Source organism: Bufo bufo, chromosome 10 (genome assembly GCF_905171765.1).
Source record: "Bufo bufo chromosome 10, aBufBuf1.1, whole genome shotgun sequence".
NCBI lineage: Eukaryota > Metazoa > Chordata > Amphibia > Anura > Bufonidae > Bufo > Bufo bufo.
Genome location: NC_053398.1, coordinates 40610316 through 40738591, shown reverse-complemented (window position 1 = coordinate 40738591; position 128276 = coordinate 40610316). Strand labels below are relative to the sequence as shown.

The 128276-nt window shown below is 43.8% G+C and overlaps 1 protein-coding gene across 1 annotated transcript; it reads right to left on the bottom strand.

Moving 5' to 3' along the window:
• Nucleotides 1-29272: 29272 nt before the first annotated feature.
• LOC120980014 (mucin-2-like) lies at nucleotides 29273-103399 on the bottom strand (the record flags this gene model as incomplete). The annotated part of the gene is made up of 10 exons (XM_040408879.1): nucleotides 103235-103399; nucleotides 98566-98656; nucleotides 89821-89927; nucleotides 78594-78813; nucleotides 57548-57670; nucleotides 56375-56492; nucleotides 42412-42550; nucleotides 37251-37361; nucleotides 31501-31570; nucleotides 29273-29307 (listed from the first exon to the last, which is right to left on the bottom strand). Coding segments are annotated over exons 1-10 (1179 nt in total), but the record flags the coding sequence as incomplete, so codon positions are not given.
• Between the last annotated feature and the right edge of the window lie 24877 nt (nucleotides 103400-128276).

Here is a 128276-nt window from a genome sequence, read left to right as displayed (position 1 = left end):
CAGCAGGATCACATGCCATACATCTATATGACCCCAGCATACAAATACAGGCCTCAGCAGTCTTATGCCGTACATGCTAATCGCTCCTTACAGGTGGAACTGTGTCCCTTTAAACAGGAATGGATTGGTCCGCAGTGTGTTGTCTGGGTAATAAGGGTGGGAAGAAGTCACTGACGCTAACTATGGCAGTTTCTGTCAAGGTGCGGCCACACAGTCAATTTTCTGCATGCTATTTTGGAAGCCAAAATCAGGAGTAGATAGTAAAAGAAGAGAAAGTAGAAAGGACAGATATGACTTCTCTTCTTTGAATGAACTCCTGATTTTGGATTCCAAAACTGCATGCAGAAACTTCTCAGAGATGCTAGAGTCAGGATGTACTGTAGTACAAAAGACTAAGGCACAGAATTGGTGTCTGTACTGAAGAAGGTTTCAAGGGGAAGAATAGAGTAGATCTGTGATGGCTATCCTCCGGCACTCCAACTGTGGTAAAACTACGACTCCCAAAATGTACACTTGTTTGGCTGTTCTCAGAATGTCATCGAAATGAATGGAGCATGCTGGGAGTCGTAGTTTCACCACAGCTGGAGTGCCGGAGGTTAGCCATCACTGGAGTAGATCATGATAAAAGCTGATGGGACAGCAAGGGTTCAGTCAGTAACGGTTTTCTTCCCATTTTATTGTTTCTCCCAGAATGGATGGCATTAAATAATTTGAGGACTGTATCATTCTCCTACACCAGATTTCTGGTGTAAAAAAGTTGCAAACCTCGTATTTTCAACTTTTTAAAGGCCATTGTAGGCACAAGTGGCAGTTCTACACTGCCCTACTTATTGCCTCAAAAAGGCCCCCTTACAAGGGTCGGGCCAACAGACCTGGGTCACTTATCTTCTTTAAGGCTAGTTTTTACAAAATAAAATAAAAAAATTTAAAAAAAATTGTTTTTGAAATCTACAACAGCTAGGAGCTGATGTAGATTTCAGTCTATGGTCATGGACTGTCAAAACACCTCGTCATAAATTAGTTGCATGCTCCAGCAGCACTGGGAATATCATAGACCAGCGTAAAACATTGTATGTATCATGTACTGTGTGTCTGAAGATAAAATAACAAAATTGCCCTCACCTAAATTTAACTAACAAAAATGGTTAAATCCCACTACTCACCGCACATTTTTATCCTCCAGTTCGCAATTATGACACCGCGCTCAGTGCAAGCTCGGACATAACTTGAAAGGGCTGCACACATACAATTCTCAGAATTTTGGCACAAACAAGTGTCATACAAGCATTTCTATAATGAAAAGAAATTGCATCTCACTGTTAAAGTATAACTTAAAAGGTATTTATCATAAAACTAATGTAGTCATTTATGAAATTGGTGTAAAGTAGAACTGGCTTAGTTGCCCATAGCAACGAATCAGATTCCACCATTCATTTTGGACAGCTCCTTTGGAAAATGAAATATGGAATCTGATTGGTTGCTATGGGCAACTAAGCCAGTTCTACTTTACACCAGTTTGATAAATGACCAAATACATTTTTAGTCAGTTTTGAAGGAGTCTACGTTGCCATAATTTGCACCAAATGTATCAAATGTCGTGATCCCCTGCCACACATTGCTCTGCTTGGAGCATGAAGGTGTGACTTCAGTCTAGGTTTTATATAATGCACGAGGTCTGTGATGGCTAACCACCGGCACTCCAGCTGTGGTAAAACTACGACTCTGAAGATGCCCCCTTGCTTGGCTGTTCTCAGAACTCCATAAAAATGAATGGAGCATGCAGGGAGTTGTAGTTTCACCACAGCTGGAGTCCCGGAGGTTAGCCATGACTGGGTAACTATGGGTAGGGGTATATCAGTATGACTATCCACTGAAGAAAAAATTCAGGGTGATTTCAAAACGCGTTTGGAGGCTTATATTTAGTAGTCACCTCGAAGCAGCGACCATAAATTTAACTCTATGAGACTACCTGCACTGGATTTGAAACTCTATAAATGCGGCATCATTCTGGTAATACAGCGCACGGCGTCCAGGCCCTGACATTGCGCAGATGCCGGCCCCAGGAAGTGCAACTGGTGGCAAGTGTAACACCCCAGAGTTGTGTTACTAAACTCTTTTACCCCGCTACAATCTGTTAAGAACATTTACCTTGTCATCTTGTGTAATTTTACATAATATCCTCACAATTGTGCATTCTAAGCCTTGATAAAATATATATTGTTGTCATTCTTCATGTTCACCAGCAGGTGGCAGCAATGTGTTAGCAGGGACTTTGTGTCAGTTTAGTGTTTCTGAACTGGAATAGTTCATTCCAGTTAACTCCCCCCTCTTTGAGAAGAGTGGATTACTCCCACATCCTACCTCATGGGGAGGGAAGGAAGTTAGAGTCAGTGTGCCAGCCCCCCTGCTAGGGGAAAGCTGTGCGTGTAGGAGCTCCCAGATATAGGGATCTAAAGTGAGGATCATGTCTTGGCTGAGACAATTGATCATCATCCCCAGCCTGAGCCTTGCAGCCTCAGCTGGAAGAAAGCAAGCATCCACCTCCAGTTACAGGAAGAAGCAGACCCTGAGACAATAACTGTGAGTCAAAGTCTGGAGATTAGGAGAAGCCATATTTCTCCTCAGCTAGTCAGTCCCCAAGACAGCAGAAGACAAAAGCGCAGAAGCAAAATTCCTGCTATATTACAGAGCAACAAGCAGACGTCCTTTTCCTGAAAAAGCTCCAGGCACATGATAGAGCAGAAGATAAATTTCTGCCACACATTGCCAATACCTGCTGGGACCAAAGACTATTGCTGTATCTTGCTTGGATGAAAGCTGCAACTTGTAAAGACAAGTTTGAACTTTACCAAAGGTCTGGATCTCAATTACTGCGGCAAATCCCTCAATTACTTCTACTAGCACAACACTCATTTTATTGCAAGTGAGCCAGGATCCAGGAGTCCAGCCGTACCCAGGTAGGAGACACCGTTGAGACTATTACCACTACTATACAGAGACATTACCCCACTCTGGCATTCCTAACCTGGTACGTGAGTTACAACACCTTAAAGGGCCCTGTGTTAGTACCCTGCGCACGCTGCAATTGGCGTCACGAACAAACAATAGACTATTATACACATATCCTGACCCACTGCATAATTTGGCGTCCGTGTAACCGTACCACGGTCCTGCTCATTGCATAAAGTGGTGTCACAAACAGGATCGGATTAAATTGTGTGCCTACCCCTGCCACAACAGGATCGGATTGAATTGTGTGCCTATCCCTGCATAACCTGATCCAACTGTGTGCTAATAGAACCGGATCCAATTGTGTGCCAAAAGGATCAAATTGCATGTTTTACAGTACTGCAAGATCTGAGGATTGTGCCAAAACCCCAAAAATTTACTTTATTGCTTTGTTGCTGTGCCAGAAAGCGCTATTCAGTGCACACCAGCACTCAAAGGGTTAATTCGCCATATTCGTAAAATGGCGCTGCTTCTTCATGCCCACCAGAAGCAGGAAAACTCGGGAACGCCCTCTCAAGAGTGCGAAGATGCCGAATACTCCCCCCTAGAAGCGGGAACTCTAAAGCCTGCCCACCAAGAACTTTGCAATGCGAGCCAAGGGAGTGCAGACTCCTCCCTCTGGGCTTCACCCTCACTTCCCCCTCACGCTCGCTTCACCAAAATGGGACCAGATGGTGATACAGTGAGAACTCGTCTACGAGCCCACTGTACCTGAGATCCGTGTTTCCCAGCTCGTGAGGAGAGCTGGCCCCTGTGCATTTGGTGTGTCCCCAGAGCCTGCGCATGCCGCAACCAGTGGAGAGAGAGCCGCCGCCGACCAAACTGAGATGGCTGCCGTTTCCGAACCCGCTCCCGCGGAAGAGGATGTCGCAATTCCAGTCCAGGCCTCGGAGGCTGTGGATCACTCCGCGACTACCGACTCAGCAGACCAGATCTCTGCCAGCACCGAAGACAAGACGTCCCCCAAGATGGCCACCAGCGTCAAGCCTGCTCCTGCGGATACCACAGCCAGCCAAGCTCTCCAGGCCCTGAAAATACCTGCGTCGCCGACGAAATCTGCAACCTCAGAGACGACCCTGATGACGGCACCTGAAACCTGAGATCATCACCAGGAGGCATCAGAACCGGCCGTCTGGCCGCGACACCAGGTAGGAGCAGTCGCGCTCCCTGAGGCCCAGGCCCGGTACGAAACTTCCCCTGCACCACTCCCTGTGGGTCCCGATACCCCAAATAGGCCCAAGCCTGCTCCGCTAAGGACACCTACTTGTGCGGCGGAGGCGGCCGGAACTTCCACTCCGCCGCCCAGCGCCAATACCACCAGAGCGGGATGTTTAAATCCAGAGGTCTCCACTGAGATCACTACCCATGCACAGATGGCCTGGAAATATAAATCAGCCGTGGAAGAATGGGTGAAACAAGTTGTAGATGATCCCCAGCCAGGAGACCCTAAGCTAACCAGACGCACTGGGACGGTACTCTGGTTCTCAGTTGAAAGAGGAGTGGGCTTTCTTCAAGACAGTCATTCCGGTGCTGAGATATTTGTGGGCTGCCGCTCTGTTAAGCGCCATTACTTGTCCCAGGCCTGTCACAACCTATACACAGGGGATCAAGTGGAATACACCCCCATGCGCTCAATCCAAGGCCCATTCGCTGCCGGTGTGACCCTCCTGGCCAAACCTTTATCCCCTGCTTTAACCCCAGAGTCCTAGCAGGAAGATCCAGGCTTTGCAGGGAGAGTGAGATGTCTACAAGAGACTCAGGATGGCAGACTACGTTTCAGGGAACAGCCACAGCCTGAACCTGAACCACTCATCCCTGACCTGGCTACACCACCAACACTATGGGTGGGCCAGATAAATAACTCAGTTCTAAATTTCAATCCCAGAGTGCAACCCTACGTACTGCCCTGGAAGCTGTCCCAGGCACCCTTAGTTTGCCTTCCAGAACCCCTTCAGCCGGAGGTTTTAACAGCCTCTGCACCGGCTAGGGATCCCGGCTTGCAGCAGGTCACTACTGCTTTCAACAAGCTGTCTGCACAGCCACCACCAAAGGATACCACTAGAGGGCAGTGGCATACTACTACAGCTGCAACTTTGAGCTACCAGAGAAAAGAGCATTCCCTAATGCGTTTCAGCAGCTCTAGCAGCGAGGAGGACATGGACATCATCCTCTGAAAATGCTCTTATAAAAAATAAAGAACTATTTGGGAGCCATGTCATGGACTGTTCCTGACTGTTCCGTTAGGATTGTTTTAATGTTTTCCTTTACAGGTTGCCCACTGCATAATTTGGCATCTGTGTTACCATACCACGGTCCTTCTCATTGCACAAGCGACGGCTGGATGTACAAGTACACTGCGCTATGAAACAGAGGAGGTTCCCTGGACATTCGTGAGTTCACAGCACAAATGATATGCTTAATAACAATTATTCTCAATTATTCTGAGGAGAGACATTGTAGTATGTTATATATACAGCAGACACATTACTATGGAGTCTGGCAATCGATAGCCCTTCTGTCCTAACCAGTAGAATTACCACCTCCAGATATTGGATTTTTGGATAAAACATCATTGGTGAATAAGGCCTATGAGTAATGGTTCACTGTATGCAAGACAACTGTAGCAACATTGTACTAGTTGTATGATTATTTATCTGATGAATAGTTCTGGTTTTAAAGTTTCTATGTTTAACATATTTTTAAAGAATTTTTAGTGGTTATTAATTTTCCATGTCAATATCTATAGTTAAATTTTGTGCATTTTTATGAGTGTACAGTATTATCTAATGATATTATAGCCGAAATGAATGCTCATTGCCTTTAAGAATGAAATCAGCTTGAACCAAAATTCTGTCATGTGGCTGAAGAGGCCAAAATGTGTTCATGGCAAGTTCAGTTTGTATAAGAGTTATCGTGAGTATAAAAGACATTGTATTTTAAACGTTATTGCTAAAAGATATGGGTTTATCTATTGGGAGTATACTGGCTTCTCCAGACAAGTCTGTCTGAAGGGAACAATGTTTGTTTCATGGCTAAACCATGACAAGATAAAATTTATATCCTTAAGACACATCTGGTGTGTGGTGTCTATTCATATATTATAAGTATTATATATACAGTGGGATGCGAAAGTTTGGGCAACCTTGTTAATCGTCATGATTTTCCTGTATAAATCGTTGGTTGTTATGATAAAAAATGTCAGTTAAATATATCATATAGGAGACACACACAGTGATATTTGAGAAGTGAAATTAAGTTTATTGGATTTACAGAAAATGTGCTATAATTGTTTAAACAAAATTAGGCAGGTGCATAAATTTGGGCACTGTTGTCATTTCATTGATTCCAAAACCTTTAGAACTAATTATTGGAACTCAAATTAGCTTGGTAAGCTCAGGGACCCCTGACCTACATACACAGGTGAATCCAATTATGAGAAAGAGTATTTAAGGGGGTCAATTGTAAGTTTTCCTCCTCTTTTAATTTTCTCTGAAGAGTAGCAACATGGGGGTCTCAAAACAACTCTCAAATGACCTGAAGACAAAGATTGTTCACCATGGTTTAGGGGAAGGATACAGAAAGCTGTCTCAGAGATTTCAGCTGTCTGTTTCCACAGTTAGGAACATATTGAGGAAATGGAAGACCACAGGCTCAGTTCAAGTTAAGGCTCGAAGTGGCAGACCAAGAAAAATCTTGGATAGACAGAAGCGACGAATGGTGAGAACAGTCAGAGTCAACCCACAGACCAGCACCAAAGACCTACAACATCATCTTGCTGCAGATGGAGTCACTGTGCATCGTTCAACCATTCGGCACACTTTACACAAGGAGATGCTGTATGCGAGAGTGATGCAGATGAAGCTTTTTCTCCGCCCACAGCACAAAATGTGCCGCTTGAGGTGGGCTAAAGCACATTTGGACAAGCCAGCTTCATTTTGGAATAAGGTACTGTGGACTGATGAAACTAAAATTGAGTTATTTGGCCATAACAAGGGGCGTTATGCATGGAGGAAAAAGAACACAGCATTCCAAGAAAAACACCTGCTACCTACAGTATAATATGGTGGTGGTTCCATCATGCTGTGGGGCTGTGTGGCCAGTGCAGGGACTCTGGAATCTTGTCAAAGTTGAGGGACGCATAGATTCCACTCAGTATCAGCAGATTCTGGAGACCAATGTCCAGGAATCAGTGACAAAGCTGAAGCTGCGCCGGGCTGGATCTTTCAACAAGACAACGACCCTAAACACTGCTCAAAATCCACTAAGGCATCTATGCAGAGGAACAAGTACAACGTTCTGGAATGGCCATCTCAGTCCCCAGACCTGAACATAATTGAAAATCTGTGGTGTGACTTAAAGAGAGCTGTCCATGCTTGGAAGCCATCAAACCTGAATGAACTAAAGATGTTTTGTAAAGAGGAATGGTCCAAAATGCCTTCAACCAGAATCCAGACTCTCATTGGAACCTACAGGAAGCTTTTAGAGGCTGTAATTTCTGAAAAAGGAGGATCTACTAAATATTGATTTGATTTCTTTTTTGTGGTGCCCAAATTTATGCACCTGCCTAATTTTGTTTAAACAATTATAGCACACTTTCTGTAAATCCAATAAACTTCATTTCACTTCTCAAATATCACTGTGTGTGTCTCCTATATGATATATTTAACTGCCATTTTTTATCGTAACAACCAACGATTTATACAGGAAAATCATGACGATTAACAAGGTTGCCCAAACTTTCGCATCCCACTGTATACAGTACAGACCAAAAGTTTGGACACACCTTCTCATTCAAAGAGTTTTCTTTATTTTTATGACTATGAAGGCATCAAAACTATGAATTAACATATGTGGAATTATATACATAACAAACAAGTGTGAAACAACTGAAAATATGTCATATTCTAGGTTCTTCAAAGTAGCCACCTTTTGCTTTGATTACTGCTTTGCACACTCTTGGCATTCTCTTGATGAGCTTCAAGAGGTAGTCCCCTGAAATGGTCTTCCAACAGTCTTGAAGGAGTTCCCAGAGATGCTTAGCACTTGTTGGCCCTTTTGCCTTCACTCTGCAGTCCAGCTCACCCCAAACCATCTCGATTGGGTTCAGGTCCGGTGACTGTGGAGGCCAGGTCATCTGGCGCAGCACCCCATCACTCTCCTTCATGGTCAAATAGCCCTTACTTTCAAAGTTTTCCCAATTTTTCGGCTGACTGACTGACCTTCATTTCTTAAAGTAATGATGGCCATTCGTTTTTCTTTGCTTTTTTCTTGCCATAATACAAATTCTAACAGTCTATTCAGTAGGACTATCAGCTGTGTATCCACCTGACTTCTCCTCAACGCCACTGATGGTCCTAACCCCATTTATAAGGCAAGAGAAGTACAGAGAGAACACGGATGCACTGGATATTTAGTATTCTGTTAGCTGAAGGTGGAGACTATGAATGGCACTTGCACCAGATTATGGGAGCCCATGTGGACTGTCTCAGGACAAGACACAGTTCTGATAACTGTACTGTAAATCTAATGAGCACCTGTGTGACCATAACATGTCCAAGGCTGATTCATTAGAAGTAAACACTAAAGTTTGCTGAAATAATATTGTCCTGTTTGGCCAATACAAGCCATCATAAAATACAGCAGATTTACAAATACAGTCTTTTATTAGTATTCTGTGACATGTAAAATAAAATGCAAGGAAATAAAAAATTTTACAAGAATGTTTTGTTTCTTTTTAACCACACATTCATTAAGACAGATACAGAAGAGTAGATAGATGGATAGATATAAACTGATCTATCAAACATGACTGGATACTTTACCTGATAGAAGGGAGCTGGATTAATAACATGGTGACACACAGCAAAAACATCATCTTTGGAATTTAACGTGGAGCACCACAGTGAGGCATATGACTCTATAATAAAAATGACATTATATTATTAAAGACTGAACTAATTGAAAGACTATACTCAGCTCATCTTTGGATTGGATAATTTCCAATGGTCTGACTCTGAAGATACCCTTTTTATTACCCTCAATATAACAGCTTTATACAGTAATATTAAACATAATTTTGGATTATATAGCCTTAAATATTATTTGGACACCTATTCTACCATGAGAAAATAGGAAGCTGGTTTTATCCTTACTGGAATGACATTAGAGGAACTACACCAGGCTGTGGGAATTGAAGTAGATATTGAGATATTGTGTACCCCTGTGGTTGATTTGGAAAGTAGTCTGGATATGATAGAGAGAAACTCAGAGTCAGCTATCCCACTGCCAGTTATCCCATGTTTAGCTTAGGAATTATTGTATATGTATCCTGGAACAACTGAACTGAATACTATCATTGCCTTGCTTTTGCAGTACCCCGGTACAGGGGGTATCTGTAAATGTTATTTAATGTTATGCACTCTAATGTAAGGTAATTTTATTCTATGTAACATGGTGTATACTAAGTATGTCTGAGCATGGGGTAGGCACAGCCAGGGTTAATTATGTTGGCTCAGCCCCTTTAAGAGGGCTAAGTGGTGTCTGGCTCCACCAGAGCCCTAGAAAGTTCTAGGCAGGGAGAGCTTGAAGGTGGTCAGGCCTCCAGCTTTAAAATCCAGAGACTAACACCAGGCAGGAGTCCTAGCCCTCAGGGTGTGCCCTGAGGAAAGCTAGGGTGCGCCCTCCATGTGATGCACTACCCAGGGAGAACTAGAGTGAAGAATGCTGCCGTTAACTGTGAAGTACTACTACCACCATCATGGCCACTACCACTCCTCCCATCCTCCCCTCTGGGTCACTGCAACATCAAAGAGAAGTACAGAATGTGAGCACCAAAAAATTCAGTAATTATAGTACAAGGAATAATAAGGAGATACTGTATACTACGCTAAATGTGTCAGAATTCAATCTGAGCCAAAGAAAAGATGTGTGTACATGCATTGAGCCTTATTTCTTAGGTGTTTTAAAAACTTTCTGTGCTCCATTTGACAGTTCTAAAAAGTGTCTAAAAAAAGATGACTTTGAGGAGTCTTGCAAAATATTGGTCTAAGGTAAGCCAATCAAGAGATGGTGTAAGGAAAAGTGTCTAACATATTAAACAAGATGCGCCAAATCTATAACACAGCGTGAGCCACTGTGATAAATGTGTGCATCTTCCTGCCTGGTACTAAGCTAAATTTAAGATAATAATATTAATAAAACTGCCCTAATAGAATTTCACTAGATTTTATATACCATGATAATCCAGAAGTCTTACCTGATATTTTCTGGAAAATGTCAGATCATACCTACAGATGTAAGCAGTAGTGTTGATCGCGAATATTCTAATCGCAAATTTTTATCGCGAATATTGGCACTTCGAGAATTTGCAAATATCTAGAATATAGTGCTGTATCTTCGTAAACGCGGATATTCAAAATTTTTTTCATCAGTACCCATGATCCCTCACTGCTTCTTGCTTGTGGGCCAATGAGAAGGCTGCAATATCTTCGACTTTAGGAGTAGTGTTGATCGCGCATTATCATCACGAATTGTTCGATTGCCGTTTTCGCAATCAAGAAAATAATGACTGGAGATCATGGAGAATGGAGAATATTGCCCCTGCCGCTCATCACTGGTAACCAGCATTAAAGTCATTCATGGTGCATTATCACACTAGCTTATCTTGCTGGCTTAGTTTAACTACTGTATGTGCAAAGCTTCTAAAGCCTAAAGTTGGTAACAAGTTACACTGTTGGGATGGCGCGCTAACACACTGATTTTGGTGCTTGCTACATCTGTATGTGACATAGCAAGTTGTGCTTATATCTGTACCTGTATATGACATTTACTCACCTTTTTGAATGTTAATGGAACATGGATCAATAACTTCAGTTGAGACTTTTATGCAAGTTTGCTCACTTCGCCATGAATATGTGAAAGTATCCAGATCTTGCACTGACATTCCATTTGGTATAGCAAAGTCATCAAATTGCTTATCATTGTAGTTTCCACAAAGACCTGAAGGATATAAATAGGTCACTAGTCAATGAACCTCTGTGCAGTCTTCTCACTTACCCTTTAATCTTTGTCTAGATATTTCTCTCATTATTTATATATACAATATATACACTCACCTAAAGAATTATTAGGAACACCATACTAATACAGTGTTGGACCCCCTTTTGCCTTCAGAATTGCCTTAATTCTACGTGGCATTGATTCAACAAGGTGCTGATAGCATTCTTTAGAAATGTTGGCCCATATTGATAGGATAGCATCTTGCAGTTGATGGAGATTTGAGGGATCCACATCCAGGGCACGAAGCTCCCGTTCCACCACATCCCAAAGATGCTCTATTGGGTTGAGATCTGGTGACTGTGGGAGCCATTTTAGTACAGTGAACTCATTGTCATGTTCAAGAAACCAATTTGAAATGATTCGAGCTTTGTGACATGGTGCATTATCCTGCTGGAAGTAGCCATCAGAGGATGGATACATGTTCTCATTTTGTTTACGCCAAATTCGGACTCTACCATTTGAATGTCTCAACAGAAATCAAGACTCATCAGACCAGGCAACATTTTTCCAGTCTTCAATAGTCCAATTTTGGTGAGCTCGTGCAAATTGTAGCCTCTTTTTCCTATTTGTAGTGGAGATGAGTGGTACCCGGTGGGGTCTTCTGCTGTTGTAGCCCATCCGCCTCAAGGTTGTGCATGTTGTGGCTTCACAAATTCTTTGCTGCATACCTTGGTTGTAACGAGTGGTTATTTCAGTCAATGTTGCTCTTCTATCAGCTTTAATCAGTCGGCCCATTCTCCTCTAACCTCTAGCATCCACAAGGCATTTTTGCCCACAGGACTGCCGCATACTGGATGTTTTTCCCTTTTCACACCATTCTTTGTTAACCCTAGAAATGGTTGTGCGTGAAAATCCCAGTAACTGAGCAGATTGTGAAATACTCAGACCGGCCCGTCTGGCACCAACAACCATGCCACGCTCAAAATTGCTTAAATCACCTTTCTTTCCCATTCTGACATTCAGTTTGGAGTTCAGGAGATTGTCTTGACCAGGACCACACCCCTAAATGCATTGAAGAAACTGCCATGTGATTGGTTGACTAGATAATTGCATTAATGAGAAATAGAACAGGTGTTCCTAATAATTCTTTAGGTGAGTGTATATATATATATACAGGGAGTGCAGAATTATTAGGCAAGTTGTATTTTTGAGGATTAATTTTATTATTGAACAACAACCATGTTCTCAATGAACCAAAAAAACTCATTAATATCAAAGCTGAATATTTTTGGAAGTAGTTTTTAGTTTGTTTTTAGTTTTAGCTATTTTAGGGGGATATCTGTGTGTGCAGGTGACTATTACTGTGCATAATTATTAGGCAACTTAACAAAAAACAAATATATACCCATTTCAATTATTTATTTTTACCAGTGAAACCAATATAACATCTCAACATTCACAAATATACATTTCTGACATTCAAAAACAAAACAAAAACAAATCAGTGACCAATATAGCCACCTTTCTTTGCAAGGACACTCAAAAGCCTGCCATCCATGGATTCTGTCAGTGTTTTGATCTGTTCACCATCAACATTGCGTGCAGCAGCAACCACAGCCTCCCAGACACTGTTCAGAGAGGTGTACTGTTTTCCCTCCTTGTAAATCTCACATTTGATGATGGACCACAGGTTCTCAATGGGGTTCAGATCAGGTGAACAAGGAGGCCATGTCATTAGATTTTCTTCTTTTATACCCTTTCTTGCCAGCCACGCTGTGGAGTACTTGGACGCGTGTGATGGAGCATTGTCCTGCATGAAAATCATGTTTTTCTTGAAGGATGCAGACTTCTTCCTGTACCACTGCTTGAAGAAGGTGTCTTCCAGAAACTGGCAGTAGGACTGGGAGTTGAGCTTGACTCCATCCTCAACCCGAAAAGGCCCCACAAGCTCATCTTTGATGATACCAGCCCAAACCAGTACTCCACCTCCACCTTGCTGGCGTCTGAGTCGGACTGGAGCTCTCTGCCCTTTACCAATCCAGCCACGGGCCCATCCATCTGGCCCATCAAGACTCACTCTCATTTCATCAGTCCATAAAACCTTAGAAAAATCAGTCTTGAGATATTTCTTGGCCCAGTCTTGACGTTTCAGCTTGTGTGTCTTGTTCAGTGGTGGTCGTCTTTCAGCCTTTCTTACCTTGGCCATGTCTCTGAGTATTGCACACCTTGTGCTTTTGGGCACTCCAGTGATGTTGCAGCTCTGAAATATGGCCAAACTGGTGGCAAGTGGCATCTTGGCAGCTGCACGCTTGACTTTTCTCAGTTCATGGGCAGTTATTTTGCGCCTTGGTTTTTCCACACGCTTCTTGTGACCCTGTTGACTATTTTGAATGAAATGCTTGATTGTTCGATGATCACGCTTCAGAAGCTTTGCAATTTTAAGAGTGCTGCATCCCTCTGCAAGATATCTCACTATTTTTGACTTTTCTGAGCCTGTCAAGTCCTTCTTTTGACCCATTTTGCCAAAGGAAAGGAAGTTGCCTAATAATTATGCACACCTAATATAGGGTGTTGATGTCATTAGACCACACCCCTTCTCATTACAGAGATGCATATCACCTAATATGCTTAATTGGTAGTAGGCTTTCGAGCCTATACAGCTTGGAGTAAGACAACATGCATAAAGAGGATGATGTGGTCAAAATACTCATTTGCCTAATAATTCTGCACACGGTGTATATATATATATATATATATATACACTACCAGTGTCAGACTGGGGTACTTTGGGCCTACCAGTGTAACTGATTCTGGGGGCCAACCTTAAGACTCCTGCACACAAACTTATTTTTTTTCTGTGTCCGTTCCATTTTTTTTTTTCGTGGCCTGTATGGGAAACCATTCACTTAAATAAGGCCGCAAAAAAACTGAAATGACTCCATGTGCATTCCATGTCTGTATGTCCACATGTCAGTTCCGCAAAATTATAGAACATGTCCTATTATTGTCTGCATTACAGACAAGCAGGGGCATACATAGAATTCATGGTCCTTTCCAAGCCCCGCTGACTACCCATCCCTGGTCCCTCCAATCTTCTACCCCAGCCCCTCCCCTCCCTCACCCATGAACTGTAGGTACATTGGTGCTACATTACACATTACTACTGTTTTTGTATTTGTTTTAATACATTTAAAAAATCCTATACAAAGCTTCTATACATTTAAAACATGCTATCCCTTTCCCTTTTTAATATACTATCAAACAACAGTGATTTCTCCTGTTCCTTGTAAATCAGTACACTGACCTATATATATATATATATATATATATATATATATTTATTACCTACTATGTATTAACTTTGGTCTTATCCGAATGGTCTGATCGGCATGTGTACGGCATGCCATTATTCATTCCTATAATTATTTATCTAGCACTACGTATTCTTTTTACGTAACTTCTCCTACGTGATTTTATTGTCAGTATTTATTATATTATATTATGATTAACCTTTTATCGCTCTATTTATGAATTATCCATTGACCTATTTATTTTCCCCTCCCCATGTACCAACATTGGGGTCGATGTATTGTGATATATTTATGTTTATATTCATTTATTTATTTACTTAAAGGTCTGTATACTCTGAATTGATTGTCGGTATTTATATTATGTCAGTTTCTAATTGCTATTTTTGCATAAACCATTTATTTATTTATTGTTAATCTATTTATTAATATATTTCGGTGTTTGTAGTGTTAAAATCTTCACTTACTGTAAGTCTCCTTCCCCATTTACCCTTAGTATGTCTCTCCTATGAACCCACTTATGGATCCTTGCGTGGAAGATAACTCCTCCTGTAGAGTATACTCAGTGGAACGCATGGTGCCTTGTCACATGTGTTCCACAGAAGCGAGCTCCTCCCCGGGCAACGTCACTTCCTGGTGACGCTAGCCCTGATGCAGACTCTGCCCGAAACAAGCCACTTCCGGTCGCGCTGTATGCGACCCTATGTAATATTATACTCATAACAACATTTGGCTGATAGGCCCAGGTGGATAGTGTGCCACTGGTTGTATATATATATATATATATATATATATATATACAGTGGGATGCGAAAGTTTGGGCAACCTTGTTAATTGTCATGATTTTCCTGTATAAATAGTTGGTTGTTACGATAAAAAATGTCAGTTAAATATATCATATAGGAGACACACACAGTGATATTTGAGAAGTGAAATGACGTTTATTGGATTTACAGAAAGTGTGCTATAATTGTTTAAACAAAATTAGGCAGGTGCATAAATTTGGGCACCACAAAAAAGAAATCAAATCAATATTTAGTAGATCCTCCTTTTGCAGAAATTACAGCCTCTCAACGCTTCCTGTAGGTTCCAATGAGAGTCTGGATTCTGGTTGAAGGCATTTTGGACCATTCCTCTTTACAAAACATCTTTAGTTCATTCAGGTTTGATGGCTTCTGAGCATGGACAGCTCTCTTTAAGTCACACCACAGATTTTCAATTATATTCAGGTCTGGGGACTCAGATGGCCATTCCAGAACGTTGTACTTGTTCCTCTGCATAGATGCCTTAGTGGTTTTTGAGCAGTGTTTAGGGTCGTTGTCTTGTTGAAAGATCAAGCCCCAGCGCAGCTTCAGCTTTGTCACTGATTCCTGGACATTGGTCTCCAGAATCTGCTGATACTGAGTGGAATCCATGCGTCCCTCAACTTTGACAAGATTCCCAGTCCCTGCACTGGCCACACAGCCCCACAGCATGATGGAACCACCACCATATTTTACTGTAGGTAGCAGGTGTTTTTCTTGGAATGCTGTGTTCTTTTTCCTCCATGCATAACGCCCCTTGTTAAGGCCAAATAACTCAATTTTAGTTTCATCAGTCCACAGCACCTTATTCCGAAATGAAGCTGGCTTGTCCAAATGTGCTTTAGCCCACCTCAAGCGGCACTTTTTGTGCTGTGGGCGGAGAAAAGGCTTCCTCTGCATCACTCTCGCATACAGCATCTCCTTGTGTAAAGTGTGCCGAATGTTTGAACGATGCACAGTGACTCCATCTGCAGCAAGATGATGTTGTAGGTCTTTGGTGCTGGTCTGTGGGTTGACTCTGACTGTTCTCACCATTCGTCGCTTCTGTCTATCCGAGATTTTTCTTGGTCTGCCACTTCGAGCCTTAACTTGAACTGAGCCTGTGGTCTTCCATTTCCTCAATATGTTCCTAACTGTGGAAACAGACAGCTGAAATCTCGGAGACAGCTTTCTGTATCCTTCCCCTAAACCATGATGGTGAACAATCTTTGTCTTCAGGTCATTTGAGAGTTGTTTTGAGACCCCCATGTTGCTACTCTTTAGAGAAAATTAAAAGAGGAGGGAAACTTACAATTCACCCCCTTAAATACTCTTTCTCATAATTGGATTCACCTGTGTATGTAGGTCAGGGGTCACTGAGCTTACCAAGCCAATTTGAGTTCCAATAATTAGTTCTAAAGGTTTTGGAATCAATAAAATGACAACAGTGCCCAAATTTATGCACCTGCCTAATTTTGTTTAAACAATTATAGCACACTTTCTGTAAATCCAATAAACTTCATTTCACTTCTCAAATATCACTGTGTGTGTCTCCTATATGACATATTTAACTGACAGTTTTTATCGTAACAAGCAGCGATTTATACAGGAAAATCATGACGATTAACAAGGTTGCCCAAACTTTCGCATTCCACTGTATATATATATATATATATATATATATATATCTCTTATCTATTAATCACAATGTGTCGGCACCCTATGACTGGTTTAGCTCTAATCAATAGATGATGTCATTTCCGGTAACCCCGCCCACCTATTTTGACGCCAAATTAGCACCTCCACATGTATTTAATCTCATATACTATGTCCATTCTGTATTCTGCTCTTGATGAAGGGGGTACTGTGACCCCTGAAACGCGTTGAGCCGTATATTTTAAATATTAAAGAGGATTGATGACGTATCCTTGGATTCGTGTGCTGATTTACATCTGGGCTGCATATCCAGTGCGTTGACATCGACCTCCACCATTCTACACGCGATCCCGGCCTGGGGGGTGACTTGCCGCCAGGGTCTTGAGTTTATCCTGGTGGCGACCCCCCAGTGAAGTGAGTGGATTATTAAGATTAATATTATCACCAATATTATTTTATTTATATATTAATTTTATTTTATGTTCCATTCATTGTTTTATCCATTGTTTTATTATATCTTATTCAACTTCACTCTATAACATACAATTCACCCCACATGCATGTGTTAGTGGATGTTGCAAACTGTACCTGCATTTCTAATCTGATATTCTTGAGACTGGCGCTCAGTCGCTCACTTTTTTAGTGCCAAGGATGTTCTCTAACACAGGGATCATCAACCTTCGGCACTCCAGCTGTTGTGAAACTACAACTCCCAGCATGCTCCACTCACTTCTATGGGAGTTCTGAGAACAGCCAAGCAAGTGTGCATGCTGGGAGTTGCAGTTTCACCACACCTGGAGTGCCAAAGGTTGCTGACCCCTGCTCTACAAGATGCCAATCACCAGAGATGTGAACAAAGACTAATACGGCATCAGTGCAGAGATCAGATGGCTTTATTTTGTCTGGGTTCAGAGATAAACCCCGGACATATCCCCTTCTTCCCCCACTCAGCCCCTGTGACATGAGCATTGGAGCAGTTCTCTTGCCTTGTTCTGAATCTGGAGAATTTTTCTGGAGATTCGGTGACGTCACGGGATCTGCAGAAAAAGCCCTTGCCCTGTGCAATTCAGCACAGGGCAAGGGAGAGCATTGGAGCATGGAGCCACCTGGATTTAATTAAGCAAATAGGTATGAGCCTCCTATTGGATAATTACTGCATGGGCGATTATCTTTCAGCTGACTACCTGAACATACTGAATGACCAGGTTATTCCATCAATGGATTTGTTCTTCCCTGATGGCACAGGCATATTCCAAAATGACAATGCCAGGATTCATTGGGCTGAAATTGTGAAAGAGTGGTTCAGGGAGCATGAGACATCATTTTCACACATGGATTGGCCACCATAGAGTCCAGACCTTAACCCCATTGAGAATCATATATATATTTTTTTTGGTGGCGACTTTTTTATTTGGACAGGCAGTGTATATGGATAGACCAAAACCAAACAAGTGGAAATAATATATCAAAATGTCATTTATTATAAAATATAAAAGTATGGAAAAACAACAGGATGGTATATAGTATACGGAGAAGCACAGGGCCAATAACACCAAGAAAACTACCAGTAAGTCTGTGCAGTGTAAAGCACAGGTAGGTACGACCAAAAAATCAAGGCGTGAAGCTCAGGGATAACCAGAATAGTATGACATATGAGGGTCACCCCCAATAGGGTTATGTACACAAAGTACAACAGACCAGATCTGGTGAACCGTGAGCCATAACGCACATACACCAAAATACATAGGCGCCAAGACAAACCAATAGTAGTAAATCCAATTGATAGGAATCAAATGGCAGGAAATCAAAAATAGCATGCACCTGAATACAAAGGACCCACTATGGATACATACAGAGGTGTCCTATAGGATGTATTGAGCTGTACTAGTGACAGGACGTACCTGAAGACATGGTAGCAAAATGGATGTCAGACCCTGAGCGCGAGACCTCGACGCGCGTTTCACCTCAGCGGCTTCGTCAGGAGGTACAAAGTGGTAAGTAAGCAAGGTATATATAGGGTAGAATGGGGGTGGGATGATGGAAGAAAATTACCTGGATGCGGCACACCTGCAGACCACACGATCGGGCGCGGAGAACACCATGGTACGCGGCGCCATCTCTTAGCGCGTCCACGTCTGCGCACCATGCATGTGCGGCGCTTGCAGTTGTCACGGAGCGCGTCGAGATGGCGTCGCGCAGCGCATGCGCACCCCGCGACCCAGTGGAACGCAAGTGAGCCGCAACTCACGGCTCCAGGCAAAGATCTGAAAATGGACTTAATCGCATAGGTAATGCAGCCAATACTACAGGACGCACACTTCTTGTATCCATATTGGGTCCCATATAGTCCAGGGCACATCACATCAGCAGATAGAATCTACCAGTGAGATAGAAAGTAAAATTATAAATGTGAGCTATGACATAACCCGGTAACCCGCCCACATAGTGAAATGTCAAATTAAAAGAAAGTGATATACTGGAAGCCCATGGTAAATGGAACCGAAGTACTATATATGAATCATAAAAACAATCTAGATGTATGGTGCAAGGAAAAATTTATTTAAAAACCATCATATATGTAAATATAAGTGCCATCAGTGATATCAATATAGTCAATAATATCCAGGATGATCAAGAATGATCAGTATGGACAATATAGTGTATAAAGTGCCATCAATAATATGCATATAATCAATAAAATCCATAATCCAAAAAACGTATAATCGAGAGTACTCATAGTAACCAGTATAACATACAATATAACCCATGATTGGAGTACACTCTATATCGATCAAAAGTAAACATGATAATATGATCTCTCTAATTGTAAAACAAATTCATGTATACAGAATGGAAGGACAATAGATCATATAGGCATAAAGAATAAATATAATAAGACAACAATTCATAAAAATGGGAAGAATCTTCCTAATACATGTGAAAACAGGGTCGCTGTACTTTATAAAAAACGCATAGTGAAGGCCCTAAGGGATGATTGAATGTCAACATCCATAATAACAAGGATATGGTTTTGGTCTATTCTGGATGTTGTACAAGTGGTCATTATAGCTGTCTAAGTTGACAGAGCTGCCTTTGTGTAGGTTAATAGTAGTTTATATATATATATATTCTCAGGCAATTCCTCATATATGGATTTTCGAGCACGTGACAAAAATTGGGTGTCACAGTTGGGAACAGTATTTGGTGATACTACGGCACAGGATACGGAGAAATGTGATAGCAAGGAGCTTAAGCTTAAGATCAGAGAGGCCCTTAAAAAACGGACTAAGTTGTGGTGGAATAAGGCCGCACTTGAGAATTACCTCAATAGAAATATTGTACCACGGGGACTTAGGGTCCAAATCTTTCCCACCTTGGAGGGTGAGGATCCCACATTTACCATCAAATGGGAGGAAACCCTTACTAAATGTTCACAAACCCTTATTGAACTGCTCATTGGGGCAGATCGTAGATCATTGGAGGCTGTGGAGAAGGACATTGACGGCCATAAGGATAGTATCCAGCTACTCCTGACCAAGGAAGAACTGGATTCATTTGACAAGAGCTTGGAAGAAGATCTTGCTAAATGGGAGCGTGAGATCCAGTCCATTAAAACCCAAAAATTCCAGAGAGATCTGGGGGACTATCAGCAAAATAAAGTGTTCAGGTGGCAGCGCACCAACCTTAGACCCGAATCCCGTTCACGATCTCAATCCCTGGTATCTTCAACATCTGAAGAAGAATGTGGCGTGCCTTTTTTAGAAGGACGCCCGGCCACGGCGCGTGGTCTAGATCCCGAAAGGGCAGGGTACAATCTACACACCCCAGCACACAAGCGGAAACATTGGAACGGGAATGGCCGAGGGAAGAGAGTAAAGAACTGAAGGTAATTAACCTCTCTGCCATTAGTCTTACTCTAGCACAACAGCAGGTCCTGCAGAAGGGCTTATCCTTCTCCCCGGTGGGCAAATTCGACTACTTTGAAGTAGTCAAAGATCTAGAATTATTTGCCCGGAAGTTGCTATTTAAAAAACACTTCAGTCGTGGTCACGACGCGACTGCCTCGATGTCACCAGCTGAGAGGCAGGCGATTTGTGACCTGGAATCTCTTTTAGAGGATCAGATGGCCACCATACCTAGCAGATCCCCCATACATCTGCACAGGCGCTCACGTACATTCCCCCCTAAAACATTGTGCCCCGCGGTGGATGTCTTTGTGAAGCTAGTTAAACGAGATTTAAACATTGACCACCCATATATTAGGGGAGACAATTTGACTCGCTCACAGAGACAGGCACTGCGGGAGTTACAGGAACTTAGAGATGTGGTGATTAAACCAGCCGACAAGGGGGGGAATGTCGTGATATGGCCTGTGCAGATGTATGAAAAAGAGGTTTTTAGGCAACTTAATAACAAACAATGTTACAGAAGAATTGAGAGGGATCCGACTCTACTCTATAAGAGTGAGCTGGATGACATTCTTACAGATGCCTGTGATCAGGGTATCATTACCACCAAAATGATGGAGGGTTTGCGGGTTGACTTTCCCGTCAAGCCCACTCTATATCTACTCCCCAAGGTGCACAAGAGCCGTACCCATCCCCCCGGACGTCCGATCGTTTCGGGGATCGGTAGTTTGTGCACCAATGTGGGAAGGTTTATTGACTTTTTTCTCCAAAAGAGTGTTGAAACTCTCCCTTCTTTTGTTAAGGATACAACGGACATGCTGAGACGGTTAAATGGGATCCACGTTGATCAGGATGTGGTTCTCGTCACATGCGATATCGAATCGCTATACACGTCTATATACCATGACCAGGGAGTGCGGGCATCTAGATCCTTTTTGACTATGTCAGATTATGACAACAGCATGATCGAATTTATTTTGGCGTTGTTGGAATTTATGCTTACGCATAATTATTTTTTGTTTAAGGACCGCCTCTTCCTACAGCTCCAGGGGACAGCTATGGGGGCATCTTGTGCCCCCTCATATGCCAACTTGTTCCTGGGGCTGTGGGAGAGAGAGATCGTTCAGGACACGCCTGGATACGATGCCGCACTCCTATGGTCTAGGTATATAGACGATGTGTTCTTTCTGTGGCAGGATACCATTCCGGCCCTAGAAAACTTTTTGGCCTGTCTTAACAAGAATACACGTAACATTAGACTTACCTGGAAATACAGTCTTACGAATGTCAAATTTTTAGACATAATGATTACCAAGGGACCTGATGGATATTTGTCCACTGATCTCTTTAGGAAGTCCACTGCCGTCAATGCCCTTCTCCACGCCTCCTCTGCTCACCACCCGAAAACGATACAGGCAATACCCACAGGGCAATTTCTAAGAACTCGCAGGATCTGCTCCAGTGATAAGCAGTTTGAACAACAAGCAGGTGCCCTGACGCAGCGATTCCTTGAAAGGGGTTATCAATACAATACTATACAGCGGGGCTATGAGAGAGCCAAAAAAACATCAAGAGACTCCTTGCTGGTGAGTAGAATCAAAAAAAGGGATAACCGAGATACATGTGTGAGATTTATCACCCCATTTAACTATAAATGGAGGTTTATCCAGAACATTTTGAGTAGACATTGGTCGGTCTTGCATACGGATGGTGATCTGGCGGTATGCCTTCCCGCATATCCCCAGATCACTTGGAGGCGGTCACGCAATTTGCGTGACATCCTCACGAAAAGTCACTACGTCCCTAAACCTGTGGGAGGCATCTTTGGGAGTAAGGGCCCAAAATGGGGGTCTTTCTCTTGTGGATCCTGTGCCGCTTGTAAATATATGAGCCGTTCCACCGCCTTCAGTGACTCTTCCCGTCTGAAGAATTTCAAGATTGTACACAATATAAACTGTAACACGGAGGCCGTGATATATTTGATCACATGCCCATGCAATCTTTTTTATGTCGGTATGACCAAGAGAGCTCTGAAGATACGGGTTTTGGAACATGTTTGTAAGATCCGATCAGCTGCAGAGATACCAGAGAAGGATTGGGAGTCACTGCAGGCGGTTCCACGACATTTTTGCAGGTTCCATGGGTCCGATCCAGGGGGATTGACGGTGAAAGGTATTGACAGAATCCATCTGGGGTCTAGAGGTGGGAATATCAAAATGGCTCTACTTCGTAGAGAGACTAGATGGATAGTCAACCTAGATACCGTCACTCCGAATGCCCTCAATGAATCTAACAGCTTTTCCTCCTTCCTATGAATACTGTGCGAATTTTAATAGCAGGGTATAATTCTCTTTGTTTTGATTTTTCCATTACTATAATATTGTTGTTCCTTTCTTCTTTTTGAGATCAAGCTATCCAGCAATTTTGGGGATTTGGTGATGACGGACAGAGCAAACAACTAAGGGAGGACATGATCGACATAGGGGATGAGACTCGTCAAGATCTTCTAGCAACATACTCATATGGTTCTGAGAAAAGGCATCTGAGGGTGGACCTAAGTTGGGCACCTACATCATAGATGCTGAAGACCCCTCTGGCATATCTTAGTCAAGGAGATTTTTTTGTCCTAATATTACGACTGTTATGATTTAAGGGGATCCATTTCTGGATCTTGTGCCATATAGTTCGGGTTGCTTTGATTGTATTCCTTCCTGTTGGGTTGGGAGTGCCCTGGTCGACCCTCTTGCCGTCTGTGGTGCCGCCCCCGTCACTCCCACCCCATATCTGTGTTATCATGGACACTGTCATTTTATTGTTTCCCCTTTGGGGGTTGGGGGTGCCTCGGTCGACCCCGCCGGCGGCCTTTGCCGTCGGTGGTGTCGCCCCGGTCACCCCCTCCCCACATTCTTGGGATTAACCATGTGGCTAATTAGTTGCTATATTTCTGTGGGTTGGTAGTGCCTTGGGCGACCCCGCGGGCTGCCTTTTGCCGCCCGCGGTGCCGCCTTCTGTCACTCCCACCCCATATCCTTGTTATTATGGATGTTGACATTCAATCATCCCTTAGGGCCTTCACTATGCGTTTTTTATAAAGTACAGCGATCCTGTTTTCACTTATGTATTAGGAAGATTCTTCCCATTTTTATGAATTGTTGTCTTATTATATTTATTCTTTATGCCTATATGATCTATTGTCCTTCCATTCTGTATACATGAATTTGTTTTACAATTAGAGAGATCATATTATCATGTTTACTTTTGATCGATATAGAGTGTACTCCAATCATGGGTTATATTGTATATTATACTGGTTACTATGAGTACTCTCGATTATACGTTTTTTGGATTATGGATTTTATTGATTATATGCATATTATTGATGGCACTTTATACACTATATTGTCCATACTGATCATTCTTGATCATCCTGGATATTATTGACTATATTGATATCACTGATGGCACTTATATTTACATATATGATGGTTTTTAAATAATTTTTTCCTTGCACCATACATCTAGATTGTTTTTATGATTCATATATAGTACTTCGGTTCCATTTACCATGGGCTCCCAGTATATCACTTTCTTTTAATTTGACATTTCACTATGTGGGCGGGTTACGGGGTTATGTCATAGCTCACATTTATAGGACACTTGTTTATAATTTTACTTTCTATCTCACTGGTAGATTCTTTCTGCTGATGTGATGTGCCCTGGACTATATGGGACACAATATGGATACAAGGAGTGTGCGTCCTGTAGTATTGGCTGCATTACCTATGCGATTAAGTCCATTTTCAGATCTTTGCCTGGAGCCGTGAGTTGCGGGTCACTTGCGTCCACTGGGTCGCGGGGTGCGCATGCGCGACGCCATCTCGACGCGCTCCGTGACAACTGCAAGCGCCGCACATGCGCGGTGCGCAGACGTGGACGCGCTGAGAGATGGCGCCGCGTACCATGGTGTTCTCCGCGACCGATCGTGTGGTCCGCAGGTGTGCCGCATCCAGGTAATTTTCTTCCATCATCCCACCCCCATTCTACCCTATATATACCCTGCTTACTTACCACTTTGTACCTCCTGACGAAGCCGCTGAGGTGAAACGCGCGTCGAGGTCTCGCGCTCAGGGTCTGACATCCATTTTGCTACCATGTCTTCAGGTACGTCCTGTCACTAGTACAGCTCCATACATCCTATAGGACACCTCTGTATGTATCCATAGTGGGTCCTTTGTATTCAGGTGCATGCTATTTTTGATTTCCTGCCATTTGATTCCTATCAATTTGGATTTACTACTATTGGTTTGTCTTGGCGCCTATGTATTTTGGTGTATGTGCGTTATGGCTCACGGTTCACCAGATCTGGTCTGTTGTACTTTGTGTACATAACCCTATTGGGGGTGACCCTCATATGTCATACTATTCTGGTTATCCCTGAGCTTCACGCCTTTTTTTGGTCGTACCTACCTGTGCTTTACACTGCACAGACTTACTGGTAGTTTTCTTGGGGTTATTGGCCCTGTGCTTCTCCGTATACTGTATACCATCCTGTTGTTTTTCCATACTTTTATATTTTATAATAAATGACATTTTGATATATTATTTCCACTTGTTTGGTTTTGGTCTATTCTGGATGTTGTACAAGTGGTCATTATAGCTGTCTAAGTTGACAGAGCTGCCTTTGTGTAGGTTAATAGTGTATATGGATATCCTGCACTTAAATCAGTCAGAAACAAGACACATACAGCGCACACCAATCACACATTGGACACATGTGGCACACAAGACACTTATACATGGGTCACCAGCCACTGATGCATATGGCACATGCTGCACATACACCACTGATACATAGATCATATATAGCACACACCAATCACCCATAGAAAACATGCAATGCACACACCAATACATGTATGCCTAAACCTATTAAGTGTAGCACACTTAAAGGGGTTCTCTCACTTCAGCATATGGCATTTATTATGTAGTGAAAGTTAATACAAGGCACTTACTACAATGTATTGTGATTGTCCATATTGCCTCCTTTCCATCACATTATACACAGCACGTATCTGTGGTTACCACCCCCATGTAATCCAGCAGCGGTGGCCGCGCTTGCACACTATAGGTAAAGGTGTTGCCCTATGCGCACTTCCAGCCTTTCCCTATAGTGTGTAAGCACGCCCACCACTGCTGGATTACATGGTGGTCGCAACCACGGATACGTGCTGTGTATAATGTGATGGAAAGGAGGCAATATGGAGAATCACAATACATTACTAAGTGCCTTCTATTAACAACATGTTAAATGCCATTTATTGAAGTGAGAAAACCACTTTAACCTCTTTATGCATAAATATCTGGCATTAAATTTATCAAATCTTAACCTCCGCAGATTGCACATAATCTACAGTATATTTAAAAGGGTTGTCCTACCATAATGACCTATCGCCTATCTACAGGATAGGTGATAAATATCAGATTGCTGGGGGTCTGACTGCTGGAACACCCACTGATCATAAAAAAGGGGTCCTGAGACATTACCGCAAATCTATGTACACAGGGGTCTTAAGACCACGTTCCCTTGATCATGGGGGTCCCAGCAGTCAGACTCCCATGAATCAGACACTTGTCACCTGTCGTGTCATAGCTGTTTCACATTTTCACATTCCCTATCCTTAAAGGTTTTCTTTGGGTGTAAAAAATAAAATAAGAATTTAAAATCTGGCCCAAAATATGTGTCAAACTAAAATAGAAATGCTCGCCTGTTAAAGGGACTGTGTCCACTTTTCTAGTTATCCTCTATCCACAGGATCAGGGATAACTAAGTCATCTGTGGGGTGCTGAATGCTGGAGCCCCCACAGATCCACCTTCTTGACTGAGTGGCAAGTTGAGCATATGCCCTGCCCCTCCATCCATTCTCTATGGGGTCGCGGAGATGGTAGAGTACAGCGCTGGCTATTTTCAGTGGTCCCAAAGAGAATGAATGGGGCAGCAGGGCATATGTGTAGCCTGTCACACCATAAAAAGGGGGAAGAGGACCCGTTCCTGGGATCAGTGGGGGTTGCAGAATCGGACCCCACTATTCATATAGTTATGTCCTATGGTGTGGAAAGCATAACTTGACAACTTGGACAACCCCTTTAAATCCTCCACAACTCAACCACCAGTATCTCTTTACATGACAGCAGTGATGCCTGTAAATACGGAATATCATCACTGCCGCCATGTAAACCATACGTGTCAATACTGGAGAATGTGACGCACTGTGCAGAATTTTTCGGGCATAAGTCCAACCCCCTTTGCAGGTCACGATCTTTAATAAAGCCCAAACAAATGCGCTAGAGGAGCAATATGAGCAATGGGCACAAACGGAGGGTCATAACTGAAGCAGAGGCATTTGGGTCACCTGAGGCAGGGTAATAGTGGGGATCCTGGAGCAGAGGTATTAGGTGAGCAACTGGAGAAGAGGCAATATTAGGGGTGCATTTAGAGTGGGGGCATTAGGGGGTATCTGGAGTTGGGGCATTAATGGGGGTGCACCTAAAGCAGAGGCATTGGGGGGGACCTAGGGCAGAGTCCCCCCAATGCCACTCTGAACTCTTCAGAAAGCAGCATACATACTGTACACACATCTGAGTCTACTATAAACAAATCCCCTATTTCCCCCTTACAGTCTCCTACTGCACACTACTGTCATACACCTAAGAAATCAGCCCAGCACCGCAGAGGAGTCCTTCTCTCCAGCAGCCACAGTTTTCTGACAGCAGGGAGGGCCGGACATGTTTTATCATCCTTCACTGTCAGCAGCCCGGGAGGTTTAGAAGATACTGTGGGGCCTCCTGTGCAATTTACACCAGTAGGAGGCTGCATCACTGTGCAATACTGCCACCTGGTGGCTACAATATTTATCTTTCGTGAGAAAGGAGAAATAATTACTCCTCCATCTTATCTCCGGGAGTAGGAGACTGGGGGCCCACCGAGGAAATCCCCGCTTTCCCGGTGGGCCAGTACGAGCCTGTACACTACTCATAAAAAGTTAGGCATATTTGGCTTTCGGGTGAAAATCATGGAAAATGTAAAAAGTTCACTCTACAGTGATATTATACCATGAAAGTAGGACATTAAATTACAAGCATGCAATGGATATTTCCTCATCTCAAACAATTTATTGAAACAAAAGCCAACAAAAGTGGTGGGTATACCCCCACAAAAAATGTCAATGCCTCAATAACTTGTCATGCAGAGGCATTATGGAATGCACGCTCTGTCTGTAACAAACTGTCCTACATTCATGATCTTTTCATCTCTCAAATACTTTCCTTTCTGGGTCTCACAGAAACATGGCTGACACCCTCTGACACCTCCTCCACTGCTGCACTCTCATATAGTGGATTTCATTTCACTCACACCCCTCGCCCCGGCTGCAAACATGGTGGAGGAGTTGGTCTTCTCCTATCAGACACCTGCTCCTTTAGCCCAACTCCACTGCCACCCTCCATTACACTCACCTCATTTGAAGTACACTCTGTTCGCATCTACTCTCCCTCCAACCTTCAAGTAGTTGTCATTTACCGCCCCACCCAGGCCCAGCCACCATCTTTCTTGACCACTTTAACACATGGCTCCTACATTTTCTTTCTGCCGACATCTCCACTATCATCATGGGTGACTTCAACATCCCTATTGACACCTGCCACTCAGCCTCCTCTAAACTTCTATCACTCTCTTTCTCCTTCGGCCTCTCACAGTGGTCTTCAGCTCCCACCCACAGAGATGGTCACACTCTGGATCTGATCTTTACCCATCTCTGCTCCCTATCTAACCTTTCTAATTCTCCTCTCCCCCTATCCAACCACAGCCTACTTACCTTCTCTTCATTGGTCTCTTCTGCTGCTCCCCCGGTCCAAACACTAGCACCTCCCCGCAGGAGTATGTTGTAGCATACTGCAGCTCCACTCTTGGCTCCAGACACTAGCCAATCACTATATAAACATCTACCACTCACCAATCACTCTCTATAATAAGCGTCTCCCGTCTAGAGGAGGTCACCTGTCACACAGCAAAAGTCTTAAGCCTCATTCACACCTCAATGTTTTGGTCAGAGATTTCCATCAGTGATTGAGAGCCAAAACTAAGATTGGAGCCTCCACCGATATAAGGTATAAGGAAAAGATCTGCACCTGTTCTGTGTTTAGAGCCACACCTGGTTTTGGTTTAAAAATCACTGATGGAAACTATTAATTGAAATACTGACACGTGAATGAAGCATTACCCTATTTCAAAGAAACCAGAGAAGACCACATTGTATCCCGACACTTAGTGTTATCAGATGTTAGGACACAGTGTACAACTGATTGTACAAAGAAATTTGCCAGTGATGGTGGCCTATGTGGCCTGGGTTTGTTCTGTCTCCTTCTATTTTTGTACTTCAAATATATAAGTCAAGTAAACATGCTCTCATATTAACAAGTTATTACAGGGCATAAATTTTTCTACAAACTTACCACAGGTAAGGCCAAAGTAAGAATTATCTAAATATATATAAACTTGCATTATAGGAACAAGCTGAATATCCAGTCGAAGACCAAAGTTGGTATTTACAATTATGTAATATGAAGTAGGCTCAGAAACAGTCAGGTTTCCTGGTGACAAACAAACATATAATTAATACATACATACAATATAACGATTGATAAGTGTTTATCTTGACATGTTCTAAACCATGATACATTTGTGGATTTTTACAAATTTTTATATTTTTTCTTCAGCCCCTTTCACTTTTTTCACTTTTTTTTATATTACAGCTTTGTGCCAAAATAAAAATAAAAAAAAAACAAGAGTTTTCCCAAATATTCTGCATTCAGTACTCCATAATAAGAATATGAAAACAGAATGTTAGAAATCTTTGCGAATTTATTGAGAAGGAAAAATTTTAATCTTGCATTGACATAAGTATTCAGACCCTTTACTCAATACACAGTTGAAGCACCTATGGAAGTAATCACAGCCCCCAGTCTTTTTTGATATGATGCCACAAGATTTGCATACCTGTATTTTGTGATTTTAATGCCATTTTTCTCTTTAGATCCTCTCAATCTCTGTCTGGTTGGATGGGGACCGTCGGTGGACAGCCATTTTCCAGTCTTTTCAGAGAAGTTCAATTGGGTTCAAGTCAGGGCTCTGGTGGGGCCACTCAAGGACATTCACAGAGTTTTCCCTAAGCCACTCCTATGTTGTCTTAGCTATGTGCTTAGGGTCATTGTCTTGTTGGAAGGTGAACACTCAACAATGACCAGTCTTTCTGTCCCAGCCACTGAAAACACTCCCAGAGCGTGATGCTGCCACCACCATGCTTCACTGTAAAGATGTTATTGGGCAGGTGATGACCAGGGCCTAGTTTTCTCCAAACATGATGCTTAGAATTGAGGCCAAAAAGTTAAATCTTGGCTTTATTAGAACAGAGCATCGTTTTATCTCATTCCTCGTCATGCCTTGGTTTTTGCTCTGATATGTATTGTCAGCTGTGAGACCTTATATAGACAGGGCTGTGTGTGTCTTCCCAAATCATGTCCAATCAACTGAATGTACCACAAATGGACTCCAATAAAGGTAAAGAAACATCTCAAAGATTATGAAGAGTCATGGGAAGCCCCCAGAGCTAAATTACAAGTGTCAAAGGTTCTGAATACTTTTGTCCATGCAAAATCTTAGCTTCTCCTTTTTAATACATTTGCAACAATTTCTAAAATTCTATTTTTAATTTTTCATTATAGGGTATTGAATGCCAATAGTTGGGGAAAACTTGAATTTTTTTTATTTTATTTTAGCACAAGGCTGCATGATAACAAAATGATAAAAAAGGCATTCCAAATACATTGTATTTGCTATTGGCTCTTTGAAATCTAACTAAGGAATATGTCTTAAAAGGGTTGCACACAATCAGAAAAATATGGCTCCTTTCTTCTAAAACAGTGCCACACTTTTCCACGGGTTTTAGGGTTTTATGTGGTATGGCTACTCAGCTCCATACACTTCAGTGAAACTGAGCTGCAGTGCCAGACACAACTCATGGATAGGTGTTGCTCTGTTTGTATAAGAAAGCAGCCATGTCGTTATATTCTCCTGAGCAATCTCTTTAATGATGTACTATAAGACAGTGCACATTTAAGATAAGCTGCAGGTGAAACACTGAAACTGCATATGCATTTCTATCACCTTGTGCATAAGGCAACAAAAGGACTTCCTGTGGCTGGGTAATGTGGAGCTGTACGTACTAATGTACTACATGTGCTGCCATGTAGAGCAACTTATTTTAGATATTCTCCCCTAGAAGCAATGCTTCTGTGTCAGATAGAGCTTACTAGAATTTTTTGAGAATTCATATAGACCCCTAGATGTCTATAGAGGGCCGTATAATAGCCTTGTACTATGTGATGTAGCCTAATAAATTGTACTTTGTATAGCTGCACAATGAAATTATGGATTTTTAAAGGAGTTCTCACCATAGGTCATCACTATCTGGTCAGTGGGGGTCTGACAACCACACCTCTGATGATCAGCTGTTTTGTAGTTGGTTCTGTACCCGAACTACCCAGCTCCATCCCATAATAGTGAATGGGAGCAGTGTTGCAGTAACCAGCTCCGTCCACTTCAAAATAACAGAGCTGTGTACTTCCGATGCCGACTTCCAGTGCTGGAGCAAGTGCAGAACGGTTGATCAGTGGAGGTGTAGGTTGTCGAACCTTCATTGATCAGAAAATGATGGCCTAACCTGAGAATAGACCATCACTTGTAAAGGAGCAGAAAATCATTTAATGTTTTCTACAGTTTCTCACCATTATCATATGGTAAATAAATGTCCATAGAGTTTACTGAAACTTTTCCAGTGTTTGTGATGACTAGTCTCTGAAACGAAGAAGACAACAGACATGATCCACAAGCTCCACATTCAGCATGTATACAGATAAATTAATACATTTTTATTCTACTAAATATAATTAAAATTACTCTTTTAGAGCGAACTAAGTCCTTCTTAGGTCTTGCCCTCACAAGCCATGGAGTGCCCATGCAGAAACCGCCTCCCATTGCTTTCAGAGGGGGGGTGCTTGCTGCCATTCATGCGGCCACAGTTTATTTCTGCTCGGTTTTCCAAATCACATCAAAAATGTACCTGTAGAGACTGGCAGGAGACTATGAAATGTTGAAACGAGAGAGGTGGGGGATCATAAGTTGAGTATTATCTTATTTTATTAGTTCACACCATTCAGAGCCTTTTGGGGGTATATACATATGGATAGTTCAGTATGGATTTATACAGCTCTCTTAAAACTCATCTGAAGTATTTCAGTGATGGTACATCACTCAGCATGGATCTCATAGCACTGGCTTGGTCTGCCTCTGTGGTAGGTTTATCAGTGCTCTGCTGATTTTAACATGTTTGATTCTTTTTCCCTGGATATAAGCTGCTTCAGAGGAGCATTGACTTTTCTACGTAAATGGCATGCAGATTTACTGTTCAGAATTGTGAGACTGCCAGTAGGTTTTGAACACTTGTAATGCTATTGTCGCACAGCTTGCAGAAGCTCAGGTACTACTGCCAATGACAAACATTTGTAATTCACTTTTCTCACAAGGAATTAAAGTACAGGGATAGTTGTGTGGCTGGGGCAACTCCCTGAGAAGTCAGTGACTGCCATATAGGTGCTTGACTCCAACATACACTTGCCTATCTATGGAATGTAAAATGGCTAGAGAGAGAAGGTGCTCATAGGGTTAATAGGTAAGACATCTCAATCCCTGGAGGGATGTGTATGTACTCACCTGTATTAGAGTAGTGAGTGCGTTAAAGATGTAGGGTTCGTATGTGGAGATGATGAGAATGATGATGTCACTGCAGCCAGTGCCAATACGTTTGGATGGAATCCTCCAGGCAAAGTCGCCAGAGGAATATCACAAGAATAGAGGGGTGAGTAGGGGAGGTATACCCCTTGGGTTCCGCCCAACTCAAGTGGTTGAGGCAGGCACAGGGGATGACCAGCAGATGAATAAAAGGAGCTTTATTGGTGGGTAAAAAAACAGACAACACATATCAGGGTTCTAGAACCCCTTTATTAAGTCTTTTTCGCTGAATGGATAAGGTAGGCGCTAGTATCGCACTCAGCATTAATTGTACTGTTCCTTATTACGAGGTGACCGGTGGTAATAGCTTCTGTGCATGCTGCAGGGCATTGTAGGAGGCAGTACAGCTGCTGGGTGCAGAGCTATGGAGGTAGAGCTACACAGCAAGCCAGAGCTGTATTTACCATGGTCCAATGGAGGGGGTGCCAGCTATTCAGGTGGACTCTTACTGATGCTGATTATTAATTCTGGGAGGTAAGAGTCACATCCTGACATCAAGCTGCAGGTGAACTGTTTTGCTGCATATTGTGCAGCATGGTGGCTCTATGGTTAGAACTGGAAACTTATGTTGGGGTCCTGGGTTCAAATCTGACCAGAGACAACATCTGCATGGAGTTTGTATGTTCTCTTGTGTGGGTTTTCCATGGTTTCCTCATACACACAGACAAACGTGAGTAGGGGAGGTATACCTGTTGGGTTCTGCCCAACTCAGCTGGTTGAGGCAGGCACAGGGGACAACCAGAAGATGAATAAAAGGAGCTAGATAGGAGCCTATCTAGGTTTTAGGGCCCCTTTATCAAGTCTTTTTAGAAGATTGGATAAGGTAGGCGCTAGTATAGCACTAAGCAATCATTTTACTGTTCCCTATTATGAGGTGACCAGTGGTAAGAGCTTCTGTGCACACTGCACAGTGTGGTGGGAGGCAGTACAGCTGCTGGGTGCAGTCATAAGGAGCCTGTTTGTTAGCATCATCCGTTGTCATCCGTCCACCTCACTCACTACATGGCTTAGCTTTGGCTGAAACAGTGGTCATTGTTTCCACTGTGTATGTGAGTACACGCACAGTACAAGCTTTTAAAAATCCAGGTTTTGCAGAGTGTAAATTTATGGATAGCAGGCATTCATGATGGAGTGGCAGTAACGTATATTAAACATAACTTTTAATAAATCTAGTTTAGAAAACGGCCCCTAACAAATAAAGACAAACAAAAAAACACACAACAAAAAGACCTTGCACAGGGCTTGAGATATTAATCAAGAGCCAAATACAAGGCCCAAGCCAGAATTGCATAGAGGTTCCGTTGATGGGACAAAGTAACCATAACCATAACCATAACCAAAACCAATATTTGAGACTGGTAAAAAAATGGGTAGATCTTATCGGTCCAGTTGGGTATCGTCACGTAGATATAAATAAGGTGCCTAGCAACGCTAGGACACTGCAACGTTTAGTGTCCCTGCATCCAGGAGCTCAGCCATACGCTTGTCTCCAGAACATTGTAGAAACCCTTTGAGTTTTGTCATACGCACCTCTTCACACTATTCTGATAGCCTTAGCCCCGTGTCCCCTGATGATTCGTGGGGCTGACCCTTTAATTGATGAAACGCATTGGGACATAGTTTCTTCACCGTGTGAATCCGTGTGAGATATAAGAGAAACAACACTATCTCAAGGTGTACTTTGGAGCATCCGGTCGTGGTCCCTCGAAGCCCTCCTGATGTAAATTGAATTAGGGCGTTCTAGGGACTTTAGATTAGGGTGAGGCTTCGGACGGGGCCACCACTTTCGGGGCGATGTCTCCGTATTAGGAGGTCATTAGGGAACACCAGTTCAAGTAGGGTACATTAGGGACAGTATCAGATCCCTTACCCCGGCTCCACATCCAGACTCGCTATCTGACTTTTAGTACCTTGGAGCTGTTTTTATTGAACTGGTACCTCCTTTACATCTACGTGACGATACCCAACTGGACCGGTAAGATCTATCCATTTTTTACCATTCTCAAATATTGGTTTTGGTTATGGTTATGGTTACTTTGTCCCGTCAACGGAACCTCTATGCAGTTCTGGCTTGGGCCCTGTATTTTGCTCTTGATTAATATCTCGAGCCCCATGCAAGGTCTTTTTGTTGTGTGTTTTTTTGTTTCTCTGTATTTGTTAGGGGCCGTTTTCTAAGCTAAATTTATTAAAAGTTATGTTTTATATATGTTATCCCCCCCCCCCATTTAATTTGAAATTCCAATCTGTGCAGTACTCTGGGAGAGGTACCAACGTACATCTCTCTTTGATAGGCGATCCTTTTTCATTTATTCATGATGGAGTCTTGAAAGTACATTTACATATCTGCAGGTGCCTCTGTGGAGGATGGGTCAGCTCACAGATATTGGACCTTTAAGATCACTCTGTGACAAGGAAGTACAGTATGTGCACCCCAGTACAGGGTGTGTGTGGGGGGAGTTCATTGGATCAGGTTAGTTGGTACGACCTCCCTGCTTGTGGCCCAAGCACTCCCTCCCCCTATTCAGCTCTTTTTGCTTCCAAAACCCGAGGAATGCACTTGGCATCTGTAAGATTCACCTGTAAGGACAGTCACACATGACTTTGGTCTTAGCCTGTGTCATTTACAGTCAGGTCCATAAATATTGGGACATCGACACAATTCTAATATTTTTGGCTCTATACACCACCACAATGGATTTGAAATGAAACTAACAAGATGTGCTTTAACTGCAGACTGACAGCTTTAATTTGAGGGTATTTACATCCAAATCAGGTGAACGGTGTAGGAATTACAACAGTTTGCATATGTGCCTCCCACTTATTAAGGAACCAAAAGTAATGGGACAGAATAATAATCATAAATCAAACTTTCACTTTTTAATACTTGGTTGCAAATCATTTGCAGTCAATTACAGCCAGAAGTCTGGAATGCATAGACATCACCAGTCGCTGGGTTTCATCCCTGGTGATGCTCTGCCAGGCCTCTACTGCAACTGTCTTCAGTTCCTGCTTGTTCTTGGGGCATTTTCCCTTCAGTTTTGTCTTCAGCAAGTGAAATGCATGCTCAATCGGATTCAGGTCAGGTGATTGACTTGTCCATTGCATAACATTCCACTTCTTTCCCTTAAAAAACTCTTTGGTTGCTTTTGCAGTATGCTTTGGGTCATTGTCCATCTGCACTGTGAAGCGTCGTCCAATGAGTTCTGAAGCATTTGGCTGAATATGAGCAGATAATATTGCCTGAAACACTTCAGAATTCATCCTGCTTCTTTTGTCAGCAGTCACATCATCAATAAATACAAGAGAACCAGTTCAATTGGCAGCCATACATGCACACGCCAAGACACTATCACCACCATGCTTCACTGATGAGGTGGTATGCTTAGGATCATGAGCAGTTCCTTTCCTTCTCCATACTCTTCTCTTCCCATCACTCTGGAACAAGTTGATCTTGGTCTCATCTGTCCATGGGATGTTGTTCCAGAACTGTGAAGGCTTTTTTAGATGTCGTTTGGCAAACTCTAATCTGACCTTCCTGTTTTTGAGGCTCACCAATGGTTTACATCTTGTGGTGAACCCTCTGTATTCACTCTGGTGAAATCTTCTCTTGATTGTTGACTTTTACATACATACACCTACCTCCTGGAGAGTGTTCTTGATCTGGCCAACTGTTGTGAAGGGTGTTTTCTTCACCAGGAAAAGAATTCTTCTGTCATCCACCACAGTTGTTTTCCGTGGTCTTCCGGGTCTTTTGGTGTTGCTGAGCTCACCGATGCATTCCTTCTTTTTAAGAATGTTCCAAACAGTTGTTTTGGCCACGCCTAATGTTTTTGCTATCTCTCTGATGGGTTTGTTTTGTTTTTTCAGCCTAATGATGGCTTGCTTCACTGATAGTAACAGCTCTTTGGATCTCATCTTGAGAGTTGACAGCAACAGATTCCAAATGCAAATAGCACACTTTAAATGAACTTTGGACCTTTTATCTGCTCATTGTAATTGGGATAATGAGGGAATAACACACACCTGGCCATGGAACAGCTGAGGAGCCAAGTGTCCCATTACTTTTGGTTCCTTAACAAGTGGGAGGCACATATGCAAACTGTAGTAATTCCTACACTGTTCACTTGATTTGGATGTATACCCTCAAATTAAAGCTGACAGTCAGCAGTTAAAGCACATCATGTTTGTTTCATTTCAAATTCATTGCGGTGATGTATAGAGCCAAACATGTTACAATTGTGTCGATGTCCCAATATTTATGGACCTGACTGTATGTGCTTTCACTGGTAGACAGCAGGCACAGAACCTCTTTTTGTTCCTCTGTAATTCTCCTGTAGTTTTAGCCCACCAAACGTAGACTCCAGATTTACTAGTGAATACAGAGGCAGGGTAGGAAGTTTGGAAAGAAAAAAATTCTGTAAATTCTGTATACAGTAGCCAACTCCTCTGTAAGGGCCAGCCCTGGGTACTTGACCTCCAATGTCTAGTGTCAAATACCACCTTTTGGACACACTGCAGTATCCCTCACAGCAGGTGACAGGGTTACTGCTGTTCAGGGGAAAGACTATCTCCTTTCATGCTGAGGATCAGTAGAGGTCCCAGAAGTTGTGCATAGTGATATGCCATGAGTTTTAAAAAATCTGAATACCCCTTTAAAATTACCAAAAATGTATATAAGGATACTTACTGTCTTAGAGTTCCTAATGATCAGAATGATTTTTGATAGACAAGTCTCAAACTCATTCAGATTACATGACTTGATTTCTCCATGGACAGTAAATAAGGATACTGAACACAGCTGAAAGAAAACAATCAAATGTCAATAGACAAAAAATGACAGATGACATGATTTGTTTGTATGTTAGTAATGAGAGGATCACATTTTCCTTGCTTTATACTGCTTTTAGTACATTCCCTCACATATCGGCATATATACACACACTACTCACAAAAAGTTAGGTATATTTGGCTTTAGGGTGACATTTATGGAAAACATAAAAAGTTCACGCTACAGTGATATTATATAATGAAAGTAGGGCATTTAAGTAGAAGCATGCAATGGTAATTTCCTCATCTCAAACAATTTATTTATTTGTTAGAGAACAGCAATTTGTGCAAAAAGTCCTGAAACACTGAACAGTTGGACATGTACATTCAAAAGTTTGGAGAAGGTTACATTAGTTCATCTGTAAAGGTTAAAGTGCATTTTAAGTTCATCCTGAAATTTCACCCACAAGCCAAATATCCCTAACGTTTTGTGAGTAGTGTATATACAGTGATCCCTCAAGTTACAATGGCCTCAGGATGCAATATTTTCAACATGCAATAGTCTTTTCCAGGCCATCGTAAGTTAGACTAAACTCAACATAGACTCAACATACAATGCCTCAGACTCAGGTCCAACCAATCTACATGGATATTTCACTGGTAAAACATATATTTAATGGTTGTCTAGTAGCTCCTCCTCAGTACTAACTGTTCTGTTCAGCCCCCTGTCTGTGCCAGGTTGAGCTTCTCCTTTGGACACCAGTTGAGCAGCGACTCAATTTTATTTTTTGGGTACATCTATGTACTATGCAAGACCCTGAAAAAGCTCCTGTCCTCACCACAGATTTACAGCTTCCAGCATTTATTCTTGTCTGATTTTCTTAAGGACTTGCTTTAAATGTCTTGGTTATCTGCTTATTTTTCTTAAAACTTCCCTTTTTCTAGCGTTATGGACTCAAATTACAATGGTTTCAACTTACAATGGTCATCCCGAAATCAATTAATATTGTAACTTGAGGGACCACTGTATATATTTTGAAATATAGATAGTGAAATGCATGGGCGTAGATATAGCTATAGCAAATGAAAATGGCTGAGGGCCACAACGCAGGAAAGGCTATAAGAACATAGGTTGCCATTTCCTCAGTTGGAAATGTAATAAAGAAAAGGTTAATATCTGGAAAAATTTTCGAGACAGCTGCTTTTAGGATTGCTAGAAAGGCAAATCGGAAACTCAGCATCACTGCAAAAGACCTTCAGGAAGATTTAGCAGACTCTGGAGTGGTATATTCCTCTCCTGCATCCCCACCATAAAATTATGTGTCAGAAGTTTGCAAAAGAACATCTAAATGAGCCTGATGCATTTTGGTAACAAGTCCTGTGGACTGATGAGGTTAAAATAGAACTCTTTTGCCACAATGAGCAAAGGTATGTTTGGAGAAAAAAAGGGCACATAATTTCATGAAAAGAACACCTCTCCACCCATTAAGCATGGGGGTGGAACATTAATGCTTTGGGGTTGTGCCACAGCCAATGGCACAGGAAACATTTCATGGGTAGAGGAAAGAATGGCTTCAATGAAATTCCTGCAAATTCTAAAAGCAAATATAACACCTACTGTAAAAAAGTTGAAAAGAGGATGGGTTTAAAAATGGATAATGTTCCCAAACACATCTCAGAATCCACAATAGATGACCTTAAAAGGCAGAAGCTGTTTTACCATGGCCCCCTCAGTCCCCTGATCTGAACATCATTGAAATTCTGTGGATAGACCTCAAAAGAGCAGTACATGCAACACAGCCCAGGAAGAATTGAAGAAAATCCCTCAAACAAGAATTGAAAAACTCTTGGCTGGCTACAAAAAGCATTTACAAGCTGTGATACTTTCCAAAGGGAGTGCTACTAGGTACTAACCATGCAAGGTGCCCAAAGTTTTTCCTTGGGCCCTTTTCCTTTTTTGTTGTTTTGGAAATATAAAAGAAGAAAAAAATAAATTGTTTAAAATAAAAAGAGAATGTGTCATCTTTAACATTATGCCCTTTTGAGTTTGTCAACTCGCTTAACTGTTCACAGTAACAGTAATTTTGACCAGGGGTGCCCAAACTTTTGCATGCCACTGTAATTCCCATACAACACCAAAAGGCTTCTTGCATGGTATATTTGCTTAGACAACTGGACTACCCGCTATTTGGTTGGAAACTTAGCTGTCATAATCACTATAAGTATGTGTTCATTTAAAAAAAAAAATCTTTGTCATGTGCTTATGATGTAACTGATGGCAAGGAGGTATAAACATATCCTTATTACATTATAATGTTGATTATATAAAATTATAATCTTTGCTGAAAAAGGCTTCCAGATTTCTATTGTCTAAAATACAGGTCTACCCATGCTCTGATTCTATTCCTGCTCTGATTGATTTTAGCTACATATTGGCTGCCACTTTTTTGGAGATAAAATTATAAAGGCACAAGAAAAGTTAATCAAAAATTTCAAATGGTGAGCACCTTGTATAAGTATACTGTGTCCCAGTGGTCTGGGTCCAAAATAAAACAAAAAGCCTGGAGATAATATTCTATTTATGTAGTATCCTCTAGTTTAGATTAGATATCTTTTTTTTACACTTTTCCCTAGGGAGAATATAAGGACTAGTACTAACACGTTGGTGACCTCCAATATGACCTTTTACGTTGGTCACTTACCAGCCTGCATGGTAGACTTGGGGCCTAATGAAGACCTCAGGCATGCCTGCAGTGTATGCCTATCAGAAAATTCCTCTCTGGCGCAACCTAATGGTGCCTGTCAGCATAGCACTGACAGTATAATACACTGTACTGAATAAGCAGTACAGTGTATTATAGAAGAGATCAAAAGATTGCCTGTTAAAGTCCCCTTGCGGATCTAGTAAATGGTTAAATCAAGTTTTTTTTTTAAATCTCCAAGTAAAAAAATTTACCTTTTTTCATAAAAAAAAATAAAAATCCTCTCCACATATTTGGTATTTTCACGTCCGTACCGACTTGTACAACACAAATGTCATGTCATTTATCCTGTATGCTATACGCCATAAAAAAAGCCAGAATTGATGGTTTTTGCTTACCAAAAACTGAATAAAAAGCTATCAAGAATTATGTACCCCGAAATAATACCACTAAAACTATGAGTTGTCTTGCAAAAATCAAGCCCTCACACAGCTCCCTAAATTGAAAAGTAAAAGTTATTTGTCTTGGGATGTGGCATGTAAAAAACTTTTTTTTTTTTAAAAGGGTTTTTATTGTTCAAAAGTAGTAAAACGTTACAGAAAACTATATGTAATTTATAGATTATCATTTTTCAGACCAGAGCATAAAGCTTTAAGCCGGAAAACGAACATAGCAAATTTATAACAATATTGCAGTTTTTTTCCCAAGCCCCAAATAAGAATTACATTATTTTCTGGACTTTTAGACGCACTTTTTTCTCCTCGATGCTGCCATCTCTTGGTGCATCTAGTAGTCTATATGCCTGCATCAGAAACAGGAGACTCTGATCTCTGTTACTGACAGTCCAGGTAGTACAGTTGTGTGGACACAGTATGTACTATCTGTGTGTTATCTGCTCACGGAACTCTCACATCTTACACACATATATTTCTGTAAAGTGTGACTGTTCAGTGTGCAAATAATACTCACAATGGTACACACAGCAGAGTAAATGTGGGGATGCCATGTTCTCCTCCTTGCTGTGCACCTGACAGATCCATGCCAGTAACGTCAGACTCCTACTACTGCTTCTGACTGGGAAAGCTTGGGCAGCGAGGCTGTCCCTAATAATGATAGTGCTCTGTTGCTGGCATAGTCATGGGGACCTGTGGCTGGCAATGTGATAGAGCACTGTGGTTGGCAGTCAGGGGACACTGAGACTGGCATAGTCAGGGGGCATTATGGTTGCTAATCTGATGAGGAACTGTGGCTGGCATAGTCGGGGGCATTGTGACTGACATAGTCAGGAGCAATGTGAGGAGGCACTGTGGCTGGCAATGTGATAAGGCACTATGGCTGGCATAGTCAGGGGGCAATGTGATGAAGCACTGTAGCTGGCATAGTCAGAGGGCACTGTGGCTGGCATAGTCAGGGGGCAATGTGATGAGGCACTGTGGCTGGTATAGTCAGAGGGCAATGTGATGAGGCACTGTGGCTGCATAGTAAGGGAGCAATGTGATGAGGTACTGTGGCTGGCATAGTCAAGGGGCAATGTGATGAGGCACTGTGGCTGGCATCGTCAATAAGCAATGTGATGAGGCACTGTGGCTGGCATAGTCAGGGTTCAATGTGATGAAGCACTGTGGCTGGCATAGTCAGGGGGCAATGTGATGAGGCACTGTGGCTGGCATAATAAAGGGGCAATGTGATGAGGCACTGTGATTGGCATAGTAAGGGGTCACTATGGCAATGTGATAAGGCACTGCAGCTGGCATAGTTAAGGGGCACTATGGCTGGCAATATTATAAGGCATTGTCTTTTGTATTGTGTCTGTACCATATCAACTGTATATCACCCATAAGATGTACACAGTAAAAATTGTATTTTGTATTTATTTAGTGACTGCATATTATGATCCACTGCATCTTATATTCAAAATAATTGGTAATTAGGTTATGTGTACCTCAAAAAGGAGTAATTAAAATCTACAACTTGATCTTTCATTTGTCTACTTTGACAGAAAAAAAAAAAAAATTAGCTTTTGGAATGCAATGAAAAATGAAAAAACAAAATGGGAAAAAAAAATTGCTCACTAAGGCCCAAAACAGGCTTGTCACTAAGGGGTTAAAATGCAGCACTTTCCACTTAAGATATAAATGCCAAAATTTTTATCTTAACCACTGTCTTGACGGATAGCCAGCGACCAGATAGAGCACCCACTTAGACCTGGTTTTGATATCTGGTGAGCCGCTACTGCTTTATATTTTTAAATGTCTCCGCTTACTGCCGATATAAATCCAAATGCACTTATGCACAGTATATATGGATGTTGTTTTATATTTGACTGCATGCTGTAGATATACCATCTTTGTCTGCTGCAGTAAATTGTAGGACTGTTACCTGAGTGAGGATATAGGAACAGTCCCCATGAAAATTGTAAACTCTCTGATCAAAAGTTGTGATATGTGATCCACCTTCTACTGCACAGGAACCTAGACAAGGTTTACGAGTACATCTCCACATTCCCTTAAAGCAGGTGCTGTTACGGAGAAAAAAACAGAGAAGAAATTTGAGTGCATTGATAATAAAGGGCCATTGCATTGAAGTGGAGAAAACATTCTTTGTATAATGCACAGTTATACAATTTCCAAATATACAGTGCTGTTTTTATCAAATCCTTAAAGGGGTTGGCCAATTTCTGGTTATTGTTGACCAATGTGTTTGTGAGATGATTATATGTGTGCAGGAGGAGAAAAATACTGAACCTTTTTGGACGGCGCTGTCAGCAGGAATCGGATAGCAGGTAGGTAATGATAGATATAATGCTTTTTATTTTCAGTCTACGCGTTTCAGGGGCGGAGAGCCCCCTTCATCAGGACAATATACAGCATAAAGAGGCATTCACATGTAGCGATTATTTAAACACAAAAAAGGCGCGTAAGAGACAACAGAGGTGGAGAATGGGAAGGGGGCGGGCGGTGGGCGTTTGTGTTAGACAATGAGGAACCCGTCTTCTAGAGTTTAATTCTATATGACCTATTTGCTAGTAGAATATGTAGCTTTTTCCTATACAGCAAATACATGGTTATATTCTAGTATACATTGGGGGATGACAAAGGTGGAGTGGTCAGAATGACCATGTTATGGGATGTTTTCGGCTGAATGGATCTCATACTCCTGCTTTTTTTTGGTTAGGAGCCGGCAGCGGTAGTGTAAAGCATGGTGGTTTATTTTGTTTTGTATTCAGAATGGTACGGGAAGTTGGCAGGAGGAGTATTAAATGATTGGCAACTAGTATATAAGGGATGATTGATGATCACAAAAATTACTAAAATAGGGATAAAGATAAAAATGATAATAATAATAATAATAAAAATAATAAATAAGACCAACAAGTAGGGGGTAGGGGTGTATACAGATTATACAGTGTAAAAATTACTGTGTGGTCTTTTTTGGGTGCATTCCTTGCACATCTTTGGAATACCCCAAAAAGACGGGTGTAGTGGGAGTTTGCAGATGTTTATTTTGTTTTCCTTTGTATTAATTTATATGTAAATGTTGTTTTGTTTTATTTTATTTGGTTTCTCATTTTGATATGGGATACGGGTAGAGGAAATACCAAGACAAATATCCTCCTGAGGTTTAGGAATCAAGAGTATCCATATCATGTGATGGTTGTATTGTTACTTTTTTGGGGCTGTATCCATTTTTGTCATGGACACAGTTTCATGTGTGTAAAATAACAAGGTATTTAGGCAGTGTTGTTGGCCTGCCAGTATATATTGCATAAAGGTAGTGTTTGCACTTGCGCAGTAGGACAAGACATGACAGAAAAGGAAAGAAGGGATTGAGCTAAAAGATGGTCTCATTTATTTCATTTAATCCCTGTGGCGCAAGGGTATCTAATTGGTACATCCAGTAGACTTCTCGTCGCTGCAGGGTACTAAAACGATTGTATGGGTTTTCTGGTATGTAGTCTATTGGTGTAATTTTGATTGGATGATTTTCGAAAATCATCCAATCAAAATTACACCAATAGACTACATACCAGAAAACCCATACAATCGTTTTAGTACCCTGCAGCGACGAGAAGTCTACTGGATGTACCAATTAGATACCCTTGCGCCACAGGGATTAAATGAAATAAATGAGACCATCTTTTAGCTCAATCCCTTCTTTCCTTTTCTGTCATGTCTTGTCCTACTGCGCAAGTGCAAACACTACCTTTATGCAATATATACTGGCAGGCCAACAACACTGCCTAAATACCTTGTTATTTTACACACATGAAACTGTGTCCATGACAAAAATGGATACAGCCCCAAAAAAGTAACAATACAACCATCACATGATATGGATACTCTTGATTCCTAAACCTCAGGAGGATATTTGTCTTGGTATTTCCTCTACCCGTATCCCATATCAAAATGAGAAACCAAATAAAATAAAACAAAACAACATTTACATATAAATTAATACAAAGGAAAACAAAATAAACATCTGCAAACTCCCACTACACCCGTCTTTTTGGGGTATTCCAAAGATGTGCAAGGAATGCACCCAAAAAAGACCACACAGTAATTTTTACACTGTATAATCTGTATACACCCCTACCCCCTACTTGTTGGTCTTATTTATTATTTTTATTATTATTATTATTATCATTTTTATCTTTATCCCTATTTTAGTAATTTTTGTGATCATCAATCATCCCTTATATACTAGTTGCCAATCATTTAATACTCCTCCTGCCAACTTCCCGTACCATTCTGAATACAAAACAAAATAAACCACCATGCTTTACACTACCGCTGCCGGCTCCTAACCAAAAAAAAGCAGGAGTATGAGATCCATTCAGCCGAAAACATCCCATAACATGGTCATTCTGACCACTCCACCTTTGTCATCCCCCAATGTATACTAGAATATAACCATGTATTTGCTGTATAGGAAAAAGCTACATATTCTACTAGCAAATAGGTCATATAGAATTAAACTCTAGAAGACGGGTTCCTCATTGTCTAACACAAACGCCCACCGCCCGCCCCCTTCCCATTCTCCACCTCTGTTGTCTCTTACGCGCCTTTTTTGTGTTTAAATAATCGCTACATGTGAATGCCTCTTTATGCTGTATATTGTCCTGATGAAGGGGGCTCTCCGCCCCTGAAACGCGTAGACTGAAAATAAAAAGCATTATATCTATCATTACCTACCTGCTATCCGATTCCTGCTGACAGCGCCGTCCAAAAAGGTTCAGTATTTTTCTCCTCCTGCACAACTATCTCTACCCGACGAATGCTTTCACAAGCACGGGCTGGAACCTAGGCAGCAGCGCAGGCACCCCGCATGCCGATCGGGAAAATCGGCACAAGCTTCTAATGGTGTTGTGACTTCTTCACAACACAATCTGGTAAGAGTTTCTATATATATCTCCTACCAATTTACTGGACAACACCACACATGAGGCGCTGCCTCCTGTCTCTCTTTTATCTTGAGATGATTATATGGCACTTACGAATATAGCCTTTGTTGAAATTCTGCAGCATTTTCTATATTTCATATGCTATGCTCCCTTGCTTACAAAGTCTTTTGTGCTGTCCACACAGAGGTCCTGTCTATAAAATGGCTGCTGATGGAGGGTCATGTGATCAGATCACCTCCATGTGATGCCTACTCCATTCAAACACACTACACCTGCCATCTGCACTTGTTCTATTGGGAATAGAGATGAGAAAATTTTTCAAAAATTCGATTCGCCAGTTCACCGAATTTTTGGGGGAAAAATTTGGTTAGATCCAAATATGTTTGTAGCGAATTATGTTAAAAACGACTATTTCCTGGCTGCAGAGAGCCTTTATAGTGGTATAGAACACTATGCCTTGCAGTAGCACGCATAGGGAGTCTGCTATGGTAGTGAAATAATACTGTGAGTCCGTATGACATGCAGATGACAGGTGTCACTCTTAGAATCACTGCACACTTCACTTATTTGGGCAGTCATGGGGCCAAAGCTGACCAAATAACTCAAGTATGAACTCAGCCTTACAGGTCGATGTTAACACCAAGAATAAGCGCACTCCTTTTACACCATTGTCAGCTGATTCCACAAAGATGTCAACAGAACCTATTCTATTAAACGCTTATACAAGTAGAGCCCCCCGGACAGAGTGGAGAGGGTGTCAGCAGTAAGTTTGTGTTGACGTCACTGATTAATTTGCCCTTCCTCTGAGCTGTCAGAACAATAACCCACAAAAAACGGATCCTGTCTGTGGAGCATCCGCCTTCACTCGGTCAGCATTTGCTCAATAATCCATCAGTATTGCTAATGCCAAAAAAAACAGGAGTTGATCTAAAACAGAGATGACACGTGAATGGAATAATTGCATGTCTTCTGTGTTTTGTACCCACTCCTGCTTTTGGCTACCAAATCATAAGCCAATACTGATGGGACCATACATGCTTCACAGCTGCTACACGGACAGGATCCTATGTATGTCTAATTTTTCCTTCCTTCTGACAGATCAGAAGAAAGGCCAAATAAATGATGATGTCAGTCAGGCTGAAAGCCAAAATAGTGGATCAGTCATGAAGTGGGGAGGGTGGGAACAGCATGAGAAGTCCACAGAGTGGACCTATGACATAGTGGTGAGGTGGAAGCAGCATGAGGAGACCACAGAGTGGCCCAATGACAGGGTCTGGAGGTGGAAGCAGAATGAGGAGGCCACTGAGTGGCACAATGACACAGTCTGGAGTTGGCAGCATCAGGAGAAGGCCACCGAGTGGCACAGTAACAGAGTCTTGAAGTGGCAGCAGTATGAGGAGGCCACCGAGTGGCACAATGACAGAGTCTGGAGTTTGCAGCAATCTGAGGAGGTCTCCGAATGGCACAATGACAGAGCCTAGAGGAGGCGGCAGCAGCAGCATCAGGAGAAGGCCACCGAGTGGCAATATGACAGAGTCTGGAGTTGGCAGCAGTATGAGGAGGCCACCGAGTGGCACAATGACAGAGTCTGGAGGTGGCGGCAGCAGCAGCATCAGTAGAAGGCCACCGAGTGGTACAATGACAGAGTCTGGAGTTGGCAGCATCAGGAGAAGGCCACCGAGTGTCACAATGACAGAGTCTGGAGGTGGTGCTTCTTAATGGAAAAAATAAAAAAATTAAATCCTCTCCACATATTTGGTATTTTCACTTCCATACCGACTTGTACAACACAAATGTCATGTAATTTATCCTGTATGCTATACGCCATAAAAAAGCCAGAATTGATAGTTTTCGCTTACCAAAAACGGAATAAAAAGCTATAAAAAATTATGTACCCCAAAATAATACCACTGAAAACTATGAGTTGTCTCGCAAAAATCAAGCCCTCACACAGCTCCCTAGAACGAAAAATAAAAGTTATTTGTCTTGGGATGTGGCATGTAAAAAACATATTTTTCTTTCTTTCTTTTTTTTTCAAAGGGTTTTTATTGTGCAAAAGTAGTAAAACGTTACAAAAAAACTATATGTAATTTATAGACTATCATTTTTCAGACCCAGAGAATAAAGCTTTAAGCCGGAAAACGAACATAGCAAATTTATAACAATATTGCATTTTTTTCCCAAGCCCCAAAAAAGAATTATTTTCTGGACTTTTAGACGCACTTTTTTCTCCTCGATGCTGCCATCTCCTGGTGCATCTAGTAGTCTTAATGCCTGCATTAGAAACAGGAGACTCTGATCTCTGTTACTGACAGTCCAGGCAGTGCAGTTGTGTGGACACAGTATGGACTATCTATGTGTTATCTGCTCACTGAACTCTCACATCTTACACACATATATTTCTGTAAAGTGTGACTGTGCCTGGTCTCAGGAGGGGCACTTCCAGATTATTTTCTGTCCGCTGCCACAAAACAATGTGGTGCTTATAGAACAGACTACATAGTGTAGAGGTATACTGTATATTGTGTGGCACAGTGTGTGCTATATGTGTATAACATAAACATATTTCACATGAAAACTTACAATAACTTCGCATGGCCCTTGGGGATCTCGGACACCACTTCAACACTTGGCTGGGGGGCTTGGCGGAGCTGATGTTGTGTTTTATCCTGATGATAAAGATTTCATAATAAGGATTTGGAGACGGGGCAGAGGGATAGCAGAGCAGGGAGAGGCTGGTGCTGTTACTAGGGGGTCATACCATGGGGGAGTAATAAAGCCCACCATAATGCCCCCCCCCCCAAGTAGAAATAATTCTTCTTATAATGTGACAGTGCAAAAAATACCCCCTTGTAATGCCCCCAGTTGAGCTAATGTCCCCATTGTGCCCCCATAATGTGCCAGTATAAAATACCCCTATATAGTTCCCCCAGTAAATGCCCCCATAGTTCTCCTCTCCCCCTTCCTCCTAGTGCCCCCCATAATGTACCAGTATAAAATGCCCCATATATAGTGCCCCAGAAGATGCCCTCAGTGTCCCCCATAATTTGCAAGTATAAAATACCCCTTATTAGTGCCCCTCTAGATGACCCCATAGTACTCCTCTCCCCCCTTCCCCATAGTACCCACCATAATGTGCCCCAGTATAAAATGCTACTGTACAGAGCCCCCCATATAAAATACCCCTTCTTTGTGGCCTCAGTAGATCCCCCTATAGTGCCTACCAATAATATGCCAGTAAGAAACGCCCCATAGTGCCACCAAATAATGTGCCAGTAATAAGTGCCCCCAATAATGTGCCAGTAATAAGTGCCCCATAGATGTCCCCCAATAATGTGCCAGTAAAATGTGCCCCCATAGATGCCCCCCAATCATGTGCCAGTAAGATGTGCCCTCATAGATGACCCCCAATCATGTGCCAGTAGCAAGAGCCCCCCCAATAATGTGCCAGTAACAAGAGCCCCCCCCCAATAATGTGCAAGGAACAAGAGCACCCCCCCAATCATGTGCCAGTAACAAGAGCACCCCCCAATCATGTGCCAGTAACAAGAGCACCCCCCAATCATGTGCCAGTAACAAGAACCCCCCAATTATGTGCCAGTAACAAGAGCACGCCCCCCAATCATGTGCCAGTAACAAGAGTACCCCCCCAATCATGTGCCAGTAACAAGAGCACCACCCCAATCATGTGCCAGTAACAATAGCACCCCCATCATGTGCCAGTAACAAGAGCCCCCCATCATGTGCGAGTAACAAGAGCCCCCCAATCATGTGCCAGTAACAAGAGCCCCCCATCATGTGCCAGTAACAAGAGCCCCCCCAATCATGTGCCAGTAAAAGTATTGTACATATATAAAAAAAAACTGTTATACTTACCTCCATGTCAGCGATGCAATGCAGGCCTCTTCCGGCCTGTGTCCCGCGTTGCACGGCTCAGGCTGCTCGATGACATCATCGCTCCGCCTGCACCGGCCTCTGATAGGCTGCTGGCCTAGTGCCAGCAGCCTATCAGAGGAACAGGGAAGGGACACGGCTCTCCCTCACCTGCCCTGCCGCAGCACAGCCATCTGTATCGCTGTCCTGAGGACGGCAATACGGATGATTATGGAAGCGCTTATCTCCCTGTGCCCTGCCACACCCCCCACACCCCCCACTTTTTACCAGGGCCGTGCCCCCAGCTTGGGGAGGGCAATTGCCCCGTTGCCACCCCCCCCCCCCCCCCCCCCGATCTGCTAGTGTGTTCAGTGTGCAAATAATACACACAATAGTACACACAGCAGACTAAATGTGGGGGTGTCTGCCCTGGCTGGAACTTTGTAGCCATGGGAAAGCTTATGCAGCAAGGCTGTCCCTAATAATGATAGTGCCCTGTTGCTGTCATAGTCATGAGAATCTGTGGCTGGCAATGTGATGGGGCACTGTGGTTGGCAGTCAGGGGACACTGAGACTGGCATAGTCAGGGGACATTATGGTTGCTAATCTGATGAGGAACTGTGGCTGGCATAGTCGGGGGCACTGTGACTGACATAGTCAGGAGCAATGTGAGGAGGCACTGTGGCTGGCAATGTGACAAGGCACTATGGCTTGCATAGTCAGGGGGCAATGTGATTAAGCACTGTGGCTGGCATAGTCAGAGGGAAATTTGATGAGGCACTGTGGCTGCACAGTAAGGGAGCAATGGATGAGGCACTGAGGCTGGCAATGTGATAAGGCACTGTGGCTGGCATAGTCAGGGGGCAATGTGATGAGGCACTGTGGCTGGCATCGTCAGAGGGTGCTGTGGCTGGCAATGTGAGAGGGCACTGTGCCTGGCATAGTCAGGAGGCAATGTGATGAGGCACTGTGGCTGGCATCGTCAGAGGGCGCTGTGGCTGGCAATGTGAGAGGGCACTGTGCCTAGCATAGTCAGGGGGCAATGTGATGAAGCACTGTGGCTGGCATAGTCAGGGGGCAATGTGATGAGGCACTGTGGCAGCAGCAGCAGCAGGATAAGGCCACCGAGTGGCACAATGACAGAGTCTGGAGGTGGCAGAAGTATGAGGAGGCCACCGAGTGGCAAAATAACAGAGTCTGGAGTTGGCAGCAGTATGAGGAGGCCACCGAGTGGCACAATGACAGTGTCTGGATATGGCAGCAGTATGAAAAGGCCACCGAGTGGCACAATGACACAGTCTGGAGTTGGCAGCATCAGGAGAAGGCCACCGAGTGGCAAAATGACAGAGTCTGGAGGTGGCAGCAGTATGAGGAGGCCACCGAGTGGCACAATGACAAAGTCTGGAGGTCGCAGCAGCAGCATCAGTAGAAGGCCACCGAGTGGCTCAATGACATAGTGTGGATATGGCAGCAGCAGCATCAGGAGGATACCACAGAGTCGCAAGGTGACATAGTGTGGATATGGCAGCAGCAGCATCAGTATACCACAGAGTGGCAAGGTGACATAGTGTGAAGATTGCAGCAACAACAGCAGCAGCAGGATACCACAGAGTGGCAAGGTGACATAGTGTGGATATGGCAGCAGCAGCATCAGGATACCACAGAGTGTAAAGGTGACATAATGTGGAGATGGCAGCAGCAGCATCAGGAGACCACAAAGTGACCCGGTGACAGAGTGGGGTGGTGGGTGGCAATAGCAGTACCCGCTGAAGAAGGTGGGTGAAAGAAGGAACGCTTGGCATCAGATGTGTGGCATCAGGCGGGTGGCAGCATCAGAGTAGTAGCTGAGGCATCAGGCATTGGTGGGTGAAAAACCTGGCTGGTCCACGCCTGATTCATCTTGACAAAGTTCAGTTTCTCCACATTTTGTGTGGACAGGCCAGTTCTCCTTGGGGTAACTATGGCCTCCGCCGCAATAAACACCCGCTCTGATGCCACACTACTGGCCGGGCAGGACACAAGTTGCTAGTTGCGGCCACAAATCCAGTTTTGATGCCCAGTAGTCCAGCGGATTTTCAATGTGGGTTGGCAGGGTGCTGTCCAAGTATGCCACCACCTGCTGATTCAGGTCCTGCTCCAGGTCTACCTGCTGCTGCTGGTGAGTAGTTTATTCGGGTGAAGACTGTAGAATCAGGCTGCTGCTGATGGAGCTGGTTCTGCTCCTGCCACCCCACCCCTCCCCAGCAGCCATGGCAGTGGAACGTGAGCGCAGAGGGCTCCCCCGGTCATACCTGCGAGAGGATGGACGATGGCGCAGATAGGCAGCGGCCAACTGACTACATAGGATGTCTCTGTAGTAGTTCAGTTTGTCCTCCCTCTCAATGGGTATAAAAAAGGCCCCCATTCTGGACCGGTAACGAGGGTCCAACAAGGTGGAGAGCCAGAAGTCATCCCTCTGCCAAATGGTGACAATTTGGCTGTCACTATGCAAGCAAGTGAGCATGCATCGGGCCATTTGTGCAAGTGACTCGGAGGGACTCCCTGCCTCCATCCCTATTGCATACTGCCACAGTGTGTCTGGGTCATCTGTCTCATCTTCCTCATCAGCCTGTAGCTACTCTACCTGCTCCAGCTCCAACTCTCCTGTCACCTGAGTAGAAAAACCACCCAATTCGCTACACATTGCCTGTGCTCCAATGTCCTCCTCCCCCTCCTCCTCCTCCTCTTCCAGTTCAGCCCCACAGGGCTCATGTGGCCGTGAGATTTAGGCACCACGTCTCCAGTCCCCTGACCAGCCATTGTTACCACCATCTGTTCCAGGACATGAAGCAGTGGAATGATGTTGTTCATCCCGTAGTCCTGGCGACTGACAAATAACGTGGCATCCTCAAAGGGCCTGAGCAAACGGCAGTTGTTGAGCTGCCACTGGCTGACATCAAAGTTACACAGGGGAGTACTCCTATCCGCTTGCATTATATATTCTACATATTTGTGCATTGCTGGTACTGCCTTTTTCGCAAAGAAATGACGGCTTGGGACTTTCCACCTTGGCTTGGCACAAGCCATCAGTTCTCTGAAAGGTGCAGAGTCCACCACTTGGAAAGGGAGGGACTGCAGCACCAGCAACTTGGACAATAGCACGTTCAGCTTCTGCGCCATTGGATGCGTGCACACATATTGCTGTCTCTTGGCAATCGCTTCAGTGATTGATTGCTGACGTAATGACCGACGAGAGGAGTAGGAGGAGCAGGAGCATCTGGACCAGCAGAAGAAGGGAATGACAGACAGCTACCTTCAGCTGAGGCAGTGGAGCCTTGACTGGCTGAAACCGGGTGCATGCTACAGGGTGATGTAGCAGTTGCTGCGGCAGGCTGAACCACCACATCGGAGCCACGGTTCTTCCAAGCCACATTATGGTGACGCTGCATATGTTGATGCAGGGCTGTGGTGCTAACATTGGCACCCTGGCCACGCTTCACCTTCTGCCCACATATTCTACATATGGCTATGTTAACCTTCTCCGGTAGGTGATTTTCCCCCCAACAGTCCGCACTGACTGACTGACTGCTACTGCCACTGCCTCAGTGAACCCCTTCACCATGACTTCCCGGGCAGGTAGGCTGCGGCTAAGCAGGTGGTCTACCTCGAGCATGTTTGGCTCCCAACCTCCCACTGCTGCCATCCTGCTGACTCCCAGCCATGCTACCACCTTGCTGGCTCAGCCGCTGCCTCACGGGCAAGCTGCCACCCTCTTCTCCTGATGATGATGAAGTCCCTTCTGCACCCTGCTCCCAAGTGCGATCTGCTTCATCATCATCGAGTAGTATCTGCACGTCACTGATGTCCTTCTCAACGATCTCTGGGTCAGGAGCCACCTCCCACGCCACTCTACTCATCACTACTTGCCCGCCTAGCGGAGGAAGCTGCAGATGTCTCCTCCTGATCTTGGCTCGGCAGTAGCTGCTGACTGTCCTCTTGTAGCTCGTCCTCACTGTATATTGTATCTGAGCCCACAGCATACAATATTTCTGTGGCTGAAGGAACAGCAAAGGACAGAGGCAGTTTGAGGACAGGTGAGGGCACAGGGCCTGCTCCTGGGCCATGCCAACTAAGGGTTGTGTCTGACGAACCCACCGACTGTTGGCTGGGGGTGTTTGATGTCACTTGGGATTAAGTGGATGACCGAGTTAACCAATCAAGAACCGCTGGGTTGATGGTCAAGACATGACCGCTAGATAACACCAGGAGGTCAGGCCTCTCGCTGAAACTCCTGCTGCCATGCCCCCTTACTCTGCTGCAACCTCTGCCTGTGCCAGAAACATTTAGGCCTCTGCCACTCCTCTGTGCATGGCCTGGAACTTCTCTGTCTGACATACTTTTAGCTGAACTAAATAAATTAAAAGCAAATTAAAACAACCCTAAAAGCGACAAAAATATTTTTCTTTTTGTACTGAAATAGGCCACTAAACGCATTCACCACAAATAACAGCAACAGTGAAGTGCGTATATATTTTTCTTTTTGTACTGAAATAGGCCACTAAACGCTTTCACCACAAATAACTGCAACAGTGAAGTGCGTATATATTTTTCTTTCTGTACTGAAATAGGTCACTAGACACTTTCAATACATATAACAGCAGAAGTGAAATGCGGATATATTTTTATTTCTGTACTGAAATAGGCCACTAAACGCTTTCACCACAAATAACTGCAACAGTGAAGTGCGTATATATTTTTCTTTTTGTACTAAAATAGGCCACTAAAGGCTTTTCAACATAGCACTTGTACCCCAATAACAAGAACAAGTTGCTGGAATGACAGAGCTGTATAATGGCTATTTGGATCCCCAAATAATCTTTCCCTGCACTTGTAAATCACTTTTCTAGCACTGTCCCTAGCGCCTTCGGACGTCTCTCCCTGCTTTAAGATGCTGTGAAATGATTCCTCCCTATCCTTTCCCTGCACTTATAAATCGTTTTTTCAGTTTTTTTTTTTTCACAATAAGGTTTTTCCAATTGCTGTCCCTAGCGCCTTCTCACGTCTGTCCCTGCACTCAGAATGCTGTAAAATGTCTCAATCTAAGATGGCCGCCGTATTTATAGGGCTGTGACATCACAGGGCAGGCTGGCTGCTGATTGGCTGCATGCATGTCAGTCTGGGTGATCCCGCCTTCCCAGACTTCCTTTCTCCATGTTCTCACACATGCAGCAGCCATTTTAAGAAAAAGAAAAATGCGATTCGTTACCATGAAGCATGAGGAAATTTGCATTCATTGCAAATATAATTTTTCCTGAAATTTGGATAGAATTCCACTTCGTCAGCTTCAATTCGCTCATCTCTAATTGGGAGTTTAGTGCAGGTGAAGTGCATTTGAATGGAGGAGACAGCATATGGAGGTGCTTTGCCTAGTTACATGACCCTCCATCAGCAACCATTTTATGGACAGGACCTCTGTGTGGACAGCACAAAAGTTTTTATGAACAAGGGAGCATGCTTTATAGTGCAGAATTTCAACAAAGGCTATATTAGTAAGTGCCATATAACCATAACAAACACATTAGTAAACAATAACCAGAATATAGTCAACCCCTTTAAGGATTTGATGAAGATGGTTCTGCATTTTATTGCATTTTACTTATTTTGCGCTAAAAATCATGTTTTCAATTGGTATTTATTAAAGGGAACCTGTCACCGGGATTTTGTATAAAGAGCTGAGGACATGGGTTGCTAGATGGCCGCTAGCACATCCGCAATATCCAGTCCCCATAGCTCTGTGTGCTTTTATTGTGTAAAAAAACCGATTTAATACATATGCAAATTAACCTGAGATGAGTCCTGTCCTTGAGATGAGTCATGGACAGGACTCATCTCAGGTTAATTTGCATATGCATCAAATCGTTTTTTTTTACACAATAAAAGGACACAGAGCTTATGTGCTAGCGGCCATCTAGCAACCCATGTCCTCAGCTCTATACACAAAATACCGGTGACAGGTTCCCATTAACAAAATTCAGCTGTCACAAAGGGTTTTCACGTTGTGCAGGTCATCTAATAAACCTTATTTCTAAATTACTAAAAGGTCATAAACACTTATTTTAGCCACATTCTTATCAGTAAGATTAGGATTGAGCTACTGTATGATGAGTGTTTGTAATGTCAGAGCGCAGAGAAAAGGAGACGGAACACAGTAAAAACAAGGGTGTACAGAGAAAGGGATTATTTTTTTTTTATAATCAATTAAAAAAATATTTTTAGCTCAAAATGAGTATAATGCAATAATAAAGAAAATTGACCCAAAGGTGTACATAGCCATTAAATTAAGCGAAAGATATATGTATAGAAGTTGCCAAAATTAAGTCGCCTTCTCTAGTCTCACTTTGGCAGCAAAATACAGAACACTGGGCTATAAAAATTGTCACAACAGCCCCAGGCACATTCTTTCTGAAACTTTCTAAAGTTTTATTTATTTTTTTATTATTAAGACACATGAAAACTGACCCAGAAAATGAAGGCATAGATCAGTTTTACTAGATAGGGAACGCCGTAAAAACAAAACCCATAAAACTGTGGCGGAATAAAAAAAAAAATTTCCAATTCCGCCCTATTCGAATTTTTATTTTCAGCTTGCCACTACATCATATGCAATTTTGAATGGTGCCATTAGAAAGAACAACCTGTTCCGCAAAAATAAAGTCTTGATATGGCTATGTGAATCAAAAAACAAAAAAGATATAGCTCCGGCAGGGAGAAAAAATAAAAATAAAATGCAAAAATGTAAATTTGCAAGATCCTTAAAGGGTGAACATGCAGCAGTGACGTAAGACGTTATGATTACAGGATGAGTTCACACAGGAAAATATGGATTTCCCTATTTAGGTACGCTACAAAAGAGGGCCACAAAAGGATGTCCATGGCAAACCAAAACGTAAGTGCATTTTGTCGTTTAATATGCATTTGGACCCTGATCTGGAGGTGGAGGTGAGGGGTAGGGTGTGAACAGGGTCTTGTAAAATACCCTCTCTACTTCCTTATGTCACTTTTTTAGATATTAAATTCATATATGTTTACCAGTTTTCACATGGAAGATCCAATGTTTCCCCTGAACGATAGATGTTTCCTGAGTACTTGCAAAAGCATTCAGATGGTGGAATACATCCTTTATCTCTGATGTCATCAAACACAGTGCCTGGATATAAAAAGAAGACATGTTGGATGCTTCACTTGAACTTTAGGAAGTTTTCCGAGATCTTGATACTGAGGACCTATCCTTAGTGTCGGATCAGTGGGGGCCCTACACCCGGGAACCCAGCCGAACAGCTGTTTGAGAAGGTACCGGTGCTCCTATGAGTGCTGCGGCCTTCTCGCAGCTCACCAAGCACAGTGCTTTACATTGTATAATGGCTGTGCTTGGTATCACGCTCAGTCCCATTGAATTGAATACTAAGCACAGCCGCTATACTGTACAATGTACGGCACTGTGTGAAGGCACCGGCGGTCTTCTCAATGCTCACGAAGCACAGTGCCATACATTGTACAGTATAGCGGCTGTGCTTAGTATTCAATTCAATGGGACTGAGCGTGATACCAAGCACAGCCATTATACAATGTAAAGCACTGTGCTTGGTGAGCTGCGAGAAGGCCGCAGCACTCATAGGAGCACCGGTGCCTTCACAAACAGTTGATCGTAGGGGTCCCGAGTGTGGAAGCCCCACCGATTAGATACTGATGACCTATCCTGCCCTTTTATTTCCAAAGGTGCTCTGAAAAATAAAAGGTGGAATCTGATTGGTTGCTGTGGGCAACTAACCCAGTATTCCTTTACACCAAGTTTGATAAATCTCCTCTAATCAGTTACCACTGCGTGTCCAAACCCAAACAGGCTGCAGTATCTCAAGTCCTACTCTGCTCTATATTAAAATTAATGATATTTGCAAACAGCAAATGTATGAAGATAATTTCCGGGCAGCAGATCATGCTTTGTGAACTATGTTCTGCTGCCCAGAAACAATTAATCTGTATGAAGCAAGTGACTGCAGTAGACCTCATTCATTCCCATACAGCAGAGGTGATCGCTGCATTTAAAGAAAGCTCTTTCCTCCACTGATGAGCAGGCAGTTATCAGGATGGAACAGTCTCTTTCCGATAATTGCCTGCTCGGTCGGGTAGTGTTAATGTAGCAATAGAGTAGTGGTATAATAAAGGAAAACTAGCTATTGAAGAAAAAAATTAATAAACACCTACCATTGGGACAAAAGCAACCAGTGACACATTTTTTTATACAAGCCAGCGGCTCTTGATTGCTGCAGGTCTTCTCACAAGCTGAACCGCATTCTTTATATTCCATGGTTCGTGGGCATTTTAGTCCTAAAGCAAGGAACAACAGTATGACTTTACAAAGGGACTCTTTGTGCTGTATGTAAACAAACAAGACTATTATTATTATTAAATATTATGGTGCCATTTATTCATGGAGCTGTAAATATGGAAAAAGGATGTACAAACAAGTACAATAAGCATGAACAAGATCATTTACAAACTGGTACAGAGGGAGAGAGGACCCTGCCTGCGAGGTCTTACAATCTACAAAGGAAGAGGGAAGCATACAGTAGGTGAGATTAGAAGCTGCTCATATGGCTGTACAGTGGCAGTAGGTGTTCAGGTTTCTTTTGAGGGTTTCAACTATAGTTATTAACCTGATGTGTAGAGGGTTCCAGAGTATGGGGACATCCAGCAGAAATATTGGAGGGGATTGTGAAGAGGTGGGTTTTCAAGTTTATTTGGAAGGATTCCACTGTAGGTGAAGTCTGATATGTTTGGGTAGAGAGTTCCAGAGTATGGCGTATGCCCAGAAGAAATCTTGGAGGTGATTGTTGGAAGAGCATATAAGAGTAGAGTAGAGAAGGAGGTCTTGTGAGGATCAGAAATTGTGTGTGGGAAGGAATCTGGAGATCAGGTCACGGATGTATGGAGGTTGTGAACAGTCTTTAATGTCATACTTAATGTTTTGTTGTGAGATGGGAAAACAGCTCTCATGGTCTGAACACTGTTTGTATATTTAAAATAAATAATTTGGACTGACATTTTGCTGTTTGGCCACAAGATGCCGCTGTTTCCTAAACACAGCTAACAGGCTACATATATTTCCATATTGATGAGAGGTGGAGTTTCAGAGCCTGGAGAAGAAAAGGAAGCAGCCATCTTAGAGGAAGCTGAGACTGAAGAACTGTGTCATCAGAGGATCCGACGGCATCCAGGTGTGGGAGCATACCTCAGTGACCAGAGCAGCAGCTAAGTGAAGCTGATCATGTCCAAGACCCTGGTCCTGTCCAGAGGAACGAGGATTACTTCCAGGAACACAGAGCAGATCCGGGTCGGTAAGATCGTGCATGCACCTCATTACAGTGTTGGCGCCTACAGACTGAGACCAGGCATGTAGTTAGTTAGTTAGGGTCTCTGTTTGTGTCAGGCCACAAGTGTTACTACTGTTTATTGCAAGGACTCCATAACTTAAAGTAACATTTCACATTGGAGAGCTGATAAACTTCCCACAAACTCAAGCCAGGCTGGCGTTTTGCTCAGGAGGAATACTCAGGCACATGCTATAAGACCAGTTATGGGAGGTGGAATACTGTAGAGCGTTGTAAGATTGTAAGCTGTTGTGCTGCACCGCAGGCTAGCCCTTCCCACACACCCAAACAGTTGTTCTTGTTTTTTAGTGTAATAACAGGTAAGGTGTGACGGTTTAGTCATGCCCGCCACTAGGTAAATTACCACACTTTCCTCCTGCATCCATTGGAGGGCGCTTTTTTGTGCAGCACAAGGGTCTCAGCCTTCGGGCTGGGTGTATGTAAATTTATTGTATGTTCCCGGCATTTGTGGTTGTGTTCATTGCCACAGTTAAGTAAAATTCTGTTTTGGCAAAAGCTGGTGGTGGAGTTGTTTTCCTTGTTTGTGACTTCGCTGTACCCTGGGGAGCCCACCCTGGTACACAGCTTACATTTTGGCATTGGCAGGATACAGCGACCGCTGTGGACAGGAACGTGGAGGGAGACCTTCCCCCGGTGCCAATGACACCGGTCCAGGACCCAGCTCAGGGTGCAGCAGTGCAAGGCCAACTTCCACCAACACCGCTGATACAGCTTGCCCCGTCATGCCCACCCAAGTAGGGTACATCCCTATTGGAGCACTGTTGCGTCAAATGAAATACAGCGGCGAGACCCAGAGGCCATGGGAGCCTTCCTACTACGAGACCAGTTCGTAGTGGGGCTCTCCAACAAGTTCTTACAGGACAAACTGCAAGAGATGACCCGGGCGATGCCTGACATGACATTCTAGTGTCTACCTAGCCACAGTGGGGAGAGAGAGGAAGAGCATGGGCCTGTGGTAGCGAGAGTAGTGAGTAGCACCCATGCTACAGGAGGTCGGTTTGCATCTGAAGACTCAGAGTCCTTAAAGGATGTGGCCCAAGCCCTGAGGACAGAATTGAGATAACTTCGGCTGAAAGTGTCCCAGATGAAGGTAGGATCACCCCAGCCTCCAGAAATGACCCCAGCGCCCGCACAACTCCACCCAGGATAACTCAGGTGCGGGGGCTTGTCAAAAGAGGGCCCCACTGCTTGGCTTGTCGACAGTATGGCCATATTGCCAGAGAGTGCCCAGAACAGATGTTGTCTGAGCCGACGTTAAACTTCCAACTGCTGCAGTAGCTGGGCAACCTGCGGCAGTACACCAGAAGCTAAGCCCTATGTGTGAGGAACACGACCTGCATGCCAGCAGCCTTGTTGTGGAAGCCGAGCTGGAAGGCAAGAAGGTATGCTGCCTAGCTGATACAGGGTCGGAGTGCACCCTTATGCCTCTGGAGTTCTTCGAAAGACACTTTGGACATATGATGGAGCCGGAAGACTGGAGCGTCATCAGGCTGACAGCTGCCAATAACAGAGAGATGGATGTCCGAGGGATAGTCTGGATGTGGATCTGACTGTTTGGGCAAGACATCGGCAAGAAGGGGGTCGTGCTGGTGGACCATTCGTCGCGGAGAGGGATGGACGTGACGCTAGGTATGAATGTACTGAGAGACCTAGACCATCAACTATATGCTAAAGAAGTGTCGAAGTATTGGCAACGGGCCACCACACTCCGGCCGACCCAGAAAGTTCTACAGCAGATGGTGAGGAGCTGTAGTATGCAAAATAGCAACATGTCCGGTGGTCCCATTGGACACATGAAGGTGCCGCGGAGGACCCCGGGAAATATCCCACCTCGACAAGAACAAATATTGATGCTGCCGGTGGGGGCTGGACAAAAACTGAATGGACTGAAGGTCCTAATCGAGCCCGCTTACCAAGAGGAAATGCAGACTTGCCCACTGGTAGCTCGGGCCCTCGCTATTGTGAAGGATGGATGTGTGTCTGTACGCTGCCTCAATGTTGAAGACTGTGAGTTTACCATTCCCGGGAATATACCTTGCTGGCCAAATTTTATATGTCTAAAGGGGATATCCCTTGACGAAGGAGCTTCACGCTACAGCCAGATAGCAGATCAGTCTAGACCTATGCTGTAGAGGTCCATAAAGGGAGACCCCGACAGCAGAGTGGAATGGTTGAATGATCATGGCCCAGATGGGGGTGGACTGCAAGACCCTGACTCCAGGACAACAGAAGTTGCTGGAAGACACACTTTGGGAATTTCAGGAGGCATTCTCGAGACATGATGAAGACTGGCGATGCTGCACCTATCAGGGAACGTTACCAGCAAATCCCGCCTAAAGTGTACCAGGAGGTGAAGGACATGGTGGTCAGCATGTTGGAAAACTGGGTGATCCAGGAGAGTCAAAGTCCTTGGGCTGATCCAGTAGTCTTGGTGCGGAAGAAAGATGGGAGTCTCTGGTTCTGCGGGGATTATTGGAAGCTGAATGCCCAGACCGTCCGGGATACCTACACCCTTTTGCTGCTTGAGGAGTCGTTGTCCGCCCTGAGTCATGCAAAGTTCTTCTCGACTCTTGACGTGGGTATTGGCAGGTGCCAGTGGCCAAGAAGGCCAAAGCGAAAACAGCCTTCATCCTACCTTTGGGACTCTATGAGTTCAACCGGATGCCGTTCGGCCTGTCCAGTGCCCTGGGAACATTCCAGGGGTTGATGGAGCACTGTCTGGGGGATCTCAACTTCGAGTCAGTATTGATATACCTGGACAACATAGTAGTGTTTGGGGCCTCCTTTGAGGATTACCTCCAGAAGCTGTGACAGGTCCTAGGATGGCTGCGAGACTATGGGCTCAAGATCAAGCCCAAGAAGTGCCAACAGTTTTGACAGCAGATAGAGTATTTGGTCACCCAGGAGGGGGAAAAGCCGGCCCTCATCAAGGTGGAGGCCATCCAGAAGTGGCCCCTGCCATGTACACTACGAGAGGTACGGGCATTTGTGTCACTACCAGAGCTTTGGGACGTTCTCACAGCTCTGTTTCTCCACCCCTGTGATGATGTCACTACTAGAGCTGGGAGGAGTTCTCACTACTCTGTTTATTTTTGGTTTCTTTCACCACAGCTGTTCTTCATGTGTTTGATTTCCCTCTCTTTATATCACCCCTCCTCCTATGATAGGATGTGGATTATAGTTCTCACTTCAGTTGTAGCTCTTGCTTTAGTTTCTTCACTTGTAGCTATCAGTTCACTGGACCTGTGTTCTGCTGCAGCTAGCACTCCGGATATTGCCAGCCTGTCCTTGGATCCGTCTTCTCTGCGGCTGCAACACCTTCAGCTAAGTCTGCAGACATTGTTGTATTCCTGTTTGTTTTCTGACTGGATCTGAGGTGGCCACGGTTCCCTCCATATACTGAGTAGGGCACTGGTGGCCGTGCCCCTTCCACTATTGTAGGGGTTACAGTGGTCATTAGTCTTAGGCACGTGGGCATGCCTCGTTCCGCCATTTGGATCCGGGCATGTGCTTTAGCAGAATAGGGAAAGCGTTGAGGGTCGGACAGGGGTCACCCTTTATCCTCCCTAGTTCTGGGTCCAGTCAGTTGCTCTGTACTGTGTATTACTATTGTTGCTCACATACAGCCGTGACAATTTGTGGGACTGGCCGGCTACTACAGGAGGTTTATACCCAAATTTGCTCATTTGGTGGGCCTGTTAAACAAGTTATTAAGGGGCACTGCGGGGGGCTGAATAATTGTCCCATCTAGTGGGGACCCTGGCAACAAGAGGCCTTTGAAGCAGTAAAGGAGGCGCTGACCAGTGCCGGGATTCTGGCTTATGCACGGTTCGACACCCCATTACTGCTGTACACTGACAAAAGTCTACATGGTCTGGGGGCCATGTTATCCTAAATGCAGGATGGATGTGAGAGAGTAATTGCCTATGGCAAATGGTCTCTGAGAGAGTCAGAGCGCAACCCTGACAACTATAGCTCCTTTAAATTGGAGCTACTGGCAAGTTGTGTGGACGATGACCGAATGGATCGCGGAGTACCTGACAGGTGCAGAGGTGACCGTGATGACGGACAACAACCCGTTAGCACATCTGCAGAATGCCAAGCTCTTTGCACTTGAGCAGAGGTGGTTGGCTCATCATCATTCTAAGTACCAATACTGCATCAAGTTCCCGAGTCCCTGTAGGGTTGTCGACTTAGAGTGCCAATGAGAAGCTAGAGGACACTGAAACTCCTGATTTTGGTTGATTACCCATGTTCCAGGACGTGGCAAATTCAAATGGGGTGGGATCTGGGATGCCAATGGTGCTGGGAAAGATGTTGGCTGATTGGGAGAGGGTGCAGACCTGTGGAAAGTGAAAGAATGGGTCCGGACCAAGATCTGGCCTCGGCCAGAAGAGCGAGCCCGTCTGACTCCAGAGGGCCAAAAGTTGTTGAGGCAGTGGGATAAGCTGACTGTTACACAAGGCTTCTTGTGTCGGACCATATACTTGCAATCAGAGCTGCAGTACCGGCAACAGATTGTCATCCCCATGTCATTGGGACCTAAGGCTGCCCGGGAAGCCCATGAGAGGGGTGCCCATTTTGGGAGCGATAAAACTGAGGTTAGGACTGTATCACAGAATTTATATTCTGCTCTTGGGTTTTTTCGCCCCAGGTGCATTATCTTGCACTTATCAACATTAAATTTTAGTTGCCAGATTTTTGACCATTCCTCTAGTTTTTCTAAATCCTTTTTCCATATATTTCCATATTTATGAGATGGAGTTTCAGAGCCTGGAGAAGAAAAGGAAGCAGCCATCTTAGAGGAAGCTGAGACTGAAGAACTGTGTCAGCAGAGGATCCGACGGCATCCAGGTGTGGAAGCATATCTCAGTGACCAGAGCTGCAGCTAAGTGAAGCTGATCATGTCCAAGACCCTGATCCTGTCCAGAGGAATGAGGACTGCTTCCGGGAACGCAGAGCAGACCCGGGTCGGTAAGATCGTGCATGCACCTCATTACAGTGTTGGCGCCTAGAGACTGAGACCAGGCCTGTAGTTAGTTAGTTAGTTAGGGTCTCTGTTTGTGTCAGGTTACAAGTGTTACTACTGTTCATTGCAAGTACTCCATAACTTAAAGTAACATTTCACATTGGAGAGCTGATAAACTTCCCACAAACTCAAGCCAAGCTGGCATTTTGCTCAGGAGGAATACTCAGGCACATGCTATCAGACCAGTTATTGGAGGTGGAATACTGTAGAGCGTTGTAAGATTGTAAGCTGTTGTGCTGCACCTCAGGCTAACCCGTTCCACACACCCAAACAGTTGTTCTTATTTTTTTAGGGTTATAACAAGTAAGGTGTGGTGGTTTAGTCATGCCTGCCAGTAGGTAAATTGCCACACTTTCCTCCTGCATCCATCGGAGGGCGCGGTGTTGTGCAGCACAAGGGTCTCAGCCTTCGGGCTGGGTGTATGTAAATTTATTGTATGTTCCCAGCATTTGTGGTTGTGTTCATTGCCACAGTTAAGTAAAATTCTGTTTTGGCAAAAGCTGGTGGTGGAGTTGTTTTCCTTGTTTTTGACTTCTCTGTATCCTGGGGAGCCCACCCTGGTACACAGCTTAGATTCTCTGGTCAATAGGGAGCCAATGAAGGGATTGGCAGAGAGATTAGACAGAGTAGTAACTATGGGAGAAGTGGATTAGTCGGGCAGCAGAGTTGAGGAAAGATTGGATGGGTGTGAGAGTGCTAGATGGGAGGCTACAAAGGAGGATGTTGCAGTAGTCTAGCCAGGCGATGATGAAGGTATGTACATATATTTTTGCAGACTCCTATTTGAGGAATCTGAGATATTTTTGAGTTGGAGGCAGCAGGAGGCAGAAAAGGATTGGATGTGTTGTTTGAAGGACAGAGCAGAATCAAAGGTTACCGTAAGGTAGCGGACCTGTGGGACTGCGAAGAGAGCCAAAGAGCTGGAATAGAGCAGCAGCTAGCAACTGAGTATGGATTTTTCCACAAGTACCACAATTTGGGATGAAAATTTGAAAAAAAAGAACCAATATAAGGCATGGCCTAATTACTGAGCCAAAGAAAGGGAGCCTCTCCCTTTATTTACACACTATTGACAGCAACATATATAGTCTGAATGTTTAAGTTTTAAGAAAGCACTCACAGTTATATGTAGCTATTGCTAATAATGCCATCACCGCACCCAACAGAGTAAGTTTATGAGTAGTGCTCGAATAGAAATCTTTGGGATGCTCGTGTGCTCTACCGAGCACCCGAGCACAATGGAACTCAATGGGAGAACCCAAGCATTAAATCAGGCACCCCCTGCTCTGAAGAGGGGAGGGTGTTTGGTTCATAGGAAAAAGTCAGAAATTGATGGAAACACCAGTGAAATAGTTCGGGAATAGCATAGGAAGGATGTCTGGATGCATCTTGGAGTCCCAGGTCGCTGCTGGGAACGATGTTGTCCGAGTAGTACGCCACTTTTACAGACTGACAATGATACGGAGCAAACGGAAGATAAAATCGATTTTAGAGGAAAAATTGTTAGGAAACATTCTTTCCTGTATATTTAGAAGTATATAAAGTGCAAGTGCTGCCAAAAATTACAAGGAAGAGGCACTCCGATACAACCTGTATATCACATAAAGGAGGGTCTCATTCACATTGAGGTACACATTTTCATTTAGTGGGACTCCTACACTCATAAAGCCTATGCAGTAAGTGAAAGGGCTGCCAAAAATGACAAGGAACCGGCACTCCAATACACCCTTTATTACACATAAAGGAGGGCATCATACACACCCATGAAATATTATGATTGATGGCCTGCTGGTGACCCTCAAAAACATTTGGAGCAAGGGCCTGCTGGTGACCATCTAAAACATTAGGGGCGAGGGCCTGCTGCTGATCTGACCATCTAAAAAATTAGGGTGAGGGTCTGATGCTGAGCTGACCCTCTAAAAAATTAGGGGTGAGGGTCTGATGCTGATCTGACCATCTAGAAAATTAGGGGTGAGGGTCTGCTGCTGATCTGACCTAAAACATTAGGGGCAAGGGCCTGCTGCTGATCTGACCATCTAAAGCATTAGGGGTGAAGGTCTGATGCTGATCTGACCATCTAAAATATTTGGGATGAGGGTCTGCTACTGAGCTGACCATCTAAAACATTTGGGGTTGAGGGCCTGCTGCTGATCTGACCATCTAAAACATTATGGGCGAGGGCTTGCTGGTGACCCTCTAAAACATTAGGGGTGAGGGTCTGCTGCTGAGCTGACCCTCTAAAACATTAGGAGCGAGGGCAGCCTAATAAGCATGTTGATATGATGGAGGAGGATGAGAAAAGGAAGATTGAACCATATACCCTTTTTTTGTGGTGGAAGGGGTGCATGGGAATACAGTGTATTCAATACACTATAAAAGCCACATTTAAAGTGCCTTTATGTTCAGCCGCTTTCCTCTGGTGGAGTAGAGAAGCCAGGGGCAAGTGTCAACCTGTCAGCAATTTCAGTTGACAGGCGGATGCGCTTATCAGTTATTATGCCCCCAGCAGCACTAAATACCCGCTCTGACAAAACACTGGCAGCAGGGCAAGCCAGCACCTCCAAGGTGTAGAGCACCAGTTCGGCCAACATGTCCAGCTTGGACACCCAATAGTTGTAAGGCACAGAGGGATTACTGAGGACACTGACACGGTCTGCTACGTACTCCTTCACCATCTTCCAAAACATTTCCCTCCTTGTGACAGTAGGCTGTGCATCAGGGTGAGGGTGCTGTCATGAAACTTTCCCAGGCAATGGAGAGTGTTGCCCTGCCTCTGTTGGAACTGCTGTGTGCTCCGGTTGCCCAAGGAACTACGTACTCAGCCGCCAGCGTTGTCAGCTGGAAATTTTTGGAGCAATTTTTCCACAAAGACCTTCTGGTATTGCACCATTTTGCTAGTCCTCTCCACCACAAGAATGAGAGATGAGAAGTTCTCTTTGTAGCGGGGGTCGAGAAGGGTGAACAACCAGTAATCGGTGTTGGCCAAAATGCATATAAGGGTCACGGGAAAGGCAGCATAACATAAAGTCAGTCGTGTGCCAGAGTCCCAACAGGCTGTCCTCATCAGAAGGATGACTCTCAATCTCCTTATCCTCTTCCTCCTCTTTGGCCCATCCACGCTGAACAGATGGAATAAACCTCCTATGGGTACTACCCTCTTTAGCGGACGCAACCTTATCCTGCTCCTCCTCCTCCTCTTCATCATCCAATTCGTGCTGAGAAGTCGAACGGAGGGTGGTCTGGCTATCACCCTGTGTGATGTCTATCCCCATTTCTATCTCTTCCACATGCAAAGCGTCCGCCTTCATTGTGAGAAGAGTTTCAGTAGAAACGGCAGTGGGATGCTTACGCTGATAATAGCGGCATCGGCGCTCACCATCTGTGTTGATTCCTCAACGTTGTGTAAAACCTCACAGAGGTCAGAAATCCATGCCCACTCGTCGCTTGTGAAGAGCAGAAGCTGACTGGAAAGGTGATGACCATGTTGCAGCTGGTATTCCACTACTGCCCTCTTCTGCTCACAAAGCCTGCCCAACATGTGGAATGTGGAGTTCCTGCGCGTGCTCACAGTCGGTGAACTGGCAATTGCAAGCGCTGCTAAAGCGTTGCCAGACTGGCGGCAGCTGTAGATGACTTTTGGAAATGGGCTCTGGCAAATTTGGGTAGGTTTTAAGAAACCGTTGAACCACTAAGTTGAACATGTGGACTAGGCATGGTATGTGTGTGAGCTTGCCGAGCTCCAAAGCCGCCACCAAGTTATGGCCATTATCAGACACAACCATGCCCACTTGTAGGTTGAGTGGCGAGAGCCACAGGTCAGTCTGGTCCCTTATATCCTGCCACAGCTCTTCGGTGGTGTGCTGTTTGTCACCTAAGCAAATTAGTTTCAACACGGCCTGTTGCTGCTTCCCCACTGCAGTGCTACACTGCTTCCAGCTACTGACTGATGGATGACTGGTGCTGCAAGATGAGAATTCAGAGGTGGAAGTGAAGGAGGAGAAGGGGGGTTTCAGCCACTAATGTAGGTGGTGGCGGAAATCCTAATGGAAGTAGGGCCCGCAATCCTTGACGTCAGTAGCACCTGTGCCATCCCAGGGAACGACTTGCTCCCGACCTCCACAACATTCACCCAGTCTGCCGTCAGGGAAATGTAGTGTCCATGTGTCAGTCGAAAAGTGGACCTTCCCAATAACTGCATTGGTCAGGGCATGGGTGATGTTACGGGAAACATACTGGTGCAAGGCGGGGATGGCACATCGGGAAAAATAGTGGCGGCTGGGGACAGAATAATGAGGGAATAATGAGGGACCACCACAGCCATCAGGTGGCGGAAAGCCTCAATGTCCAAAAGCCTAAATGTTAACATTTCCAGGCCCAGCAATTTGGATAGGTGCGCATTTAGTGCTATGGCCTGTGGGTGAGTGGCTGGGTATTTGCACTTTCGTTAAAAGGCCTGGAGTAAGGACATCTGTACGCTGCGCTGGGACACAGAAGTGGATGTGCTAGCTGATGTTGCTTTTGAAGGTCCAGGTGTAGGGCGGGAGGCATCTGGGCCTGCGTCTTGGACAGGGGATTGGCCAGCATGTAACACAGGGGAAGAGGAGGCAGTGGCGTGACCCGCAGACACTGGTTGTGGACCCAGGTGTTCGGTTCACCTATTAGGGTGCTTTGATGCCATGTGGCGGATCATGCTGGTGGTGGTGCGGTTGCTAGTGTTCACGCCCCTGCTTATTTTGGTACGGCACAGGTTGCAAATGACAATTCTTTTATTGTTCACACTTTCCTCAAAAAAGCGGCAGACTGCGGAACACCTACCCCTTGGCAAGGGAGATTGCCACAAGGGGGTGCTCCGGGAACAGTTGGGGGCCTGTTTGGTGTGGCCCGCCTTCTCCCTTTTGCCACCCCACTCGCTCTTCCAGCCTGTTGTGGTGCTGCGGATCCCTCCCCATCTGTACTGCTGTCCTAGCTCGGCTTGCCACCTTCCCAGGTTGGGTCAGTGATTTAATCGGCCTCTTCCACTTCCTCACTCTGGTCATCCTCCTGACTTGTTGACCTAACAAGAAACTCACTTATTGACAACTGTGTCTCATCCTTATCATGAACCTCTTGAGACACTAATTGCAACTGTGTCTCATCATCATTATCCACTTCATGAAACCCTAATTGCCGTTCCCCACCGTCATCTTTTTCTGACTGTGGATGCTCACGAGTTTTGGAATTAGTGCACAAGATCTCCTCATGTCCCTCTTCAAGCGGGCCTGGCGAGAGGGCCAAATCAAGGGACGGCGCTGAAAAGAGCTCCTCGAAATATCCGAGTGTGGGATTACTTGTTTGCCAAGACTCTCCAAGGTGGGAGGAAGGAGGATCAGGGTGAGGATTCTGTTGACCAGACTCTTGGCTACTAAGACTGGAATTTGTGGATTACAGGGTGGTGCTTAACCGACTGGAAGCATTATCTGCTGCAATCCATTCGCACTGGTGTGACTTTGAGAATGGTGTCCTGCGCCGCCCTGCAAACTGGGACATGAAGCTAGGTATCGTGGATGAGTGTGTTTCTTATGCTCTGGCAGCAGGCACAGTTTCACCGCGCCCAGGGCCACGGCCTCTGTGTGCACCATCAACAGCACGTCCACTTCCCAGTCCCTTACTGCTCGCCTTGAGCATATTAAATGGTATATATGCTTGCAAGTATGTCACATGTACAGTAGCGCAGGTTTTGTAAGTGTATGCACAAATAAATTAAACTGAATGTCACAGATATTTAGGATGCGCAAATGTTATACAGAAGATGTAGCGCAGGTAATGTCGCTGTCACCAGCGGCGAAAAAATTAAACTTAATGTCACTGATATTTAGGATGCGCAAACTTTAGTAGTTGCCCCGTTAAAGTAATAACTGGAATGGGGCAACTACAGTACCCTGAAAGATTATCAAAATTAGGGTACGTCACTGAACACCTTGACAATCCCAACACATAGGCGAGAATCCTCCTTCTAGACTTCAGCTCGGCTTTTAATACCATCTCCCCCAGCATCCTGCAGAGGAACCTCACGGCGCTTGATGTCCACCCAACACTACGACATTGGATCATGGACTTCCTCACTAACAGGTCCCAGGTCGTCAGATTAGGCAATCTGTCCTCCAAACCGAGGGTCACCAACCGACCCCTCAGGGATGTGTACTATCGCCGTTCCTGTTCTCTCTGTACACAAACGAGTGCAGATCGGCTGAGGCCTCGGTTAAAGTCATCAAGTTCGCAGATGACACCACACTCGTGGGCCTGATTAGCGACAATGAGCAGGCCTACCGTAAGGAAATCGACAGGGTCAGCAACTGGTGTGGCGCACACAATCTGGTCCTAAACACCACAAAGACGGTCGAGCTGGTCATCGACTTCAGGAAGAGAAGGGCAAATCCGCCCCCGACCTACATTGATGGATCTGAAGTCGCAAGGGTACCCAGCGCCCGCCTCCTAGGCACGACAATCTCTGAGGACCTATCCTGGCGTCCCAACATCTCGTCTATCTGTCACGGATGGTGTACAGGAAACAAGACAATACAATATGAACAATGACTCACTGGATCCACAACTAAGGAACAAAAGGGAGACCCCTGCAAGAGACCTGCCGCTCTCCCTTATTGCTCAGCCTATGCGACCACCCCAAAGGTGGATGGGCGCATATCAACGTACCTCGACTATCTTACACCTTATGACCCTACAATATTGAGGGGACACGACCACCGGCTCCCTACACAGACACGGAGGGAGTCAGGGTCACCTGGATCCAGAAAACAGAAAATAATAAATACATAAACAGAACTTATCTTGCAGACGACTGGGGACTGGACTGAGAACTAGGAACAGCATGCACACACACTCCAGGAAGTTGTATAAGCCGCACACTACTGCATTCTGGGGAGGAACTTAAAGGGCAGTAATCAGTCCAACTGCATGACAGCTGAGATAGGCTAACGAGATGAGGAACTTAATCAAAACAAAGAAACTCAAGGAGGAGGATCTGGAAAGCTCCTGTCAGAGCTTCTCAACTGTCTGGTTGTGACACTATCATAAAGAAGGCTCACCAGCGGCTCTTCTTCCTTCGACAACTGAAGAAGTTCGGCATGGCACAGGACCTACTGAAGTCCTTGTACTCATGCACCATCGAGTCAAACCTGTGCTCGTCTCTCCTGGTTTGGTATGCCGTCTCATCAGCCAGTGACAAGCGCAAACTACAAAGGGTCATCAGCTCGGCGGAGAGAACTACCCGACTGCCACTACCACCCCTTGACTCTATCTTCTCCTACAGACTGCGCTCCAGGGCTCTGAAAATATCCAATGACCACTCCCATCCGGGCCATCATCTCTTCAGACGTCTAAAGTCCGGCCGCAGGTATCAGGCCATCCCTGCAAGGACATCGAGGAGGCTGAACACTTTCTTCCCAACGGCCGTCAGACTGCTGAACTCACCACGCCCCATCACCCGCTCATAATCCCTCACTCCTGCTGTGCCCATCGCAGAACCTTGACCCCCCCCCCCGTGTTCTCCACCGCCTCTTGTCAACCACTAGTACTATGCCTGTACCTGTGCCTAACCCAATTCCGGGCACGATCGATTGTGTCGTGTTTTGCGAATAAAGCTGATTCTGATTCCAATTTAGAAAAAAGACGACTGAGGGGAGATCTAATTAATATGTATAAATATATCAGGGGTCAGTACAGAGATCTATCCCATCATCTATTTATCCCCAGGACTGTGACTGTGACTTGGGGACATCCTCTGCGTCTGGAGGAAAGAAGGTTTGTACACAAACATAGAAAAGGATTCTTTACGGTAAGAGCAGTGAGACTATGGAACTCTCTGCCTGAGGAGGTGGTGATGGTGAGTACAATAAAGAAATTCAAGAGGGGCCTGGATGTATTTCTGGAGCGTAATAATATTACAGGCTATAGCTACCAGAGAGGGGTCGTTGATCCAAGGAGTTAGTCTGATTGCCTGATTGGAGTCTGGAAGGAATTTTTTATTCCCCTAAATTGGGGAAAATTGGCTTCTACCTCACAGGGTTTTTTTTTTTGCCGATGACGCGTTACGGCCAGCCAATCACTGTAATGCCAGTAACCAACATGGCTACGGCATTACAATGAGTGCGAGTACCTCGGCGCATTTTTTTTGGCTACGTAGCAGGCAACAAACGTGCGAGGAGGAGATTCCAGCATCTCGCTCAAGCACACGCGGTGTTCGGCAGAATACCGCGATGTGCCAAGCATCCCAATGCTTGAGTAAGAAATTGTTCTGCCGAGCATGCTCGCCCAACACTATTTATGAGAACAAGCCTTTATGGCACAGGGATTGTTTAACCACTCGCCGTCACGGTAACGCCGATAGGCGTCCGGACGGCAGCGCTCTCAGGTCTCAGACCTGAGATTTCCTGTGAACGCGCGTTCACAGGAGCGCACGTTCACAGGATTGCGCAGAATACAAGTTTAACTACAGCTGCCAGCGCTGATCATTGGCTGGCAGGCTGTAGATTTTTAAAAGAACCAATCAAATAGGTATATCAGAAGCTATTTTGTAAATAGCGTCTGATATACCTGCTACCTGCTCCTCTGGTGGTCCCTTTTGCTTGGATCGACCACCAGAGGACACAGGCAGCTCTGTAAGTAGCACCAAGAATCACACACACATTACACCCCCCCCTGTCACTTATTAACCCCTGATCACCCCATATAGACTCCCTGATCACCCCCCTGTCACCCCCCTGTCATTGATCACCCCCCTGTAAGGGTCCCTTATCACCACCTGTTAGTTAGCTACTTGTTAGGTAGTTAGCGCCCAGCCCACCACACCGCAGTCACTGATTAGTCGCTGATTAGCGTCATCGCTGTCGCTAATCAGCACTAGTACTATATAGCATCTGTAAGTGATCAAGACTGATCGCAATCAGATCAATATCAGTACATTAGGGTGCAAAAACACCGTAAAATCACTGCGGCGCTATAAAGATCACTTTTGAGCTTTTTGGATCTTTATTAGCGATCGCAGCTTTACTTCGCAAGTACTCCTTTTTACTAGGCAGGTGTGCTCTTTTTCCTGGGTAGTCTCAGAGGAATACCCCCTAAATTTAGTTAGCCCAAAATGTCAAAAAAGGGGTATTCCGCTGAAGAGGCCTATAGGATTCTAGCCCTGATGGATGAAAGTGAAGGGGATGCCTCACCCGCTGAATCCTGTGGTTCAGAATATGAACCTGTAGACAGCAGTGGCACTCTAACCGCTAGTGAAGATGACGAGGTTAAGGTCCCTGCTATGGTCAGGCGTACCCGACTCCATGTCAGTGTTCTGCATACCCCGCCTGATGAGCCTCATTCGCAGCAGAGTGGTGCTAGCACTGATCTTTTTTATGGTGCGGTATACACCAACAGCGCAGCACATCCTGGACCTTCTACCAGCACTGCCGTATTCCCTGGTGAAGTGGCGAGCACCAGAAGGGCAGTTCAAGCTGGTACGGTGGCGCGTGCAGTAACTGCCCCGTCGCAGCCACCATGTTCACAGGCCCGTAGAGCCCTTAGTCTCCCAGAGGTGCTGCAAACCCAAATTGGCAATCCCCTGCTTCTGTCGCACCCATATTGCCCCCTTTCACCGCCCAGTCTGGAGTTTGCGTGGAGATAGCTCATTTATGATCAGCCCTTAAGTTTTTTGAGCTGTTCTTCACCACGGATCTCTATTACTTAGTTGTGGCAGAAACCAACCGCTACGCCACAAAGTATATAACCGACAATCCGGAAAGCTTGGAAACCAGTCACAGTTTCCGAATTTAAAATATTTTTGGGCCTTATCCTCAGCATGGGTCTAACAATTTTTTTTTTATTGCGGTCCTATTGGTCTAAAGACCCAATACATTACATGCCCATGTTCTCTGCTGCTATGTCCAGGGCACATTTTGAGGTCATCATGCGCTTTATGCATTTCACTGACAATAAAACCTGTCATCCAAGAGGCCACCCTGCTTATGACCGGCTCCACAAAATTCGGCCCTGATGGACCATTTGTCATTCAGGTTTTCAGATGTGTATACCCCCAAGCAGAACATCTGCATAGACGAGTCCCTTGTACAATTTACCGGGCACCTTGGCATAAAACAGTACATCCCCAGCAAGCGAGCCCGGTATGGGGTCAAAATGTATAAGCTCTGTGAAAGGGCCACAGGCTATACATATCGTTTTAGGGTCTATGAGGGAAAAGACTCAAAACTGGAGCCGGTCGGTAGCCCTGACTACCTGGGGAGCAGTGGCAAGATTGTCTGGGACTTGGTGTCACCCTTACTCCACAAGGGGTACCACTTATACGTGGACAATTTTTACACAAGCGTGGCCCTCTTTCGGCACTTACATATAGTCGGAATTCAATGCTGTGGCACCGCGCGACCTAGTCGCTGGGGCTTCTAGCAAACGGCTCGTTAATACCCGACTTGCACAGGGGGAGAGGGCTGCCTTGTGTGACCAAGAACTGCTCGCGGTGAAGTGGAGGGACAAGAGGGACGTTTACCTTCTGTCCACCATTCACGCAGACACGACTGTACAAATTGAAAGGGCAACTGGAGTCATTGAGAAACCCCTCTCTGTCCACGACTATAAACTTCACATGGGAGGGGTGGACTTCAATGACCAGATGTTGGCTCCCTATTTAGTGTCCCGCTGCACCAGACACTGGTATAAGAAGGTGTCTGTTTATTTAATTCAATTGGCTGTGTATAATAGTTTTGTTTTCTACACTAAGGCTGAGAGAACGGGATCCTTCCTAAAATTACAGGAAGAGATCATTTCGGAACTCCTGTATCCAGGAGGGTCCGTGCCCCAAGTCCCTAATGTAGTTAGCCGGCTAAATGACAGACAGTTCCCGAGTGTCTATCCTGGTACCCCAACTCACCGTTCCCCAAGAAAAAGATGTTGTTTCTGTAGCAAGGCACACAGTGGTCTTAGGGCCCGTATGCTCAATATAAGGAGAATAGCAGAAACTCCTAATGCTGGCTATACATGTAATGATTGTGGAGACCCTCAAATGCCAGGGCAGTACAAACACCCCACAAATGACCCCATTTTGGAAAGAAGATACCCCAAGGTATTCGCTGAGGGGTATATTGAGTCCATGAAAGATTGAACTTTTTGTCACAAGTTAGCGGAAAGGGAGACTTTGTGAGAAAAAAATAAAAATCAATTTCCGCTAACTTGTGCCAAAAAAAAAAATCTTCTATGAACTCGCCATGCCCCTCACGGAATACCTTGGGGTGTCTTCTTTCCAAAATGGGGTCACATCTGGGGTATTTATACTGCCCTGGCATTTTAGGGGCCCTAAAGCGCGAGAAGAAGTCTGGAATCCAAATGTCTAAAAATGCCCTCCTAAAAGGTACTCATTGGAATTTGGGCCCCTTTGCGCACCTAGGCTGCAAAAAAGTGTCACACATGTGGTATCGCCGTACTCAGGAGAAGTAGGGCAATGTGTTTTTGGGTGTCTTTTCACAGATACCCATCCAGTGTGTGAGAAATATCTCTGTAAATGACAACTTTTTCCATTTTTTTATACAAAGTTGTCAATTTACAGAGATATTTCTCTCACCCAGCATGGGTATATGTAAAAATACACCCCAAAACACATTGCCCTACTTCTCCTGAGTACAGCGATACCACATGAGTGACACTTTTTTGCAGCCAAGATGCGCAAAGAGGCCCAAATTCTAATGAGTACTTTTAGGATTTCACAGGGCATTTTTACGCATTTGGATTCCAAACTACTACTCACGCTTTAGGGCCCCTAAAATGGGGTGTATTGGGGTGTATTTTGACATATACCCATGCTGGTTGAGAGAAATATCTCTGTAAATTGACAACTTTATATAAAAAAAATGGAAAAAGTTGTCATTTACAGAGATATTTCTCACACACAGTATGGGTATATGTAAAAAGACACCCCAAAACACATTGCCCAACTTCTCCTGAGTACGGTGATACCACATGTGTGACACTTTTTTGCAGCCTAGGTGCGCAAAGGGGCCCAAATTCCAATGAGTACCTTTAGGATTTCACAGGGCATTTTTTTGCATTTGAATTCCAAACTACTTCTCACGCTTTAGGGCCCCTAAAATGCCAGGGCAGTATAAATACCCCACAAGTGACCCCATTTTGGAAAGAAGACACCCCAAGGTATTCCGTGAGGGGCATGGCGAGTTCATAGAAGATTTTTTTTTTTGGGCACACGTTAGCAGAAATTTTTTATTTTTTTTTCTTACATAGTCTCATATTCCACTAACTTGTGACAAAAAATAAAATCTTACATGAACTCACCATACCCCTCACGGAATACCTTGGGGTGTCTTCTTTCCAAAATGGAGTCACTTGTGGGGTATTTATACTGCCCTGGCATTTTAGGGGCCCTAAAGCGTGAGAAGTAGTTTGGAATCCAAATGCGTAAAAATGCCCTGTGAAATCCTAAAGGTACTCATTGGAATTTTGGCCCCTTTGTGCACCTAGGCTGCAAAAAAGTGTCACACATGTGGTATCGCCGTACTCAGAAGAAGTAGGGCAATGTGTTTTGGTGTGTATTTTTACATATACCCATACTGTGTGTGAGAAATATCTCTGTAAATGACAACTTTTTACATTTTTTAAACAAAGTTGTCAATTTATAGAGATATTTCTCTCACCCAGCATGGGTATATGTAAAAATACACCCCAAAACACATTGCCCTACTTCTTCTGAGTACGGCGATACCACGTGTGTGACACTTTTTTGCAACCTAGGTGCGTAAAGGGGCCGAAAGTCCAATGAGTACCTTTAGGCTTCACAGGGTTGCTCAGATTTTAGCCCTGCCCAAAATGCCAGAACAGTAAACACACCCCACAAATGACTCCATTTCGAAAAGTAGACACCCCAAGGTATTCACTGAGAGGCATAGTGAGTCCGTGGGAGATTTTTAATTTTTTTGCCAGAAGTTAGCAGAAATAGAAACTTTATTATTATTATTTTTTTCCTCAGAAAGTGTCATTTTCCGCTAACTTGTGAAAAAAAATTAAATCATACATGAACTCACCATGCTCCTCCGCGAATACTTTGGGGTGTCTTCTTTCTAAAATGGGGTCATTTGGGGGGTATTTATACTATCCTGGCATTATAGCACCTCAAGAAACATGACAGGTGCTCAGAAAGTCAGAGCTGCTTCAAAATGCGGAAATTCACATTTTTGTACCATAGTTTGTAAACGCTATAACTTTTTCGCTAACCAATAAATATACACTTATTGGATTTTTTTTTATCAAAGATATGTAGCACAATAAATTCTGACACAAACTTGTATAGAAATGTAATTATATTTGAACAATTTTACCAGAAAAAGTTAAAAATACACTTTTTTTTTGAAAATTGCGGTATTTTTTAATTAATATCCGAAAAACCAAAAATCTCAGCAGCAATCAAATACCACCAAAAGAAAGCTGTATTTGTGAGAAGAAAGGGAGGTAAAATTCATCTGGGTGCCAAGTTGCATGACCGAGCAATAAACCGTCAAAGTTGTGAAGTGCCGATTTGTAAAAAAGGGCCTGGTCACTAGGGGGGTATAAACCTGTGGTCCTTAAGAGGTTAAGGTCTACAGCAGGGATCAGCAATCTCCAGCATTCCAGCTGTTCTAAAACTACAAGTCCCAGAATCCTCCTTTCATTTCTATGGGAGATACAAGAACAGCCAATTATTTGTGCATGCATGGAGTTGTAGTTTCACAGCAGCTGGAGAGCCAAAGGTTGCTGATCCCTGTCAACAGTTTTAGGATATTTACAGATCCTGAGGATGACCTAGTTTCAAAGGGGAGGTGGATAGCATTGACACTCTTTAGTTAAGTAAAATCAAATTAATGGGTCTACAGCACAGTTGTTAGCACTGGTTAGTCCTGGGCTTTAATCTGACCTAGGGCAACTTCTGTCTGATCTTTGTCTGTTCTCCTGATCCTAACATGTTAATTGGCCTCTTAGGAAAGTGACCCTAATGTATCTGAATGGCCTTTCACACAGACCGATAATCAGCCGAAGGAGCACTCATTTTTTTAAAGTTATTCCTGACTATTACCCCATGTATTAGTGCAGAAAGACAGTATGAAAAAAGAATTTGCGTGCTACTCAACTTGGTGAAGGTAAGTATTGCCAGTTCAAATCCAAAAGGACTCTTTATTAAGATGATAGATGGCACGTTTCGGGCCCAATCTGGCCCCTTCATCAGAGACATGTAAATGTCACATAAGGATATTTAAAACACAAGAATGCGCCAAAATTCTAATTCCCTTCCTATCTTGCATTATAAATAAGCCGGTGCTCATTTCGCAGCTTTTGGATCTTTTACGCAGGCATAAAAATGTATGTTTGTCTGCAGCATATCTCTATGACAGGGATGGACAACCTGAGGCTCTCCAGCTGTTGGAAAACTACAATTCCCAGCATGCCCAGACTGCCTACAGCTATCAGCCTACGGCAGGGCATGGTGGGAGTTGTAGTTTTACGACAGCTGGAGAGCCGCGGGTTGTCCATGCCTGCTCTAGGATGTGCTGCTGACAATATTGTCAATGAACGTTGGTACGAACGATCATATATAGTGAATGAATGTTCATATGGCTGCTTGGTGCTTGCTCTGGGCAGAAGTCTGCCCTTGTAAAGGGACCCTTAGATTTTGGGTTTGATTGTGAGCCTCACTGGAGAGAGAAATCTATGTGAGTGATTATATTCTGTGTCCAGCAATGCAGAATTTATAAGCACTTTATGAGCTATGGACCATGTAAGCCATCGTATTTCAGGTACTTACCACACATTTGTGGGCTCCTCCAGTTTTCTGGCTTTCCATTAGCATTGGCGCACTGTTTGGAAAATTCAGACAAGGTGCTACAGATGCAAAACACAGCCTGACTCTCACTACTGTTACAAGTACAGCTGTCACTTTCACAGATCTGTAGGTAGGGATTTAAATCGTAGTGTGCAGCACAGTCAGACAGTTCAGGACTGTGCAGTATTGCACATGCTTTATTCTGAAAAATAGGAAGAAACACATTTTGGTAATTTTCATCTGTCACTTTACTATGATGTCACAAAATATGCAGACTTTCTCACCGTTCCAGATACTACCTATTTCTATACATGCCAGCAGCCCATGTGTTTATGCAAACAGTTGGATAGGATGGTCGCTGGTAACAGATTCCCTATAAGCCATATGTTTATCAGTTTGATAAGAATTTAGCTTAAATAAGTGTTTATGAGCTGTCAGTAGTTCAGAGATAAGAGCTACACATCGAGCCATCAGAACAGCTCCATGATCAGGTTAAAACAGAAAACAATATTCTGCAAATACAGTGAAAGTGAAGGCTGTAGAACAAAAACGGTTGCAAATATTTATCAAAGACCATTTTGTAAAATGTTTTTTTTTTGCTCCAAAAGGATAATGTTGATCAAACACCATAGCGCTCGGGTGCTCGGGGGCTCAGGCCGAACACATCGGGATGCTCGGGTGCTCTACTGAGTATAATGGAGGTCAATGGGAGAACCTGAGCATTAAACTAGGCACCCCCTGCTCTGAAGAGGGGAGGGTGCCTGGTTCATAGGAAAAGGTCAGAAATTTATGGAAACACCACCTAAATGGTTCGGGAACAGCATGGGGAGGATGTCTGGATGCATCTTGGACTCCCAGGTCGCTGCTGGGAGCGATGTTGTCCTAGTAATACGCCACTTTTACAGACTGACATTAATACGCACCAATCCAAAGATAAAATCGATTTTAGAGGAAAAATTGATAGGAAACATTCTTTCCTGTATATTTACAAGTATATAAAGTGCAAGTGCTGCCAAAAATTACAAGGAAGAGGCACTCCGATACAACCTGTATATCACATAAAGGAGGGACTCATTCACATTATGGTACAATTGTTCATGTAGTGGGACTCCTACACTCATAAAGCCTATGCACTAAGTGAAAGGGCTGCCAAAAATTACAGGGAACCGGCATTTCAATACACCCTTTGTTACACATAAAGGAGGGCATCATACACAGCCTTGAAAAATTATGATTGATGGCCTGCTGGTGAGCCTTAAAAATATTTGGAGCAAGAGCCTGCTGATATGACCATCTAAAACATTATGGGTGAGGGCTTGCTGCCGCTTTGGTAACTCTAGATAACCTAGGGCCGTCCCCGTGACGGCGATGATCCTTTCGGATGTCTGTCCTATCAACTATCAATGTTATTGTCAGTGCAGACCATGGTGACTCTGTGTAACGGGAAATCATGGTTCGATTCCAGAGAGGGAGCCTGAGAAACAGCTACGGCTACCACATCCAAGCAAAACAGCATGCGTACAAATTGCCTATTAGGTATAATTAGGTGAGGGCCTGCAGGTGATCTGACCCTGTAAAAGATTTTAGGTGTGGGCCTGCTGCTTAGCTGACACTGTAAAAGATTGAAGCTGAAGGCCTGCTGGGGAGCTGACCCTGTAAAAAATAATATGCAAGGGCCTGCTGGTGAGCTGACCCTGTAAAAAATTATATGTGAGGGCCTGCTGGTGATCTGACCCTGTAAAAGATTTGAGGTGCGGGCCTGCTGGTGAGCTGACCCTGTAAAAGATTTTAGGTGCTGGCCTGCTGGTGAGCTGACCCTCTAGAAGGTTGTAAGTGAGGGCCTGCAGGTGAGATGACCCTATAAAACATTATATGCAAGGGCCTTCCGGTGAGCTGACCCTGTAAAAGATTTGAGGTGTGGGCCTGCTGGTGAGCTGACCCTGTAAATGATTTTAGGTGCAGGCCTTCTGGTCAGATGACCCTGTAAAAGATTTTAGGTGTGGGCCTGCTGGTTAGCTGACCCTCTAAAAGGTTGTAGGTGAGGACCTGCAGGTGAGCTGACCCTCTAAAACATTATATGCGAGGGCCTTCAGGTGAGCTGACCCTGTAAAAGATTGTAGATGAAGGCCTGCTGGTGATCGGACTCTGTAAAACATTATATGCAAGAGCCTGCTGGTAAGCTGACCCTCTAAAAAATTACATGCGAGGGCCTACTGGTGAGCTGACCCTGTAAAACATTATATGTGAGGGCCTGCCGGTTAGCTGACACTGTAAAAGATTTTAGGTGCGGGCCTGCTGCTTAGCTGACACTGTAAAATATTGTAGCTGAAGGCCTGCTGGGGAGCTGACCCCGTAAAAAATAATATGCAAGGGCCTGCTGGTGAGCTGACCATGTAAAAGATTTTAGGTGTGGGCCTGCTGGTGAGCTGACCCTCTAAAAGGTTGTAGGTGAGGGCCTGCAGGTGAGCTGACCCTATAAAACATTATATGCGAGGGCCTGCTGGTGAGCTGACCCTGTAAAAGATTTGAGGTGCGGGCCTGCTGGTGAGCTGACCCTGTAAAAGATTTTAGGTGCAGGCCTTCTGGTGAGATGACCCTGTAAAAGATTTTAGGTGTGGGCCTGTTGGTCAGCTGACCGTCTAAAAGGTTGTAGGTTAGGACCTGCTGGTGAGATGACCCTCTAAAACATTATATGCGAGGGCCTTCAGGTGAGCTGACCCTGTAAAAGATTGTAGGTGAAGGCCTGCTGGTGATCTGACCCTGTAAAACATTATATGCGAGGGCCTGCTGGTAAGCTGACCCTCCAAAAAGTTATATGCAAGGGCCTGCTGGTGAGCTGACCCTGTAAAACATTATATGCGAGGGCCTGCTGGTGAGCTGACCCTCTAAAAAATTATACGTATGGGCCTGCTGGTGAGCTGACCCTGTAAAACATTATATGCGAGGGCCTGCTGGTGAGCTGACCCTCTAAAAAATTATATGCAAGGGCCTGCTGGTGAGCTGACCCTCTAAAGATTTTTATGCGAGGGCCTGCTGGTGAGCTGATCCTCTAAAAAATTATATGCGAGGGCCTGCTGGTGATCTGACCCTGTAAAAGATTTGAGGTGCGGGCCTGCTGGTGAGCTGACCCTGTAAAAGATTTTAGGTGCTGGCCTGCTGGTGAGCTGACCCTCTAAAAGGTTGTAGGTGAGGGCCTGCAGGTGAGCTGACCCTCTAAAACATTATATGCAAGGGCCTTCAGGTGAGATGACCCTGTAAAAGATTTGAGGTGCGGGCCTGCTGGTAAGCTGACCCTGTAAAAGATTTTACGTGCAGGCCATCTGGTGAGATGACCCTGTAAAATATTTTAGGTGTGGGCCTGCTGGTGAGCTGACCCTCTAAAAGGTTGTAGGTGAGGACCTGCAGGTGAGCTGACCCTCTAAAACATTATATGCGAGGGCCTTCAGGTGAGCTGACCTGTAAAAGATTGTAGGTAAAGGCCTGCTGGTGATCTGACCCTGTAAAACATTATATGCGAGGGCCTGCTGGTAAGCTGACCCTCTAAAAAGTTATATGCGAGGGCCTGCTGGTGAGCTGACCCTCTAAAAAATTATATGCGAGGGCCTGCTGGTGAGCTGATCCTCTAAAAAATTATATGCGAGGGCCTGCTGGTGAGCTGACCCTGTAAAACAATATATACGAAGGGCATATATGCAAAGGCATTATATGCCATGAATAAGCATGTGTTGATATGATGGAAGAGGAGAAGGAGGATGAGAAAAGGAAGATTCAACCATATACCCTTGTTTGTGGTGGAAGGGGTGCATGGGAATACAGTGTATTCAGTACATTATAAGCAACACATTTAAAGAGCCTTTATGTTCATCAGCTTTCCTCTGGTGGAGTCGAGAAGTCATGGTCAATCCAGGCCTTGTTCATTTTTATAAGAGTCAACCTGTCAGCATTTACAGTTGACAGGCAGATAAGCTTTTCTGTTATAATACCACCAGCAGCACTAAATACCCGCTCAGACAAAACGCTGGCGGCAGGGTAGGCCAGCACCTCCAAGGCGTAGAGTGCCAGTTTGTGCCACGTGTCCAGCTTGGACATCCAGTAGTTGTAAGGCATTGAGGGATCCTTGAGGACTCTGACACGGTCTGCTATGTACTCCTTCACCATCTTCCAAAATGTTTCCCTCCTTGTGACACTAGGCCACGCATCAGGATGCGGGTGCTGGCGGGGTGTCATGAAACTGTCCCAGGCTTTGGAGAGTGTTGCCCTGCCTCTGTTGGAACTGCTGTGTGTTCCCCTTGTCTCACCTCCTCGGTTTTGCTCGTCCCCTCCACCAGAGAAATGATGAGAAGTTCTCTTTGTAGCAGGGGTCGAGAAGGGTGAACAACCAGTAATCCGTGTTGTCTAAAATGCGTATAACACGTGGGAAAGGCAGCCCAACATGAATTCAGCCATTTGTGCCAAAGTACCAACAAGCAAGACTTCGCTGTCGTCATCTGGAGGATCGCTCTCAATCTACTCATCCTCTTCTGCCCACCCACGCTGAACAGATGGAATTAAACTTCCATGGGTACTACTCTCTGAAGCGGAGGCAACCGTCTCCTGCTCCTCCTCTTCATCGTCCAATTCGTGAAGAGAAGATGTACTGAGGGTGGTCTGGCTATAACCCTGTGTAATGTCTTCCCCCATTTCCACCTCTTCCACATGCTAAGCGTCGTCCTTAATTGTGAGCACCGAGCGTTTGAGTAGACACAGAAGCGGGATGGTTATGCTGATAATAGCGTTATCGCTGCTCAACATCTGTGTTGGTTCCTTAAAGTTTCTGAAAACCTGACAGAGGTCAGACATCCATGCCCACTCCTCACTTGTGAATAGTTCCAACGCATGCTCACGTCGCACAACAGCCGGTGAACTGGCAATTTCAAGCGCTGCTGCAGCGTTGACAGACCAGTTGAAACTGTCGATGACTTGTGGAAATGTGCACACACGTGGTGCACCTTCACCAGTAGCTCAGGCAAATTGGGGATGGTTTTGAGCACGGCCTGTTGCTGCTTCCCCACTGCAGTGCTACACTGCTTCCAGCTACCGACTGATGACTGACTGGAGCTACACGTGGATAAATCGGAGGTGGAAGTGTAGGAGGAGGCGGAGGAGGAGAAGTGGGGTATGGAGCCACTAACGTAGGTGCTGGCGGAAACCCTGATCGATGTAGGGCCCGCGATCCTTGTCGTCGGTAGCACCTGGGCCATCACAGGGTATGACTTACTCCCGGCCTCCACAACGTTCACCCAGTGTGCCATCAGGGAAATGTAGCATCCCTGGCCGAATGCACTTGTCCATGTGTCCGTGGTTAATTTGGACCTTCCCAGTAACTGCATTGGTCAGGGCACGTGTGATGTTACCGGACACATGTTGGTGTAAGGCGGGCACGGCACACCTTGAAAAATAGTGGCAGCTGGGGACTGCGTAACACGGGACGCCGCTGATATCAGGCTGCAGAAGGCCTCAGTTTCCACAAGCCTAAATGGCAACATTCCCAGGGCCAACAATTTGGAAAGCAGTGCATTTAGTGCTATGGCCTGTGGGTGAGTGGCTGGCTATTTTCGCTTGCGTTCAAAGGCCTGGGGTAAGGACATTTGGACACTGCGCTTAAACACGGAAGTGGATGTGGTCGCTGATGGTGCTTGCAAAGATCCAGGTGCAGGGCGGGAGGCATCCGGTCCTGCGCCTTCGACAGGGGATTGGCCAGCCTGTAACAACGGGGAAGAGGAGGCAGTGGTGTGACCCGCAGACACAGATTGTGGACCCAGGCGTTCGTCTCACTTATTACGGTGCTTGGATGCCACGTGGCGCATCATGCTGGTGGTGGTGAGGTTGCTAGTGTTCACGCCCCTGCTCATTTTCGTATAACACAGGTTGAAAACTACTTTTCTTTTGTCGTCCGCACTTTCCTCAAAAAAGCACCATACTGCGAAACATCTACCCCTTGGCAAGGGAGATTTCCGCAAGAGGGTGCTCTGTGGAACAGTTGCGGGCCTGTTTGGTGTGGCCCGCCTTCTCCCTTTTGCCACCGCACTGCCTCTTCCAGCCTGTTGTGGTGCTGAAGATCCCTCACCCTCTGTACTGCTGTCCTCGCTCGGCTTTCCACCTTCCCAGGTTGGGTCAGTGACCTCATCGTCCACCACCTCCTCTTCCACTTCCTCACTCTGATCATCCTCCTGATTTGTTGACCTAACTACAACCTCAGTGATTGACAACTGTGTCTCATCCTCTTCATCAACCTCTTGAGACAGTAATTGCGGTTGACTCATTGGCAACTGTGTCTTATCATCATCCACCTCATTAAACACTAATTGCCATTCCCCACCATCATGTTCTTGAGACTGTGGATGCTCAAGAGGTTAGAAATCAGGGCACAAGATCTCATGTCCCTCTTCAAGCGTGCTTGGCGAGAGGGCCAAATCAAGTAATGGCGATGAAAAGAGGAATATCCGAGTGTCGGATCATTTGTTTGGCCAGACTGTACATGGTGGGAGAAAGGAGAGTCAGGGTGAGGATTGTGTTGACCAGACTTCTGGCTTCTGAGAAGTGACTTGGTGGAAGACAGGGTGGTGCTTAAGCGACTGGAGGCATTATCTGCTGCAATCCAACCGAACACCTGGTCGCACTGGTCTGACTTCAAGAGTGGTATCCTGCGCCGCCCTGAAAACTGGGACATGAAGATAGGTATCATGGATGATTGTTTTTCTTGTGCTCTGGCAGCAGGCATAGTTTCTCCGTGCCCAGGGCCACGGTCTCTGCGTGCACCATCAGCATTACGGCCACTTCCCCATCCCTTACTGCTCGCCTTCTTTATTTTAAATGTAATTTATGCTTGAAAGTATGTCACACGTACAGTAGCATAGGATTTGGAAGTGTATGCGCAAAAAAATTTACAAAGGTATTTGTGATTAGGAAAGGTTATACAGGACAGGTACCACATGTAATGTCACTGTTCGCAGTGTGTATGGAAAAAGGTACACTGGATGTCACTGATATTTTAGGGATGCGCATACTTTAAACAGGAGATGTGGCACGGATAATTGAACTGTCCGCAGCAGACACCATCTATGGAAAAAGTGCACTGGATGTCACTGATATTTTAGGGATGCGCACACTTTAAACAGGAGATGTGGTGCAAATAATTTAACTGTCCGCAGCGGACACTATCTACGGAAAAAGTGCACTGGATGTCACTGATATTTTAGGGATGCGCACACTTTAAATAGGAGATGTGGCGCGGATAAGTTAACTGTCCGCAGCGGCCTATTACACGGAATTTAGCGCAGGATGCGCTAAAAATATATATTGCTGATGTCACATGCAATAGTCCTTAAAAGGACTTTTGGGTCTCTGAAAAGTTTTTTGTATAAAAATCTTCCTATTACACTCCCTACACTGTCTGTCCCTTCCTATGCACAGCTCTCCCTAACAATGAGCAATTTAGCACAGGTTGCGCTTCAAACATATATTGCTACTGTCACACACAATGACTGGGTCTCTGAAACATTTTTGCACCAAAAAAATATTCAATTACACTCCCTACATGCTCTGTCCCTTCCTATGCTCAGCTCTCGCTGACTACGAATGAGCCAATCATGCGTCATTGGGTGCTATATAGCACCTGATTAAGCGTTCCAGCCAAACAATCACTGTAATGCCAGTAGCCAACATGGCTACTGGCATTACAGTGAGGGCAGTACTTACCTGCACGTTTATTAGCTGCGTAGCAGCCAAGAAACGTGCGGGGAGGAGACTCAAGCATGGTGCTCGAGCACATGCGGTACTCGGCCGAGTACCGTCATGTGCCGAGCATCGGGATGCTTGAGCCGAACAGGTGTTCGGCCGAGCATGCTCGATCATCACTACAAAAGGAGTAAAATAGAATGATAAAAAATAATTGACCCAAAGGTGTTCATAACCTCTAAAGAACAATTTTGCTAAGGACATTTAAAAGCTAAGTGCATCAGTTACCAGCCTTGATTTCCTATTCAACAACCCGATCACTGAAATATATCCAGCTTTGCTCAGCTCCTTCTGTACCTCCCATAAAATATAATGGATTGGAGTTATAATACAGTGTTAATCTCTTAGCAGCTGCCACAACATTGATGGATAGTAGTTGGTTTCCTCTGCTACTCTAATGAATCTGAGGCTAGAGAAGATAGTGGTACTATGAATATTTGTGACTCTGGACCTAGAAAAATGTTGGCAGGTGAATCTACTGAAGTCACTACTCCACTTAAGTACTACAGTATACACAAATCATACCTTGGTCAATGAAAGTTGTACCCTTCATTTAGTGTTTGCATGCAAAATAATAATTAAATCATAATTGGGGAGATTTTCTGTACTAATCAAAATGTGCCAGAATTCTGGTGCAAATTTGGACCATACATACTTTGCACCACAATGTTTTAGGCTACTTTCACATCTGCATTTTCCTTTCTTGTATTGAGATCCGTCATAGGATCTCAATACTGGAGGAAAACGCTTCAGTTTTGTCCCAATTCATTGTCAATGGGGAGAAAACTGAACTGAACGGAGCGGAGTGCACCAGAATGCATTCTGTTCTGTTTGGTTGCATTCCCCAGCCAGCTAGAAAAATTCTGCAAGCAGTGTTTTTCAGTGCATTATGGGATGTGGAGCAAGACCGACCCAGCATGAAATACACTCCCCTAAAGAATTATTAGGAACACCATACTAATACGGTGTTGGACCCCCTTTTGCCTTCAGAACTGCCTTAAATCTACGTGGCATTGATTCAACAAGGTGCTGATAGCATTCTTTAGAAATGTTGGCCCATATTGATAGGATAGCATCTTGCAGTTGATGGAGATTTGAGGGATGCACATCCAGGGCACGAAGCTCCCGTTCCACCACATCCCAAAGATGCTCTATTGGGTTGAGATCTGGTGACTGTGGGGGCCATTTTAGTACAGTGAACTCATTGTCATGTTCAAGAAACCAATTTGAAATGATTCGAGCTTTGTGACATGGTTCATTATCCTGCTAGAAGTAGCCATCAGAGGATGGATACATCATTCTCATTCTGTTTACGCAAAATTCGGACTCTACCATTTGAATGTCTCAACAGAAATCGAGACTCATCAGACCAGACAACATTTTTCCAGTCTCCAACAGTCCAATATTGCTGAGCTTGTGCAAATTTTAGCCTCTTTTTTCTATTTGTAGTGGAGATGAGTGGTACCCGGTGGGGTCTTCTGCTGTTGTAGCCCATCCGCCTCAAGGTTGTGCGTGTTGTGGCTTCACAAATGCTTTGCTGCATACCTCGGTTGTAACGAGTGGTTATTTCAGTCAACGTTGCTCTTCTATCAGCTTTAATCAGTCGGCCCATTCTCCTCTGACCTCTAGCATCCACAAGGCATTTTCGCCCACAGGACTGCCGCATACTGGATGTTTTTCCCTTTTCACACCATTCTTTGTAAACCCTAGAAATGGTTGTGTGTGAAAATCCCAGTAACTGAGCAGATTGTGAAATACTCAGACCGGCCCGTCTGGCACCAACAAACATGCCACGCTCAAAATTGCTTAAATCACCTTTCTTTCCCATTCTGACATTCAGTTTGGAGTTCAGGAGATTGTCTTGACCAGGACCACACCCCTAAATGCATTGAAGCAACTGCCATGTGATTGGTTGACTAGATAATTACATTAATTAAAATAGTTCTTTAGGTGAGTGTATATTGTAAGTCAATAGTGCCAAATCCGTTTTCGGACACAAAAGAAAACAGATCCCATTAACTTACAATGGCTATTTCAGAGATAATACAACCGGATGCGTTCATAACGGATGCAGCCGTTTGTATTATTATGATGGAAGCATTTTTTCTGATCCATGATGGATCCAACAAAACGCAGATGTAAAAGTAGCCTTAGACACTCTTTGTGATTCGCCTGACATGAGAATACGGCTTCTCTAGAAATAGCTGTGGCTTCTCTGAAAAACCATTTCGCACTCGAAAATTCACCAAAAATGTGACACTTTTTTGGGAGTAAACTAACCCAAGGTATAAGTGGTGTAAACTTTGTGGATACTATAAGAAAGGTTTTGGAACCATAAAAGTGTTTTGGCTCTTTTGTTGGTGTAGTAGATTTTGTGACAAATTTAATACACATTTGGGGCATTCATTACCGTTTAATACGCTATGCCGGGCATTTTGTATTTACAAACGGGCAAGCATATTTTTGGGTGGAATTACATTTTTAGCCCGATTTATGTATTGGAACTTTTTTTTAAAAGTTGCATAAAAAAGTTGCAAGTGTACTCACGTTCCCTGTTAGAATAAAAACTCATGCCACTCCAATTTTTTTTAAAATAAATAACATTAAACTTTAGACAGATAAATCACTAAGTAATTTGTGCAACAAATTTTATGAATGGCGTGTCAAATTTGGTAACTTTGTCATATAAAAAGACTATAAAAAAAACAGGCGCTCCAAAAAACGTGACTTCAAAATGTTATGCTCATAATTAGCGTTGAGCGAATCAAAGTATCTGAAGTGGACTTCAATCTGAATTTCAGGAAATATTTGATTTACCGCAAAGCCAAATTTCCTCGCTCTTTGTGGTAACAAAGTTTTCCTGAAATGGAGGTAAAAACGTACTCACCACATCCATTTGCGTGCAAAGAGGCCGTCGTGGCCATTTTAAATGCAGAAACCACGCAAAATCTTGTGCAGGGCTGTCACGTGTGTCACCACACTGACCGGGCATGGTGACATAATCAGTGATGATGTCACCGTTCCAGCCAGGGTGATGACGTCATGAGATTTTGTGCGGTGTCTTCAATCAAGATGGCCTCTCTGCAATCAAATTGATAAGGTGAGTATGATTTTTTTAAACTGGATTAGCCCCTGAAGGGCCTTAATTTTAATCTCAGATGCCGAGATCAACAACGATCGCTGCATCTGAGGGATTCAATGACGGGATTGCGCCCACTACATACAAAGGAATGCGATTCGCAACAAAGTAATTTGTCGCAAATTTAATTTCTTTGTGAAATTTGGCAAAGCAATTGAATCAAATTTTTCATAACGTTGCTTATTTCTACTCATAATACATTACCCCTAAGTTTACACTGTGCTACTTTTAAACAGAATTAGTAAATCTCCCCATTGTATTGGTTTATAACAGATACATGTGTATGCAACTTACAGCATTTTTGCAGTTTGGTAAAATTGGGGAGCTGCTTTGCTCACAAACTTCTCCAGGAATTTCTACAGAGTTTTTGGCCAAAAAGTCTTCTATACTTTCCTGGTCCTCTGTGAAACAGACATATATATTAGTAATTATTAAATCATAAAAAATATTAGCTCCAACCTTGTCCAATAATAAAGTCTAGTAATTAAAAATAAAATTAAGTTGTTTATGTTGCGATATGTGCATCCCTGGGGAAAATAGACATGAAAAATTCTGAAGAATCAGAGTGCTGTGAAATGTGTCCCCCCCCCCTTTCCTAATTTATATACAGTACAGACCAAAAGTTTGGACACACCTTCTCATTCAAAGAGTTTTCTTTATATTCATGACTATAAAAATTGTAGATTCACACTGAAGGCATCAGAACTATGAATTAACACATGTGGAATTATATACATAACAAACAAGTGTGAAACAACTGAAAATATGTCATATTCTAGGTTCTTCAAAGTAGCCACCTTTTGCTTTGATTACTGCTTTGCACACTCTTGGCATTCTCTTGATGAGCTTCAAGAGGTAGTCCCCTGAAATGGTTTTCACTTCACAGGTGTGCCCTGTCAGGTTTAATAAGTGGGATTTCTTGCCTTATAAATGGGGTTGGGACCATCAGTGGCGTTGAGGAGAAGTCAGGTGGATACACAGCTGATAGTTCTACTGAATAGACTATTAGAATTTGTATTATGGCAAGAAAAAAGCAGCTAAGTAAAGAAAAACGAGTGGCCATCATTACTTTAAGAAATGAAGGTCAGTCAGTCAGCCGAAAAATTGGGAAAACTTTGAAAGTAAGGGCTATTTGACCATGAAGGAGAGTGATGGGGTGCTGCGCCAGATGACCTGGTCTCCACAGTCACCGGACCTGAACCCAATCGAGATGGTTTGGGGTGAGCTGGACCGCAGAGTGAAGGCAAAAGGGCCAACAAGTGCTAAGCATCTCTGGGAACTCCTTCAAGACTGTTGGAATTTCAGGGGACTACCTCTTGAAGCTCATCAAGAGAATGCCAAGAGTGTGCAAAGCAGTAATCAAAGCAAAAGGTGGCTACTTTGAAGAACCTAGAATATGACATATTTTCAGTTGTTTCACACTTGTTTGTTATGTATATAATTCCACATGTGTTAATTCATAGTTTTGATGTCTTCATAGTCATGAAAATAAAGAAAACTCTTTGAATGAGAAGGTGTGTCCAAACTTTTGGTCTGTACTGTATACAACTCTTTAGGGGGAGGGCAAATTTGATTGCAGGCACTGTTACTTCTACAAGGGGAACATTTGGTCAACAGAAAATTGTCACGAGGGTATCAAGAGCCACGTCTGACTCCGTTATACCCGGGGTCAGGAAGTCGCAGCGGGTGGCTGCGCGCTCTATATCTAAAGATCACGGTGTTTCTTTATGATTGTTTTCTGTGTTTGCCTTGCTATCCTTTTTGTCTCTCTCAGGGATCCGTAGCTTCTCCTCCTCAGCTGTTTCTTGTCTGCCACTCCCTACCTCCTTATATTCTCCCCTCACACTTCTCTAGTTGCCAGTTATAGAGCTTCCTGCCTGGACATCTATACTGACCCACTGGAGTGGTTAATCCTGGTTGTCGTTCCTGTGTGCTACCCTCCGGATCCCTGTTTGGCTTATTGTTGTCTCCTGTTGTCGCCCACCTGGGAATATATGTTGAGTCTGTGTTGTCTGTCCTCCCCTTGGTGTTTTCCCTTAGAGTTAGTGGTGCGGACTAGTGTTCCCATCGCCCTGTTCACTACCTAGGGCTCAGCTTAGGGAAAGCCAGGGCTTTAGGCACGTGATCGGCGTACGGGTGAGGAACCCGTCTAGGGACGTCAGGGCAGCCAGGTGCCAGCCGCCAGGTGAGTCAGGGGTCACCATCTTCCCTCTCACTTGGGCAGGGCCTTCCTCGTTCCCTCCCTCGGTGTCACGTATGTGATAGCCACGCCGACCGTGATATTATAACTGGCCCTTACTTTTTGAGAAAAATAAATAAATAAAAAAAATTTAATTTTTTGTTTGTTGTTTTTTTTTTTCTCTCTCTCTACTTAGAATCCAATATGGATCCTATTGATGCCTTGGCAGAACAGCTTCAAAGCCTGTCTTTGGAGGTGGCAGGATTGAAGGCGTCTGTTCTCCAACAACAGCAGCAAATGCAGCAGACCGCACCCCCAGCGGTTGCTATGGGTAACTAGGTTGTCACTGAACCCAAGGTTGCTCTTCCCGACAGATTTTCTGGGGGAAGGGACAAATTTGCGACGTTCCGTGAGGCCTGCAAATTATATTTTAAGTTGCGCCCTTACTCCTCAGGTCATGAAGAACAGCGGGTAGGGATTGTCATTTCCCTGCTTCAGGGGGATCCGCAATCCTGGGCGTTCTCGTTACCCCCTGGTTCTCAGGCTCTTCGGTCAGTGGAGGGATTTTTTGGGGCTTTTGGTCTCATATATGATGACCCTGACCGAGTCGCCCTGGCTGAGTCGAAGTTACGGAGACTCCTACAGGGAGATCGGTCAGCAGAGGAATATTGCTCAGAGTTCCGTAGGTGGGCTACGGATACTCAGTGGAACGACCCGGCTCTCAGGAGTCAGTTCTGCTCTGGGTTATCTGAAAGGGTTAAGGATGCACTGGCGCTGTATGAGACCCCCCTTTCCCTTGATGCTGTTATGTCCCTCTCTATCAGAATAGATAGACGTCATAGGGAGAGATCGAAAATTCCGGAGCAATTGGTTACCTCTCCCAAGCAACAGTCAGCCTGTACTGACTTAGATGAGCCTATGCAGCTAGGCGGAACTTCTCGTCAGGTCCGTCCTCCCGAGGTTCGCCGTAGGGAGGGGGCTTGTTTTTTCTGTGGGGGGAGGGGTCATTTCATTAATGTCTGTCCCTCCTTTCTCAAAAACAAAAGACCGTCGGAAAACTACTAACCCCGGGCTGTGCGGAGGATGTCAGCCGGGGGGTATACGTTTCCTCCATACGAACATCTCAATTTGTGTTACCAGCGGTCATTGTTTTCGGTGTTAAGTCTATTTCTGTTTTTATAGACAGTGGAGCAGGGGTAAACTTGATTGATGCCCATTTTGCCCACACTATGGGTTTGTCTCTCTGTACGCTGCAGTGACCTATTCCCGTATTCGCTATAGATTCTGCTCCTCTGTCTCAGAGAAACCTCACCCACATTGTTCGTAATTTACACCTTCGGGTAGGGGACCACCATAATGAGTGTCTTTCATGTTACGTTCTGGAGGGCCTTCTCTCTCCGGTGGTATTGGGTCTTCCCTGGTTGGTAGCGCACAATCCAGTGGTGGATTGGCAGGCCAGGGAGATATTGGAGTGGAGTGAGCATTGCAGAGAGAATTGCTTAAATAACAATTGCTTAATCGCCTCCATAGCTTCCCTACCTACATTTATTTCGGACTTTGAGGACGTTTTTTCTGAAAAGGGTTGTCAGAAACTACCACCTCATCGTCCTTATGATTACCCAAGTCCAGGTTGTATAATCTTTCGGGTCCCGAGAGACAAGCCATGAAAGATTATATCTCCGAGAGTCTGGCTAAGGGACACATCAGACCCTCTTCTTCACCCGTGGCTGCAGGGTTTTTCTTTGTTAAAAAGAAAGATGGGGGCCTGCGTCCTTGCTTAGATTTCCGTGAGTTAAACCAGATAACCATCCGTGACCCATACCCTCTTCCTCTCATTCCTGACCTTTTTAATCAGATTGCGGGTGCTAAGTGGTTCTCCAAACTTGATCTTAGGGGGGCCTACAATCTGATTCGTATCAGGGAAGGGGATGAGTGGAAGACAGCTTTTAACACCCCTGAGGGGCATTATGAAAATCTAGTTATGCCTTTCGGTCTGACCAATGCCCCTGCTGTCTTCCAACATTTCGTTAATGATATTTTTAGTCATCTCATCGGCAGGTTTGTAGTCATATACCTAGATGATATCTTAATTTATTCGGCTGATCTGAAAACACATGAGGTGCATGTCAGGCAAGTACTGCAGGTCCTACGGACGAATAAATTATATGCGAAAATTGAAAAATGTGTCTTCGCTGTTCAGGAATTACAGTTCCTGGGATATCTATTATCTGCTTTAGGTTTCCGCATGGATCCTGGGAAGGTCCAGGCAATTTTAGATTGGGATCTTCCTGAGAACCTTAAAGCCCTACAACGGTTTTTGGGTTTCGCTAATTTCTATAGAAAGTTCATTAAAAATTATTCAGTGATCGTTAAACCCCTTACCGACATGACTAGGAAGGGGACAGATTTTTCCAAATGGTCTGACGCCGCTAAAGATGCATTTTCCTCTCTAAAGGAGAGGTTTACCTCGGCACCTGTTCTAATTCAACCTGATGTCTCCCAGCCTTTTATTGTCGAGGTAGATGCGTCAGAGGTGGGAGTGGGAGCTGTATTGTCTCAGGGTCCGTCTCCTGGCAAATGGCGTCCTTGCGCTTTCTTTTCCAAAAAATTATCTTCTGCGGAGAAGAATTATGATATTGGAAATAGGGAACTGTTGGCGATTAAACTGGCGCTTGAAGAGTGGCGTCACTTCTTAGAGGGAGCAATACACCCCGTCACGGTGATTACGGATCACAAGAACCTTCTGTACCTAGAATCGGCTAAGCGTCTCACCCCTAGACAAGCTAGGTGGTCGCTATTCTTTACCAGATTTAACTTTGTAATCACCTATCGTCCTGGGGCAAAAAATACCAAGGCAGACGCATTATCTCGTAGTTTCCCTGGAGGGGGTAATGTTTGTGATCCGGTACCTATTTTACAAAGAGGAGTGGTTGTCTCTGCTGTACACTCTGTTCTAGAGGGAAAGGTGTTAGAGGCTCAGGGGGACGCCCCGGCCTCTTGCCCCTCAGAGAAATTGTTTGTACCGTTAAACCTGCGTATTGAATTATTAAAAGAACATCATAATTCGGCACTTGCTGGACACCCGGGTAGTAAAGCAACCTTGGAGCTTTTATCTCGTTGTTTTTGGTGGCCAAGGTTGCGTCAGGATGTAATGGATTTCGTGTCTACTTGTTCTACTTGAGCACGCGCGAAAGTCTCTCATACACGTCCAGCAGGGTCTTTATTGCCACTTTTCATCCCCAATAGGCCATGGACACATCTGTTAATGGATTTCATCACTGACTTACCGTTGTCGGCGGGTAAAACAGTTATCTTGGTAGTAGTAGACAGGTTTAGCAAAATGGTACACTTTATTGCGCTACCCGCACTTCCTAATGCTAAAACTCTCGCTCAGGTGTTTATCAGTGAAATCGTGAAGCTTCACGGGGTCCCTTCCGATGTGGTTTTGGATCGGGGAACCCAGTTTATTTCTAAGTTTTGGAAAGCTTTTTGTTCCCGTTTGGGGGTTCACTTGTCCTTTTCCTCAGCTTTCCATCCTCAGTCGAATGGACAGACTGAACGTACCAACCAAAACCTAGAAACATATTTAAGGTGTTTTGTGTCTGAAAACCAAGAGTTGTGGTCATCATATTTACCGTTAGCTGAGTTTGCCATAAATAATCATTATCAGGAGTCCACTGGCAAGTCACCATTCCTTGGTGCATACGGTTTTCATCCCCAATTTTGTACTTTCAAAGAGGGGGGGTCTTCTGGGGTTCCCGAAGAGGAAAGGTTTTCTTCATCTCTTTCATCGGTATGGCAGAAGGTGCAAGTTAACTTGAAAAAGATGAGTGGTAAATATAAATGCATGGCCGATAAGAAACGGTCGCCAGGTCCGGACCTAGGAGTGAATGACTATGTGTGGTTGTCTACTAGGAATATTAAGTTGAAGGTTCCTTCTTGGAAACTGGGTCCTAGGTTCATTGGTCCCTATAAAATAGTAGCCGTCATTAACCCTGTGGCTTTTCGCCTGGAGCTACCTCAGACTTTTAAGATCCATAACGTCTTCCATAAATCGTTACTCAAGAAGTATGTTCCACCTCTAGAACCATCGCCGCTGCCACCTCCTCCAGTTATTGTGGAAGGTAATCTGGAGTTTCAAATAGCCAGAATTGTTGATTCTCGTCGGGTCCGCCGCTGTCTTCAGTATCAGGTGCATTGGAGGGGTTACGGTCCCGAGGAAAGAATGTGGGTTCCAGCGTCAGAGGTAAACGCCAACAGGTTAATTCAGACTTTCCATGCCTCTCATCCGGAGAGACCTGGTCTTGAGTGTCCGGAGGCCCCTCGTGAAAGGGGTTGTACTGTCACGAGGGTATCAAGAGCCACGTCTGACTCCGTTATACCCGGGGTCAGGAAGTCGCAGCGGGTGGCTGCGCGCTCTATATCTAAAGATCACGGTGTTTCTTTATGATTGTTTTCTGTGTTTGCCTTGCTATCCTTTTTGTCTCTCTCAGGGATCCGTAGCTTCTCCTCCTCAGCTGTTTCTTGTCTGCCACTCCCTACCTCCTTATATTCTCCCCTCACACTTCTCTAGTTGCCAGTTATAGAGCTTCCTGCCTGGACATCTATACTGACCCACTGGAGTGGTTAATCCTGGTTGTCGTTCCTGTGTGCTACCCTCCGGATCCCTGTTTGGCTTATTGTTGTCTCCTGTTGTCGCCCACCTGGGAATATATGTTAAGTCTGTGTTGTCTGTCCTCCCCTTGGTGTTTTCCCTTAGAGTTAGTGGTGCGGACTAGTGTTCCCATCGCCCTGTTCACTACCTAGGGCTCAGCTCAGGGAAAGCCAGGGCTTTAGGCACTTGATCGGCGTACGGGTGAGGAACCCGTCTAGGGACGTCAGGGCAGCCAGGTGCCAGCCGCCAGGTGAGTCAGGGGTCACCATCTTCCCTCTCACTTGGGCAGGGCCTCCCTCGGTGTCACGTATGTGATAGCCACGCCGACCGTGATAAAAATGTTATGTGACTGCCATAGACTGCAGGAAAACGGGGCATTGCAGATCACTAGTGATAACGAAATTTTTCCTGTCAATTATTGATGAAAACTGCAAAACCAGAATACCTCTTTAAAGGGAACCTGTCCCCTGGATTTTGGGTATGGGGACATGGGTTGTTAGATGGCCACTAGCACATCCGCAATACCCAGTTCCCATAGCTCTGTGTGCTTTTATTGTGTAGAAAAAACGATTTGATACATATTCAAAATAACCTGAGATGAGTCAGAGCTCGAAAATATGACTCTTCTCTGGTCACACAAGTAAGATATGACTCTTATGTTAATTTTCATAAAAGGCGGGAAGTACAAAAATGCATAATACTTATTGAATTCGTCTGCAAATGAAAATAAAAGTGTAATTTATATGTTTAGGGTAACACAATGAACATTTAGAAACGCTCAGTGGGGGTAGCACAGTAGAGGTGACAGGTTTCCTTTAATCTCAGGACTGTCATAACTTTTAGGCAGCGCTTCCAAAAGGCCCACGACAGCCAATGGCTGTACAAATTTGTGAGTTAATGGAGGTATTACCTTCAAATTCTGGCAGCCATTGGCTGTCATGGGTGGACAGGGTTTCGGAAACCTAGCTTAAAACGTTTGACAGGTAAAAAACTATTTTTTCATACTGAGTTACATTAAAATAACATTTAATGGTGGTACAATCCTTTTAAGTGTTTGTAGGAGATCTCCTATATATTTTTCATTTTTCTTCATTAGGTACTTCTATATAGATGTGTGGATGAGCTAAAGCAATGTCATTTTGCCTTTATTATCATCATCACTGAACTAAAAAGGACTTTTCTTTCAGTTTAGGGGTGTGCAGAGAGTGAGCACAAATTGGGATTTTAACCCCTTCCCGACTGCCATACGGCTATATACGTGCTATCTGCACATACCCCGTGCAGGTAGCACGTGTATAGATGTCATGGCAGCTCTTTAATCCAAGCGCTGCAAAAGGCTTGGATTAAAGCTTCTTCCCCTGGACTGTTGCTGTCACGGACAGCATACAGTCCAGTAATGCCGGCAAGTCACCAATCAGAGTGGTCCCTTGCCTGAAATCGATCCGATTGGTTAGTAACCAATCAGATCGCGGCAGTGTTAAAATGCCGATTTCATGCTCTGATCTGCGCTCTGCAGATCAGAGCCTGAAATCAGGCACTGGCTGCTGTGTGCCCTCGATATGTGCCCCCCAATCTGTGCCTCCTGATGTCTTCCCTGGTGTCCATCCGCCCCTTGATGTCTTCCCTGCTTGCTGTTTCCTCCATGCTCTGCCCTCATCTGTGCATGCCCTGCCCCCATCTGTGCCTGCCCTGCCCCCATATTCACCCTGCGCTCCCCCCCCGTGGGTCCCCCTGCTCCGCCCCCCCTGCTCCGCCCCCCTGCTCCGTGCCCCTGCTATTTGTGATGGCGGCAGCTCCGTTCCTGAGCCGCCGCCATCAACAGCGAGTGTCATTCATTATTACACTTTATGCCATGGCAACCATCAGGCGCTGCCATCGCAGCGCTGCAGCCCGGTGGTTTAGAGAGGGAGCCCCCTCCCTCTGTTAACCCCTTGGATGCTGCTGAGAAGTAAAATGTGTCATGAAGTAAAATGTGTCACGAGAAAACCAACTCAGAATGGTTTGGATAAGTAAAAGTGTTCCAAAGTTATTACCACATAAAGTAACACATGTCAGATTTGCAAAATTAGACGTGGTCACAGGAGTATCAATGACCCTTGGTCATGAAAGGGTTAATGTTGATAAATTTGTGCTAAAGTGTTAGTGCCCATTTCCTGTCAGTGTCCATTTCCATTAATAAAATATTTGCTTAATTTGAAATACTTACCATCTTTGAAACCCTCATTGTAATTTTTGAAGCCATTATAGTCTCCACATAAGCCACATGTTTTATTTTTGTATCTGTCAGGTAACGCCACCTAATAAAAGAAAAACGTGGTTTGATTTGCTTATATAATCAGATACGAAAAGCACTGGTCCTGTCCAATAATCTTTGCATGTGCATTAGAGTGGATGAGAAACTTTACTTAGTATCTTCTAGAATGTTTAATCCTTTGCAGAGTATTGGTTACATGTATGTACATTTCTAGTGTGTATTTCTGCCATGCCACCTGACATGGCAAAGTGATGACTTAAAGGGATTGTCCACTCCTTTTATATTTATGGCCAATCCTCTGATCGGCACCCTGCACCTTCGCTGATTAACATTGCTGGAGCTACACAGCTCTGACTGTTTTGTAGCAGATGGAGCGAGGGGAGTAGTACAGGAACCGAGTTCAGCTACCCTGAAACAGATGAAAGGTCGGAGACCCGCTAATCAGATATAGATGACCTTTCTTAAGGATAGGCCATCAATACAAAAGGCATGGAAACCCCTTTAAAGCTCATCTCTAATTATTATTTGTCCCTGAGTTAGTGGGTAGAGCCTAGCTGCTATGGTGTTTCCATACAATACAGAGAGAGATAAAGATCCTGCTCATTAACTCTCAGGGTATGTCTACAGAGAGTATTATGCGCTTAAAACAACTGATGCAGAATCTACATTCACATTTTTTTCTGCATTTTTTTCCTGGCATGTTTTTAAATGCGTTTTTTTGTGCGGTTTTGGCGAGGATTTTCATTCTGGATGCAAATATCACATCAAAAGCAGAGAGGGCACTTAAAACCACAAGCTGAAAAAAAGTTAAATCAATGGGGAAGATCTGCATGTGTTTTTGGCACAGAATCCACAACAAAATCCATGCCAAAAATGTATTGCATGGGCATACCCTCATTCACTAACAAGCATCATATAAGGCATGATGCTCAATCCTCCTCCCACTCCAATCTCCATAGATTTCTATGGACACCTGTAATTTGATCATTCAGGAAGCTGACAGTCCACCTTGGTCTCTCAAGATAGACATTCTCTCCTCTTTTACTGTGTTGATTCCCTTTATTTATTTAAAAGTTTCTATCATATCCCCTCTGTCTCGTCTTTCTTTCAAGCTATACAAGTTAAGGTCCTTTAATCTTTCCTGGTAAGTTTTATGCTGCAATCCATGTACTAGTTTAGTAGCTCTTCTCTGGACTCTCTCCAAAGTATCAATATCCTTCTGGAGATATGGTCTCCAGTACTGCGCACAATACTCCAAATGAGGTCTCACTAGTGCTCTGTAGAGCGGCATGAGCACCTCCCTCTTTCTACTGGTAATGCCTCTCCCTATACACCCAAGCATTCTGGTAGCATTTTCTGCTGCTCTATGACATTGTCTGCCTACCTTTAAGTCTTCTGAAATAATGACCCCTAAATCCCTTTCCTCAGATACTAAGTTTAAGACTGTATCACTGATTTTATATTCTGCTCTTGGGTTTTTACGCCCCAGGTGCATTATCTTGCACTTATCAATATTACATTTTAGTTGCCAGATTTTTGACCATTCCTCTAGTTTTCCTAAATCCTTTTCCATTTGGTGTATCCCTCCAGGAATATCAACCCTGTTACAAATCTTTGTGTCATGAGCAAAAAGACACACCTTACCATCGAGGCCTTCTGCAATTTCGCTGATAAAGATATTAAACAATATGGGTCCCAGAACAGATCCCTGAGGTACCCCACTGGTAACAAGACCATGGTCTGAATATACTCCATTGTTTGTCCCTCAGCCACTGCCTAATCCATTCAACAATATGGAAGTCCAAGCTCAAAGACTGCAGTTTATTGATAAGCCTTCTATGTGGGACAATATCAAAAGCCTTACTAAAGTCTAGATAAGTGATGTCTACTCCATCTATTATTTTAGTCACCCAATCAAAAAAATCTATAAGATTCTGAGGTGCTGGAGGTGCCCCAGCTGCGTTGGCGACCTCTTCCTCCTCCTCTGCCTTCGCCTTCTGCTTCCACTGTGCCCCCGCTGTCAAAAGGGAATGCCACCAGCAGCGCGTCTACCAGCGTGCGTTGGAACTCGCGCATCTTAAGATCATGCTCCAGTGAGGGAATTAAGGACGGTACGTTGTCCTTATAATGGGGATCCAGCAGCGTGGCCACCCAGTAATCAGCACAAGTTAGAATGTGGGCAACTCGGCGGTCGTTGCGGAGACACTGCAGCATGTAGTCGCTCATGTGTGCCAGGCTGCCCATAGGCAACGAAAAGCTGTCCTCTGTAGGAGGTGTATCGTCTGTGTTCTCTGTATCCCCCCAGCCATGCACCAGTGATGGCCATGAGCTGGTCTGGGTGCCACCCTGCTGTGTACATGGTTCCTCCTCCTCCATCTCATCCTCCACCTCGTCATCCTCCAGAACTGTGCCCTGGCTGGACAATTGTGTACCTGGTGTTTGGGGGTGCAGGAACCCACCCTCGGAGCCACTTGTGAATGACTGGCCGGAAACCCTATGAAATGATCCCTCTTTCTCCTCCTCCTCATGTACCACATCCTCTTCCATCATTGCCAGCAGCGTTTTTTCAAGAAGGCATAGAAGTGGGATAGTAACGCTGAGAACGGCGTTATCGGCACTGGCCATGTTGGTGGAGTACTCGAAATAGCGCAACAAGGAACACAGGTCTCGCATGGAGGCCCAGTCATTGGGTCCAGGGTCCAAATATCCTAAAGTTCGGTGCGAACCTGAACTTTACAGTTCGGGTTCACTCAACCCTAGTCATAAATAAAGATATTTTTAAATCACGTATGCCTTTGATTTTTATTAAACATAATTTCATAATGAAGCAAATTTCCTAATGAGACAAAATGATTTTGCCACTCTTAAACAGCGTCTTAGGACATGTCCGAACATGCCTTCATTGTGTCCAAACGTACCCTGACGTGTTTCGCAAAATGGGCTCCGTATTTCACAAAATGGACGAATATAGCTTCAACGTGGTATCGGCACCTGGGAAATTTGGGTGCCGCAATTAGCTATTTCACGCTTTGCAAAATGGGCGCCGTATTTCACAAATCGGACGCTGTTGACAAAAAGTAAGGATGAATATGGCTTCAACGTGTTATCGGCACCCGGGAAAGTTGGGTGCCACAATTAGCTATTGTGCACTTCGCAAAATGGGCGCCGTATTTCACAAAATGGACGCTGTGGGCAAAAAATAAGGACGAATATGGCTTCAACGTGTCATCGGCACCCGGGAAAGTTGGGTGCCGCAATTAGCTATTGTTAATATTTATAAATGATACATATTTGTGTTAGATGCGTTGATCAAATATTTTGCTTAAATCACGTACGCCTTTGATTTTATTAAACACGCTTGTATATAATTAAAGCAAATTTCCAACATCACAGGTCCTGTAGGCTCTAACAAAGGGACTGCACCAGTTCCCTTCCAGGACCTGTGGTGACATCATCAAAGCTTATTTAGCTTTAGGAAGATAGACGGATCAATTAGCCATTGTCAATATTTATATTGGCTTAGTAAGCCAATATAAGACAAATACAAATAGAAGCCTAATATCATTTTATTTTTAAAGATATTAAAACTTAATTGAATTACTGACACAATATCAGATCTAACAGACTAAGGGGCGTCGAATGGGCGGTGTTTAGGTGTGGTTTGGCTCTGCGATGGGCGGCACTTTGGGAGGAACTGGGCGTTGTTGTGGGCGGAATGGGCGGGGTTATGGGTGGGGCAAGGGGACATATCGACCTGTGACTTTTAGTTTGGCCATACAATTCGGGATGTAAACAGCGTGGGGACCGCAAGATGAAGAAGGCAGAAAAATTGAGATGAGTGAACTTTAAACCTTAAAAAACGTTGATTCGGCTGCTTCGCCGAATTTCGCAAATAACTTAGCTTCATGGCAAATTACTTTATCACAAAGCGAATTTTGTCTTGAGTAGTAGGCACAATTGCACCGTTCCCCGTTATTGAAACCCTTAGATGTTGTGTTCTTTGCTGATTATGCATTTCACGGGATAATCGGTGAAGAAATAATAATAAATAATACTCACCTTATGCTTATCTATCGTTGAACATTCATTTTTGAAAAATAAAACTGTAATTGAGCAACAACGCCTCATTATCTGCATTATTCTTATACTATAGAAGAAAGTGTTGGAAATGTATTAAACTTATGCCTAATTATTTTGTTTCAATAACCCTTATGAAGGAGAATATGACCTAACTCATCATCTCTTTAGACCCATTATTCTGGGTCCACAAGTTGTGGAATTGCTGTGGATTCTGTACCGCAAATCTACAGCAATATATAGTACAATTCACTTTGCTGGGGTTTTCAAAACCCAGTGCTCATTTAGCAGAAAAATGCTCTTATATCTAGAACAAGCTCATTAATGTTTACATTTTCACTGCTGATTTATTTCACCCTTTGCGATGCATGGATGAAAATTTTTGGCCAGATTTTCTCTTAGATTGATTGCAACATTTTGTGCCAAAATCGCAGATGGATTTATCTTTATCCCTTTGAACAAAAGCAATAAAACAGATAAAAATGGATCAATGAGTGAATTATAGATATTATAGATTACTCATAAAATAACCTTTTATTGTTACCTGAAAAGAATCCAGTGTGTTCCATCTCACTTTTATGTCACTACTGGAAAACACTATATCCACACCTTCGCTGCCAATGTTCAAATCTGAGCTTTTATATGGAACATCAACTCTGTAGTAAATGAAGGAAGACACACAGGCTAATAGATCTATAGCTATGCTCATTGTAGATTATACAGTTTTATTGTACATAAATAATCCATAATGGCTTAAAATTCTTAAAATAAATCTCTGTTGCTCCTGTTGCTGTTTTTGTTAATTTCCCATTTCAACCACTGAACAAGTATTGTGTTGCTATTGGGCAATCCCTTTAAAGCAGACCTGGGCAAACTACGGCCCGCGGGCCGTATACGGCCCGGCGGACCTTTTAATCCGGCCCCCGGGAGGAGCCAGAGGCGTGCCAAGCAACGATACCCCTCCTCCGCGAATGAAGAGGACTTCCGACTCGGCGTGCTGCGTGTGGCATGGCGCGGTGGCAGGGAGGCAGCGTCAGCGGCAGTACTGTCTAGGTAAGACACAGCAGGGGGGGGGGGTGCCTCGTGCGAGCCGTACCCGGGACCCGGCCGGCCGCAATTATTCCCTTCTCTGTAACAGCGCAGCGCCCGCGGCTCTCATAGTATCGGCTGTGACTGTCTGACACTGACAGTCACAGAGCCGACAAGCATGAAGCTGCGGCCGCCTCCCCCTGTGCTGTGTGTAGTCAGTGTGACTAACACATGGCTGATCATCTCTGAGCATTACGTTTCTAAAGGCAAGGGGGGGGGGGAGGGGTGTGTACTATTGTAAGGGGGGGGGGGGGGTGTTCTGTATATGATGGGGGGGCCGGGGGGGTGTTCTGTACACAAGGGGACAATGGCTGGATTCACAGGGGACAATGGCTGGATTCACAGGGGACAATGGCTGGATTCACATTGGACAATGGCTGGATTCACAGGGGGACAATGGCTGGATTCACAGGGGACAATGGCTGGATTCACATGGGGACAATGGCTGGATTCACAGTGGGACAATGGCTGGATTCACAGGGGGACAATGGCTGGATTCACAGGGGGACAATGGCTGGATTCACAGGGGGACAATGGCTGGATTCACAGGGGGACAATGGCTGGATTCACAGGGGGACAATGGCTGGATTCCCAGGGGGACAATGGCTGGATTCACAGGGGGACAATGGCTGGATTCACAGGGGGACAATGGCTGGATTCACAGGGGGACAATGGCTGGATTCACAGGGGGACAATGGCTGGATTCACAGGGGGACAATGGCTGGATTCACAGGGGGACAATGGCTGGATTCACAGGGGGACAATGGCTGGATTCACAGGGGGACAATGGCTGGATTCACAGGGGGACAATGGCTGGATTCACAGGGGGACAATGGCTGGATTCACAGGGGACAATGGCTGGATTCACAGGGGGACAATGGCTTTCACTAATATGAGTCACAAATAGTGAAAAATGTTCATTGTTTTGGGAAATTTTGTTTAATAAATTTAAATTTTTTTCTTGTAAGGCAACCTCACTTTTTCATTGTTTAACTATAACAAGTACTCGTACCAGTTGTCCAACAATGATATTTACTGCTTTTTATAAAGAAATACAATTGATTTTATGCAGTATTGAGTTTAGCCTTTTGGCCCGGCCCTCCAAAATATTTTCAGTTTCTCATGTGGCCCCATCGAAAAAATAATTGCCCACCCCTGCTTTAAAGGGAACCTTTTAGCAACCTTATGCTCCCTGGAGCAGCATGAAATAGTGAAAGAGGAGCTGATTTTAGCGGTGTGTCATGAACTAAAAGTGAGTGCTGAGAACCAGCATTATAAGCATCGCAGCCTGGAAAAGGGTCACGGTGGCCTGAGAAGAGTCATGGTTATTCATGAGCTCCTGCTTTCCCCACCCACCTGCTGATGATTAGCAGTTCTCCTCTCGGGAGAAAACTAAGGAGATAACTGCCAGTCATCAGCAGGTGAGCGGGGACAGCAGGAGGGCATCAATAATCACGACTCTTTTAAGGAAGGCATGACACTTTTTCAGACCTGGGATCCAATGATAATAAAGCTGGTTTTTGGAAAACACTTACTTTCAGTTCATGAATGACATTACCGGCACTGATGGGCGGGCTTTAACGCTACCCTAGTCTTTTACAGGCTAGGGAAGCACTGAAGCCCGCCCATTAGTGCTGGTGACATCACTGGCAAGACTGCTAGGAGGAAGCCTCCGCATAGCTTTACCTATGGAGAGCCCAGTACGTCACCGGATCCGCCAAAAAAGCCTTTGCCTTGCGCTATTCAGCACAGGCCAAAGGAGAGCATCAGAGCATGAAAAGGGATATGTCCAGGTTCAGCTATTTTTTTTCCTGTCCCTCTTGTCAATTTTTGCAAAAATAGCTTCTGTAGCTAAGTTGAAAGATGCCAGTATCTCAAAAACAGATTATAGGGATTTTCCCAATTTTTTTTACTGATAAATAGGGATGAGTGAACTTATGTTTCAAGTTTGGCGTACAAGGTTCAGGTTAGGGTTATATAAGAATTCTGTTATGGATTCCACTACCAACATAACAGAATTCTTAGATAACCCAAACCTTGTACGCCGAACCTGAAACACAAGTTCGCTCAACACTACTGATGACCTATCCTCTTAATACCCGGAACCACCACTGATCAGTTATTTGAGATGGCATTGCTGCTCGCTGTAGCGCCACGGCCTTCTCACAGCTTTTCCTAGATGATGGTTCCATATGATGTCATGTTCATCTTCGCATTGCCTAGACACAGCTCAGTCTCATTGACGTGAATAGGGTTAAGCTGCAGTACAATGTATGGCCCTGTGCTTGGTAAGCTGAGCTAAGGCCGCAGCGCTCGCAGGAACCTACTCAATCTGCTGATCCTGGGTGTCAGACCCCACCGATCAGATACTGATGACCGATCCAGAGGATAGTTAAAAAATCTCTGAAAACTCCTTTAAACCTTGGCTATTGCTCTCATTTCTGATTTGTTAACATATCACATGCAGTATGTTATTCTCACATATTTGGTATACATTTTCTTGAAAGCAGTTACATGTTAAGTTAAGAAAGTGGCATTTTTATACAGGATTTTTAGATATGTGATTTATGTACATCAATACGATTACTCATCTATTAGATAGATATAATGTTTTGATAGGCTGCTGATAGGCCCCAGGATTATGAAACAGGTGTGATATCAATGATATACAGTACAGTATATTACTTTATTATGCAATATTGATTTACATGTATTCATTTTTATTTTTAATGATATATTGACATACACAGCAACAAATCATGATTTATTGATTATATATTCATTGTACCATTGACATATGCTGCTAATTGGACAAATGATCGCATTTTTGAACGATAATTCCCTATCATTGCTCAGTAGTTAGCCAAAAATCCAGTACATAATTATCATTGACCGAATCTTTTATGTGGGTATAAAAATAATTGGTTGCCAGCAGCAGATCACCTCATATAAAAAGGTGTGTGCTTTTCAAAGTAATAAAACTGCATGTGCCTAAAAGGTCGTATTAACGATATAATAAAGTTAAGTTTTCCATGTAAATGGAGTAAAAAGGCACCAATCGACTTACTATCTTGTCGATAGGTACTAAGCAAAAAGTCTATGATTGTAAATGAGCCTTAAATGGGCTCTATGGTGATAGTATTAGTTAACAATTGTATGGCAGTATTATTTTGGTCAGCAGAAATTTAATAGTCTTTGCCCCTGGGCTTTAAAGATGCCCATGCTGATGTTAGGCCTCTTTCACACTTGCGTTGTCCGGATCCGTCGTGTACTCCATTTGCCGGAGGTGCCCGCCGGATCCGTAACACTGCAAGTGAACTGAAAGCATTTGAAGACTGATCCGTCTTCAAAATGCGTTCAGTGTTACTATGGCAGCCAGGACACTATTAAAGTCCTGGTTGCCATAGTAGTAGTGGGGAGCGGGGGAGCAGTATACTTACAGTCCGTGCGGCTCCCGGGGCGCTCCAGAATAACGTCAGAGTGCCCCATGCACATGGATGACGTGATCCATGCGATCACGTCATCCATGCGCGTGGGGCGCCCTGACGTCACTCTGAAGCGCCCCGGGAGCCACACGGACGGTAAGTATACTGCTCCCCCACTCCCCACTACACTTTACCATGGCAAACAGGACTTTAGCGTCCTGGCAGCCATGGTAACCATTCAGAAAAAGCTAAACGTCGGATCCGGTAATGCGCCGAAACGACGTTTAGCTTAAGGCCGGATCCGGATTAATGCCTTTCAATGGGCATTAATTCCGGATCCGGCCTTGCGGCAAGTGTTCAGGATTTTTGACCGGAGCAAAAAGCGCAGCATGCTGCGGTATTTTTTCCGGCCAAAAAACGTTCCGGTCCGGAAGTGAAGACATCCTGATGCATCCTGAACGGATTTCTCTCCATTCAGAATGCATAGGGATAATCCTGATCAGGATTCTTCCGGCATAGAACCCCGACGACGGAACTCTATGCCGGAAGAAAAGAACAACGCAAGTGTGAAAGAGCCCTTAGAGTTTAAAAAATAAATACATTAATATGTAAATGAATAAATGAATGCATAAAAGTGTGAAATACACAAGAGATGTATAGAAATTTAAAACTAATACTTACTGTTTCCCATTCACATATATACCCGTGTTGTTGGCTTCAATGATATTGTATAAAAGCTTCATGAATATATATTGTATTTCAGGTTCCTCTTGTTGTGTGTTACGTTTAATAAGTATATTAAAATCTTCATTCGGTGTATGACAGTGCTGAGTAAAAATGTATGTGCAGTTTCCTTTACAATTATAATAATATCCGTCAAATGTATTAAAGTATCCATTACCCCAGGTACTGCAGACATACTCATTATTTGTCACCACTGCAAGAGAAAACACCTGTTATGGAAAATGTTTCACTTGGTATGGTAAAACAAATGTAAAAAAAAGGCTGGGTTTCTAAGTAGCTCAGGAATTTGCAGATCAACAGAAGTATTACCTTCAAAATCATGTGGCATTTGCTGCTGTGGGTGGACATGGCCACTATACACAAACAATAGATTTTTGTATATTATATCATATTTTACAAAAGCACTACGAGGTACAACTCCAACCTCTGTTGGCATGTTGTCCTTGTTTACTGTGCAGTGAGAAGCAAATAAGTTGGGAAAATCAACTGGCATATACCCAGATTTTTTTTTATAGATTTCAATAGCCTACCGTAGCAAGCATTTTGTGCATGTTGTGTTGCAAGGCTGTTTTTAGTTATATTTGTTAGTGTTAGCTAGTGTGCAGGTACAAAGTCCTATTTTTCTTTTTCAGACGATCACCAGTCCACATTCATGAGTGGATAACCCAGGCCATGCATACTACACACTGGAGATCTTTTAAGGAGGGGTCGCTAGAAGGTATAAAGGATAAATGCATGTAACGGAGCTTTATGCTCCAAGGAAGATGTAATTTAGGAAGATGTTGGTGACCACATTTATTTGTATTCACCTTTGAGTGTCATCCAAAGCGGACCTGGCCGATCAAAAGCTTACCCATTAAATAAAGGTTAAGTGATTGTTCTTTTTTTACTCTGTACTTGATCTGTCTGTATATGTCTTTTATCATTGTGCAGTAAACTTTATATTCACTTAGCCTTTGATAATCCCATTTTTTCTGTATCTTAGAATCCACTGTAAAACACGTGTACACTGTTTAAAGAGGTTGGCCTATCTGGGACATTGATGGCATGTGGTTTAGATATGCCATCAATATCAGATAAGTGTGGATGCCAACCGTGGTACCCACTCCTATCTCTGGAACGGAGAGCAGTAATGTATTCAAGTCATTGCTGTAGGGGTTCCAAAAATAGCTGAGTGATGCTTGGCTGTTTCTGGCAGTCCTATAGGGGTGAACAGAGAGCCAGCAACACTGGTGTGGTACGTTCTCCATTCACCTCTGTTGGACTTCAAAAATAGCCTGCCATGCTCGCTCCACTATTCTCGGAACTCCCATAGCAATAAATGAAGAGCATGCATGGCATGCTCTCCTTAACATCAAGAACCCACTATCTGACATTGATGGCATATTTCTAGGATAGAAGATAACGCAATGAAGTTAATAAATTTGAGTTAAGAGTTAAGATTATGTGTGTTACCCCTGCTACATCTGTACCTTCAATGTCCCAGATGGGCCAACCTCTTTAAGGAAACCAAATATTATTTTGTATCAGACAACCAAATATGAGAATATGCTTGCAAATCTGGTAAGCTAATTTCCATGAAGGCATTATATCTGCAAATATTAATACTTTTTTTATAGGGGCTATATTAACCTTTTTTTCCTGTATGAGTGATACCCCTTCTAAAAAAAAGCTAAGAACTTTTATTAATATGACAAGGCATTTTCAAAATCATTTCCTTTTACTGAAATAGGCATGGAAGCCAGTTTAGCGCTTTTTCTATTGTATGTGTTTAGCTGGTGGGTCCACAGAGCAATTGTAGAAATTTTCTTTTTTATGCCCTGAAAGCTCACTATTGGATCACCTCAAAGAGTGCGATCCTCATAATCCGTTTATTAAGTGGACTTCTATGCCTAAAAACATTTGACCACAAACATTGAAGCCTATTTAAGACTTGTGTAATGAATTTCCTCTAGATTACCACTTGTACTGTATGATAGGTTGAACTAGATGAACTTCTGTCTCTTTTCAACCTCACTAATTATGTACTATCAACAAGGGTCCAAGCAATCAATGTGTATTTTTGTTTAATATTAATTTTGTTATATTTTGTTAAATGAAAATTCTCTAAGTCATGTACAGTATCATACCAAAATCGCTCTTTGAGAGTCTTAAGTTGTTCATCTCTAGCTTGAATTTGTCATTCTGGTAACATTGATCACCAATAACTGTTAAAAAAAAAGAACAGTTTTAACATTTTATATATACACATTTTTTTCCTTACATCATTCCATATTATAGTTCTCAATGTAAAATTTTCTACAATCAAAAATAAATTGATGGCATTTTACAGTGGCATTGATTCTAGCATTGACTAGGGGATCAATATTTCTGAAATAAGTTGGCACACAAAACAGCCCATGGGATCACTGTATCAACTTGAATATGAGGCCTAGGTATGCAATGAATCATATTTTTATTTTTCCAGGATCTCACTTGGGACCTGGATAGCACATTTGCTTTTGAACAAGTATTTTGGTTTGGAGGGAGGATTTTGTCATTTCAGAAATTGGGGTTAATCACTGGTTTATTAGCCTCATTCACAATTGGATAAAGCTTTTGTTGACTTCAGTTGTTAGCATGGTGGCAGGTGAATGTACACTTGCAATGCTTTTCCATCATGCAATACCATAAGGGAGGCATCTGAATGGCTCCAAAGTTATTCTGCAGCAGGACATCAACCAAAAACTTATAGCCAATGTCATTAAGAGCTATCTCCAGTGTATAGAAGAACAAGGAGTTCTGGAAGATATGATATGGTCCCCAAAGTGCCCCGATCTCAACATCATCATCCAGTCTGTCTGGGATTACATTAAGGCAGGATGATTTGAGCAAGCCTACATCCACAGAAGATTTGTGGTTAGTTATCCAAGATGTCTGGAACAATGTTCCTGCTAAATTTCCGCGGCAATGAAAAAAAAGATTAAAAAAAAGTTTGTTCCTTAAGGCCTAAAATAGGAAGCAGCTTAGCATATTAGTATTTAGGCATTTGTAGGTACCAGGGCATCTTTTTTTAGCTTCATGACTCAGCCTTTTCTCCTGTCAGCCTTTTTTCCTGTTATATAGAACTATCAGTCAACTCTGATAAAAGCTGAATGAGCGAATCAATTCTACACATATCAAATTCATTATGAATCTGCCAACGAGTCAGAAACCGGGATTCGTCCCAGAGAGAATTTTGGGATTTGTCCCAAATTAATCTCCAAATGGCAGTTGCCATTTTATAGATCAATAGACAGAGAAGATGAAAAAGGATGACATGACATTGGCAGCAGTTCAGCAAGCTTGCTCATAATGGTGAATCCCATAACTTTTGTTATTTTTCTTTCCACAGAGCTGTGTCAGGGCTTGATTTTTGCAGGACAACTTATATTTTGATTGCTTTCATTTTGGAATACAGAACACTTTTTTTATTGCTTTTTATTTTTTATTTTTATGACAAATATGCAAAAAGCAGCAATTCAGGCATTGTTTTTTATTTTCTTTTTTTATGGCATTCATCATACAGGATAAATTACATGATAATTGAGTTATGAGTGTGGTTACTCCGCGGCAATACCAAATATATGGAGTAGTTTTTTTGTTGTTGTGCTTTTCCATTAATTTAATAAAACATTTACATTCACTTGTACAGCATTGGAGTGCAGGGGATGTATGGAGCGGGCTCATGTGCTGAACTTGGTTGTATAGTACTGCAGTACTGATCCTTAGATGCAGCAGTCGATACCAACCCTGGCATCTATGTGGTTAGAAAGAGGGAGGGGGCTCCCTCTGTCATCTAATGGAGCCTCCATGGTGAAATCTCAGGGTTCTGATTGGTTGCTTTGACAGCCTGGGGCCTTGGGAAGGTTTCCAGGCCTATCATAGCAAACTGCCCGCTAAGCTATATCTGAGGCACAGCTCGGCAGGCAGCCTGTCAGAATCCCATAGAATTCTATTGCAGTCTGTGGTATAAGCAATCAGAAGACCACATGTACAAGTCCCCTAAGAGGAGTAAAAATTACAGTAAAGAATATTTTTAAAGTTTTTTGAAAAACCAAAATATAAAAAAAGTAAAAAATAAGTTTTTTTAAAAGCAAAATATAAAAAAATGAAAAGACCCAATTTCCTATTTATACATAGAAAAATAAACAATAAAAAATAAGCATAACAGGTATCATCGCTTCCAAAAATGCCCAAACTATTAAAATATTTTCAAATGTCATAACAGAAACAAAATAAAATGCCCCATTCTCCATTTTTTTTGTTACCTTGTCCCCACAACAAAATTGAATAAACAGTAACTAAAAAGTCGTATGTACTCCAAAAGGATACAAATAAAAACTACAGTTCACCCTGCAAAAAAAAAGTCCTCACACGCATCACAAGAAAATATAAAAAACGTTATGGGTGTCATAAAATGGCGATAGAAAGGCAATTTTTTTTTCAAAGGTTTTTATTTTTTTAAAAGCAGTACAATATAATAAAAACTATAAAAAATTGGTATCGCCATAATTTTATTGACCTACAGAATAAGGTCATCATGTCATTTCCAGTGAACGTAACAAAGAATCTTTTTCCCATTTTGCAATAGATAATATGGCAAATTAAGTGGGGCCATTACAAAATAGAAATTGTCCTTAACCCTTTCATGACCAAGGGTCATTGATGCCCTAGTGTCCAGGTCAAAATTTACAAATCTGACATGCGTCATTTTATGTGGTAATAGCTTTGGAACACTTTTACTTATCCAAGCCATTCTGAGATTGTTTTCTCGTGACACATTGTACTTCATGATAGTCATATATTTGAGTCAATATATTTCACCTTTATTTATGAAAAAATCCAAAATGTACCCAAAATTTAGAAAAATTCACAATTTTCCTAATTTCAATTTCTCTGCTTCTAAAACAGAAAGTGATACCTAATAAAATATTTATTACTTAACATCTTGCATCTGTCTACTTTATGTTGGCATCATTTTGGAAATGTAATTTTATTTTTTTAGGACGTTAGAAGGCTTAGAAGCAATTCTTAAAATTTTTAAGAAAATTTCCAAAACCCACTTTTTAAGGACCAGTTCAGGTCTGAAGTCACTTTGTGGGGCCTACATAGTGGATACCCCCATAAATGACCCCATTGTAGAAACTACACCCCTCAAGTTACTCAAAACTGATTTTACAAACTTTGTTAACCCTTTAGGTGTTCCACAAGAATTAAAGGAAAATGGAGATGAAATTTCTAAATTTCACTTTTTTGGCAGATTTTCCATTTTATTAATTTTTTTTCTTTAACACATTGAGGGTTAACAGCCAAAAAAACCTCAATATTTAATACCCTGATTCCGCGGTTTACAGAAACACCCCACATGTGGTCGTAAACTGCTGTATGGGCACACGGCAGGGCGCAGAAGGAAAGGAATGCCATACGGTTTTTGGAAGGCAGATTTTGCTGGATTGGTTTTCTGAACGCCATATGTTTTTTTTATTTTTCTGCCTATCGTCTTGTGCAGGGGCTCGTTTTTTGCAGAAAGTGTTGAGGTTTTAATTGGTACCATTTTTGGGTACATAGGATTTTTTGATCATTCATTATTACACTTTATGGGGCAAGGTGACCAATAAATTAGCTGTTTTGGAACAGTTTTCATTTATTTATTTTTACAGCGTTCATCTGAGGAGTTAGGTCATGTGATAGTTTTATAGAGAAGATCATTACGGACGTGGCAATACCTAATATGTATACTTTTTATAATTTATTTAAGTTTTACACAATAATAGCATTTCTGAAACAAAAAAAATGATGTTTTAGTGTCTCCATAGTCTGAGAGCCATAGCTTTTATATTTTTGGGGCGATTGTCTTAAATAGGGTATAATTTTTTGCGGGATGAGGTGACAGTTTGATTGGTACTATTTTGGGGGTCATAAGCCTTTTTGATCGCTTGCTGTTGCACTTTTTGTGATGTAAGGTGACAAAAATAGCTTTTTTGGCACAGTTTTTTTTTTTTTTTTCTTTTAATGGTGTTTATCGGACGGGGTCTATCATGTGATATATTTATAGAGACGGTCGTTATGGATGCGGTGACACCTAATATGTGTATTTTATTTTATTTTTTCATTTTTTTATAGGAAAAGGCAATTTCTTTTTTTAATTTACATTTTTATTTCTTTATTTATTTTTCATTTTTATTATTTTCACTTTCTTTTTTTATCAAGTCCCTCTTGGATCATGAAGATCCAGTGGGGCTGATTGCTGTACTATACTTTGCAATGCTCTTGCATTGCAAAGTATAATACTATTAGATGCCCTGTAGGGGGCAGCACCGGATGCCTTTGCCATGGCAACCGGACGCCTTTGCAAAGCGTCCGGTGTCTATGGCAACCATTGGGCGCTGTCATCACAGCGCTGCAGCCCCGATGGTTGAAAGAGGGAGCTCCCTCCCTCTATTAACCCCATGGATGACGCAACCGCCATCACACACAGCAGGGGGACCGCGGGCAGCGCTGGAAAGGGGGAGGGAGGTGGTACAGCCGCTAAAATTGAGGGTGAGGGAGGCTGGGGCAGGAGGGGCGGGGATAATGCATGGGGCGGACCGCATCAGGGACTACATGAATATGGATCGGACGGGGGAACTACTGCATCAGGGGCAGGCGCGAACAGGGGGGTGTTGGAGGTGCACAGATCGGGGGGCACAGGAAGGGGGCACAAATCAGGGGCCACAGAGACACTACCTGATTTAAGGCTCTGATCTGCAAAGCGCAGATCAGAGCCTGAAACCGGCATTTTTTTCACTGCCGCGATCCGATTGGTTAGTCTGCACAGACTAACCAATCGGATCGATTGTCGGCAAGGGGCCTATTGGTTCCTTGCCAGCATTACTGCACTGTATGCTGTCCGTGACAGCAGCAGTGCAGGGGCAGAAGCTTTAATCCAAGCATTTTGCAGCGCTTGGATTAAAGAGCTGGTTTGACGTTTATAGACGTGATAGCTGCACGGGGCATGTGCAAATATCACGTATATAAACGTATTGCAGTCGTGAAGGGGTTAAAAAACAACATAGTTAGGGTACTTTCACAATAGTGGCAGGACGGATCCGACAGGCTGCTCACCATGTCGGATCCGTCGTTCCGCTATTTCGTCGTGCCGCCGGACCGCCACTCCATCCCCATTGCATGTCCGACTTTTTAATCCGGCGGCTTTCGCCGTGCACCGCCGTGCTGCGCCGGAGCTCCGCCCCGTCCCCACTATAGTCAATGGGGACGGAGCGGCGGCACGGCGAAATAGCGGAAGGACGGATCCGACATGGTGAACAGCCTGTCGGATCCGTCCTGCCGCAAGTGTGAAAGTAGCCTTATGTGAATGAAAACTTTAAAAAGTTGCGGCTTTTGAAAGGTATAAAGGAAAAAAAAAAAAAAAAACGCAAAAGACAAAAATTGTTGTAGTCCTTAAGGGGTTAAATATGCTGCTTTTTACCACCAGCTGTCATCTGTTTATATAACTCATATAATTGCGGCAATTCAACAGCCACAGCCAATTCAATAGAATTGGACCTGAAACAATTTTTGGGAATTTCATTCATCTAGCTCTACTGAATGGATCTAGCATTAATATTTATTGTGTAATGGCTCTGCTCTTCCCTGTGAATTCTAGAAATGAATCTTGAGCTTTGCTTTTATTCATCTCTTTATTACATATATTCAGACTTTCCTCTCTGCTGTGAATTTTTTATTTGTATTCATATTGTGCGAATAGTATTGATTGGAGCCTTTTGCCAAGATTTGAACAGTCACCACGACCTCTAATAATAATACGAATAGTTAGAAACAATGCTATCTGATAATACACGTAATTTATGCACTGGCTACAGCCATTTTACTCTGGGTGAAAGATCCTTATAAAACAGGGAATCATGCTCTCCAATGGGCCCAGTAAGCAAGTCATTCTGAAGGTGACCTCTAATGAAAGGGATTTGGGTGTTACTATCCTCCATAAGGCAGATATTTGAATTTCTCTTTCTGACTTTAAAAGACCTTTACATTGACAATACTAAAGAAAGATACCATCTGCATCTCAACTGACACTGTATCTCTTACAGAATTATTACATACGGAATAGCAATAGTTTAACGTGCAAGTAAAATAGAATATTAAAGGGTTTCTGTCACCCACCCCACAAAACTCTTTTTTTTTTTTTTGGATAGTTAGATTCCTCATAGCGCGATATAGGAGAATATAATAGTCTTACTTGTAGAAAACAGTATTGCAGAGGCTCTACTGGCTTGCGCACCACGGTTAGGTGCTCTCTCCAAATATGGCAGTACCAATTGCCAAAATAATTGTTATAGTAAAAGTTTCACAGGATGGAGGGCACTCAAAATGACTGGGTATATATAGGACTTCAATAATCCAATAATATATGAGATAAATCTCACTTTTTTATTAGTTGTAAAGTTATACTTTTCTGCAAATGATGACTGTAATAGCAGCTTTCAATAGTAATATAGCATACAGTAACAATAAAATTTCATCAGGCAATGAAGGTTATTAAACTAGTATCAGGAACACTATGATTCCTCTTATGGAGTAAAAAAGTAAAAAGTACAGAGTAATCCTTATGTACCTAAAAGATGCCTACCTATGCAGATGATCAGTCTGCATGTAGGTTTTATATTGTATTGAAGTAAGTCCGCTTATCTCCTCTTGTGTCCTGAGAATATAGTCACTTCAAGGAAAAAGAGGAAAAAAGAGAGCTGGAACAGTCTTACCCCATGTGGATGTACTCCGGGCAGCTGCTACAAAAGAAATATCCTTGCTGAGGTCGTTCGATCCTCTGCGGCGTGTAGCGGTGGTGCGCACATGTCCTTCGGCGTCCTCGGCGTCTTCTTGTGTTCCGGCTTCCTGGGTCGCTGCGTCACTCTCTGTTACACAGGATGTGACGTTCCTGTGACCGGAAGTGTCGGTCTGTTGTTCCGGCCTGCTGACCGATTTATCAGCAAGCTATATACTGATATTCACCTTTAGTTGATAAAAGGACTTTTTTTTGGTACATAATCCAAGTACTATTCTGCGCACCACCGCTACACGCCGCAGAGGATCGAACGACCTCAGCAAGGATATTTCTTTTGTAGCAGCTGCCCGGAGTACATCCACATGGGGTAAGACTGTTCCAGCTCTCTTTTTTCTCTCTTTTTTCCTCTTTTTTCCTCTTTTTCCTTGAAGTGACTATATTCTCAGGACACAAGAGGAGATAAGCGGACTTACTTCAATACAATATAAAACCTACATGCAGACTGATCATCTGCATAGGTAGGCATCTTTTAGGTACATAAGGATTACTCTGTACTTTTTACTTTTTTACTCCATAAGAGGAATCATAGTGTTCCTGATACTAGTTTAATAACCTTCATTGCCTGATGAAATTTTATTGTTACTGTATGCTATATTACTATTGAAAGCTGCTATTACAGTCATCATTTGCTGAAAAGTATAACTTTACAACTAATAAAAAAGTGAGATTTATCTCATATATTATTGGATTATTGAAGTCCTATATATACCCAGTCATTTTGAGTGCCCTCCATCCTGTGAAACTTTTACAATAGTCTTACTTACTTTCATGCGGTCGATTCTTTATAAAACGAAGTTTTATAATATGTAAATGAGGGCTCTACCAGCAAGTAGGGCGTCTACTTGCTGGTAGCCGCAGCAGCAATCCGCCCCCTCGCCGTGTTGATTGACAGGGCCAGCCGTGATCTCCTCCTCCGGCCGGCCCTGTCAGTAATTCAAAAATCGCGCGCCTCTGGTCAGCAGGCGCTCTGAGATGAGGAGGCTCGTCTCCTCAGCACTCCCTCAGTGTGCCTGCGCCGATGACGTCTTCTCTTTCGGTGATGTCATCGGCGCAGGCGCACTGAGGAGACGAGCCTCCTCATCTCAGAGCACCTGCGCCGAATGACCAGAGGCGCGCGATTTTTGAATTACTGACAGGGCCGGAAGGAGGAGGAGATCACGGCCGGCCCTGTCAATCAACACGGCGAGGGGGCGGATTGCTGCTGCGGCTACCAGCAAGTAGACGCCCTACTTGCTGGTAGAGCCCTCATTTACATATTATAAAACGTTGTTTTATAAAGAATCGGCCGCATGAAAGTAAGTAAGACTATTATATTCTCCTATATCGTGCTATGAGGAATCTAACTATCCAAAAAAAAAAAAAAGAGTTTTGTGGGGTGACAGAAACCCTTTAAATGGGTCGTCCCATGAAAAATCTCCCATGAAAAGCTCCTGGATCAGAATACTTTTGTAATTGCATGTAATTAAAAATGTATTATAGCTACTGAGTTATTCAATAAAATAGATCTGTATATCGCCACCTTCTGTTAGCTCTTTTTCTAATTTCTCTGTCCTGCTCACCAAGATGGAAGTACATGTACTGTTACATCCTTCAACTGCCATCAGTTTCAGCAGAAAGGATAGACCCTTGAGAAAGGACATACCATGTAAAGTTTGGGTTCGTACCGAACTTTAGGATTTTTGGACACCGGACTCGAACCCGAACATTTCAGTAAAAGTTCGGGTTCGGTGTTCGGCGATTTCTTGGCGCTTTTTGAAAGGCTGCAGAGCAGCCAATCAACAAGCGTTTAACTCTGTGCCCTTACAAGCCATCAGAACCATGCCTACTAATGGCATGGCTGTGATTGGACAGTGCAGCATGTGACCCAGCCTCTATATAAGCTGGAGTCACGTAGCACTGCACATCACTCTGCTGTGCTTAGTGTAGGGATAGGATGCTGCTGCTGTGAGGGAGAGAATAGGAGAGAAACTTTAATCAGAAGTGCTTGTTAACTCAGCGATCTACCTAGATTTAGTTTTGTGGGTGCAGTGCACAATCTTTTTAGCCTGCCCTGAGCCCAGTGACACAGAAAAAGAACTTTTATCTGTCTGTTAGGTGGGTGGCGGCGGCCATTTTATGCAAGCTCAGTGCACCAGTACAGCATATGTGCTTTTGTGACATTCAAATCCGAGCTTCAAACATTACAATAATAATCTGGATTTTAAAAAAACACACATTTTTGGCAATATCATACATCTGGTGCCTTTGCAGCATTTGTCAGTGTGCAATTTAAGCTAGAAATACAGCAATAATGTTCTGGGTTATAAAAAACACCCATTTTAGGCAAAATACTTAATTTGCGGCCTTGTCTGCATCTGTCACTGTGAAATTCAAGCGTTATATACTGCTGTCATATTCTGTTATTAAAAAACACCCTTTTTGGGCAAAATACTTAATATTGCAGCCTTTGCTGCATCTGTGATTGTTAAAACAAGCTTGAAATACTTCAATAATTTTCTGGGTTTAAAAAAAAACATTTTTGGCAATACTCTCTATCTTGGGCCTCTGCCGCATTAGTCAGTGTGCAATTTAAGCTAGAAATACAGCTATAAGTTTCTGGGTTTTAAAAAACACCCTTTTTGGGCAAAATACTCAATTTTACAGCCCTTGCTGCATCTGTACGTGTGAAATTCAAGCGTTATATAATGCTATCATATTCTGTTATAAAAAAAAACACACCCTTTTTGGGCAAAATACTTAATTTGCGGCCTTGTCTGCATCTGTCAGTGTGAAATTCAAGTGTTATATACTGCTGTCTTATTCTGTTATTAAAAAAACACCCTTTTTGGGTAAAATACTTAATTTGCAGCCTTGTCTGCATCTGTCAGTGTGAGATACACACTTTATATATTGCTGTGCTCTTCTGTTATAAAAAAACCCCTCAATTTTGGGCAAAATACTTAATTTGCGGCCTTGTCTGCATCTGTCAGTGTGAAATTCAAGCGTTATATACTGCTGTAATATTCTGTTAGTAAAACAAACACATTTTGGGCAAAGTACTTAATATTGCAGCCTTTGCTGCATCTGTGATTGTTAAAAAACAAGCTTGAAATACTTCAATCATTTTCTGGGTTTTAAAAAACACCTATTTTTGGTAATACCCTCCATTTTGGGCCTCTGCCGCATTAGTCAGTCTACAATTTAAGCTAGAAATACAGCTATAATTTTCTGGGTTTTAAAAAACACCCTTTTTGGGCAAAATACTTAATTTTGCAGCCCTTGATGTATCTGTACATGTGAAATTCAAGCGTTATATACTGCTGTCATATTCTGTTAGTAAAAAAACACCCATTTTGGGTAAAGTACTTAATATTGCAGCCTTTGCTGCATCTGTGATTGTTAAAAACAAGCTTGAAATACTTCAATAATTTTCTGGGTTTTAAAAAACACCCATTTTTGGTAATACCCTCCATCTAAGGTTAGCCCAGAATGTCCTTATTCTGGCTGAGCCCACAGTTCTGTTGAACCACTAAATACAGCTATGACATTTAGGTATTAATGCCCCTTATTATTTTACGAGTCTAACAAGACCAAACTTGACTCTGCTGGGGCTTGTGGTTCACCAGGAGGGCTTAATGCTGGCTTTTCAGCCTTCCAAGGGCACAAGACATCTCTGTGATCGCACTGGTCCACGGAGGTTGAATCCGGCCTTAGCCAGTACAGAATATGCCTACGACCAGAGATATGAAAAACGACTATGTTTCAGTCCCTCAATGGTTCAAAAGGTCGCTTTCCCAGCTATCTCTGGATCCTTGCTGTGACTGTAGTCAAAATGTCTGGCTAATGTTATTCCAGGAACCAGTATTTTACGATGAGCCGCAGCAGGGGTGCTTTTGAAGCTCCCATCCTTATCTTTATGACGGGGAAGTGTCATTTTCAATTACTAGGACACAGCTCCAAGCAAGGGAATATTTCTCTTTTAAAGAAGAATAAAGGGTGCATCTAGGCCTGTGAGTGTGTGTTTAAAAAAGGTGACTCTACTTGGGGTACCCTCGTCACACTGTTGTTCTATTCTGCTATTAAAAAAACACATATTTAGGGCAAAAAAAATAATTTTGCAGACTTTGCTGCATCTGCCATTGTGAGATACACCCTTTAGATACTGTTGTTCTATTCTGCTATTAACCACTTGCCGTCACGGTAACGCCGATAGGCGTCCGGACGGCAGCGCTCTCAGGTCTCAGTGATGCCTATTGGCGTCATCTCGTGAGACCTGAGATTTCCTGTGAACGCGCGCTTACAGGAGCGCGCGTTCACAGGATTGCGCAGAATACAAGTTTAACTACAGCCTGCCAGCACTGATCATTGGCTGGCAGGCAGTAGATTTTTTAAATAACCAATCAAATAGGTTTATCAGACACTATTTTGGAAATAGCGTCTGATATACCTGCTACCTGCTCCTCTGGTGGTCCCTTTTACTTGGATCGACCACCAGAGGACACAGGCAGCTCTGTAAGTAGCACCAAGCACCACACACACATTACACCCCCCCTGTAACTTATTAACCCCTTATTAACCCCCTGATCACCCCATATAGACTCCTTGATAACCCCCCTGTCACCCCTGTCATTGATCACCCCCCTGTAAGGGTCCCTTATCACCGCCAGTTAGTTAGCTACTTGTTAGGTAGTTAGCGACCAGCCCACCGCACCGCAGTCACTGGTTAGTCGCTGATTAGCATCATCGCTGTCGCTAATCAGCACTAGTATTATATAGTATCTGTAAATGATCAAGACCGATCGCAATCAGATCTATATCAGTACATTAGGGTCACCTTAGGCTCTACAAAAAACGCAGTGTTCGCCCGATCAGGCCTGATCTTGTGCCCACACTTGCGTTCAGTCCGCCCCACCGCAGTGACAGAAATTATTTTTTTCTGATCACTGCAAAAACACTGTAGAATCGCTGCGGCGCTATAAAGATTACTTTTGAGCTTTTTGGATCTTTATTAGCGATCGCAGCTTTACTTTGCAAGCACTCCTTTTTGCTGGGTAGGTTTGCTCTTTTTCCCGAGTAGTCTCAGAGAAATACCCCCTAAATTTAGTTAGCACAAAATGTCAAAAAAGGGGTATTCCGCTGAAGAGGCCTACAGGATTCTGGCCCTGATGGATGAAAGCGATGGGGACGGCTCACCAGCTGAATCCAGTAGTTCAGAATATGAACGTGTAGACAGCAGTGGCACTCTAACCGCTAGTGAAGATGACGAGGTTAAGGTCCCTGCTATGGTCAGGCGTACCCAACCCCATGTCAGTGTTATGCCTACCCCGCGTAATGATCCTCATTTGCAGCAGAGTGGTGCTAGCGCTGATCTTTTTTATGGTGCGGCATACACCAGCAGCGCAGCACATCCTGGACCTTCTACCAGCACTACCGTATTCCCTGGTGAAGTGGCGAGCACCAGAAGGGCAGTTCAAGCTGATACGGTGGCACGTGCAGTAACTCCCCCGTCGCAGCCACCACGTTCACAGGCCCGTAGAACCCTTAGTCTCCCAGAGGTGCTGGCAAACCCAAATTGGCAATCCCCTGCTTCCGCCGCACCCGTATTGCCCCCTTTCACCGCCCAGTCTGGAGTTTGTGTGGAGACAGCTCATTTAGGATCAGCCCTTGAGTTTTTTGAGCTGTTCTTCACCGCGGATCTCTATTACTTAGTTGTGGCAGAAACCAACCGCTACGCCACACAGTATATAACCGCCAATCCGGAAGGCTTCTATGTCCAGCCTTTCCGGTGGAAACCAGTCACAGTTTCCGAATTTAAAATATTTTTGGGCCTTATCCTCAGCATGGGTCTAACTAAAAAAAAATGTATTGCGGTCCTATTGGTCTAAAGACCCAATACATTACATGCCCATGTTCTCTGCTGCTAGGTCCAGGAAACATTTTGAGGTCATCATGCACTTTATGCATTTCACTGACAATAAAACCTGTCATCCAAGAGGCCACCCTGCTTATGACCTTCTCCACAAAATTTGGCCCCTCATAGACCATTTGTCATCCAGGTTTGCAGATGTGTATACCCCCAATCAGAACATCTGCATAGACGAGTCCCTTGTACATTTTACCGGGCGCCTTGGCATCAAACAGTACATCTCCAGCAAGCGCGGTATGGGGTCAAACTGTATAAGCTCTGTGAAAGGGCCACAGGCTATACATATCGTTTTAGGGTCTATGAGGGAAAAGACTCAAAACTGCAGCCGGTCGGATGCCCTGACTACCTGGGGAGCAGTGGCAAGATTTTTTGGGAATTGGTGTCACCCTTACTCCACAAGGGGTACCACTTATATGTGGACAATTTTTACACAAGCATGGCCCTCTTTCGGCACTTACATATAGTCGTAATTCAATGCTGTGGCACCACGCGACCTAGTCGCCTGGGCTTCCCCCAACGGCTCGTTAATACCCGACTTGCAAGGGGGGAGAGGGCTGCCTTGTGTGACCAAGAAGTGGAGGGACAAGAAGGACGTTTAACTTCTGTCCACCATTCACGCAGACACGACTGTACAAATTGAAAGGGCAACTGGTGTCATTGAGAAACCCCTCTCTGTCCACGACTATAACCTTCACATAGTAGGGGTGGACTTTAATGACCAGATTTTGGCTCCCTATTTAATGTCCCGCCGCACCAGACGCTGGTATAAGAAGGTGTCTGTTTATTTAATTCAATTGGCTGTCTATAATAGTTTTGTTCTCTACAGTAAGGCTGAGAGAACGGGATCCTTCCTAAAATTCCAGGAAGAGATCATAAAAAAAAAAAATTCTGGCAATGATTTATTCCTCCACATTGATTGATGTGAATGGAGAAATCGGGTTTGCCAGGGCATACGAGCTGAAGTTGGTTTGGACGTTGGGCGGAGCTCCTATGTCCTGGCACATGCCTTTTCCCTTTTTTTTTTTTTTTGCACATTTTTTGGCATAGATTTTTTCATCCACATTGATCGATGCGAATGAAGAAATCTGTGCCGTTCATTTTTATTTTCAGCCCAGAGGCTGAACGGAAGAAAAAATCTCATTACCCGTATGCTCAATATAAGGAGAATAGCAGAAACTCCTAATGCTGGCCATACATGTAATGATTGTGGAGACCCTCAAATGCCAGGGCAGTACAAACACCCCACAAATGAACTAATTTTGGAAAGAAGACACCCCAATGTATTCACTGAGGGGCATATTGAGTCCATGAAAGATTGAACTTTTTGTCACAAGTTAGCGGAAAGGGAGACTTTGTGAGAAACAAATAAATCAATTTCCGCTAACTTTTGCAAAAAAAAATAATCTTCTATGAACTCGCCATCCCCTCACAGAATACCTTGGGGTGTCTTCTTTCCAAAATGGGGTCACATGTGGGGTATTTATACTGCCCTGGCATTTTAGGGTCCCTAAAGAGTGAGAAGAAGTCTGGAATCCAAATGTCTAAAAATGCCCTCCTAAAAGGTACTCATTGGAATTTGCGCACCTAGGCTGCAAAAAAGTGTAGCACATGTGGTATCGCCGTACTCAGGAGAAGTAGGGCAATGTGTTTTGGGGTGTCTTTTCACACATACCCATCCTGTGTGTGAGAAATATCTCTGTAAATGACAACTTAAATTTTTTTTTTACCACCCAGCATGGGTATATGTAAAAGTACACCCCAAAACACATTGCCCTACTTCTTCTGAGTACGGTGATACTAAATGTGTGACACTTTTTTGCAGCCTAGGTGCGCAAAGGGGCCCAAATTCCAATGAGTACCTTTAGGATTTCACAGGGCATTTTTACGCATTTGGATTCCAAACTACTTCTCATGCTTTAGGGCCCCTAAAATGCCAGGGCAGTATAAATACCCCACAAGTGACCCCATTTTGGAAAGAAGACACCCCAAGGTATTCCGTGAGGGGCATGGCGAGTTCATAGAAGATTTTTTTTTTTTTTACAAGTTAGCGGAAATTGATTTTATTTTTTTAATTTTTTCTTACAAAGTCTCATATTCCACTAACTTGTGACAAAAAATACAATTTTACATGAACTTACCATACCCCTCACGGAATACCTTGGGGTGTCTTCTTTCTAAAATAGGGTCACTTGTGGGGTATTTATACTGCCCTGGCTTTTTAGGGGCCCTAAAGCGTGAGAAGTAGTTTGGAATCCAAATGCCTAAAAATGCCCTGTGAAATCCTAAAAGTACTCATTGGAATTTGGCCCCTTTGTGCACCTAGGCTGCAAATAAGTGTCACACATGTGGTATCATCGTACTCAGGAGAAGTAGGGCAATGTGTTTTGGGGTGTATTTTTACATATACCCATGCTGGGTGAGAGAAATATCCCTGTAAAATGACAACTTTGTATAAAAAAATTGAAAAAGTTGTCATTTACAGAGATATTTCTCACACACAGTATGGGTATATGTAAAAATACACCCCAAAACACATTGCCCTACTTCTTATGAGTACGGCGATACCACATGTGTGACACTTTTTGCAGCCTAGGTGCGCAAAGGGGCCCAAATTCCAATGAGTACTTTTAGGATTTCACAGGGCATTTTTACGCATTTGGATTCCAAACTACTTCTCACGCTTTAGGGCCCCTAAAATGCCAGGGCAGTATAAATACCCCACAAGTGACCCCATTTTAGAAAGAAGACACCCCAAAGTATTCCGTGAGGGGTATGGTGAGTTCATGTAAAATTTTATTTTTTGTCACAAATTTGTGGAACATGAGACTTTGTAAGAAAAAAAAATATATATATATAAATTTCCACTAACTTGTGCCAAAAAAAAAATGTTCTATGAACTCACCATGCCCCTCATGGAATACCTTGGGGTGTCTTCTTTCCAAAATGGGGTCACTTGTGGGGTATTTATACTGCCCTGGCATTTTAGGGGCCCTAAAGCGTGAGAAGTAGTTTGGAATCCAAATGCGTAAAAATGCCCTGTGAAATCCTAAAAGTACTCATTGGAATTTGGGCCCCTTTGCGCACCTAGGCTGCAAAAAAGTGTCACACATGTGGTATCAACGTACTCAGGAGAAGTAGGGCAATGTGTTTTGGGGTGTATTTTTACATATACCCATGCTGGGTGAGAGAAATATCCCTGTAAATTGACAACTTAGTATAAAAAATGGAAAAAGTTGTCATTTACAGAGATATTTCTCACACACAGTATGGGTATATGTAAAAATACACCACCACATGTGTGACACTTTTTTTCAGCCTAGGTGCGTAAAGGGGCTGAAAGTCCAACGAGTACCTTTAGGCTTTACAGGGTTGCTCAAAATTTAGCCCCGCCCAAAATGCCAGAACAGTAATTAAACCCCACAAATGACCCCATTTCGGAAAGTAGACACCCCAAGGTATTCACTGAGGGGCACAGTGAGTCCGTGGGAGAATAAAAAAATTTTTGCCAGAAGTTAGCAGAAATGGAAACTTTATTATTATTATTTTTTCCTCAGAAAGTGTAATTTTCCGCTAACTTGTGAAAAAAAATTAAATCATACATAAACTTACCATGCCCCTCCTCGAATACTTTGGGGTGTCCTCTTTCTAAAATGGGGTCATTTGGGGGGTATTTATACTATCCTGGCATTTTAGCACCTCAAGAAACATGACATATGCTCAGAAAGTCAGAGCTGCTTCAAAATGCGGAAATTCACATTTTTGTACCATAGTTTGTAAACGCTATAACTTTTGCGCAAACCAATAAATATATACTTATTGGATTTTTTTTTTATCAAAGACATGTAGCACAATAAACTTTGACACAAACTTGTATAGAAATGTAATTATATTTGAACAATTTTACCAGAAAAAGTTAAATATACACTTTTTTTGAGAAAATTGCGGTCTATTTTGATTAATATCAGAAAAACGAAAAATCTCAGCAGCAATCAAATACCATTAAAAGAAAGCTGTATTTGTGAGAAGAAAAGGAGGTAAAATTCATTTGGGTGCCAAGTTGCATGACCGAGCAATAAACCGTTAAAGTTGTGAAATGCCGATTTGTAAAAAAGGGCCTGGTCACTAGGGAGGTATAAACCTGTGGTCCTTAAGTGGTTAAAAAAACACCTATTTAGGGCAAAAATCTTAATTTTTCAGCCTTGGCTGCATCTGTCATTGTGAAATACACCCTTTAGATACTGTTGTTCTATTCTGCTATAAAAACAAACAAACACCTATTTAGGGCAAAAAACTTAATTTTGCAGCCCCTTTGCTGCATCTGTCATTGTGAGATACATCCTTTAAATACTGTTGTTCTATTCTGCTATAAAAAAAACTAGGGCAAAAATCTTAATTTTGCAGCCTTTGCGGCATCTGTTATTGTGAGATACACCCTTTAGATACTTTTGTTCAATTCTGCTATTCAAAAAACACCCATTTTGGTCAAGATCCTAAATTTGAGAAATATGAGGAAAATGTCAAAAAAGGGACATGGCCTCTGTTGTGGTGCTGTTGGTGGAGCCCCTGTTGCAGGGAGAGGATGTGGTCTATCTGTGCCAGCCACACGCACAAGTGAAACACCTTCGTCAGGTGCGAGTAGGCGACAGAACTTTCAGCGGTATTTGGTCAGGCCTAATGCGGCTTTACGAATGGTGAGGCCAGAACAAGTACAGGCGATAGTAGATTGGGTTGCTGACAGTGCCTCCAGTTCCTTCACATTGTCTCCCAGTTAGTCTCCGGCTGAAAGATCAGAGTAGGCACCTGCAGCCGATATCCATCAGTCTGTCACCTCACCCCCTTGCAAATCAGCCAAGCAGTTTGAGCCCCAAGTCATGCAGCAGTCTCTTCTGATTTTTGATGACTCTGCTAGCATGGTTTCCCAGGGCCATCCACCTAGCCCTGCCCCAGAAGTGGAAGATATTGAGTGCACAGATGCCCAACCACTTATGTTTCAAGATGAGTACATGGGAGGACCATCGCAGCACGTCTCGGATGATGATGAAACACAGGTGCCAACTGCTGTGGCTTTCGAAAAGTGTGCAGACCGACAAGGAGGGCAGGGGTGAAGACTGGATGGAAGATGATGTGGAGGACGATGAGGTCCTCGACCCCACATGGAATATCAAGGTCATGCGAGTGACCTGTGTAGTTCAGAGGAAGAGGCGGTGGTTGCACAGAGCCACCAGCACAGCAGAAGAGAGAGCAGGGTGCAAAAGTGGAGCGGCCGTCCCCTAGACAGTACGTCTGCTACTGTTCACCGCAGCAAGGGACCGAGCACACCAAAGCCAGCTCCAAGGAGTTCCCTGGCGTGGCAGTTCTTCAGACAATGTGCTGATTACAAGACACGAGTGGTTTGCACTCTGTGCAATCATAGCCTGAAGCGAGGCATAAACGTTCTGAGCACAACCTGCATGGTCATCTATGTGCGAAGCACGATCTGTAGTGGAGTTGACACCTCAAAAACCAAGAAAGGTCTCTGGATCCTCCTGTTTCCTCTTCTGCTGCGGTCTCTTCATCCACC